The 114,344-nt window shown below is 50.9% G+C and overlaps 3 protein-coding genes across 5 annotated transcripts; all 3 read left to right on the forward strand.

The window, feature by feature from the left end:
* Positions 1 to 38,166: 38,166 nt before the first annotated feature.
* On the forward strand, positions 38,167 to 72,083 carry SP1 (Sp1 transcription factor). Of its 2 annotated transcripts, none has more exons than XM_084610802.1 (6): positions 38,167 to 38,293; positions 40,391 to 40,491; positions 41,357 to 42,845; positions 61,330 to 61,495; positions 63,658 to 63,857; positions 64,979 to 72,082. In XM_084610802.1, exons 1-6 carry the CDS (start codon positions 38,287 to 38,289, stop codon positions 65,293 to 65,295), a joined length of 2,280 nt encoding a protein of 759 aa, XP_084466928.1. In that variant the 5' UTR covers positions 38,167 to 38,286; the 3' UTR covers positions 65,296 to 72,082. The 2 variants fall into 2 exon arrangements, with proteins under 2 accessions (XP_084466928.1, XP_084466929.1); XM_084610803.1 differs by lacking the exon at positions 38,167 to 38,293 and adding an exon at positions 38,753 to 38,805 and having other exon boundaries at positions 64,979 to 72,083.
* Positions 72,084 to 77,433: 5,350 nt separating this feature from the next.
* Positions 77,434 to 90,939, forward strand: AMHR2 (anti-Mullerian hormone receptor type 2). Its single transcript, XM_084609848.1, has 11 exons — positions 77,434 to 77,746; positions 77,907 to 78,089; positions 78,904 to 79,056; positions 81,575 to 81,661; positions 82,984 to 83,123; positions 84,471 to 84,698; positions 85,133 to 85,247; positions 85,753 to 85,913; positions 86,390 to 86,537; positions 88,278 to 88,414; positions 88,730 to 90,939. Exons 1-11 carry the CDS (start codon positions 77,449 to 77,451, stop codon positions 88,856 to 88,858), a joined length of 1,779 nt encoding a protein of 592 aa, XP_084465974.1. The 5' UTR covers positions 77,434 to 77,448; the 3' UTR covers positions 88,859 to 90,939.
* Positions 90,940 to 91,637: 698 nt separating this feature from the next.
* On the forward strand, positions 91,638 to 104,886 carry PRR13 (proline rich 13). Of its 2 annotated transcripts, none has more exons than XM_084609850.1 (4): positions 91,638 to 91,724; positions 99,123 to 99,168; positions 101,616 to 102,019; positions 103,455 to 104,886. In XM_084609850.1, exons 1-4 carry the CDS (start codon positions 91,719 to 91,721, stop codon positions 103,500 to 103,502), a joined length of 504 nt encoding a protein of 167 aa, XP_084465976.1. In that variant the 5' UTR covers positions 91,638 to 91,718; the 3' UTR covers positions 103,503 to 104,886. The 2 variants fall into 2 exon arrangements, with proteins under 2 accessions (XP_084465976.1, XP_084465977.1); XM_084609851.1 differs by lacking the exon at positions 91,638 to 91,724 and adding an exon at positions 95,951 to 96,171.
* Positions 104,887 to 114,344: the final 9,458 nt, after the last annotated feature.

Below are 114,344 nucleotides of genomic sequence, written 5' to 3' on the forward strand. Positions count from 1 at the left end.
ACACACAAACCATAATTAGGTTTGGAATATAAATATGGAAAGTTACGCTAATGTTACCGACCGATATAGCTTCCCGGCTCATTATCTGCACCCGGGCAGCTCCGCAGAGCTATTTTCTGAACAAAGAGCCTCACATTCCAGTTATTTAAATAAAGTCCAGGGAGATTTATGGGTTGTGGAGGCCTGGAGGTGGGGAGTGGGGGGGGAGAATTGCTCTGCAAAGCCATTGTGTGTTGGGGGGGTGGGAGGGCACGGTTGGAACCTCGCTCTTCGCGAGATAGACAAGACAACTCATCTCCCAGCCCTGTCCAGAGGGTGCCACAGAGAACAGAAGCAGCAATTCTCCCCCTGTGGGAACCCAGCCACACAGGGGGAAGAGCAGCGTCAAGTGATTAACCCTGAGACCAACCCAGGCCCTGTCCAGGGCGGCGTCAGGCTACTGGAGACCCGGGCAGTCCCCGCGTTCCGATCTGCTGGATGGTCTTTCACCATGGTCTCTGGTGAAACAAGGCCGCGCCGCAGTGACGCGATCTCACCCCTGTGACTGGCCGTGTCACAGGGCCGCTCTCTGCCGCGCCCTGGTGCCGTTAACACAATGGGGTGGGGGGTGACGCAAGAACAAAGTCCCCATCAGGAGCGGCTCAGGCAGCTGGAAACGCTGCTCCTGACACGCACACCCCATGCCGTGTCTCCTCCCTTTGCAGACACTCGTGAACTCACCCCTGCAGCTCCAACCCCCCTCCAGCCCACTCTCCTTCTCCGCATGCTACGGATGGGAAAACCGAGTCACAGAGAGGCAATCAACCACCTGGCATCAGTTGTAAAACTGGGATTAGGACCGAGGGGCCCCCCAGTTCTAATCACACCTGGCCAGACTCAAAGCACTGCTCAGCATCCTGCAGGATCCTTCCCTGGAGCCACGCGGCTTGGCGTCGGGGGAGCATGGGTCTGGTCCACAACTGCGGGGAGGCAATCCTCAAGTCTGATCAGATACGTCAGGAAAATTGAGGGCACTGCAGCTGTCCAAGTATGCCCTCTGCCTGCCAAGGTATGGATCCCCTGCCCCATCAGGAATGACGCCCCCTGCTGGTTCCTTAATCATAACCTCACTGGCACTTCCCTTGTTTTATGCAGCTCTGTTGCTGGGGTTTTGTCTATCGATCCCTTTCCACTATCCCAGGCTCTTCACGCCTCCTGGTGCAGTCCTTAGCTCCACCCCCCCAGGCAACCCAAATTAACATCATAAGAACATAAGAATGGCCAGACTGGGTCAGACCAAAGGTCCATGTAGCCCCGTATCCTGTCTTCTGACAATGGCCCATGCCAGGTGCCCCAGAGGGAATGAACAGAGCAAGTAATTATCAAGTGATCCATCCCCTGTCGCTCATTCCCAGCTTCTGGCACATAGAGGCTAGGGACACCATCCCTGCCCATCCAGGGGCTGTTGGGTTAAATTGACCCAGCACAGCCAAGAGGCGGGGGGCTACCACGCTAGGTGGGCACAATGCCATCTGAGGGACACTGCATGTGTCTACCCAGAAGTGCAGAGGCCCAATCCTAGCGAGCTAGGACAAAGTGTGGAAAGAGTTTGTGGATTTTCAGATGGACGCACCGGAGCCATGAAAGCGAGCAACACTTTGGTGAAGATATTTGAAAACATCTTCCCTTTCAACAGGAATGCAACTGATCTCTGAGCAGGGTTAGTCTCACGCAGTCCGGCACTGACATAACCATGCTGGGTTTAATTCAAACCATTTTGGTATTTCACTGCAGGAGGGACTAAGCGACAGTGGAACAAGACACTCTTATTCCGGAACAAGAGTGTGTCCACACATGGAGTTATTCCTGAATAGCTATTGGGTTTTAAATTCACACCCTCCCTTAATCCGAATTTACTTTCAAATGTAGACAAGCCCTTGTTTCAGATTCAGAGTACCTTAGACCTAGGCCATGTCTGGGGTGTGAAAAAACACACTCCTGATCGACATAAGTTTTACAGGCATAAGCGCTTGTGTACACAGCCCTATGTCGGCAGGACAGCTTCTCCCGCCAACATACCCATTGCCGCTGGTTTAGGTGGTTTTATTATGTTGCCAGGAGAGCTCTCTCCCGTCGGCATCGAGCAGCTTCACGAGTGGTTTTACAGTGGTGCAGGTGCATTGGTCCAGCTGTGCCACTGTAATTTCACTGGTGTAAACATGGTCCTCCCGTGGTGCCAATATAACTAAAGGTTTGATAACGAAACCTCTTCAGCTTTACATGTGTGGACAGTTAAACTGCTTTCAACCTACTTTGTATCAGTTTAGGAAATCAATTACAGGCCCAGGCTAAAACAATATAACCAGGTTGAGACCAATATGGGAGAGTCTATACAAAGAAAATTGCACCAGTTTAACTACACCGATTTAAATTAAACCAGAGCGGCTTCTGTGTGTAGACGAGCCCTTGGGTCTTGTCTTGACTAGGAACAAGGTTGAGTTTAGATCAGGCTTAGATAAGCTAAACTCCACCGTTTTCCCTACACTTGGCAAACCTCTACACACAGTGTTTCTATCAGTAAAACTGTCACTTAGGGGTGGGATTTTTTTACCAATACAGTTATGCCAGTACAACCCCATGTGTGGACGCAGTTATACCAATTTAAAGGTGCCTGACACCAGTATAGCTTAGTCATCTTCCTGTAGGGGAATAGCTGTACAGTAACTCCTCACTTAACGTTGTAGTTCTGTTCCTGAAAAATGCAACTTTAAGCCAAACAATGTTAAGCGAATCCAATTTCCTCATAAGAATTAATGTAAATGAGGGAACTAGCAACTGGCTGAGCCCTCAGGGGTTAACTCATTGTTAATGTAGCCTCACACAGGAGGGAGGAATGGAGGGAGGGGAGACAGCATGGCAGACAGAGACACACACCATGTGTGTGTGTGTGTGTGTGTGTGTGTGTGTGTGAAAGAGAGAGAGAGAGAGAGAAGCGCATTTCCCCTTTAAGTATGCTGACCCACTTTTAAGTACGCTGCCTTGTTAAGTTAATCAGCAAGCTGAGATGGTAGCTGCTGCCAGGAAGCTCCCTCCATCCTGAGCCCTGTCATGTGTCCCCCTGCTCTATGGAGATGGGGTAAGCGGGGTGCAAGAGCAAGGGGGACACCCTGACATTAGCCCCCTCACCCCCCAGCCACAGCAAGCAGGAGGCTCAGGGAGCAGCTCCAAGGCAGAGGGCAGGAGCAGCACATGGCAGTGAGGGCAGGAGCGGCTGAACTGCCCGGCAATTGGTAGCCTGCTGGGTGGCTGCTGCACGGGGAACTTAGGGGAGCGGGGAGCTGATGGGGGGCTGCCGGTCCACCCTGGTTCCAAGCCCCCACTAGCCTGCTGCAATGGGCCGCTCTTCCTGCAAGCAGTGGACAAAGCTGGTGGCTGCCAAAGACGTTAGAAGGGAGCATTGTGCAACTTTAAACAAGCCTGTTCCCTAATTGATCAGCAACGTAACAACGTTAACTGGGACAACTTTAAGTGAGGAGTTCCTGTACTGGTAGAAGTCCATTTATACTCGTATAAGTGAATCCAGGGAGTTGGTGCCTCTTTCGCTATCCCAGAACAAAGCAGTACAATTTGTGTATATACACGAGGCCATTAGAAGGCCCCGACCCTGCCTCAGTGGCAGTAGTTTCTGAACTCAGAAGAGAGAGAAACTTGATTGTGAATGGACAAAACCCAGACACGGGCATTGATCCTGGAAGTTTTGCCTTTGTAAAGAAGCTATTACAATGTCAAAATTAGTAAGAAACATTTTCCCCTCCCTGGGCTGAGACCTCAATTCACTTGATGGACAGATCACCTGGAAAACACGTGAATGCCCCTGCAGCCCAGAGAGTCAGAGTCTGGGGGATCACATCCAGTACTAAGACAGGTTTCAGAGGAGCAGCCGTGTTAGTCTGTATCCACAAAAAGAACAGGAGGACTTGTGGCACCTTAGAGACTAACAAATTTATTAGGTGCCACAAGTACTCCTGTTCTTAGTACTAAGACCATGTTTATAAATAGTTCAGAAAGGGTTAATATATGATTCCTAGATCTATCCTAGGTATCCCCATCACCTTAGTATCTGACAGCTTCAAACCCTAAATGGATTTACCCTTCCAAACTCTCAGGGAGGCAGGGCAGGGCTATTATCCCTTGTATAGTTGGGGAAACTGAGGCCCAGAGAGACTTGTTCTTTCTGATGGGACTTGGGCCCCTAAATTGCTTAGGTACTTTTGAATATTGTGCCCTAAAGGACTTGCCTAAGGTCACTCCGAAGGTTGGTGGCAGTGCAAAGTCAGGTCTCCTGATTTAACTGGGAATTGGTCCTGCTTCGAGCAGGGGGTTGGACTAGATGACCTTCAGGGGTCCCTTCCAACCCTGATATTCTATGATTCTATGATTCTACCACGAGTGTGCTGAGCACTGGCCCATCCTTCCTCTCTTAGAGGGACCGTGTGCCAGCAGCGGCTCTTCGCACAGCTGCAGAAGGTGCTGTACGTGGCTGGGTTGGCCCCGATAACAAACTGATTGACCATTTATCCATTAACCATTGATTAAACTCATGTCTAACGGACAAGTGACCCAAGGCTCAGTTGCACTTTGCACCAGTGTAAATGACAGGGAAAAGGTTAGGGCATCTGAGTATCAGTCCCAGGGCGGGTGGGGGTCACAGCTGTCCTAGCTCTGGTAGGCTGGACACCCAGCTTTGATTTGCACTGGGGAATTGGGGGTTCCAGGGAACGGTTCCATAGATTCTCCCGGTCTTTATTCGAAGGACTCAGACATGACAGGAGATAAACTCCAGTTAAAAACAGGCCCCAATTTTAAACAGGGAAGGCGATTAACCATTGGAACCCCCTGTTCCCGAGGGAAGTGGTGGATCCTCCATCACTTGGAGGTGTCAAATCCAGACTGGCTGCCTTTGCGGAAGACGGTTTATTCAGACACAAGTTATTGGGCTCCCTTGTAGGCGAGTGAAATTCTCTGGCCTGTGTAGAGGAGCTAATGGTCACTTCTGGCCTTCAAATCCATAAATCTATGAACTGACACATGGTTATAGTCGATAATTAATAATAAATACTAATAATACCTTGGTCTTATCTCGCCGTTTTCCTCAATAGATCTCAAAGCACTTTCCCACGAAGGGCAGCATCCTTATCCCAACTTTACAGATGGGTAAACTGAGGCTGAGACGTCAATTGCCCCAGCGGTCAAACACAGAGAGGTCGTTCTGCAATGGAGCGGGAAGCTCTGTGGAGACTGGAGCTTTTTGACATATGCGCAGCCCCAGTCCACACACCAAACCGGAGCCAAGCAACCCCCTTCCTCCCCAGACTCCAACACAGAGGAGGGAGGCTGCGTGTGATTTTACTATTGGGTGCATCACAGGGAGAAGCAAATCCTCCTCCCAGATGCTACTTCTGAGCTGACAGCCCATGGGCGGGCTAGAGGGTTCTGATCCAGTGCGGCAAGAAAGCAAAGCAAAGCACGCAGGGCTACTCGGGCCTCAAGGGTCAGATCTGAAATAGAAGGGAGAGGAGATACCAGGCTGGAGGCGCCCACTGGGCTGGGTTGCAGGGAGCCTGTTTTCCCCATGGCACCTGATAACCCTGCCAGCCATTCTCCCCATTAGCATCAGAGCTTCCATCCCCTGAGTGAGAGCGAGAGAAAAGCCACTTGGCTCCCAGGTGCCAGGGACCAGGCTGGGCAGAGAGGGGGATGAAAGGGGATGGAAATCAGCCTGGGGAAAGAGAGGCTAGAGAGATAGGAGTGGGGGGAAGGAGGGAGTGGAGAATTAGAGGACAGAGGGAGAGGGAGGGGATGTGGGGTTCTCCAGCCTGGTGCCCCCTCGCTCTACAGGGCAGGAGGGGATGGGGACATTCTTCAGCCTGGCACCTCCTCAACCCCAGGACGGGGGCAGGGACAGGGGGTTCTCCAGCCGGATCCCCCACATTCCCAGGGAAGCAGGGGAGTTCTCTGTTTGCGGCATGGAGGTTGGGGGGCGGTCAAGGGCCAGCACCCCTCACTCCCACCCCCGGAACGGCCCCGTGTCGCATTCCTCCTGCCCGGTCCCGACCCGACCGCACGCTGGGAATTGCTCCCATCAGGCCAGGCTGCCGAAAGCCACATGAGAGACGGCACCAGGCTTCGCGGAGGCTCCGTGGGCTGGGCCAGCCCCCCCGCGCCAGCCCAGCCCCTCGCAGCCGTCATGTGGCAGCGATTGAGCTTGTGGTGGGAGCCCTCATCAAAGCCTTGGCTAGCAGCGCACAGGCCGCAGGAGGCCTGGCTGCACTCGGGGGGCCCCGGGCTGTGAGGGGCAGGCGTCTGCCTGGCCCCGGGCATCCAAGGGCCCGCGGCTCCCGGTGGGGGGCAGGCCACAGGCACCCCGGGCGGGCCCAGCACAGGGCGACCACCCCAGGAGCCGGCGCTGAATGGGGCGGGGGGTTCAGCCGGCCCTGGGGTCTCCTGAGCCCCCCAGCCCTGCCAGCGGCAGGGTGGGGGCCCTGGATGGGGATCCGCCAGCCCCCAAAGCTATTAGGGGGTGGGAGAGGAGAGAGCCGGCAGGGGCGCCATCGGTTTCACCATGGGTCCTGGATTCAGCGTGGTGTAGCCGGAGAGGCAGCCGTGCCGGGAATCAACCCAAGGTGGCCTCCCAGCACACTGTGCCCCCACCCCCAGTACCCATCCCTAGCACCCCATCCCCCTCCTCTATCCCCAGCACCCTCCCCAACTCCACCTCGCACCTCACCCCCCCTCGTCCATCTGCAGCCCCCTTGGGAAATGCTGCCCCCTCACCACCAGCAGCCCTGTGGCTCCAGTCGGGGGGCTGGGGGTGAAGGGACTTCAGCCGAGGGACTTCCCTGGCCAGGGGAGCAGAAGGAGCTGAGGACAGGCCTCAAGGCAGGAATCGGCCTCGGGCTGTGAGCTGGCGGCTGGGCTTCACCAGCCCCGGCCCGGCTGCTTGCCGGTGCCCTGGCTCACGAGGGGCGAGGGAGAAGGGAGGTGAGACAACGTGCAGCCCACGCACGGGGCCCCCTCACACGCTGCACACCCGTGATCACGCTGCACCGCTGCCACCGCACACACCACCCATCGCACACCTGCCCAGACCACGCTCGCACACACGTGCACTACACACCCCGACCACACACGCACACGCACGGGCGAGCGCTCATTCGCCCTGGGAGCCTGCGGCTCAGCCGGTGGAAATGGGCGTAGATCCCCTGGCGGCCACACGGCTACTCAGATCGTCACCCGCTGCGGGGCCGGCCCTGCACCTCAAGCGTGTAAATCGACACTGTCACACGGGGATGCGTGTGCACAGCCCTCCCTGCTGCTCCCCACGCCGGACCCTCGCCGGGCAATACACAGACCTGCCTCCTTGTGGCCTTTGTGGCTACCCCGGGGCTGCTCCCCATGCCACTGGGCTGGGCCTTCACTGGGCAGAACTCAGCCCCTCCGGCGCCTCCTGCAATCTGAGCAAGAGACGACTCCCCATTCGCAAGCCAGCTGGGGCTTGACACACAGTTGGGCAGGTCTGATCCCCGCCCAGGAGAGGGCAGCAGTGCACGCTTGCTAGCCAGCGGTTAATGGGGATTTCCCCATATGTCAGAGCACCCCCCGCCCCACGGGGCTGCTCATGTCATTGGGAACCAACCCCCCCCCGCCCCCCTAGGAGCCGAGTGTGAGTCACCCCATCAGCCTCCCCCCCGGCCAAGATCCCCCACCTTCCTGCTCACCCTGGGCAGCGTTGGTGTTCAGCACATGCCAGGGGGTGTCTGGGTTTGATGGGCTTTGCTGATATTGTAGCTGGTGTCAGAGGCAGGGGAAGACAGGCAATGACTCCGGCTCGCACTTGGCTCGGGCATTAATTCCTTTTCGGATGTCGCTCCCTTGGCATTTCGCCCCACCTCTGATTGGCTCTGGGAGTGCCATCTCAGCAGTGCCCAGCTGCTGTGAGCTTCCTTGTAGCAGTGCCCAGCTGCTGTGAGCTTCCTCTCAGCAGCTCCCTGGCAGTGACAGCTGGGGCCCCAGTGCTGCGAGCTTCCTCACAGCAGTGCCCTGATAGTGCCCAGCAAGCATTTCAGTGCTGTGCGCTTCCATGCAGCAGTGCCCTGTCCATGCCCAGCTGGGACCCTGGCACTGTAAGCTTCCCCAAAGCAATGCCCTGATAGTGCCCAGTCAGCATTCCAGTGCTGTGAGCTTCCCCCAGGAGTGTCCTGTCAGTACCCAGCCAGGATCCCAGTGCTACGAGCTTCATCCTAGCAGAGCCCTGATACTATCCGGCCAGCACTCCAGTGCTGTGAGCTTCTCCCCAGCAGTGCCCTCCCTGCAGGCGTCCAGGCATGACTCCTGCACTGTTAGCATCTCTGCAGCAACACCCTCGCAGTACCAAGGCAGAGAGCCCAAACGAAATATTCACAGTTTACACGAGTCCCAAGATGATTTCCGAACTCCTGGTTCCACAGAGCCCCCCGGGGATGTGGGAGAGCAGCTGGGAGCTATCAGCCTCTCACCCCAGCTCTGGGATGACGATGCTGTGGAGGACTCAGCAGGGAATCCAGAAGGTCGGATTCAGAGGGGGGCAGAGGAGAGAGAACCTAACAGGTTACCTATAAAACCCCTGACCCTTTGGTGCCAGTGGAAATACGATCCCATCAGGAAGCAGGGCAGTTCAGGACCTCTGGGCTCTATTCCCAGCTCTGAGTGACTTTGGGCAGGTCCCTTCCTCTCTCTCGCCCTGTCTCCCCTCCCACCCTTTGCCTAGTTAGACAGGGAGCTCTTTAAGGCAAGGCCTGTCTGTACGTACAGCTCCCAGCACCCAGCACAACAGAGGCCTTGACTAATACACAGCCCCAGATGGACCACTAGGTGTCAGCGCCTCACCATAGGACGGCAGTGCAGTGGGGCACAGACCCAGCCATCCAGGGGAAGAGGGAATTTTCAGGGAATTCAGTGGAGGTCAGGATCAGGATGCCCACCCCAGAAAGTCACTGTGGGGCAGATGGGGTGGGGGCAGAGCACTGTGGCTGTCGGGCCCCCTCATCCTGAGTCTGAAAGTACTGCCCCAGAGGTGGGGGGAGCTAGAAATGCTCCGATCCCTCCTCTTCCAGGGGCTGGATCTGGATTTCCTGGGCCAGGGCACATCAGGAGTTAAAAACCTGAGGCTATAGGTGAGCTCTGTTGGGGTCGGTCCTGCTTGGAGCAGGGGATTTGGACTAGATGACCCCCTGAGGTCTCTTCCAACCCTGATCTTCTATGACTCTGTGCCAAAGCTAAAGAGGCTCCCACATTTCCTGAGCTGCCCACAGGCCAGATCCATGGCCTCCCAGCCCACAGCACATGGGGCATTTTGGTGCTCCAGCCCCCACATACTATTCCATGGCTGCTGCATGGCCCGCTGACTGCCTCCAGGACTGCCCCAACTTGCGCTGTTGGTAGATCTAGCCCAGGCTGTGGGGACAGGTGAGGCAAGCCCTGTTCTTGGGCCTGGACCTCGCCCCAGCTCTGGGATGAACTGGCTGGTAAGCCCGAAGTATCCCAGCAGTGGCAGCTGGAGACAGGCTTCCTCTTTGCGTCTAGCTGACTTCCAGCTATTACTCAGCATCACCATGGACGGCTGCCCCGTTCCGCCCCAGAGGTGGCTGCATCCGCTTGCCGGAGGACCTGGGTATTCCTCAGGGTTTGGCCCCCTCTGTTCTCCCCTTGCAGAATCCCCACCCCAGCACTGGGCGTTTGTGCAGGAGAGGACGTGTACGGATTGTGGGGGCCATGTGCCGTTCTGTGTGTCCGGGCATGTCTGGTAGAGTTTGTGTAAATGAACTGGCATCAGGGCTGTTGGTGGGATCATGAGTGGGGCCACATGGGTCTGTGTTGGGGGGCTGTGGGAATGTTGTAGGTGTTGTGGGATATCTATGTGTTGTGGTATGTTTGTGTGATGCAGGGGTTCCAGGGGGGTATAATGCTGGGGTTATGGTATGTTGTGTATTTATGACACAGGGGATGTGGGGAGAGGTATAGGGGTGTGTGATCCAGGGGTTATGGTGTGTTGTGCATTGTGGTGTGTGATGCAGGGGTTGTGGTGTGTGGGAAGGTGATGGGGGGGCTATGGTATGTTGTGTGTTGTGGTGTTTGTATGATGCAGGAGTTGTGGGGGCTGGGGGAAGTGTGTTGCAGGAGTTGTGGTGTTTATGTGATGCAGGGGTTATGATATGCTGTGTGTTGTGTGTGTGATGCAGAGGTTGTGAGGTGTTTGTGTGGCAAGGGTGTTGCAGGGGTTCTTGGGTGCTTTAGTGTGTGTGTGAAGTAGAGGTTATGGAGTATGTGATGCAGGGGTTGTGATGTTTTGTGGGGGAGAAGTGTTTTACAGGAATTGTGTGTTGTGGTGTGTTTGCTGCAGAGGTTGAGGGTGTGCATAGGAGTGTTTCAGGGGGTATGTTGTGTCGCAAGTTGTGGTAAGTGTGTGACACAGAGGCTGGGGGTCTGGAGTGGTATGTTGCAGGGGGTGTGGTGTGTGTGTGGAAAGTCTGTTGCAGGGGCTGTTGTGTGGTGCGTGTGAGTGTAATGCAGGGGATGTGGAGTGTGATACATGTGGCATGGTGTGCTGTTTTGTGTTGTGGTGTGTATGTGCAGGGATTGCAGGGGATATATTGCAGGGGATGTGGTGCGGTGTGTGGGGGAAGTGAGCTGCAGGGCATTGTGTTGTGGTGCGTGCGTGATGTAGGGATTGTGGGGTGTAGGGAGGGGAAGTGTGTTGCAGGGGTTGTTTTGTTTTGGTGTGTGTGTGTGATGCGGGGGTGTGGGGTGTAATGCATGGTGTGTTGTGGGGTATGTGTGATGTAGGGGATGTTGGGTATGTGTGTGGGAAGTATGCTCCAGGGAGTGTTGTGTTGTGGGAGGGTGATGCAGGGGTTGTGAGGTGTGGGGTTGTTGCAGGAGGTTTGTTGTGGTGGGGGTGTGATGCAGGTGAAGTGTGGATGTTGCAGAGGGGGTGTTGTGTTGTGATGTGGGGGTGTGATGCAGGGGATGTGGGGTGCATATTGCAGGGGTGTTGTGTTGTGGGGTGTGTTGTAGACGGTGTGGGTGTGTGGTGGGGGGTGTTGTGTGGTGGGGGTGTGATGCAGAGGTCATGGGGTGTGTGCAGGCAGTGAGTTGTGTTGTCGGGGGCAATAGAGGGATCATGGTGTGTGTGTTGCAGGCCGTGAGTTGTGTTATGTTGTGGGATTGTGATACAGGGATAGTGGGGGCAGGGGTTTGAAGCCAGTGTATTGTGTTGTGGGGGTTATACAGAGGTCGTGGGGTGCGTGTTGCAGGCAGTGAATTGTGTTATGTCGTGGGGTTGTGATGCAGGTGGGGGGGTTGCAGGCAGTGAGCTGTGTCGTGTTGCAGGCAGTGTGTTGTGTCGTGTTGCAGGGTGTGTGTTGCAGGCAGTGAGCTGTGTCGTGTTGCAGGGTGTGTTGATATAGGCGATGTGTTGTGTTGGGGGGGCGACGCAGGGGCTGGGGGGGCTGTTTCCCCACGCGGGGCGGGGGCGGCTCTGGCACACCCTGGAGCTGCATTTCTGTGGTTCCCAACCGCCATGGCAGGGAGCCCCGTGGGCAGCCCGGCGGCGCTCGCTCTGCCCGCTGCTATTCCAGTGTGGCCGGCTCCATTGGCCTGGGCAGCACAGATCTGGGGCAGCAACCCGCCACCCCCAGGCTCGGCTGCCCCCAGGCTAAGCCCCTCTCCCTGCCAGACCATGGCAGCCAGACACTCTCTCTGGGCGGGGTGCTAAGCACCCAGCACTCAACAGCTCCCTGGGGAGCGATGGAGACTCCCCATGCCCACCCCCACTGAGAAAAATGGCAACTGCTGGTGGTGGGAAGCTCACAGCACTCGAGGTCCAGGTAGGCACTGGCAGGACACTGCTGGGGGAAGCTCACAGCACTGAGGTCCCAGGTGGGCAGTTGCCCTGCATTACTGGGATCCAGTAGGGATTGGCAGTGCCCGCTCTGGCAGAGTGGCAGAAGAGAGCACAGCAGCCCAAGAAGAGCAGCAGATGGGAAGCAGGGAGTCAGGAGGGGGTGGAGATAAAAGCCCCGCCTGGCACAATCACTGCCGACCCCGAGCTGCTTTCCAGACCGCACATACGGGACCACTGGGCTGTACCCACCACTGACATGCCACCACCTCTAGGATGGGGCACAGCAGCTGCTTCACACCAGCATACACAAGACTTTTGAGTAGGAGGTGACGAAGACTTCAGGGGCAGAGTCCTCCCTCCTGGGGCAACTGGGAGGCCGTTCAGACTGATACTCAGGGGCAGTTGAGCCCCAACCTGGAAGAGCAGCCCCCATGGTGACTTGCAGGGGCACAGGTCCCCTAGGGCCCCCCATCCTTCCTCTAGGGCAACAGTGACTTAGGCCAGAGGAAGGAGGAGGAAGGCGTTATGGAGGAGGAAGGCGTTACCCAGGCTGGCCCTGGGTCTGGGCCCTTGGATCCCCTGCCCTGTCCTTGCAGAAGGTGCCCACTGGCCATTAATGATCCTGAGCCTCCACATTGCATCTTGGGCATAGTCCGGATTCAGAGAGGAGAGCACCCTCTGCTGCCCCCCACAGCGCCCCCTAGAGCTGCCCTGGAGCTGGCACTGACAGAGGGGAGAGCGCCCCCTACTGAGCTCCCTGCAGCACCTCCCTATTCCTTGGTAGACTCCCAGCCTAGCGGCAGCCCTCCCCTCAGCCCCCAACCCTGATGAGCGTAAGGACCCTGTAGACTGAGAGCCCGACTCCACCCGCGCAGCGTCAGGTGATGAGCAGCAGGAGAAGGGGAGGGAAGTTCAAGGGCGAAAGGAGGACAGAGATTGGAGAGATTCGGGCCGGCTGCAGAGGAGAAGGCTCCTGTGCCGGGGTGGGGGCAAGAGGGTTGTGTGGAGGGGCAGGGAGGGAAGGGAGGAGAGAGAGGAAGTCTGGGAGGGAGGTTTGGGCTGGTGGGGTTGGGGCCAGCGCCAGGGCTGGGGGATGGGTGTGTGCTTCTCTAGGCTTGAGAGCAGCCTGTCACCATCACCATGGCTTTGTGGGCAGGACTGGGGCTATCAGTCTGTCCATGTCTCTCTCCTATTTCCTTGGCATCGGCTGCTCCCCCAGTGGCTATGACTCTCTGGCGCTGATTCCTGTATAAACCCCCCCTGAATGGTTTGTGATCCGGTTGCCTGAGAGAGGCATCTCGCCCCCCCACCAGCCGCCCCTGGGACCCCCAAACAGGCCCTAGACTAGCCATCTGGGGCCGGGAGCTGGCTCTGTGCCTGGCATAGGAGACCCCCAGCAATGAAGGGAGTGCTCAGAGCTGCTGCCTAGGGGCTGCAGAAAGGCCAGTTGGTGAATCGGACCTGGGGCTCCCTCCTGCAGGCTTTACACCATGTGATTCCTTTAACAGAGCTCCTCCCAGTCAGCACCAGTGTGAGACCAGAGCCCAGCGCACCGAATCCTGCTGGAGGCGGGCTGGATCTTCAGGAGCCTGCCTGGGGGCGGAGTGGGGCTGGCGCTCCAGCCGTGCCTCTGGGGACCAGCCTGCTCTGCTGTGGCTGTCTGACATTGGTGCTCAGAGGCCTGACCGACCCGACTCGTCTGCCAGGTCTTCCAGTTCTGAGCCACAGTGCTCCCCCTTACCTCAGGACGCCGATGGGAGCTGGCAAGCCGCTTGCGGAGGTATGGGCCAACCCAGGCTTGCCCTTGTTCAACCACCTGGTTTTTAGCCCACCAGCCACTCCTCTTTCCTCATGACACCCACTGTGACTGGGGCTGCCGTTCCAGGACGGGACAGCAGAGTCCCTGTGGCGGGAAATCTGGGGCTCAAGCCCAACCAGTTCCTCGTCACAGACCCTCCCGCTCGCCCGCCCGCCCGCCCGCCCGGCTTCGACCTGCCCCGGCGGCAGTGGGCCCTTCTCAACCGACTCCGGAGTGGGCTAGGCCTCTGCGCAGCCAACCTGCCCTGAGACAGTCCAAGCTGCAGCTGCGGTGCCGATCAAACAATGTTCCGCGTTGTCCAGACGGGCCCACACCACTAACCAAATTCCGCGGCGGCCTCCGACAGCAACACTTGGCTACTGAGGTCGCTATTGCAAATGCTAAATAAATAGCGGCCCAAAGTCTCCCTTACACTAGGGCTCCGACACTGGGCCTTCAGTTGGTGGGTTTGTAAGATCTCCCCCCCTGGGCTAAGTGATACCAGGGTGTGAATGAAAATCACCCTTTGTGTCGGTCAGAGTCTCAGGGCCCTGCCTGTAGCATCCCTCCCAAGAGAGACCAAGGGTCAGGGGACAGTAGCTAGCTGGGGTGTATCTCCACTTCTCTTCCTCCCAAGAAGGAGATAACCCAGTGATGCTTAACATCCTCCCCTTGGGGACCCCCCCGCCCTGCCATTTAGCAATGCAGATGCTGCTGCTGTTTGCAACCCAGCTGCCGTCCAGGGGTCTCACTCGGGGTACAGTGCGATCGGGGGCATGATTGCAGCCCATGTGGAGATGTACCCCAGCTAGCTTTGATCTAAGCCGACTCCTGTAAGAAGAGCGGCGAAGCTGCAGCAGCCCAGCTGGTGCCCACTCAAGTCTGCACCCAGGGTCCCAGGTTAGTGTTATGGGCTACGTGTGCAGCAAGCCCACCTCCTGACTGTGGGGTAGAGAGACACAGATGACCCACGATGTCAGTTCTGGGCGGGCTCAGAGTCAGCACAAGGCCAAGGAAGTTCTGAAACACCCAGAGCTTGGCTCCGCGCGGGCTGCCGGCTCCCCGGCTCATCCGTCCCATGCTTGGCTTGGGAACATCAGCCAAACCCTTGCCCGGCCTCCTCCTCTTTTGGTTGTCGCTGCTCTTGTGCTGACGCCGGAGGCTCGGCTTTTTCCAGCACTGCGGTCCCCCAGCAAGCGGGGAAGGCCAGGGTTCCCAGGCCGCAGGCTGACGGCAGCGTGTGGTGCTTGGGGCTCCAGAGCAGGCCAGGCCCCGGCCGCGCCCCTCGCTCCTGGAACAATTTCCGATTGGGTTGCTTGAGTAAATCCACCAAGAGTGGCCACTTCCTGGAACGTTCTCCTGTATCCGAAACCACAGGAGAGGGACCCCGTCGCCAAAGGGAGCGAGAATGTGATCAAACCCAGATGGGGACCGGGGCAGGGAGGAGGGAGCTACACACCCACTCACCCCACTCCCAGCGGCGTGCACACATACACACACCCCCTCCCCCCACATCACAGGCGTTCACATGCACAAACACACATGCTCACACAAACACACACACACACAAACAGAGACACCCATGTGCAGACACTCCCACATGCTCAGATCCAGCCACATACACACCAAGAGAGATACGTTCCCCCTCTTGTAGCACACACACAGAGTCTGTCCCACACATTCACACATGGTGGTGCACGTGGACAATGATCCGACACACAGAGGATCTGGCCCATCATTGGTGTTTCTTGCTATGGACACAGTTTGTTCTAGGTTTTGCCTCTTACCGGGGCAGGAGGAGGTTCTGGATGGGGAGGGAGAGGGAGAGGGAGAGGGGAGATGGTGAAACCAGCCTAGTCAGTTTCACTCCTGATTCTGCTTTTACACAGTATAAACCAAGGTGCAGATCCTTGGCTCCACTCCGTTGAAGTCACGGCAAAACTCCCACAGACTTCGCTGGAGCCAGCCTGGTGTGAATCCAGAGACGACACAGACAAACACACACACAGAAGGGACACACACTCACACAGTCGGTTTCACTTTCCTCTTCCCGTGCACTAATCCAGGCCAATCTGAAACAGAGGAAATAGAGAATTCCCGCCCCATAGACCGGGCCTTCCAGCTCCTCAGTGAGATTCGTTGCACCCCCAGAAATTCATGCCTTTTGCCTCGTTCTGTGCTTCCCAGTAATGTGAATGGCTGGTGCCAGGAGGCAGCCTAGATGGCTGTTCCTATGGCAATAGGCCCATTTGATTCATGTCCACATGGGGCTTCTCAGTGTTTCTGTGCTGCAACCATTGGCCATGTGGAGCTTCACTGCAACAATAAGGCTACAACTCAGATACCTGTTCCGCTACATGGGCTTCTTCCTCCTGGGCCAGTGGAGAATCCCCATTAGGTGTTAGCATCATAGAGCCTATGACACACAGTTGAACAGCTCTGACTCTAGTGGTTAGAGCAGAGGAATTGGAATCAAGATGACTGGGTTCTGTTCTCAGTTCCTGAAGAGGAGAGGGGCCTAGTGGTCAGAGCAGGGGTGGGCTGGAAGTCAGGACTCCAGAGTTCTGTTCTCAGCTCTGGGAGAACAGGGGGGGGTCTACTGGGTTAAAGCAGGAATGACTGGGTGTCAGGACTCCTGGGTTCTCTTCCCAGCACAGTCAGGGGGATGGGCTCTAGTTATCCAAGTCAAATGGGAGTCGGGACTCCTGGGTTCTATCCTTGCCTTTGTCAGTGATTTGCTACGTTGCCTTGAGCAAGTCACATGTAGAAAGGGGGTGATGACACCCATCTGCCAGGGGCCATGGGCTGCAGTCATTTCTGAGAGGTTTCAGAGTAGCAGCCCTGTTAGTCCCTATTCACAAAAAGAAAAGGAGTACTAGTGGCACCTTAGAGACTAACCAATTTATTTGAGCATGAGCTTTCGTGGGCTACAGATGCATCCGATGAAGTGAGCTGTAGCTCACGAAAGCTCATGCTCAAATAAATTGGTTAGTCTCTAAGGTGCCACTAGTCCTCCTTTTCTTTTTGCGTCATTTCTGAGTTTGCATTGCTCCCTGGGGCTGCCCTGCTGCAGTGTCTGAGCAAATTGTGCAGACCTTGACGGTCCCAGAGAGGCCCCGGGCAGCAGACTAGCTCACCCCAGTGCTATTCCCTATGAGGCGATGGGGCTGTGCTAGAGGGTACTGCAGGGACTGCTCCCTGGGACTCATCGTGAAGTGCTGGGTGTGGCCGTGACACTAGGCAGAAGAATCAGCCAAGCTCCCGTTGGGTGGAGGCTGTGCCAAGCAAACCTCTGTCTATCAGCCATTTTCGCAGCCCATGCTGGCCAGGCAGATGGCTGCTGTGGGTGGTCTGCAGGCTGCTCAGACCTCAGCCTGTGATTGCTCCGGCTGCCTGATCTCCAGCAAAACACTCCCAGCTCGAGATGTAGAGGGCAGCAGCCCTGTGGCGAGGTCTCTGAGACTCCTCCATCCTCAGGGAGGGGTATGTACTGGGCTGCTCTCTTGGGGACGTCTAAGCAGCAGGAGGCCTTGTTCTGTTCTTGGATGGGAGACTGCAAAAGAGCAGCCAAGTGTTGCAGCATGGATGCTGTCTCCTCTGAGTCAGTCCCGTGCTAACGCCCGAGTGGGTTGCTAGGGGGCGCTGTGTTGTCGGGCACAGTGGGTGAATCAGTCGGGCACTGAGCTAATACGCCAGGCTGGTGCTAGGGGGCACTATGTAATAGGGAGTGGGGTGGGTGATTCACTAGGGGGTGCTCTTCTCTCTGCTGAGTGCAGAGCTAATGCCCGAGCCTGGCACTAGAGGACACCCCTGTCTTTCAGACGAGATCTCAAACCAAGGTCCTGGCTGCTTTAGGGTGACCAGATAGAAAGTGTGAAAAATCGGGAAAGGGGGTGGGGGGTAATAGGCACCTGTATAAGAAAAAGCCCCAAATATTGGGACTGTCCCTATAAAATCGGGACTTCTGGTCACCCTACTTGTGGCCATTAAAGATCACACAACCCTGACAGCAAAAATCCGGGTGCGAGGCGAGAAGTCCTAGCGAAATTCATACATGGCTAATTTCTGCCTCCCTAAATCCTCCTTGGGCTTTCAGCTGGACGCATGATCCTTCTTCACCGCCTGTCTTACACTGCTGGGTGCTGTGGGCTGGTAAACAGCTGCACTGGCCAAATGGGCATAATAATATTTTATTATTGTGGTAGCACCCAGAGGCCCCAAACCTCTGGGCCTCACTAGACTAGGGGCTGTACACACACAGACCAAGAGAGAGTCCACGCCTGACATCCCAGCCCATCCTACACACACACATACACACAGAGTGCTGGGCCCAGGGACGGTATCACTCATATTCCTCCTTTGGAGTCACATTTTCCGCTCTGAGGGCAGCTCCTTGCCGACTGGCTGCTGCTCGGTCAGGTCTTTCCCTGGCCAGCGGCTTCCCCCCAACTCCCCCAGCCTGGGCCCTGGCTCAGGGCAGGCATTTCTGCCATTTTTCCGCAGTGACGCAGACCCACGTTGCTGGTGGTTTTCTTTAGGTCTTCTCTGCTTCCTCAGCAAACCTCAGCCTCTTGCGCCGGGCCCTGCCCTCTGCCAGCACAGTCTGGAGCCTCACACCACTTGGGACCAGCCAGCTCATTAGCTTAGCGGAGGGAGCAGAAACGAACAATGAGTGTTGTGTCGTAACATCTCGCTACAGCTTGGGGAGCAAACTCCTGCGTCCTCTCTGTGTCAGTTGGGCCTGTCCACGTCTACATCTGGGCTTTGCCAAAGGCTTCAGATTGAGGGCTTTCAGGCCTGCCCCATGAAACACTCCAATGTGGGTGCCAGAGCAGTTCCCGCCATCTGGCACAGCCTCCTTGGATCACCCTCTACTTCCCTCTTCCCTCCCACTGGCTCCCTCCCTGCCCCAGGTGCGAGGTCCTTCCCCTCTGCCACTCCCCCTCTTTAGATCCACCACTCCGAATCCCGCCGCCTCCTCAGCTCTCCTGCCATAGGTGCTGGAACTGGGGGTGCTGGTGCACCCCCGGCTTGAAATGGTTTCCATTATACACAGGGTTTACAGTTTGGTTCAATGGCTCTCAGCACCCCCACTATACAAATTGTTCCAGCCCCCCTGCACCCTTCTCCACGCATGGGAGAAGACGCTGTGCAAAGTGCATTATTGGATTTCAAGGATCTGGCTCCCGACATCTCCTTGGACCCGGTTTTTGCTCTTGTGGCGGCTGCAGCATTCGGAAACCTCCGGCTGGAACATGGGGGAACAGAAAGGAAGCACTATTGGTTCAACAGAGAAATGATCTGTCGATCTGGTATTTCTAAGACACCTATCGCTGTTGTAGCTAAGTTTCGGTGATCATTAGAGGACAGGTCAGGAAGTCAGGGTTCTATTCTGTCCCTGACTTACTGCGTGACTTTGAACTTTAGAGCCCCTCCCTGTGCCTCAGTTTTCCCATAATGAAACTGCCCTAGATATTGTGAAGGAAGGTGCTGCTGAAGGACAGAGTATTATTATTTATTAATATCCCGGACTTTGTGATTAGATGGAGCAAGTATATTTGCAGCAGTAAGCATCGCTAGATGGTTAAAGAACATGGTTTTGCAGATGTTGTCCACTAGATGGCAGCAATGGCCCGTTTTCTGCTCCTGCACCAGAGGAAGCCTTTTTCTCTGTAATTTCCTTCTCAGTTGCCTGAGTCACAGAGAACAGATTGAGGGCTTTGGTAACTATGTGCCACAGGGAAGCAGCAACCCCAGATCTAGGCCAATCTCCAAATTCTGTTCAGCTCTCTCCTCCTGCAGGTGTCGCTTCATCCAGAGCATTCATGTGGAAGCTGTTCTCCCATCCTATCATTAAAGCAGAGAGGCCTTTGCAGACTGCAGCGTCAGGAGAAATGTTCTCCCTCGGTTTTTTAAATCCATGAATGCAAACAGGACCTTGGAGATCTCCCCCTGCGGTGTCTCGGCACCCCAAACTCACCTGTCTTCTGGGCTTGGCCCAGAGTCATTGTGGGAGCATGCTGAGATTGACCAACCTTTCCAGCAAATTTGGCCTGCAAACTGGCCTGCATTTCAAGTGATCCTGAGGCCCTGCAGGTTTCAATCAAGCCCAGACCTGTATTTCTGGGGAGCTCAGAGGGCCTATGTTCATGGCTGGGCCTGGCCCTTGGTTCTCTGGCAAACAGATTCCAGAAAACCCTAGTCTATTCTCTACGGGTGTTTATACCACGCTCATCGTGGGAGTGAGTATCTGAGAGCCTTCCAGTGCTGCATTAAGCAACAGGAGTGACAGCTGTCATGTGTTTGTTCCCTTTAATCTAACCGGCACAGGTAACAAGAGCAGAGACTATAGGTGATGGTATTGGCTCCAGCACGGGCTAGCGACCTGAATACAAATGCAGCATCCCTGGCAGGTTTGTACTCAGGTGGCAAGCACATGCTGAAGCCCAAACCATCATGTCTACCCTGCTACCGTTACCCACCCATGAGCTAGATTAAAGCTAGCCCAGGGATGCCAGCCCGTGCTACAATCAGACGTTCGCTTGCCGCATAAATGGACGGAGTGGGAGGTGGGGAGGTTTGGGATAGTCTTTAGTTCCTCGGGGATTTCATTCTACAGTCCCCTGAGAACCCTCTCTCTGCAACGTATCCCATTTTGCACCACGCAAAGTTGGCAGGTTTAGGTGACTCTTAGCTCTGAGCACTAAGGTTTGTTCTACGTCCAAAATTCAGCACTCCAGAGTACAAGGGCTTGTTTTCCCACTGCCCTACACCCTGCGTGTCTGTTACACCCATGCGAAACTGCTGCTAACCTGATTCAATAGCATTCAACAGCCACTTTTGCACTGGAACCAAAGATTGACGCAAGGGTGAGTCGGGGCCTAATTCTTTTGGAGAATGCCTAGATGGGGACAAAAAGTGTGGCTTTAAAATACATATGTTTGAAAACCTCAGGGCAGGCATGGCAAGTGGTAGTTTAACATGGGTTAGCAGCCAGGTATTCAAAAGCATGAGTCAGGCCCTGACAAAATTATGAGATTGTCTTAGAAAGAGTGATAGTTTAAAAACAAATACATTTGGGGTTCTTTCTGTTGGTCTTCTGGATTTTGAGCCTGTAGGGGTTATGTTTTCAAGCTTTGCTACAAAGCCAAGAGGGCTAGAAACTAACTTGTTATATTTTTTTTAATGAAAGCTGAAATTCTCATGTAATCACATGACTCCAGGAGCTGGGGCTTTAATCCTCATCATCTAGCTCTTATATAAGCACCTTCTATCCATGGATTTCTAAGGAGGTCAGTATTGTTATGGGTTGGGTTAAAGCCATTAAATCGGTGGGTGTAACAGCTGCCCTTCATTAGAGAAAAATGTAAGAAACAATTAAGCTCCCTTATGGAACCAGAAAGGTGAAACAAGAGCAGCCTCCACCCATATCACAGGCACATGTAAGGCAGATGTGGCTGGTGGGGTTTCGCTGAGTATCATTTTAGTACAGGGATATGTGTAAAAGAGAAGCAGCAAGAAAACACCACAGCCACAGAGAAGGAGCAGGAAGCCAAGCCCACAGCATGAGCAAACACTGGGAGTGTGGCCTGAGAAAAGCCTAGAGAGAGAGCTTTTGGGGCTGGGTGCTGGCTTAAAGGGGCTTGGAATTGTGAGCACAGAAATTGTCTTTTTTGTTGTCTGATTCCTCCTCTGTGGTTCAGGGAAACAGACTTTGTACGTTCTCTGTAAAGCAACAGGATTGCATCAAAAGACACTGGGATCCATCATCCATTTCTCCTCCTCATGGAAACAATGGGCAGGACTTGGCTACCCGCTCAGGTCAAAAAGGGGTAACAGTATCATCATTCCCATTTTAGAGCTAGGAAAACCAGGGCACAGAGAAGTGATTTCCCTAAGGGGCAGCAGAGCTGGGTTCAGAACTGACGCCTTTTTAGGCCCAAGGCACTGCTCCCACCACTAGGCCATGCCGCTTCCCTTTTAAAAAAATACCAACTATTCCGTGTCTCATAGGGAAATCATGTGAATTGGCAGCACTGTCCTGCTCCACCCGCACTAAGGTTTTAAAAACACACTGTTTACCCTAGTCTAGATATCGCCTTAAAGATGCTGAGCCCTCCGCGCGTTGAATTCACCAAGGCCTTTTCAAGGCTGGGAGAAAAGACACTGTTCTAATCACGTTAATTGCTCCCTGTTATTCTGTAATTCTGTCTGCTACGCCACTGACCACTTCGGGCTTGTCTACATCTGAAACGCTGCCGCGGTGCAGCTGCCCCGCTGTAGTGCGTCAATGTAGACACTACCTATGCCAACAGGAGGTGTTCGCCTGTCTGTGTAGATAATCCACCGCCCGGAGAGACAGTAGCTACGCTGACGGGAGATTCTCCTGTCCACCTAGCGCTGTCTACACCAGGGCTTAGGTTGGTTGAACTGCGTCGCTCAGCGGTGTGGATCTTTCACGCCCCTGAGCAACACAGTTTTACCAACGTTATGCGGTGTCTCTGCTACACGCACACAATGACACAGCTACAGTGCTGGAGCTATGCCACTGTAATGCAGACATTTGCTACAGCGATGGAAGGGCTGTTTTCTTCGCTGTAATAAAGCTGTATCCTCAAGAGGCAGTAACTAGGTTGATGGAAGAATTCTTCCATCAACATGATGGTGTCTGCACCGGTGCTTATATGGGCTTAACTATCTGGCCTGGTCTACACCTAAACCTTAGGTCGACTTAGCTATATTACCCTAGGGTGTGAAAAAAAAAACTTTCTCTCATTGTAGCAAGAGTCTAGAATATTCCAGCCCTACAGCATCTGTAAGTGTAAACATACCCTCAGTGGCATGAATTTTTCACACCTCTGAGCGATGTAGCTAGGTGAAGCTAAGGTTTAGGTGTAGACCAGGCAGCTATGAGGGGTCACTTGGAACACCTGAGCCATAGTCTGCTACCAGGCCTGAGAAAGAGGAAGTGAAACTGACTTGAAATGCTGGAGGAAATGAAACTGACTAGCCTGTTTTGCTCTCTCAGAATAGGTGAAGTGCAGCTATTCTTTGTGTGGCAATAATCTAAAGTGTTATTACAATACTTGATGGCCCTGATTCACTATCTATCCCCATACCTCCTCTATCTACCTATCACACAAGTAAAGACTATGGGGGAGCCTAATCTTTAATTTAGCCTGCTAACTTGTGACAACGACAAACTGCCTTGTCTTCACTAGGGTTTTACCTTGAGTTAATGTAACATGAGCAGGATCGAACCTGGGACCTCTAGAGTTTAGTGCATGAGCCTCTACTGCATAAAAGCCAACTGGCTGTTAGCTAAGGCTATAGAGCAGACTCCTTTAGCTCTCTCTAAGTGGTCTCAGCGTCACTAGATGGTACAGAACACCACACTCAGAAGGTGTGTGGGTTACATTAAGATCACACCTTTTTTTCCTCTTGGTAAAAACATGTCCTTAAAGGGCTTGTCCACACAGAAAGTTATCCAACTGTAAGGTAGGGTGTGAATGTTAAGTACTATCATTATACTGATATAATTCCCCTTATGGACACTCTTATTCCAGTATAAAGCCATGTCTACAGGACAGAATTATGTCATCCTAATTTATGTTGGAATCCAGTCACTGCAGTTACTAAATCACTTGTGTAGGCACACTTGGCTCCTGGTGTCGGCTGTGCACATCTTCACCAGGAGCGTTTGTATCGGTTGCATTGTCGGTACACGGCATTGTGGGACAGCTCCTGAAAGCCAGTAACAGTCTATGTTAGCAATGCAGTGTCTGTCACTGACACTGCGCTGACCTAATTACTTCGACCGTGACTCTGTACCAATCAGGGAAGTGGTGTTATTAAATCAGCGTAGAGAGGCACTTGTCATTGAGTGGTTGTGTTTCTTGTGGGGTCCCATGGAGATTGCTTTAGGGCCCTATACTATTAAACATTTTTAACAATGACCTGGAAGAAAACATAAAATCATCGCTGATAAAGTTCGCAGCTGACACAAAAACTGGGGGAATGATAAATAACGAAGAGGACAGGTCACCAATACAGAGGCAGCTGGATCACTTGGTAAGCTGAGGACAAGCAAACAATATTCATTTTAATACGGATAAATGTAAAGTTATCCATCTTGGATCAAATAATGTAATCCTTGCTTAGAGGATGGGGACTCTATCCTGGGAAGCAGTGATTGAAAAAGATTTGGAGGTCATGGTGGCTCATCAGCTGAGCATGAGTTCTCAGTGCGACACTGTTGGCCAAAAGGGCTAATGCGATCCTGGGGTGCATAAATAGGGGCATCTTGAACAGGAAGGAGTAGAAAGGTTATTTTACCTCTGTATTTGGAACTTGTGCAACCGCTGTTGCAAGCCTGTGTCCACTGCTAGCATCCACTGTTCAAGAAGGATGTTGATATATTGGAGAGGGTTCCCAGAAGAGCCATGGGAATTATTAAAGGATTAGAAAACTTGCCTTATAGTGATAGACTCAAGGAGCTCAGTCTATTTAGTTTAACAGAGAGAAGATTAAGGGGTACTTACATGAGTAACAAATATTTGATAATGGGGGCGGCAATCTATGAGACAAAGGTCTAACAAGATCCAAGTTGGAGCGAGACAAATTCATATTGAAATAAGATGCACATTTTTAACAATGAGGGTATTTAACCTATGGAATAATTTACCAAGGGTTGTAGATTCTCCAGCACTGGCAATTTTAAAATCAAGATTGGATGTTTTTCTAAAAGATCTGCTCTGGGAATTATTTTGGAGCAGGTCTCTGGCCTGTGCTATACAGGAGGTCAGACTAGGTGATCGCAATGGTCTCTTCTGGGCTTGAAATTTATGAATCTTGTTCCAAAAATCTTGCAACCTGTGCAGGTTGTTCCCATATTATATATTGATTGTCTCCACCTCACCCTGCCCCCAGCTCTCTTGGCCTGGTCCAAGGTCTACAGAAGTTATTACTGAAGACCATTATGTTCAACAATGGCACAAGGGGTTACTTAAGGATGCAGATGAGAATTGGATGGTTTAGGGGGTTGGAAATGGGATAAACCTTCTGGATAAGATTTCCAGCAGTGACTTGATTGGGGGAGGGGGCTGGTATTCAGTGGGGCCCAACTTAAAGGAGCTGATTCTCAAGAATTGCTGGGTACCCGCCCTCTGAAAATCAGGCCCCTTTCAGGTGACTCATGCTGGGCTCCTAAAATCACTGGCTTCCATCTCTAGGCTGTTCATTGACATCTACCCCAGGTAGATGAAGGTTGTTGCCATCTGAAGGCTGTCAGGTAGCGTATGGGAAAGGAATTTGTGTGTGTGTAGCAGGGGGATTCTCATTTGCTAGAGGCACAGGTATCCATACTGCATTAGCCACTAGCCCAGTGATCACGGTGTAACCCTCTACTGAATGATCAGGCCAAGAGCTGAACGGATCATGGAGACTGGACTCCATTAGCTCAGGGACAAAGGTCACAGACAGGAGGAGGCGTGTGTCTGGCGGTGGGAAGGAAGTTTGTGGGACATCTGCCCACGCTGGCGAAATCAGATGTCTTTTGTTCTCCAGTCTGGCACGTTGCACCAATGCTAAATTCATTTTAAAAACATAAAGCAGATTGGGGCTATTTCCCCCCCCTTTGTTAAATATTGGCACGAAGTCCTGGTCTGGAGGAGGATCCGGCCCTTGGCGCCATTGTAGTCTCAGCATGGAAACTGTAAATTAAGAATCTCTGTTTCGGCCACAACACACGAGTGTCTCTATCTATCTAGCAGAGGCCAGGCGCTGCCATCGATTCCACCTCTAGGGAGTGTCAGATGAGCGCTCCAGGATGCTCTAGCTTTTGAAGTGCACTGTCTGATCCTAAGATAAGGCCAAAGGGGACTGGGGCAGGAGGGAGATGAAATAGACAACTCTAGAGATCAAAGGATGGAGAGATAGCAGCCTAAAATCCAGAGAGAGGCTCAAGGAAGGGCCAAAGGGATGTTTTCTCTGGTTTAAAGGGGCAATGCAAAACCATATTCAAACCCACTCAGAACAGACACAGGATTTTAGAGGGGAACTGAAAAGCTTCAGAGCCAAACTCTCCTGAGCAGATTGCGCTTCTCATTCACACCCTCACCAGAAATTGGCCTCCTTTTTCTGCCCCCACAAGCTACTGTTAGGATTTTGATTATGGGTCCCCTCTAGCATCCGGCAACACAAAAGGCACCCCATTATGCTGGGGGCTGCCCAGTGATACTCCCTGCCCCCAAAGCGCTTGTAGGCAAGACAGATAAAGGGTGGGAGGAGGAGGGAAAATGAACAAGGAAAAGCACCAAGATCTCCTGACTCCCCATCCAAGGGCATACTCCTCCCTAGTACACTGCTTCTCAGCAGTTTAATTCACAGCATCACAGGCTTCTTTGAGTCCATTTCAATGTCAAGTTGCTGCAGCTGTGGATACAGGTAGGTACTTGGATGTCCAAACAGCCTAAGTGCAGAAGCGTTTGCAATGGTCTGTGCCTGCATTTTAAAGGCACTAAAAGGGAGGCCAGTGACTATACTGTTCATGGAAGCCCCTTTCAGAGGTGTTGAATGGCTCAGTGGCTGCAGAGTGGTCTAGGGCAGGGATTCTGAAGAGAAATTATTTGGTGGCCTCAGAGTGCGGCCACCAACTCTCACACTTTTCCCTAAAATATTTAATTAGCTTTAGGAAAAACAAATATATATGCACATAGAAACGTCCAAATCATTGTCATTTATTATTTGCGTTAATAAGTCTGTTGTGAAAAGCGATATTAACAAACGTACAACTATAATTTTTCACAGCAGAATTACTCAGCCCTGGCAAGTCTTGGGCAAATTAAGCTCTGGTTGGGGGGTCGGGGGAGGCAGTGGGGGCCAGAGGTGATGTGGGTGGGTGGCTGGGGGAGGCAGTAGGGGGCTGGAGCCTGAAGCCCAGTGGCCGGAGGACAGAGCTAAAGCCTGGGGCCCACCACCCCGCAGCCAGAGCCCGGGGCTGAAGCCTGAAGCCCTCTGGCCAGAGCCTGCTGCCCCACTGCCCCAGGGCTGAAGTCCAAAGCCTGAGCCCCATTGCCCATGGGAAGGCAGGGAACTGACCGGCTGCCTGCTCCTCCAGCATTGTGCCCCAGGTATCCCCAGAGGTGGGCAGGACCCAACCCCTGCTGGCAACCCCAGCAACCAACACCAAGGTGGTACATCCAGGAGCACCAGGGAGGGGCTGCAGCTTTGCTCCTCTGCCCTCCTCCCCCAAATCACAGCCCAGGAGGCTCTGGCCCCAAGAAAAGCCCCAGATGGCTGCATGCGGCCACAGTGGCAGCATTTGAGAAATGCTGGTCTAGGGTGCCTCATGCTTAAGTTGCTCATTTGAACCCAGCCCTGGTTTAAAATGACTTGTACCAGCTGACAGGAGTCTGGAGGCTCGGGCCAGTTCCCCGGGCCTGGTGCCTGTACCACAGTCAGCAGAGAAGCCAAGGAGTGTATGAGGCCCAGAGAGACTCTCTCCCCATGTCTAGAGGGGATCACCGGTGGTTGTGTGTGTGTGTGGGGGGGCTGTTGTAGGAGGGGAACCACCCAAACTGAATCTGCTGTGTGGCTGGAGGGATGACTCCAGGGATGTCAATCTGGCACTTTTCACAAGTGTGACATGCACTTAAAAATACAGGCAAAGAAATAGCCTATTAGTGTGAAAGTATTGCCTGATGCTTAGAGCAGGGGAGTGGCTGGGCAGACTTCGTGGCTCTATTCCCAGTTCTCAAATGGGAGCTATTGTCTAGAATGGGGGGGGGGAGGGGTGTAAGCATCAGGACTCCTGGGTTCTGTTCCTGGGGAGTGGGATCTAGTATTTGGTGAGGTGGCTGCAGATCAGGGCTTTTGGGTTCTGTTCCCAGTTGTGGGCGGGAAAATGGGCCTAGTGTTTAATAATACCTCACTCTTATATACCCCTTTTCATCCATAGACCTAAAAAAATAAAAACACTTTACCACAGAGGTCAGTATCATTTGCCCCATTTTACAGAAACCAGGAAACTGAGGCCAAGAAGTGACTTGCTTATGGTGGCCCCACAGAGCAACAAATAGAACCCACAGATCCGAGCCCCAGGCTAGTGCTCCGTCGTCCGCTAGGCTTCACTGACTTGTTAGAGGAAGGTGGATGGACGCCAGGACTCCTGGATTCTATTCCCAGGTCTGGAATGGGGATTGAAATCTAGCAGTAGCTGGGACAAGGCATCAGGACTCCCAGGTTTGATTCCTGGCTCTGCTGCTGCCTTGCTCCAAGCTACCTTTGGCTCCACTCCTGTGCTGTGCCTCCTAAGAGACAGGGCACTGGATCGGCCCTCCTGTTGCTGACTCAGGGCACAAAGGCTGTGGAGGGGGAGGTGCGCCTTACTTTCAAGGTGAGCAAAGTGAGAGAGGGAGAGTTGGGGTGCAGGAGAAAGGGGTAGGGTGACCAGGTGTCCTGTTTTTTAAAGGTTTCAGAGTAACAGCCGTGTTAGTCTGTATTTGCAAAAAGAAAAGGAGTACTTGTGGCACCTTAGAGACTAACCAATTTATCTGAGCATTTATTTGAGCTACAGCTCACTTCATCGGATGCATACTGTGGAAACTGCAGAAGACATTATATACACAGAGACCATGAAACAATACCTCCTCCCACCCCACTCTCCTGCTGGTAATAGCTTATCCAAAGTGATCACTCTCCTTACAATGTGCATGATAATCAAGTTTGGCCATTTCCAGCACAAATCCAGGTTTTCTCACCCTCCGCCCCCCCCCCCCCAAACTCACTCTCCTGCTGGTAATAGCTCATCCAAAGTGCCCACTCTCCCTACAATGTGCATGATAATAAAGGTGGGCCATTTCCAGCACAAATCCAGGTTTTCTCACCCCTGCCCCATTACCAGCAGGAGAGTGAGTTTGTGTGTGTGTGGTTTTTTTGGGGGAGGAGGGGGCGAGAAAACCTGGATTTGTGCTGGAAATGGCCCACCTTGATTTTCATACACATTGTAAAGAGAGTGGTCACTTTGGATGGGCTATTATCAGCAGGAGAGTGAGTTTGTGTGCGGCGGGGGGGGGGGGGCGGAGGGTGAGAAAACCTGGATTTGTGCTGGAAATGGCCCAACTTGATTATCATACACATTGTAAGGAGAGTGATCACTTTAGATAAGCTATTAGCAGCAGGAGAGTGGGGTGGAAGGAGGTATTGTTTCATGGTCTCTGTGTATATAATGTCTTCTGCAGTTTCCACAGTATGCATCCGATGAAGTGAGCTGTAGCTCACGAAAGCTTATGCTCAAATAAATTGGTTAGTCGCTAAGGTGCCACAAGTACTCCTTTTCTGTTTTTTAAAGGGACCATCCTGTTTTGGGGGACTTTTTCTTATATAGGCGCCTATTACCTCCCACCACCCCCTGCCCCGTTTTTTCACAGTTGCTATCTGGTCACCCTAGAAACGGGAAGTCTGCAGAGAACAGGACAAATGGATTCAGCAAGGCTCACTGCTTCCCATGTGGCAAAGCCAGCATGGAAAGAGGGTGACCCGGGTGGGTGGGGGGATGTTGCTCTCTGATCCACCCCCCCCCCCATCTAAGGCAATGTCCCCATACCGCAATGGGAGGAATGCTCATCTAGAGGCTGGGGAGATACCTCCCCCCACACTCACACCCACACCCACTCCCTGTGGGGAGGAGATAAGCCTGTGGGGAGGGCTGGTGCTTCTGTCTAACCCCTCCCTGTGGTGTGCTAATCTAGATGACTAGCTGGATGAGTCACCATCCACAGCACACAGTGCATGTGGGTGTGATGAGGAGGCTCAGGGAAGGGAGTGGGGGCTGGGCTAGTGCTTCTAAGCCGGGACTGGGAATCAGAATGCCTGGGTTCTGAGACTGTCTGCAGGAGGGAAGAGGTGGCTAATGGTTGGAGTGGGAAATTGTGGCCCTTCTGTGTGCCTCAGTTCCCCCTCCGGGCAAATAATACTTAAGAGGCAAGTGTGATGCTTGACAAAATCTTGGCTGTAATGTGCTTAGGGGACCCTCAGATGAGAGTCACTCGAGCAGAATTATCATGGAGCCTGCTTTCTGTGAGGCTGGAGGTCAGACCTGCGACTGTCTGGGGCTCAACTCAGCAAAACACAAGGCTGCCTTGAGTCCATCCACTGTGGTTCGCTGCCCAGGAACATTCCCTGCCTGGATTTTGGTGGTGGCAGTGGGAACAGGAGGAGGGGTTGCAAAAAACCCCACCACTCCTTGCAGAAAGAGACTATTAACTAGCAGCTGCTCAGAATAGCTGGGGCCACCCAGCAGCTGGGTGTCTGTGTCTGTGCAGTCTCTGAGGGCAAGTCAGAGCAGCTCAGGCTAGAAGCCACACCCCGGCTGGCTGGGGTTTCGGGCATGCCTCACAGAGGTTTGCTTATAAAGCTGACTCCAACACTGGGCCATCCCCCTGCTTGCCAGTCCAGCCCCAAGCGGGAGGGGAAAAGGGATGAGAACTGGCAGCTTCACATGGCTTTGTTGTCTTTTTTTGTGTGTGGCTTAGTAGGATCAACCCATTGAACTGGGTTTTAAAGAGACAGGCCACCTTTTCAAACCATGGTGAAGGGTTGCTACAGGTCAGCTCCCTAGGTCATGGCTGTTAGGAACATTCATAGATTCCAAGTTCGGAAAGTTTCACTGTGGTCATCTAGTCTGACCTGTATAAACACAGGCCATAGAACCTCCCCAGAAAATTCCTAAGACAGATCTTTTAGAAAAACATCCAATCTTGATTGAAAGCATGAAGAGTGTCTGCTAGGAAGTACCTGTTGATTTCTTTTCTCCTTTACATTTTCCCTCTACTGTTATTTCATGGTGCTTGTACTCATATAACTGTAATATAATATATAAGAACACCTAGCTTTGGTCTGTTGCTTTCCTTCTGTTCTCAAAGCGCTTTACAAAGGAGGCTGGTATTGTTATCCCCATTTTACAGGAGGGGAAACTGAGGCACAGAGAGGCAAAGTGAGCCAGCAGGCCAGTAGCACAATCCAGGTCTTCTGATTCCCAGTCAAGTGTGCTATCCACTAGTAAACACTGCCTCCCATGCTATGTTGGCTAGCATGTTTGCAGGGCAGCTTTCTACTGGATGCAGAAGGGGTCAGGATGGGAGACTGGGCTGGGATTCAGGAGACTTGCATTCAGTTCCTTGTTCAACCACAGGCTAATCTAGTTCAATTGGTGCAACTTTTGTATGTGTACAAGGCCAAAGAGAGGGGGGAAGGGGGAGGAATTAAGGCACAGAGAGGAGTCATACAGCAGGTTAGTGGTACAGCTAGGAAAAGAACCCAGGTCTCCTGAGTCTCCATTAGCTTCTTTTGGTTGCATTATTCAAAAAAGTATTATTATCCCTATTTTACAATTGGGGAATTTAGGTCCAGAGAGATTGGGGCCATATTTTCAAAAGATCTCAGCTCCTGTTTAGGCACTTAAATTAAGTGGCCATATTTGTCCTCCATAGAAGAGCCGGGAGTAGAACCTATGCTTCTAATAGTGTGAATCAAAACTCACGCACTTAGCCACATCAAAACAATCTACCAAACCTCCCTAGAAAAAAAAAAACAGTATGTGATCAGGTTGCTAAAGCCTGTATTCTAATTGGTATGCACAAAGGGGGCAGAGTTAAGGTTGGAGGGACAACCTTAATGTTGGCATTTGCTACTTGTTGAGTGTTTAACTTTGCAAACTTAATAATGTTTTTGAACAAATTTGTTGTTGTTGTCGTATGAGACAAGGTGGGTGAGGTAATATCTTTTATTGGACCAACTTCTGTTGCTAAGAGACATGCTTCATAGAGTTCTTCAAATTTTCACAGTGGGTGTGGGAGGGTTGTGTGTAAAATATACGCACATCCACAAACACATCAGCAGCTTTCACCAAGACTCTCCAATATACTTTAAAAACATGAGGCCTTGTGAAAAGAGTGCCCAAATCCCATAGGCCAGGGCTACACTAGAAACTTTTGCCAGCATAACCATGTTGGTTAGGGGTATGGGGTTTTTGCAACATTAAGATACTGGCAAGAGCCCTAGTGTAGACACGGTTATACCTGCATAAAAGTGCTTTTGCCAGTATAGCTTATTTTGCTCACTGAACCAGTATAAAAGCTATACTGGCAAAAGCACTTTTTGCTGGTATAAACTGTCTCTCCAACAGGAGAGTCTGCTGGTATAGCTGTAGCAGTATGGCCTCAGGCAGCTTTGAAAATCTCAGCCTTAATAAATAAAGCCACCTAGCCCTTGCTGCCTGGAGGCAAATTGTCTCTGTGTTCTATAGAGGGGGGAAACTGAGGCATAGACCGACCATGACTTATCCAGCAAGTCAATGGTGGAGCTGCAGAGAGGATGTGGGTTTCCTGACTCCCAGTTCTGTTCTTTAACCACATCCTTCCTTCTCTCTGTGATAATGATCTAATGTGAGGAGAGGGATGTTATTTAACTCTGCAAACCCTCTTGGGATATGGTTGGTATGACAGATGCTCTGCAGAACGAAGTTGCGTTGTAATAAATAGCTAGTCATCCCAATGGCTCCTGGGCTGCTATTCCACCAGGTTTCTGTTTTCCCTAGAATATCTGGTTTCACTTCCTGCACCAGTAGTTCTAGTTCCTCCATTTTGTTACCCAGACTCCTTGCATAGGTGTACAAACATCTTAATGGCTGCTGCTTGGCTTCACCCACATTCCTCGCCTAATTGGGTACAGTCATTCTACTGCCTATCTGACTGGTATCAGCACTATCCTTCCTCTTCATGTCCATTCGCATTGTCCACTGCTGTTCCCTTCTCCGTTGCTGTATCCTTTCTTACTGTATTTTGCTCCCTCTCAGTGTTCAAATCAAGCGTTGAGATTACCTGAGCATCTCCCAGCCGTCTTCCCAGAATTTCTATCTTAAATCTCTCTTAATCAGTTGTGCTGGCCTCCATCCCAGAAGCCTATTTCCTTCAAGTGGAGTCCATCTGATGAGAACAGTCCTCTGTCCATGAATGGCTCCCAGTGATCAAACATCCCGCCAAAGCCCTCCTTATAGCACCATTCCCTGGGCTATCTGTTGATCATGTCCTTCAATGTCTTCCCTTTGTTCTTGTCTTGTAGGGACAGGCGGAATCCCACTGAAGATCACCTTAGCCTCCATTTCCTTAAGCATCTTCCCCAGTCTCCCTTAATACGTCCAAAGCTCTCCTTAAAACTTCCCTCTACTGTGAACCCTCCAGAACACAACAGCTAGATGTCTGGTGTGCTCTGACCACTGCTTATTAAAATTACCTTGAGCACTTCCCACTTGTTTGTTGTATTCACCTGTTGTCTCTCATCTTATATTGTAAGCTCTTTGGGGCAGGCACCATGTTTTTGTTATGGGTATGTACAGTGCCTAGCACAACAGAGGCCCGATCCCTGATTGGGGCCTCTTGCCACCACAGTAATACAAATAATAAGAACCAGTTTGAATTTTTGCTTGTACTGGATCCTTATATTTTAAAAACCCGTCTGCGTTATTTTAATCACTAAAGCTGTTGCAATCTGTTGGCTGGGACACACTGTTATTGGTCTTTTGCTGCTCTCTGATCTCCAGGAGTGAAAAAAACAAAAAACAGTTCTGTCGGAGGTAGAGTGAGGTCATATTTAGTGATGGCAGAATTTTCCAGCTGCTGAGAGAAAGAAAAAAAAGGCAAACAGCAGTCACTCTTAAGAGAGTCAGTCGAGGAACACAGAGAGGGATCAGACCAACATTTTGACCTCTGACCTCTTGGTCTCAATGAAGCCTCCAAAATCAACAAGAAGAGAATGTTTCACTTCATCCCATCAGCATCAGGAAAGCCTATCATGAACTGCTGCAGAACTGTTCCGCTCATTTAAAGGGATTGTACTCATGCTGTGGCCACTGGCTGAGTCCACCAGACTTATTTGTATTTGTCATCATGGCACGAACAATAAAATACATCAAATTGTCTGCAAACCTTGCCATTTGCAGTTATCTCCATTTTTTATGTTGGTGTATTGCATTGCCACTAGACACAAGTGCAGTAGCGTTCTAGTTTATGACTGGTGTCTGTAGGCAGCACAGAATAAGAAGAATTGTGAAAGAACAACTGCAGAAAGCTGCTGCCAGCCAAACAACAGCAACAGCAAAAGTGTCTTTATGCCTCTGCCTTGGGCCCATTCATCTCAGCTAGGTGTGAACTCTACCCATTCAGCACCTCATTCGTTCAAAAAGGTGTCAATTTCACCTCTGTTGGCCCTATTGACTGCCACAATTTTAGGGTAAATCAAGAAACAACATACAATTGGGAAGGCAGTGCAGTAATTCATCCCTGGTGGAATTCCAGCTTCATTGCTGGATGTGAAAGAGATTCCCAAATGGCTGAGGATGTGAGGGAGATTCCCAAACCTGAGCCATTCTTTTTAGGTGACAAATCTGAGGAACTGTCCCAGATTGAGGTATCATTAGAGGAGGTTTTGGAACAAATTGATAAATTAAACAGCAATAAGTCACCAGGACCAGATGGTATTCACTCAAGAGTTCTGAAGGAGCTCAAATGTGAAATTGCAGAACTACTAATTGTAGTCTGTAACCTATCATTTAAATCAGCTTCTGTACCAGATGACTGAGGATAGCTAATGTGACGCCAATTTTTAAAAAGGGCTCCAGAGGTAATCCCAGCAATTACAGGCAAGTAAACCTGACTTCAGTACCGGGCAAACTGGTTGAAACTATAATAAAGAACAATATTGTCAGAGATATATATGAACATAATTTGTTAAGGAAGAGTTAACATGGTTTTAGTAAAGGGAAATCATGCCTCACCAATCTACTAGAATTCTTTGAGGGGGTCAACAAGCATGTGGACGAAGGGGATCCAGTGGATATAGTGTACTTAGATTTTCAGAAAGCCTTTAACAAGGTCCCTAACCAAAGGCTCTTACGCAAAGGAAGCTGCCACGGGATAAGAGGGAAGGTACTCTCATGGATTGGTAACTGGTTACAAGATAGGAAACAAAGGGCAGGCAGTCCTATTCAACATATTCATAAATGATTTGGAAAAAGGGGTAAATAGTGAGGTGGCAAAATTTGCAGATGATACAAAATTACTAAAGATAGTTAAGACCCAGGCAGACTGTGAAGAGCTACAAAAGGATCTCTCAGAAGTGGGTGCTGGGCAACAAAATGGCAGATGAAATTTAATGTTGATAAATGCAAAGTAATGCACATTGGAAAGCATAATCCCAACTACACATATAAAATAATGGGGTCTAATTTAGCTGTTTCCACTCAAGAAAGAGATCTTGGAGTCATTATGGATAGTTCTTTGAAACATCCACTCGATGTGCAGCGGCAGTCAAAAAAGTGAACAGAATGCTTGGAATAATTAAGAAAGGGATATGTAATAGGACAGAAAATATCATGTTGCCTCTATATAAATCCATGGTACGCCCACATCATGAATACTGTGTGCAGATGTGGTCGCACCATCTCAAAAAAGATATATTGGAATTGGAAAAGGTTCAGAAGAGAGCAACAAAAAATTATTAGGAGTATTGAACGGCTTCCGTATGAAGAGAGATTAATAAGACTGGGACTTTTCAGCTTGGAAAAGAGACGGCTAAGTGGAGATATGATTTTCAGCTTGGAAAAGAGACGGCTAAGTGGAGATAAAATCATGACTGGTGTAGACAAAGTAGATAAGGAAGTGTTATTTACTACTTCTCATAACACAAGAACTAGGGATCACCAAATGCAATGAATAGGCAGCAGGTTTAAAACAAAAAAAGAAAATATTTCTTCACACAGCACACAGTCAACCTGTGGAACTCCTTGCCAGAGGATGTTGTGAAGGCCAAGACCATAACAGGGTTAAAAAAAGAACTAGATAAATTCATGGAGGATAGGTCCATCAATGGCTATTAGCTAGGATGGGCAGGAATGGTGTCCCTAGCCTCTGTTTGCCAGAAGCTGGGAATGAGCGACAGGGGATGGATCGCTTGATGATTACCGGTTCTGTTCATTCCCTCTGGGGCACCTGGCACTGGCCACTGCTGGAAGATACTGGGCTAGTTGGACCCTTGGTCTGACCCAGTACGGTCATTCTTATGTTCTTATGTTCCCCAGGATGAGAAAATGTGATCTTATTTATAAAATATACTCATGATATTTTGACAGGTTTCAGAGTGATAGCCGTGTTAGTCTGAATCAGCAAAAGTCTCGAAGGTGCCACAAGAACTCCTTGTTCTTTTTGATGATATTTTGAGTTTTTCTCAAAGCTCCAGCTCCTGAAGTCTCCTAATTACATGAGAATCAATCTCAGCTTTCATTTAAAAAAATAATAGATCAATTTGTAGCCATCATCATTGCAAAGAAAAGCTTGGAAATATGAAGTGAATATCACTTAAAGACTCAAAAAACAAGAGGCAAAGAAAAAGAAGACAACTTTTGTTATTTTGAAGCCATTGCATGATTTTTGGGAGCCTGAGTCATGATTTTTGAATGGCTCATGGGAAGCTGGGTGGGAAAGAACATGGCAACCATTCTCGAACAGCGCTGGGCCTGGCCTTCCAGTGAGGCCAGGCAGGGAGAACATTGTCCACACTAAGGTGGGCCCAGACCCTCAGAGCACTCTCGGTGGCAGCATTTTAGGGGACACAGGAGATGTGGTGACAACTTAGGAAACATCATGGTGTTTCGGGGCGGCAGGGAGTGGTGCAGGGAGAATTTCAGGGGGATGCACACGCATCTAGGGGAAACACTGAGCATCTTCGAAGAACATGGAGTGGATGTCTTGGGGGGACATCTGTGTCTCAGACGTTCATGTTGACATGACAGGGTCTCAGCGTGTTGTGTCAGTATCTTGATGGGAGGCATGCGATGTGACATCTCAGAATAACTTGTCTACGTCCTGGGGGGACATGGAAGGGCTCTCAAGGACACTAGAATTAGGTGACCAGATGTCCTGATTTTATAGGGACAGTCCCGATATTTGGGGCTTTTTCTTATATAGGTGCTTATTACCCCCCACACCCTTTCCTGATTTTTCACCCTTGCTATCTGGTCACCCCAACTACAATGTCCCATAACATTAACAATGTCTTGGGATGACATGTGTGAGTTTTGAGGAGACGGGTGTAGTCGTCCCAGTGGGATACGGAGGGCTACACACTCGTGGGATGCTGTGATATTTGGGGGTGACCAGAGTCTCTGCAGGCCAGACTGTGACACGACTGGAGTGACGTGTCTGTATCCTGGGGACGGACATACTGACATGGTGGAGGCAGGGGCTGACAGGAACTCTGGGAGATGTGTGGCTATGACAGGGTGTTATGGGGGAGGTGCTGACATGACAGGATCTCAGGGGGACACCTGTTGTTCTGATGGGTCCCGGGGTGGGGATGCTGTCACACAGGGTCGGGGGTGGGGGGGGCACAGTTGCCATCCTGAGGAAGTCTCAGGGGAACGGGCTGCTGACAGGGCCTGAGTCCTGAGCTCGCAGTCGTGGCTGGGTAGGGAGGCTGTCGTGCTTGGTCTGGGGGACGCGCTGGGAACACGTGTCCGTGGTGGGGACAGTGTCTGTGAGCGCGGTGGGCTGAGCGGGGAGCGCCGTGCCACACGCCGCTGGTGCAACTACGAGAGCGAGCAGGGCGCCTCCTCTACTAAATGGGGGCGGGGATAGGCGCTCGGAGCTCGACATAAAATGGCGCCTCTTCGCCCACATTCCCCAGCGCCGGCCAACCCAACCCTCCAAGGGTTCAACCGAACCTTTTACAGCCGCCTGCACCCAGTTCCCATAGGTCGATTTCGGTCTGCTCGCCATCCTCATTGGGTCTGATCCCTTGGCCGGGATCCCGCCCGATCGCTGATTGGCCGCTCTACATGTCAGACTCTAATCCCGCCTTCTCCCGTCTTTCACATTATTGATAGCTCATTGGTGTTGTCTCGCGTCAATTGAATTTTAGTCCCGCCTTCCCTACATGGCTAGCGTCTTAGAAGCTCGCCTAACGGCCGATTGGTCAATTTTCACGTCAATCACAACTTCGTTCCATGCTCTCCAAGCCTCTCCCGTACGGGGTTTCCTGAGGAGACCGCATGATCGCTGATTGGCCATCTGTCACGTCAGTTGTTCTTTCGCCTCATCCCTTCTTCCCACCCTTCCCCGAAAGGGCCTTCTGATTTTCTATTGGCCACAGCTTCCGTCAGTTCCTCCCGCTCCCCTCCCTCATTGGGCGGAGCCGCGAAGGGGGCGTATCCTAGGGCTGGGGCTTTTCGTGGACTGCTACCACTCCCTCTTAGAATCCGCCTGGTTTCCAATTAGCCATGCAACCTGTCATCCGCCATTAGTCCCGCCCACAGGGTGCCTCCTTGCCTTCTGATTGGGCGGAGTCGAGTCGGGAGGCGTGTCTCAGGGCCGGGGCTGTGTCGCACAGCTCCCCCAGTCCCTCCCTCGCCAGCCCTTTGGCGGTCACCGGCGGGGTTAGGCTGCCTCGTCAGCGAGTCGGACTCCCCCGCCCCTCCCCCCGCCCCGAGAGCGACTTGGGCTCGCCCCCCGCAGCGACCATGAGCGGTAAGGACGGCACCACCCCGGCCCCGGGGGACGCGAATCCGGCCGACTCCGACGGGCCGGCCCCGCCCCGGCCAGCCCCCACCCCCGGGCCGAGGGGACCTGGGAGGGGAGGGACCCGGGGGAGGGGGGAACCCTCGGGGGGTGGGACCCGGGGGGAGGGGGCTCGAGACGGGGGAGGATCCCGGGGGAGGGGGCCGGGGAGGGCCAGGATCCCCGGAGGGAGGGGAACTCTCGTGGGGGCGGTCCCGGGAGGGATTGGTACCTGAGCCCGGGGGAGGGGAGAAACCTCGTGGGGGAGGTCACGAGGGGAGGGGACTCGAGATGGGGGAGGATCCCGGGGGAGGGGGGACCTTTGTACCCTCGTGGGGTGGGTCACGGGGGGAGGGGGGCAAAGATCCCGTGGGGGGGGCATCCTTCGTGAGGGTGGATCTCGCAGGGGGGAGGGGCACCCCTCGTGGGGGTGGACCTCAGGGGAAGCGGAACCTTTACGGGGGGAATCCCTGGGAGAGGAGGTAAGGATCCGGTGGGGGGGGGGGACTCTCGAAAGGTGGGGTCTCCTGGGGGACGGTGTAAGGATTGGCGAGGGGGGGAAGCTGTTATGGGAGAGGGTTCTTGGACGGGGTGGGGGATAGGATCCCAGTGGGAGGGGGATCCCTCGTGCGGAGGGGTGGCCAGGATCCTGGTGGGAATAATCCTGGGGGAAGACACCTGGAAGTGGGGAGGGCGGATGTGAGGGCAGGGAGTGGAACCTTCCTGAGTGTGAATCTTTCATGGAGCCTTTGTGGAACAGATGGGGGGGGGAGGGGGCAGGATTTTTGGGGAGGGGGAATCCCTTGTGTGATGGATCCTATGAGAAAAGGGGCTGGGATCCTGTTCCTTGGGCGGGGGGGGGGAACTGGGGAACTCTCATGGTTTAGTCCTGGCAGGAGGGGTAGCCCTTGTGGAGGATCCAGGGGGAGGGGAGAACTATTGTGGGATGGATGGATGGGGGGGGAGGGAGGAACTTGGGGAGAGAGAGGCCTAGTGGTGCAGGATCCTAGGGCAGTGGATCTCAACCTTTCCAGACTACTGTACCCCTTTCAGGCATCTGATTTGTCTTGCATACCCACAAGTTCACCTCATTTAAAAACCACTTGCTTACAAAATCAGACATAAAAATACAAAAAATGGCACAGCACACTATTACTGAAAAATCGCTTGTTTTCATTTTTACCATATTTATAAAATCAATTGGAATATAAATATTATACTTACCTTTCAGTGTATCGTACATAGAGCAGTAGAAACAGGTCATTGACTCTATGAAATTTTAGTTTGTACTGACTTTGCTAGTGCTTTTTATGTAGCCTGTTGTAAAACTAGGCAAATATCTGGATGAGTTGATGTATCCCTGGGGGTACTCAGATGTCTTCCAGGGGGTACATGTATCCCTGGGTGAGAATCACTGTCCTAGGGTGTAGGGGGAACCTTTGCAGAAGTGGAATCTGGGTGGAGGGAAGTTGGGAAGGTCTGTGGGAGGGGGAACATTCAGGGGAAGGAGGGAGCAGGTGCAATGGGGCCCTGAGGAAGGGAGGGCATGGGAATAGAGGGGAGAACCCAGGGGGTGGAGAGGGGAGCAGAAGAAGGGACGTGCAAGAGTGGAATGGGGAGGAACCTGAGAGAGGAAGAGAGCGCATTCCTCCCGTTTCCTCCTCACTGAGTTTTTATGCTAACCCCCATTTGTCAATTTCTTCCCCAGTCTCTCTTCTCTACAGCTTGACAGCCCCCCTCCCCTCTTCTGCTTTCCCTTTCTGTCTCGTTCACCATCTCCCCCTTCACCATCCTCTCAAGCCTTCCCTTTACCTCTCTCTGTCCAGCTGAGTGCCTAGATACTAGGGGTGGTTGGTGCCCTTTAAATACTTAGAAAGAACCTCCTTCACCTTTCTAGTCCCACCTCCCTTCTTTCTGTTTTTACCTTCCTGGGTGTTCTCTTTTCCCTTAACTTTCCTGTTTTTAAACTGCTCTCATCACCCTTCTCAACCCTTCCCTGTACTCTGCTTCTTGTAAACTTATTGCAGTTTAATTGTAACAGAGTTTATCATTTTCCTCCCCATGCAGACCAAGAGAGCCCAGAAGACATGGCTGTTGTGAAGACCGAGAAGGAAGAAGAAAGTGCTTGTAGCAGAAGCAGTAGTATTGGAGGCAATGGGGAGGGTCAGGTGAGTGGAGTCCAAGAGAAGATGGTGTATGATGTCGGTGGGGAATGAGATTTGAATGGGATCCTGGCAGTCCTCATGCACACTGTGAGACTGCAAAAACCTATGACTTCTGTGTGGCGAGGTTCCCTGTGATGGCCCCAGTAGTAAAGGGTAGGGGCTAGCTTTGGGGTAGAGAGAGGAGAGTTTTAAGACTGGGGAAATCAGTCACTTCTTTGACCTTGTATAACATATAAAGTGCGTTCATGCATATAATTTCAAAACAAACGCTCCACTGCACACATGTCTTCCCCTGGTGGAAGGAGGAGAGAACAAACATGTGATGTGTTAGTCATATTGCTTGATGCACACCTAGAAGGTGCTCAGCTGCTGTGCTGATGAGCACAGTATGAGACCCTATAGAGAATGGAATATGGTTGTCCCCCGAGATCATATACAAAACCTCTGCCAATGTTAACATTTCTGCACCTCCTCCAAGAAATAGTGGTGTTAGCCCTTTCTTTAATCCTCTTTTCTTTCTAGGGGATGCACGGTCTCAGGGTCCATAGGTGCCTAGTAGCAATAGTACTGCCTCTTAGGATCTCTCCTCTGGAGATGTGCCAAATATCACGGCAAAGGGAAACTTCCTGGTCTTGGGCTGAACCATGAAGGCAGTTTCTACCGTCTCTCCTTGTGTTCATAGAAATCCTTCCTCCTTTGATGTTCCTCCACGTGCTCATGCCTGACAGCCCTATGTTTGCTAGCTGTATTTTCCAGCTGTGTGTGTCACTAAGGGCTGTTTCCCTAGTCTTTAGCTGAACACTCCTCCTTGTTTTTGCTTAGTTTGCATGGGGCTGGCGAAACTTAACTCCTCCTCGTTTGTCTTTAGGAATCCCAGCCTTCCCCCCTGGCTCTGCTGGCAGCCACGTGCAGCAGGATTGAGTCTCCCAATGAGAACTCCAACAGCTCCCAGAGCCAGCAGGGGGGCTCAGGTGAGCTGGACCTCACAGCTGCTGCCGCTCAGCTTGCCCAGACTACAAATGGTTGGCAAATCATTTCCACTGTCCCTGGGACATCCACCTCCTCCAAGGAGCAAGGGAGCAACGGCAGCGAGTCCTCACCAAAAAACCGACCTGTGACAGCTGGGCAGTATGTGGTTGCTGCTGCCCCCAATTTGCAGAATCAGCAGGTGCTGACCAGTTTGCCTGGTGTCCTACCAAACATTCAGTACCAGGTGATCCCACAGTTTCAAACAGTTGATGGGCAGCAGCTGCAGTTTGCCACCACCCCAGCCCAAGTTAACGTCCAGCAGGATGCCTCTGGCCAACTTCAGATCATCCCCGGGACAAATCAACAGCTCATTACAAACAGAGGTGGGACAGGCAATATCATAGCCGCCATGCCAAATCTGCTGCAGCAGGCTGTCCCAATCCAGGGGGTAGGATTGGGCAATAACGCCCTCTCGGGACAAACTCAATATGTGGCAAATGTCCCAGTGGCTTTAAATGGTAATATCACCTTGCTGCCTGTCAGCAGTGTTGCCACGAGTTTGGCGCCCACTTCTCAGACCGTCACTTTAAGTAGCTCTGGCTCTCAAGACAGCAGCTCTCAAATAGTGACTTCTGGTGCTGCAATCAGCTCTTCCAACATAGTGACGTCCCTTGCCACCTCTGGTGCTTTTTTCACGAATGCCAACAGCTACTCTACCACGACCACAAGCAGTAACATGGGTGTCATGAATTTTTCCAGCAGTGGGACCATGGGAACAAATGTTCAGGTCCAGACACCCCAGAGGGTTAGCGGCATTCAGAATTCGGACTCTCTGCAGAACCAGGTTTCTGGCATGGGACTTCAGCAAGGTCAGCAGAAGGATGCTGATCAAAATCAGCAGTCTCAGCAGCAGATCCTAGTGCAGCCTCAGCTTGTCCAGGGAGGGCAAACCATTCAGGCCCTCCAAGCTGCTCCACTCTCTGGCCAGACCTTTACCACCCAAGCCATCTCCCAAGATGCTTTGCAGAACCTTCAGCTTCAAGCAGTCTCCAACTCTGGGCCAATCATTATTCGAACACCTACTGTGGGGCCAAACGGGCAGGTCAGCTGGCAGACTATTCAGCTGCAGAATCTTCAGGTGCAGAACCCCCAAGCTCAGACAATTACCTTGGCCCCAATGCAGGGAGTCTCTCTGGGGCAGACGGGGCATACCAACACGCTCACACCAATAGCATCTGCCTCACTCCCCAGCGGCACTGTCACTGTAAATGCCGCTCAGCTGTCTTCTATGCCAGGCCTTCAGACCATTAACCTCAGTGCCTTGGGAGCGTCTGGAATCCAAGTACACCAGCTACAAGGGCTGCCGCTGGCTATAGCAAACGCTACTGGTAAGTTGGACGTTTTGTTGAAATGGCTTCTGAATTTTTCTTTTTGTTTCTGATCTCGCTTCCTGTAAGGCAGTATCTCAACCGTTCTGTGCATTAGCTTTGCAGGCCCCCTAGGCAATTGCCCTGCTTCCTACCCCCTGACACTGAGCTTGCTTGTGACCCCCACCCAAACTTGTCCCATGACCCCCTTGGGGTCATGACCCCACAGATTGATAAACACTGCTAACAGGGGAGGAACCCAAAGACATGAAGTTTCCAGACAACACAGCCAGCTGTGGGAGAGGTGTCAAACACCCAGTCTGCAAGCCAGATCTGACCTTTTTTACGTTTATGTGGGCCATGTGACAGGTTCAGATTCAGCAGAATCTAAGCTTCCATTTTAAAAAGTTTCTACCCTTCATAGTTGTGAAGATAAAGTCCTGCAGTAGGAACAAAGTATTACAGAGGCAATGTTGGCTCCCTGAATCTTCAGACAACCTGAAATGAACTCTGAAGGGGTGTGAACTAACTGCCCACCCTTCCTAAATCATGGAATTCACACCTAAACCCAATTATGAAGGTTAACTCCTTCATTGCTGATCATTTTAACAAATGAGATGGAGGGAAGTGATTGTGGCAGGCAGGTCTTGTGTTCCAGCTTTGGGGTTTCAACCAGTCATCCACAGGTGTTAGGATAGAAGGGGATTCCCACTCCCCAAATGCATTTCTGGGAGGTGTCATTTTAATCTCCTCCTTCGGAAGCATCCGGTATGGCCATGGCTGGGGGTGGGACATGGGGCAGGGTGGGCCAGGGCTGGGTGGCACCAAGCATCCTGTCTCTCTCAGGTGCTTGGCTGGCTGGTTCTTGCTCACATGCTCAGGGTCTAACTGATTACCACATGTGGGGGTCAGGAAGGAGTTTTTCTCAGGTCAAACTGGCAGCAACCTTGGAGGTTTTTCACCTTCCTCTGCAGTGTGTGGATCACTTGCTGGGATTATCTGGGTATACCTCATTTAATCCTTTCCGTGTCACTGCAGGAGCTGCAAGCACTGGTGCACCTCGGTCCCTCTGCCTGTACCATATGGTTGTCTAATCTGTTGGTCTCATATATTTTGGTCTCACATCCGTTGTTGAGTTAGGTGTGCGGGTGGTGTTAGTGGCCTGCGATAGGAGGTCAGACTAGATGATCTGTGATCCCTTCTGGCCTTAAACTCTATGACTTTGTGAAGTGTGGGAGTGAAGCCCAGGGAAGGAGGGAATTGGGAGAGACCTGAGCCAGACAGGGAAGAGGGAGATAGACAGAAAGGAGGATGAGGAAAGAAGAGAAACAAAAGGCAGAAATAGCAGTGATTCTAAAAGGGAACATGTTCTCCCACTATGTAATGCTGAGTGCAACAATGAAGCCCTGAACAAATTACGAACAACTAAAATTCAGTTTCTAAATAAAGCCTATATTCTCCTCCTGATCTTTATCCAAACCCCTTATTGACATGAGTAAAAGATCCATTGTATGTTGGAGGAAGTATGTGGTCATTATTGAGGCCTAAATGTATATGGACCATCCTTAAAAGTGGAATTCAGTATGAGTTTGACTCCCCTGACCCAAGGGATAAGCCAGACAGGGTTGCAAACTCTACAAGGCAAAAGAGTCAAATTGGGGGAACATTTATAATATTTCTTCCTCATCTTAAATTAGGAATTTCCATACAGTGACTTGAAGTGTGTGGCCAGAAGAAAGTAGGGGTGGGTATAAGATGCTATGATCTCATTCTTGGAGATGTTCAAACATTGAGACCGGCACAAAGCATCCTGATTGTTTCTGTTGAATCGATACTGTCGTCTCACAAGTGGGTCCCTCTCAACAATCGATACTGGAGTTGGTACAGCCTGATGGTGTCATAGTGCGATGTGCCTTTATGGTCTTGCTGGTCTTGACACTCGGAAATTTTGTTCCTGCTTTTGAGACAGAGCATTTCTTAATTTCTTTCACTGGGTGAACTTAATGCTGAAGGGTAATATTTTTAAACTATTGCCTGTACTTGGTAATAGCTTCTTAGGATGGTGCATGTCGCATCATTTTGTATCTTACTTAAAAATGCAACCACTCAAGTGAGTCACGTAATTTAGAAGCAGTTTAAATGTTGTGCAATTCAACTTCTGTTTCCTTCGTGAAAGAGAATAAAGCCACTTTCTTGGAATTGTTTTGCAGTGTTTTATGACCTGTTGTACTGCTGTTAAATTGATTTGGGTTTTGTATGTCTACAAGCTGTTTTCATATCTGATTAACTGTAATTATTGGTTTTCCACTGTATGAAGTCAATGAAATAACGTGGATCTTTCTCATAAGCATTGTGTGTGCGTCGTATAGAGCCTGTTTTTGTCATTTCATTTGTCTGATTTCTGTGTTCAGTGGATTCACTAGTATTGTCTAGTATTCTAACATCGTGATCCTCCCAAGTACATCCTGTGCTGCCTGCTCTGAGCCTATTCAGCTTGCTTGAAGCATATAGGCAACTCCTAGTTCCTGTATTTGTGAGATGGCTTTGCCCTGGATGGGTGGATCAGGGAGGAACTGTCTTGGAGACTACCCATCAGATCAGGGGTGGGAAAACTTTTTGGCCCGAGGGAATAGAAATTGTATGGAGGGCCATGAGTGCTCACAGAATTGGGTTGGGGGGCCAGGAGGGGATGAGGGCTCTGATTGCGGGGGCGGTGTCCAGCGTGGGGCTAGAAATGAGGAGTTCAGGGTGTGGGAGGGAGCTCTGGGATGGGGCTGGGGATGAGGAGTTTGGGGTGTGGGAGGGTGCTCTAGGCTGGGATCAAGGGGTTCAGAGGGCAGGAGGGGGATCAGGGCAGGGGTTTGGGGTGCAGGAAGGAGTGCAGGCTCCAGCTGGGGGTGCAGGTTCTGGGGTGGGGCTGGGGATGAAGGATTTGGGGTGCAGGAGAGTGCTCCAGGCTGGGATCAAGGGGTTCAGAGGGCGGGAGGGGGATCAGGGCTGGGGCAGGGGGTTGGGACATGGGGAGACTCTCAGGGGTGCAGGCTCCGGGTGGCGCTTACCTCAAGTGGCTCCCGGAAGTAGCAGCATGTCCCTTCTCTGGCTCCTATGCGGAGGCGCGGCCAGGCAGGTCTGCATGCTGCACCATCCACAGGCACCGGCCCTGCAGCTCCCATTGGAGTGCTGGAGGGGGTCATTAGAGCGCGTAGGAGCCAGAGGCGGGCCATGCTGCTGCTTCCGGGAGCCTTGTAGAGCAGCCCCTGACCCTGCTCCCCAGCTGGAGCCCCAGACCACACTCCCCAGTGAGAACTCGCTTAAAATGACTGGCGGGCTGGATCCGGGCCGCGGGCCATAGTTTGCCCACCCCTGCATCAGATGGCTTATTTCTGAGCAGCCATGTTCCTTTTTTTTTTTTTTTTTTAACCCTGAGAGCCATGTGTTAGAGTAGAAAGAGGGCTGCTCTTAGTGGAAAACCCCTCATTTGTGATGACATGTTTGCTGCCTTAAATTTTAATTGTCTGACATAATGCATTCTGCAGCAGAGATGGCCAGAGGCCTTTGTCCTCAACTTGGAGGATACGATGTTCAGGTGACTGATAGATGTTGTGGTGCAGGTTTCAAGAGACCTATGGGAACCTACTTGGATGTTTTTGGCCAAGCTCTCATGTGGTGAGATATAAATAAATTATAGTCCGAGCTGGAAGTGATGCCTATTGTTAAAGTTGCCTAACGTTTTCTATTATGACCCCCTGTTGCTTATCACTGTGCCAAACTTTGAACAGTTTGTGCTGGGACTTTCCATGCTTGCACTCTGTATAAGGACTGTTTTGGGGTGGGTTTTTTTTTTTTTTTTAAAGTTTTGGCAGAAACAGTTAATGCGCTTCAGAGAATGAGGTGAAGGGAAAAGTGAAATTGAAATGTTGTCAGGGGTTAGCCGTATATAATCATTAATGTGCCAGCCCTTATTGTCCACATCAAAACCTAACCGGATCTTGCCGAATTATATGGCTCTGAGCATCATCCTTTGTATGTGCTCCGCAGAGATTGCTCAAGGTTTGCTGCTAAAATCGCTGAACATTCCACCCGCACTAAGAATACTTGCTGACCATCCTGTACGCAGAGCCTGCTCACAGAGCTTGCATTACAGATGGGGAAGAGCAGAAGCTGCCACCCTGTCCTCAGGAAAGTGGTGGGAGCTAAGAGAGCAGAGCTGTCAGCTTGGTTCTTCCACTAACTCTGTGCACTTCCTGGCTTTTGGCTGTATTATTGAGTAAGAATATTGTTTTCCTCCTTTAACAGAAGTAACTGAGTGGTTGCACAAACTCACTTGTAGAGAGCTGAGGGATAGAACCCTGGTCTCTAATATTAGAGACTCAAATCTTCTCCGCAGCCATTCTGAGTGTGCGTGTTGGTGCTGTCTGTAACCACCCAGATCTCATTCCCTCGAGAGCCGGGAAACACAACTGTGGAATCCCGACTTCCACTTCGTTTCACTGCTTTGTGCAAATAGTCGTGTAAGCCAATGGTGAGGTGTGTGTTGTATGTACCTTTAATGGCTAACCCACGCAGAAAGCCGAGTCTACCACTGCTATTATTTATACTCCTTCAGCTCAAGGGATAATAGTTTGTACTGTGGATCTAATGGTTCTGGGTTCCAACCCTGCTGATCATCCATGCAGGGAACCGGTATGGCTCCATGTGATACACTTTCTGTCTTTCAATTTTCTCTTAAAATCCAAGGGAATTATAAAAATTAAACAAACTAAGGTTCAAAGTCAAGTGCTAAAGAATTGGCAGGTACAGGTACCAGAAATAAGGGTGCCTATGCAGTCTTAATTCTGCTCCTGTGTGTTCTGCAATTTTTAACTGCATGGTCACGTAGTACTTGTTCTATAGGACTTCTGCTGCTTTCATTGTTGTGGATGAATAATAAATGGGGCGGGTTTCAGAGTAACAGCCGTGTTAGTCTGTATTAGCAAAAAGAAAAGGAGTACTTGTGGCACCTTAGAGACTAACCAATTTATTTTAAATGGGGCAGAGGGTTATAAGAAGAGAGAGGATGTTCTCTTGTGGCAAAAGCACTGGATTGGGACCCAGGAGAGCTGGGTTCTTGATTATCTCTGTCATAGACTCCCTGTGTGATATTGGGCAAGACTCTTTTGTATACGCAAAAGTGGGTAAAATTAAATTTGCACAGACTACCTGAATTCTAGAATTCCCTAACTCTTGGGTGGCTAAATCCTCTAGGAAGCCTTGGAAATCTCATCCACCCATAATTCTCAGAGGCTATCACATTTCCCAAAGTCCCCGTAATGATTTTCAGCCTTAATGGTGTTTTTAATGTATTTTTTTGCTTGTAATAAATATATACATAAAATTAGGCTCAATTATTGTGCTGAGGATGTAATAGTGCCAGGCGGTGTTGCCTGGTGAATAGAACACTGGACTCTGGTACTCAGGAGACTTGGGGTCTGTTTCTGGCCTGCTGGTGACTTTGAACAAGCCACTTAACCTCTCTCTTCCTCAGTTTCCACATCTGAAAAATGGGGATAATGATGTTTATCTCCTTTGTAAAGTTCTTTGAGATCTCCTGGTCTGAAGGGCTATATAAGAGCTCAGTGATATTATCATCATCTCAATAGTCACCCTCAAACCGTGGCTGCTTCTGTTTCTTAATAGGATTGTCTCGATGAAGTGACAAAGGGGATTGTGGTCAAACTTTGTCCTACATGCAGCTCCAGGACAACTCCAGAATTTGGTTTTAATTTTACATGTTTGTAGTGTGGGATTGCAACCTTCAGATAGCTCATGAAAGCTCATGCTCAAATAAATTTCTAAGGTGCCACAAGTCCTCCTTTTCTTTTTGCGAATACAGACTAACACGGCAGCTACTCTGAAACCTTCAGATGCCACTCATCTAAGAATCAGTGAAGGGGACATCACTCCTGCTATACGTCTTCTAAAGATGTCATTAAAATGTCATCTGTGTCAAAAAATGTAAGCCTGCATGGAGCAGGGAAGCCAGTTTAAATGTTGTTACCTTTTTTGCGATGTGGAAAAGACTTTGTGGACATTCTGGGGCATATGACACTTACAGAAGTACTCAATCCACTGTAGTTTCTTTTCTCCTTTCTGCTTCACTTTAAGAAACTAACCTTTTAGCTTTAGGCCATTAACTGCAAAATCTGTGGCACACGGTGGTGAAATGGACAAGGCTTGCATGTTGGACACCTAGTTAATAGTAAAGCACTTTTATATAGTACTGTAGGTATTGCTTTGCTTTTGGTGTTGGTTGCCTTCAAAAGATAGGGATCGTCTACTGCCTGGGTAAAGTGTGTGCTAGGTAAACAGGCTACTGTAATGTGTTCCCATTAGGTGTCTTTGATGCAAGGCATTCAGGACCTTAACTGATGAATGCATGCATGAAAGTACTCAGCTGAGGCTCTTTTTGTAGTGCAAAACAGCTGAGTACAAAAGAGGAGGCTAACATTCATGCCACCTGCCAAGCTCATGCAGCCAGGGGGCGGAGAGTGGAGCTCACAGGGTTTTCCACCTTCCAAACACAGCGGGCTAGTGGCTGGAACAAGGCTGCATTTTTAAATTTCAAATCATTGTTTACCTTTGTGATCTGGATGGAAGCATTCTGTGTGAATTGCTGGAGAGCACAAGCTCTGAATGGCGGCTACTTGGGTCAGGGCACTTGTTTCCTAATCAGGGAGTCCCGCAAGAAGCAGCAGCCTGTGTGGTCAAACAGAATTATTGTAATGTGTTTGTTTACAAAATCTGCACCAAGGAAATACCTTGACTTTGTCTCACCAATTTCTCCTCCTACACTCAATTTGGCTGTCATTCGACCACAGGGGCAACTTGGGCCCCAATCCTGTAGAGGGATCTGTGCAGGCAGACCCTTATGCTCTCACACTGTCCCATTGCATTATGAACCGCACTGGATATTCTCCTTCTCATGTTCCCCTCAATCGCAGTCTTGAGACATTTTGTAGATACTAGCTTTGAGCCTATGCCATCAGTTATAGTGTGAGTTTCTGCTAAGGGTGGTGTAAAATTTTCACTACTTTAGTTTTCTCTGCCATTCTCGGACTATTTGTACCTCAATCCCTTGTGATTAGTTTTGCAGCAGTTTGTTTCCTCTGGCTTCAGATAGTATTTTGTATTCCTGTGGAGCAGTTAGCAGAGATAGTGCTGTCACACTGGGTCTTTCTCTATAACCTTCATCAAAATATGGTGCATCGTTCATGTTTCAGCCATGTTTGAGAATGTGAACCAGTTTCTTCTCCTCTTTCCTTTTCCCACTACCTGCACAAGCATGCTGGTAGAAGGAACTTGGCTTCAGGGTTCAGTAAAGTATTTGAATAGATGCATGCTAAGCCACTGAATGTAGGAGAGGAACAGAGCAAAAATGTTGTTTTTAAAGGCCCATGTCAAAGAAATAACCCTTTGAAACATGTTTCCTTGTGACAGGTTTCAGAGGAGCAGCAGTGTTAGTCTGTATCCGCAAAAAGAAAAGGAGGACTTGTGGCACCTTAGAGACTAAGGTTACCAAATGCATCCCTAACTTGCCCAACTGTGTGTCATAACTCTGTTCTTGTGGGGTTTCCCATAGCTGTTGGGTTGCTAGCACAAATACATGATTTTTTAAATATTTTTTTTAAAGAGACCTTGTATCTGGGGGAGATGAGACCTCCACATGGTGCGTACTCTTGGGGGTGGGAAGAGGGGTAAATTAGGTTCCACTTTAGGGCAAGGAGCCTTGACAAGATCCCTTTTTAACTTACTGTAATTGTTTCATTGATCACATCAAATTACCCAACTTCAGAAAATAATTCAGTTGTGTAATACTTAACGTTCAGTATCTCAGCTTCTTGTAGATGGTTTGTTTCTTTCCCCTCACTCTCCACAAAAGATAGTTTCATTTTAATTGAAGAAATATCCATAATACTGGTATCTGAGAAGTCGAGTCCCCACCTTGTATGATTCAATAAGAGGAAACCGGTTTGTTTGGGAGTTTTTCCCCTGAAACTGTCAAAACAAAACCTTGGTACTGCGTGGCTGGCTTCAGCCAAATTTGAACTCTGTTCAGCTTCAAACCCTTGATAATAGGAAGTGTGTACTGGAAATACTCAGAACATCTTGCCTCATATTACAGCATTGTATTTGCATAGGCTTTTATACTGTCTTTAAGTCAGAGGAAAGTGTAAAGGAAAGCCATTAATTAGTGAAAATGCCCATGTCTTTCATATAACAATGTTCTGGAAATTTTCACTCTGTTTAATTCCATCCATTGCAGTGTTCAGGTTGTGCCAATTTTAAAGTTACTCTCCCTTCTGGAGCCAGAATGAAGTTTCTGAGAACTGTAACTGAGTTGATTTAGCAGACAGATACCACGGGGCTGCTGCAAACTAGTCTGCTCAGAGACCTGTTCCTTAGCTTGCACCTCGCTTTAGAACTTTGCCTTGTGCAACTTATGATTCAGGAAAGTATTGGCAGCTATACTGGTTTGACAGGTTTGGTATTCTGTGCAAATGTCCTGCATTGTTTACATCAGATCTGACTGTAAGTAGCGTCTGTTAAAAAGGGGTTAGAATGAGGGACAGGGGATGGATCACTTGATGATTACCTGTTCTGTTCATTCCCTCTGGGGCACCTGGCATTGACCACTTTCAGAAGACAGGATACTGGGCTAGGTGGACCTTTGATCTGACCCAGTCTGGCCATTCTTATGTATTACTCAGTTGCCACTGTGAAACCAAACTTGTTCTCTTACGTCAGGAAAAAGCGGTTAAAGTTTTGTGAGTTTTTTTTCCCCCCAGAGGAATTCAATTTAATTTAACTTGCAGCATAAAACCCTCTAACAATTAAAGGATATCATAGAACTTGCTGAGTAGCTTCAAGTCATTAAACACCAAACTAAAATACAATTACTCAATATGCTTTAGTATAGCTTCGAAGCAGCACACTCTTCTCCAAGGAGTACCATGTGTTCCCCACTCAGCTGTCCATAACTCAAAAGAATTAACATAGAGCCTCTCCAATTTACACAAATGACTATGATTGCAGATTAATGAATTTTGCAAATTAGCAAGTTAAGCAAACAAGATAAAATCAAGGATACTGCATTGCAAAGTGTACTTTACTTCTTTATGTGGCTAGTGTAGTTTAATTTTATTTGATCTGCTATAGTATCTGTAGTGCAATATATTTTAGAGAAATTACAAATACTGGATAGTGTAGGATCTTGCTGTCGTTCTGGGCTATAAAATCTGCTGAGAAATGGGAAGAGAATGGGGTCTTGGGAGAATTATTGGATTTGTGAGCTAGAAAGCTTCTTTTAATGTTTTTCTGAAGCTACCAACTACCACAGACCAAAAATAAACTTTCGTACACAGAACTATTGCATGTATAAGAAATATTTTGGGTGCGTTTGGATTGGTCACGTTAGTTCCTCTTTGCTTTATTTGTACTTGGCAGTGTCGCTTTAATTAAAAAAAATCTTGTGGCTTTTTTTGTCTCTTTGTAGTATCCGTTACATTTCAGAGTTAAAATTTATTTTCTCATTTAGTGATTTATTTATTTATTTTGCTTTCCTCTTTATCCAGGATGGGTTTAACCGTTGCAAACATTGCAGAGTTTGTATAAGACACAGTTGTGTTCGGATCCTACATAAAGGTGAATATTGTGGGCATTTTTTTCAAGGTCAACAGTGGCGGATCTAAAAATATTCTGTCTAGAATCCAGAGGGCATTCCTCACCCAGTTTTAGAACATAAAAAAAAAAAATCCCAACCTATCATTTTTCTCAGACCAGTGGCTTGAAAAACAAGAAACCACTTTGTCTGTAAAAACCGTCTGCCAAGACTCTCTCGTTTTTGGGTCTTCCGTCTTTAGTGTGAGACTGATGCAGAATTAGCATAGTGCTTACAGCATTTTGAACCCCCCTCCAGAGGCAATCATAGGCCCCCCGTCCATCTTCATACACCGTTACCTACAGGATGTAGTTTGTCTGTTTCCTCCTGATTGTGGTCAGTGAAAGGGCTCCTGTTTTGCTGCATTTGTGTCATCCTTGCTCGTCTTACTTGCTTGTATCTTTCATTTGTACTTCATCCAGTTGGATTAGTAATGGCCACCTAAATTGTGAGACCTTTACCTTAATGCGGTGGCACATTTGGTTACCCTTTAATGCCTGCTTTGCACCGGGGTTCCCCTTTGACACTTAAAATTAAGGTGCTCCAGTGTCTCTGTCAATGTACTGGCACCTGTTTGGTATTTCAGCACCAGAAAGGGGTGGGTGTACTTTGTCTGCAGGTATGTCTGGGAGGAAGGGAGGAGGTATGTCTGTGCTCGGCATGTTCAAACTGTGTTCATACAACAGGATTATGTCCATGATAGGCAATCTTGTTTCACGCTGGCTTTTGCCATGTCAGGTGAAGGAGCAACAGATACATATGGCCAAAGCAGGGGTGAAACTGCTTCAAAATTAAAGGGACCGTATTAGAATTGGGTCAGCTTCATTTTGAAGATGTTGGAGCTGTACGTCCATGGCAACTCTCTCATCAGTCTTATCTGAAAAAATATTCCTTGTTTGGAACCCAGAGCATTGAAAAATATACTTGCATAGCTATTAATATACATCAGTAGGTCTCAACATATTTACCATGGTAGGCCACATATGCAGTTCTCTGTGTTATGTGGGCCGCATTCACACAATATATATACTACTTGTATGACCCTGAGGATGTCACATGGGCTGCAGCTGTATGCTGATCCTGCCGTGGGTTGAGAACCACTGATGTACATTCAATGCTTCTGTAACCTGGGAACGGTCTGTGATCTGGGCAGAATGATTTGACAAGCAGTCTATATTAATGAAGATGATGAAAGTAAATTGTCAGGCTTTGTTCCTTCTCATAAAATACCGCTGTATTCTGGTGACTTCAGAGCATTCTGCTATGTGAAGAATGAAGAGTGCATGCCTTCCCTTTTTTTTAGTGGTCTTTTTTCCCCCTCTTGCAATAATTTATGCCATGATTAGAATCAAATAATTGCTTGCCAGAATGAACCCTTTTTTTTCTTCTGTTTATGAAATGCCAACAGAAGATGGCGTAGAAATGTAGTTTTTTGCATGTTTGAAGATTGGAATGAGGCTAGGAGTCAGTAATGACAGGAAGCTGGGGTTTTTCAGGCCCATTGTTGTGTTTGTACATATCTCTTGTGCACATTTTTACTCATGTAACAGTAGTTCCTCAAAGACGGCACACAAATGATAGAGTGTATGCACAGTGCTATACAGGCTGTTGTTAATTTACGAAGTTAAAAAAAAATCCTTGTTTCCCTCCGCTCTGTTGTCAGAGTGTAAACATGTTGCAAGAACTTGAGTAATGAAAATGTTCTGTCCTAAAATTGCTAAACTTTGTAGGGAGCCTGGAATGCTGCTGCTGACTAGTACAGGAGCTCCAAGCCAAGACTTTCAAAAGTGACTAGAAAGCTTGTGTGGGTTTTGTTTGTTTTGGGGTTCCTTTTTTGGGGGGGAGGGGGCTTATCTTGAGACATCAGCCCTCTTTAAAGGTGTTACAGAAAGTGCTAAGCCGCCTATAGTGGCAAACTCACGCATCCGATGAAGTGAGCTGTAGCTCACGAAAGCTTATGCTCAAACAAATTTGTTAATCTCTAAGGTGCCACAAGTCCTCCTTTTCTCCTAGTGTAGGTGCTTTTGCTGATATGTCTTATACCTGGTTCCCAAAGGAAACAAGCTGTAGTAGCAAAAGCACTTTAACGGTGGTATAAAGGCATAGGGCTTTTGCCAGTAGAGAAATATCATTTAAAAAATGACACTCTCTAACTGACATTACTGTGCCAGTAAAAATTTCTAGTGTAAACCTGTCCTGAATCACTAGCCACTTAAAAAAACCATACTTCAGTTCATGGCGGTAGCTGTTTTAAATAATCTAGCAAGTGTTTTCTGGGGCAAGATACTGCATTTGTGTCTAAAAATTGTTACATTGTGTTTACCTGAGAAGCCAATGCTAGTACGGCCTGAAAAGGAAGGCCAAACTGTCCTAAGAACTTAAATTTAATTGTGTGAATGGGCTAGTCACATGGATTTTATTTGCAGTTTTTTTTCAATTGGTTCTAACCTGGTCAGTCAGCCTGCAGTGTTTGTTTCCTTTCCCTTCATCCTTCTCAGTGGTGTTTATATGATGCCATTTGTTTACATATGTTCCTAGCAGCATTGAAGAATTTGGAGTTGATTGTGTATGTTCAGATACCAAGTGACCAGATCAGATAATGAATTGTACTGCGCTTCAAAAATGTCTGAGGGAAGTGTTGTGCAATGCATGGTTGCTTCTGAGAGTTCCCATGGGGTATGCTTGTTCTAGGACTGATATTTTGTTGGGTTACAGAGTAGTAGCCGTGTTAGTCTGTATTCACAGAAAGAAAAGGAGGACTTGTGGCACCTTAGAGACTAACCAATTTATTTGAGCATAAGCTTTTGTGAGCTACGGCTCACTTCATCGGATGCTGAGCTGCTGCCCTTTTATTTTAAGTTCCCACTTTTGAGGTGCACACTGAGCTTATTTGCAAATTGTGACTGAGCTCCCTCATCCAAAAAATAGTGTTCATTAACTCTTTCCCTGCAAAGTAAACCATTAGGCAAGAGAGTCTGATTCTCTCTCTCCCTCCCCACCCCCATTGGTTTTGTCTGGTGCTCCTAGCCATATACTGGTTCTTGCAGCCTAAGGCTTCATTGATTACAGCCATGAGTGCAAGTGCTTAGTGCAGGCAGGCGAAACCAGCAATTGCACTAGTGGTATTTTCCCTACTTTCAAACAGTCGTCAGCTCCCTTGGTGCAAATAGTGGCTTTGCCTGCAGACGGTAGGGGTTGTATTGATGCAGCTGTTCTGATGGCTGTAAGCAGGGCAAATTCCGGTGCTTGGACAAGACCTAATTTTGGGGATGGGAGAGGAAGAGAAAACGTGTAATGTTTAAAAGTATATATAGTCATTTTATACATATTCTCTTGCCCACAGTCAAATATGTAGCTTTTCGTGTACTTCACAGGTCTCTGGAGCCCTTAACACATGTTAGATGGTCACTGACATCTGAAGTTAGCCATTTATTTATATATTGTTCTTAGCTTGACTCTTGGGCCTTCTGCCATGTCTTTATTCCTATAGGATTAGGACTATAGTGACACCTGCTGGTGAAAGCAGACTTATTAATCAACTAAGAATAGTTGGTTAGGTCTCAGAGGGGTAGTAGCCATGTTAGTCTGTATCCATGTTGTAATCCTCGTTGTAGTAGTTGGTTAGGCAACTTCTTGTGAACCTTTTACCCAATCAGCATTGCTCAAAATGGGACACTGTTCTTCAGCTGCAGGAATAGAGTCTAATACTGATCGTTAAGTGCTGTGTTTTGACTGGAGAGTCTCAACATTTAAATTCTGCGTGGCTGTAACCTCTCATATCTCAGTGAAGGTGTTTTCATGTTTGAAGTATCTTAGAGTGAAAATTTCACAGTGGTCTGGGTTTAAATCTAATAATTTTTCCTGTCTTGCAAAGATAGAGGTGGCCTTTTCACTTCACACCCAATCCCTCAAACAGTCTCATTCTTTCTTTTCAAGTCTTTGTACTTTGTGGTGTGGTGTTCTTTAACAAGCATGTTCTAACTATGGAGAGTGAAGCTTCTTGTCGTTATGTATAGAGAGAGTTATGGGAAATAACAGCTGGGTTGAGGCTGCAGAGCTGCTTGACAAAGAATGTGCGTGGGTGCTGCTTTTGCAGCCTTGGAAGGCTTGTAATCTGTAGCTCTGCTTCTCTCCATAATCGCCTCGTAATCCCAGAGGAAGAACTGAATTTTCAAAGGGTCTCAACCGAGTCTAAATGACACATGCAAGGTTTTGAGGCAGCTTTTGAAAATGGATATCAGTAATTCCAGGATATCTGGGTGTTTATCTCTTCCGGGCAGGTTTCTCCAAACACTAGCCTTTGAAAGCACACCCCCTTTTCCATGACACCCCCACCCCACCCCCGCAATATTATACTAGTACCTTGATGCACTCAAAAACACCCACTTCCGTTAACGGCATAGCATGTCTCCCAGCGCTAGGGCACTGTCTATACGGGCGCATTACAGCGCTAAAACTTGCTGCGCTCAGCGGGATGTTTTTTCAGACCCCTGACCGAGAAAGTTGTAGCACTGTAAATTGTCAGTGTAGACAAGCCCTAAGACAGCACAGCACTTAGCACAAGGCAGCTGCAAACATGAAGTGAGACGATCCCTGCCCAGCAAGCTTTCAGTCTAAGTAGAGGAGTCCAGCAAAGGATGGGAGGGGAAACAGAGGCATCAGGAGGTGGGGTTGCCCGACGCCATGCAGCAAATGAGTACTGGAGCTGGGAACAGAACTCTGGTCTTCTGAGACCTGGACTAGTACATTGTCCGCTGGCCCATGCTTCACCTCTCTTCCTTGGTTTTCTGTGTCTTGAAGAAGACTTTTTAAATCAGGAATTTTAAATGGTCCCACACACTCTAATGGGTTTAAGCTAGTCCATACTGAAAGGCTTATTTGTGAGCTCTGTACAGGTCTGTTGTCTATATACTTGAATTGCTTTAGCTAAACTGAGAGAGCCTAGCTTTGGATCTGCTAAGCTTTAACTAGACTGGTCTGTATTGTGCAGAACTAATTCATGTGAATTGTCTGTGTTCAGTTGGTAGGCCTGTCTGTCTACAAGTTGTTTTTAATGCACAGTTCCTTAACCTTGTGGTATTGTTTATTGATTTACAGCAGAGGTTCTCAAACTTTTGTACTGGTGATCCCTTTCACACAGCAAGCCTCTGAGTGTGACCCCCCCCCCCATAAATTAAAAACACTTTTTTATATAGTTAATACCATTATAAATGCTGGAGGCAAAGTGGGGCTTGGGGTGGAGGCTGACAGCTTGTGACCCCCCAGGTAATAACCTCATGATCCCCTGAGGGGTCCCGACCCCCAGTTTGAGAACCCCTGATTTAGGGATATAGATAATCTTTTAGAATTCTAATAAAGAAAAATTACTCATCTCACTTGGTTACAATCTGCCTAAGTGCTATACTTGTGGTATCCCAGATCCTTCACTTCATAACCCTTCTCCATATCACTAAAATAATTCCATACTTTATCAGCAACCTGAGTAGTAGCTTAAATGGCTGGTATTGAGAGGGTTAACCTCTCATTTTGCTCATTAGTATTGCACAACAGAGGATTGATTCACTTTTGTACGTGGACATTAACAGTCATTTTGAATTGAATCAATACAGACTATGGCAACTCCACTGAATTCCAAACCATACCTTAGTGCCCAAATTCACATTGCCACAAGAAGCTTCCTTCTGCTTCTAACTGATAAGGAAATTCACAACACATTAATCTCCTTCAGACTTGCCTACGGAGAAACTGCAATGGAGTGGCACCAATTGCAAGCTGACTGGAGCCTTACTGTCTTCATTTATTTGCTCTGATACAAGCCATCTGTGATAGCTGTTGGTGTACTACACCAGTGCAAACCCCAAGCTGCTATAAAACAGTTTGCACAGGCTCGGCCTATTCCAGTTTCCTGCAGCGTGAGCTGCACCTGTGCAAACAGCAGCTGATGATGGTTGTGTTTTAAAAATCAGGTCACTCTTTGGGGGAGGGCCTGTATCTTATCAACCAAATGGCCCCCCAGATTTGCACCTCAGACTACACCCGGGATCCTGAAGCGACATTCCAAATTTCAAACTGATCACAGTATGGATTTTAGGAAAGGATCAAAAATTTGGCTTTAAACAGCAACCTTAACTATGCTACAGCTCTTACAATGCCATAATCGCTTCATGCATCAGTCCAATGAAAACATATGAGTTTAAATCTGTTGTTGGACCTATTGGCATATGTTAATTGCAGCTGAAAACAGATTACACAGCCTGCTGTTTCTGCACCACTTACTGTGTTTTCAGCATTAAAATAATCACGCAGTGGAGCTTGAAGGAAAGTAAAACACTTGAGAAGTGTAGCTAGGGTTATTGAAGAAGCAATTAGATGACAGCATAAGCGTGGAGCAATAAAATGGAAATGAAAATTGATAGGCTTAAAAGCTTGCCATCCCTCCCACCCCCCCTTTACAAATGTTTAATATGTTCGTCTGTATTTGGAAGCTTGTCGGTGACACGCTTTAGTTCCTATGGTTTTTGTAATTAGGTATCGCTCCTTGAGATGGAGAATGCCTCGCGTGAACCGTGCCAGACGATTTTTCAACTTTATACATCTCTTTCTGTGCTCGCAGTCATTAGCCAGCTAGCGAGCGCCAACAATATCTGCGTTGATAGACGCTACTAAAACTACAGTCTCTCCCAGGCTGCTTTATTTATTGCTGTTCCTCATTTTATTGTTGGGAGGCTTTGCATCTGTTTTGTGGATTAGCTCCTGGATTGTTGCTTTAATCATTTTAAACTAAACAGATACTTAAAGGAAAACTGTCCTCATTCTGATCAGCCTAGCAGTCTAAAAGTACCAAAGAGAGAAACTTTTTTGCTTTGAATAAACCGTGAGACATTATTAAAACCTCTAAAATTTGCACGCATCTGGCCTTTGTGTTGCAAGTGGAAACTGACTATGTTTTTTTCCATTCCTGCTTGCTGCCAGGATCTGAAAGAATGTCATTTTTAGTGTATGGCTAGCGCTGGGCACGGAAATGCCAGCTTGCAATGGAAAGGCTACTCCATTTCTGTCTGGGCAAGGTGAGAACTGCCCTTCTGCTCCTGCTTCATCTTCGCCTTTAAGCTCATCAAACACACAGTCTACAACTGTTGCCTTGACTTGGGAATAATGTTAGCTAAGTAGTGACCTTGGCGAAAATACAGGCTGTCCTATGCCCTAACTCTCTCTGCTGCCCATAAGACACAAGTAACCAGCATGTTAGGATGTTGGCTGTAATATTGTTCTGTGTTATACCCTGTGTATTACTCAGGAATCTGCCCATTTCAGAGCTGTGCCAGAGGAAACTGTACATTTTCCATTCAGTAACAATAAAGGAGTTCTTTAGTTTATGCTGATGCCGACTCTGGTAACATGTATTTAACATAGTTGGAACTTTTTACATTTGCAAACGTACTGTAAGCACTTCTGAAAAGTTCTACTTACAACAGAACTTCTGAGACTGAACTTTCCATTAATCCGAGGTCTGTTTTGTTGCCTTGAAATCTGCATAGTGTGAGAATTGTGTAGATTGTCTCTGGGGTCTGTACGTTTAGAATACTAAAGTTCTGGCTGGACTTTATGCTCACAGTTCTTGCCAGAAGTGGTACATGCTTGGCCTAGGGAAATGCTGTGTAATATAACTTGGCTGCAGACTTTTGTGTGTACTCTCAGGTTTAGCTTTAAAATTGTAGACACTTTTTGGAAGCTGGGGGCAAGAGAAGAGTAAAGTCACAGTCAGTAATCCAGAGTGCGTTTTACTGAAGTACATACTTTCATAGCTATGATTATGTAGCCCAGCTAATAAAGTCTCAGACTTACAAACAAGTAAGAGAAGAGACACCCATTCTTTGGAAATCTGAACATCTGGAGTGAAATCCTGGTCCCCGAGGAGTCAATTGCAGTTTTGCTACTGACTTCGGTGGTGGAGTTTTGCACGCTTATTTTGTCTCTGTTTTCCAGAGTGGGTTAACCGAAATGGTTTAAATAGTTGGCAGATAAGAATATTGACTTACTCAATTCTATTTTCCTGAAAGACACACATGCTCTACAACTGCCTTAAACCTCGATAACTCTGGCAAATCTATGGAGTAAAGAAAGGAAGTTTTGTTTTGATCTCCTCTCCTGGGTCCATTTTGGATAAGGATGCCAGTGATTCGTTGGGGGAGGAGAAAGTCAAAAAGTAACTTGTTCAGTGTTCCCTAAGGGGAGTCGGGGAGGATTGGACCAGGTTGTTTCTTTTTGACCCTGACAATGGTTTGTGTAAGGAAGCTTTGTACAGGAAACGGGGGTGGGGCAAAATTAATAACTTCCCAAATCTAAATTGAGACCGCAGAAGGGTCTGTAGAGGGGCAGCTAACTCCTGGCCACATGACTGTCTAGAAAATACAGTGGGAGAATTCACCAAGATTAGTCCACAATAGAATCCAACTGACACCATCAAGACCCCCATGCATAGGTAATAGTAGAGTTTGGTCGGGATTTTTACATCTACACTTAGCAGAGCATTTATGCTCTTCGCTCCATTTACTTGTATTTAAAGTGCCTTGGCAAGGGTGGAGCTGCTTTACAAATATCACTGTGGACTTCCATTCTTCACTCAGGACGCCCCCTTCGTAGGAGCTCCTTCAGATGTGTGGCATGACTCTCTATCACGTGTATAAAATGCCAGCTAGCAATTAGACGAGTGATTGTAGTTGTTTTTCCTTCTTTTTAATTTCCTCATTGGTTAGGGTTTGCTGGTTAAGATGTTGATCCAAAAGTAATGCAGATATTTCCCTCTAGGTGATCATGGTGCTCAGTTGGGCCTGCATGGTGGAGGGGGTGACGGAATAGGAGACGAAAACGCTACTGTGGAAGAAGGGGAGACTAGTCCAGACCCACAGCCACAAGGCCGAAGGATGCGGAGAGAAGCCTGCACCTGCCCATACTGCAAAGACAGCGAAGGACGGTAGGATTTGCTAACTGGGTACCTCAAACTGTAAGCGGGATTGTCAATATGATGGTAGGGAGTTTCAGAAACCCAGAGGGATGGAGACTGTAAGTCACTTAGCAGCCTTGGCCTTCAAGAACTAAAGTCAATCCAGGCTGCACTCTTAATAAAATAGGTTGACAGGTCGGATGATTACAGTAGTGCTCTCTCCCGGGAGCCCTAGGACCAGGTCTGGTGAAGGGTGGGTAACAGTAATTTTGGGGCACATGCTGGGTGCCTCATATTAAACTGACGTGGTCAGAACTGAGCAATCTTGGTCTCTCCGCTTCCCATCCTTGTAGAACTGGAATAGTGGAGTGAGGGGCTGATGATGTCAGACTGGGTTGGCATCAGCTCAGTTGCATGAGAGGAGGAGGGAAACTTGCACTAAATCTACTAACGTTCTGCTTTGGTTTCAGCTAGTGTTATAGTTCCTGGGTGCTCCTGAAACTAAACTTACACATGGAAGCTGTTCAGAGTCTTTTGTTTTGTTTTTCCCCTTAAAACTTCGCCATGAGTAACTGAAAGATTTTTACTGTCTCTGGATTGAACGTGCACTGCGTTCGCGGTCATCAGGTTATAAAGTGTTTGCTTCAGTGGCTTCCTCTTCCATTGCTAAAGTATTATCGGGTGCAGAAAAAGGGCTAAACCTCATGGCTGAAATGAGCATGTTCCTGTTGTGAGAAATTGAGGGCTGAGCCCTGTATATTCCTGTGGCCTGGGTTCTTCTGCCAGAGAACAGTGCTCCAGAATGGCAGGGTTTGTTTAAAAATGGGGAGAGACTGGTCAGAGTGAGGCGGAGTGGAGTCTAGGCTCCTAGTGTCTACTCTGTGCTTCGGTTGCTGCATTGGAGAAATGCAGCTAGCTCCCTGCCTCGCTGGTGAGGAGACCTTAGCACGTGTTAAAGCTTTGAGCGGTATCGCAGAAGGCGCTAAAGTAGGGCTGAAACAAAATACAGAGTCAGCATAAACCCCACAAGGCCAGAAATGTGCATCGGAGACCGTAATTCCCTCCTTTTTGGCACCTCGTCATGCCTAGGTCTTTAGGGGGTATCTCCAAACAGTGGCAGGGCCATTGGTGTACATTAAGGACAGAATTTCAGTTGTCAGCTATGTGACGGGCCTGCCTGGCCAGTAGCGGTCGCTCAGAATGAACAGCAGCTTGAGCTCCCCTTTAAAATCTGTGAACACAGCCATTCCCGTTCCCTCCGTCCCCTCCCTCCCACCGCCTCTTCCTCTTTTCCCATTGACTTGCTCTTCATGTCATACCCCGCATGCTCCATTGCTGGGCTCGGCCCGCATGCCCCATTGCTTTCACAGTGGCTTTGTTACACTGGAGAATTTTTAGTTAAAAATGTACTGAAAAGGGGAGTGGGGAGAGACCCCATGGAACAAAAAGTTTCTTACACACACAGTGAAAATAGGGACAGATTTGTTGAGGAGCCACCTGCCGGGCCATGTCTTCTGACGACTCCTGAAGAGGCTCCTGTTCTGTTTTTTCACTGAGGATTTAAGTGACTCCTCTGTGGCCCCTCTGAAGCCCTCACATCCACCATCTCTTCCCCCCCCCCCCGACTTAGACTTTTTAAAACTGGCAGTTTACCTGCTCGTAACAGTTCCCAGTCTGACTTTAATTGGGGAGTGTTTTCGTGCACATGTGGTACAGGTTTGACTCTCCCAATAACACTTCACTCTTTATAAGAACCTGTCATCCAAAGGTGTGGATACAGTTACCAACCCAATAGTGCTCAGCATCTTTTACCTCTGGAGTACCTTGTAGCCACCAATCCCCAAGGATGCGGACGTCCTCTTCGTTTGACAGAGGGTTAGACTGAAGCATCGAGTGGGAGCTGACTTGCTGGTGGTCATAGAGCAGAGCCAAGACTAGAGAGCCCTGATTCCTCTAGCCAGAAGACCGTCCTTCCCACTTCCCTGTGTTTCTAATGTCAGCCCAGCATCTGAGCAGTAAGTAGGCATGTCTAGTCAGTGCTCTGATCAGTGACTGGTAACCTGGGGTTTCCATTGTGTGAGCTCAGCAGCCACGCCGGATGCCACGTTTAGGAAGCTGATGTTTCACCTCCCTGTTAGCGAGAGTTGAGAGGCTCTGTAAATTAATGTCTTGATTGATCTGGATTCTTCCAGGGGTTCTGGGGATCCCGGTAAGAAGAAGCAGCACATCTGCCACATCCCAGGCTGCGGGAAGGTGTATGGCAAGACATCCCACCTGCGGGCTCACCTCCGGTGGCATACTGGGGAGAGACCTTTCGTCTGCAGCTGGATGTTCTGCGGGAAGCGCTTCACGCGCAGTGACGAGCTGCAGCGGCATAAGCGCACGCACACAGGTAAGCCCGGGAACCTGCCCTGGCTGCGAAGGGAGCAAAGGTGCACTTAAAGCCGGGGCTGGGGGAGCCTTCACATTTTCTCTAGCCTTGTATGTATGTTGCAAGGGTTTCCAAGATCCTTGTGATTGCCAGCGCTCTCCACTATATGCCTGGTGTTGCCCAGTGTTCATCATCTGTTGCTTTGGGTTTCTGCAGTACAAGTATATTTACAGGTTCTGTCACGAGCTGTACAAAACCATGACTCTTCTGTTCATTCGCAGCTGCATTAAGTGAATCCTCTGCAGTACTTTCAGCTGAGAAGTTTTCCTCGCCTTAGGAGCCCCGAAACAAGGAACAGCTAGAACTGTTCAGAAAGCCGCCCGCAGGGGGAAGTAACATTCAGAGTAGGGGGAGATAAATGTGAGAGGGTCTGAGAGGCCATCATCGAGACAGAGCCAAAGAAATAACACATCTGAGCCCGATCTCACTCTTGAGAGCATCCACACTGAGCAGAGCCCTGTTGAAATCCGGGGGAGCTCTTTGTGAGTGCATGATTCACAGTTCAGGGTTAGGGCCTTCAATGTTATAGGGGAGAGGGTGTGTTTTACTCCACATAATAAATTCAGTTTGGCAGGTGGGTGGATGAATTCTTCTTTGCTACATCCCACATAATTCTGAGACTTTGGTTCTAGTGCTGTAACTAAATGGCTTTTGACACCTGGTATGTTTTCATCACCAGTAAATCTGCTTTGGTCAGAAGTTGTATAAAGTGAAAGAGAAAGCCGGTGAGAGGAGAATATGAAGACACTTGGATGTTAGCAGCTGGCGGAAGGCACTGACTGCAAGTCTTGTGAGAGCAGGACTCCGCCCCTCAGAAATAAGCTATCTTTCACTGAAGGGCAGTTGAAAAGTGCTGCGCCCCCTCTCTCTCCCTTAATACCTGTCGAGGTTGCTCTGTGAGCTTCATCTAGGCAGTAGCCGAAAATTGCTTCTTATTCAGATTTCAGTTTGTATGTTGAACCCTTGTTTGTTTGTTACAATGTGGCTCTTCCTGGTGGAAAGGTTTGGCTTCCCATAAGGACGTTAAGCAAGCGCATTGTTGCAATGGCTGAGCGGTTCTTCTCTCCCGTTGCTGTTTACAGGTGAGAAGAAATTTGCCTGCCCGGAGTGCCCAAAACGCTTCATGAGGAGCGACCACCTGTCCAAGCACATCAAGACCCACCAAAACAAGAAGGGAGGCACAGCCAACAATGTGGCCATGAACGTCTCTGCGGTCTCCATGGACACAGGGACTTCAGAGGGAAACAGTGGGCCAACCCCATCGGCCCTCATCGCAACCAACATGGTGGCCATGGAAGCCATTTGTCCCGAGGGCATCGCACGCCTTGCAAGCAGCGGCATCAATGTCATGCAAGTGGCAGATCTCCAGTCCATCAACATCAGCGGGAATGGATTTTGAGACTCTGTGAACCACAAGTCATGGACAGTGTCCAAATCTGGGGTTCAAGGTAGCATGGGTCTAAGAGCCGACTGGAGAGGGAGAAGATAAATATTTCGTTGCTAGTGTGCTGAGATGGTAGGGTCAGTCACACCTTCTAGCACAAGAGCCCAGTTCCTCTCTGCCAGGAATGCTACTTGAAAACAAGGCCCGGCGATCGGCTCAGACCTCTGAGGCCCAGTGACTACATGGGGATGCCAGAGCTTTTTTTGACTCGACTTTCCCCTCTCCCCCATAACTTCTCCCCTATCTTTCCCTCAGTAGGTACCCCTGATGCCAACATGCCTTGGTAAATGTATATGATCATTGAAATACTTTTTAGCGCAAAAAAAAAAAAGATTCTATATTATTATTATATATATAAAAATATAAAACGTGTTCATTTGAGCAAGGGAAAAAAATTGCTGCGACCAAAGTGTTTGGTCTATTTTGGATGCCTTATCTTTGAACAGATGACCCCGTGGGTAGTTAATGAGACAATACCCAAGCTGTTGTTCAGATGCTATATTACATTTTACATTGTAACCTTAAGAAAATTAGCTTTTTGTATGCTCTGCTTTTAGGTTTCTTTTTTTCCTTAATTTTTTTAATTATTTGGGTGAGGTTTTCTTCATATAAAACAGTCACCCTCTTCCTTCCCCGCCTTATTCCCTTCATTGCTTTATTTTAAATTGTATTTGCTGCAGAGATTCTCTTATCCAAGTTATTTTAACCCTTGCTGTTTCATTCGGAGCATAAGTGTACATGTAAAATTGATTGTAAAGGTTTTTGTGCGGGTTCACTCGAGCTATTTACCAGAAGAGGGTCCGGGACCCATAATGCAGTCTGAGTTTTTTGCGGGGGAGGGAAGGGGCGTCTTGGGCAAATTTATTTTTCTGCAGTCGGTCTTAAAAACAAAACGCCAATGTCAGTGCGTCCAGGGCTGGTGAGATGAAGACACCTCAAGTGTCGAGTGGCAAAAACCAATGAATTAGCTGAAAATGCAGTGGAGAAGAGACCACCGATAACACTGTGTCTATCCATAGTATCGTGCCTAGTCTGATTAAAATGTAGCATGAGGGGATGCCTGTTTGCATCCCTAATCTGAGGGTTACTGCAGAGCAGCTGCTGATGCTAGTGCAGAGGGTGAGTAGAAATACACTGTTGGTCAGACTGGCAGGCTGCTGGTACATTTGTAAATGGCAGGGAGTTTGTCTGCCAGACATGGACATCAGGCATCGGGTGCTTAGTGGACATGTTACACAGTCCCGTACTGGGGCTGTTTGTTAATGGGACGCAGGTCTCTTATTCAGATTAAATCATCACATCATCTTGCCAGAATTTTTTCTTCCAACACTACATTGCTTTTCTGTCTCCAAGGCTTCCCCGTTCTTTCAGAGATTTCCAAACCAGTAATTGGAAACAAAGAAATTTCCTGGCCATCTTTTCCTCTTAGTCTTTTTCAAGCCCATGGTGGGTCTGGAGGCTGGTAGTTTTGAATCGTTCTAGACTCCTCTGTCCAACTCACTCTTGGTCCCCCGCCCTTCCTGCTGCAGCCACAACAAAGTGGGTGTTCCCTAAGGCCCGTCCATTTCCCCTAGCCCTTCTGTGAAGCCCAGCTGAAACGGAGCGAGCTGTCCCTACAACAGCATAAAATTGCAGGAAGAGGACATCGTGCACTGTAGATTATGTGGGGGCTTCAGGATTTAGAATCCCTCCAGATGAGAATTCAGTCACCTTCATGTGTGTCACCCACCATCCCTTGACCCACAAATCATCCTTGGTAATGAAGCTGTGTGTCATTCGTGAACTCATGCATTTCAGTGCTTGGTGACTTCTTTAGTAAATCTTTGGTTCAGAGACACCTGATGGAAAGACAAGGGCTTGAAGAATCCTCTAGGAATAGGGTGAATTTTATTTAATTAGGACGATAAGCAGTGTTCTGGTGTGTTTTCATATAAAAATAAATGCAGGAAACTGCCATATACTCCTGCAACCTGGTGTTTGATAGCTTATTAGTGCAGGCAGGTGATGGTGGTTTTAATTTGTAAGCTGGATCTTCTGTTGAATCCCTTTGCTAGGGAAGGTAGAAACATTGGGGTTTGCATTAACCAGAATCAAGGCTGAGCTGCAATGGAGCCCTTGTCTGGAAGAGCAGGAGGCAAAGGTCTGTGTCTGTTGTGTGGAAAGGTTTTTATATTTGGAACTCTGTTGGAAAATGCAGCAGCTTTGGAAGTTAAAAATTAAAATCCCTTCGTATGGGTTGCTGTTGATTATGTAACTATATATAATATCAAACCATGTAAAACAAATCTGGTGTAGGGTGCAGAGGATAGTGTTAGGCCAGTGTTAATTGTTCCTCTCAAAAAGAGGAAGGAAAGAGGTAAGTAGCAGGTGGGAGGGCAGGTATTACAGTGGAATCAGTGTCTCTCTCCACATTTTGGTCCCATGGTTCTTGCTGATTTTCAGCACACATGGAGGTATTGGACTCTCTTCCATTCCATTTTCATGGTTTTTGCTGGGAGGCTTCTAGGGAGTTTTTTATGCATGTGCATGGAATTGCAGGAAGGCAACCTGTTTGGTAGGGAGAAACCCCAAACAACGTTGGGGTGAAATAAAACTTTATATGAACCTGAATCACACCTGTAAATGGTGCTTACTTTCTCTCTAACTAAAAGCAAGTGTGATTCTGCTGTATATTTTATATACACCTTGCATATAAACACTTCTTTTCACCTGTTCTACCTAAGGAAAATACACTTGAAATGAGGCAAATGCCGTGTGCTTAGGGGCTTTATAAGAAAGTTCAGGAATGGTGGATGTTCTTAATTATTTCAGTAGCTCTCCTAGACCAGTTGCTGAGAGCACAGAGGCAGTTTTGATAAGAAAGCCACTCATTGGCACCGACACTGAGAGGTGGTTTTTGCCGAGTCTAGTACAGCAGGTTTCTTCTCTATTCTAGTGTTGCTTGGAAAGTGAGGGAGATGATGCATCAAGGCTTTTGGGTCAGGAATAGCAAATGAGACCATGGTGTTCCAATCAAACAGAAGCTAACAGTGTGCCTCTCGGAAGATTATTGCTTGGACACTGTGCAGTTCTGGGATCTAAGCATCCTTCCTGCGTCAAACCAGCTGAGTTCTAGAGAACTGAATTCTTGGCGAGGTGGGGAAACAGATGTGTTAGTCAGACTAGTATCATGGGATAGCAGTAACAGATCATTCTAAAATGACCAGGGGCTTCTGTGCTGCTAGCTTACAATACCACAGACGGGCAACTTCTCTCTGAATTCCCTTTTCTCTTACACGAGAGCCAAATTCTTTCCCCTCGTCATGGGATGTGATGCAACCCAGAACACCAGGAACCGGTATTTCTAATCAAGCTGCCATTAAGACACACAGGCTGACCATGGTTGCCAAGGTAGCTGGGCTCTGAAGAGCCGATCACTCAGAAATAACTTTTTTTTTTTAGCGTAATGCAAACCTCAGCACTAATCCCCAATTGTCTTGTTTGCTTTAAAATCCTGTTGTTTTTTTAACTCTGTATGAAAATTCCCTGCAACTGGGGGATATTACAGGTTCCTTTCTCAGATCTGAGTTAAATTTTTGGCAAGGTCTGTCTGTCAGCCAGTTCCCTTGTCTTCATTCTGGGTGTGGCTCGCTCACTTAGGTTTGGAGAGAGATTTCTTCCACAGCGGGATGTGAGAGTTTTGTACCTTTACCAATTCATGACTGCGCGGTGACCTTCCCTCACCAGACTCTGTGTCTGTGTTTTCAGATCATCAGCATGCTTTGTCAGTTTCAAACAGCAGTACCTCCCCCTTTGCACCTGCAAAATGCCTCCTTGTCTTCAAAGCAGAAATCGGTGCATGCTGGCAGGAGGCAAAGTCCTGCCAAACTGTGAAGTGTGAACACATTTTTACCTTTTAAAAAAAATAAATACAGGGAGGGAGGAATCTTAGCTATCACTGTAAATTCCTCTGGCTGATTTCTTTCTTCTCTCTATCTCTATTTTTGGACTTGTATATTTTTATATAGGAAACTTTAAACATTTGTATTTTTTTAACAATCTGTGAAGCACTATGAATTCCAGTTGTGTCAAATGTCAATATCTTCCGCATCTTGTGAATACTGGAAGCTACGGATGGTTAGTAGAAAGCAGTGTTTAAAAAAAAAAACCACACATTTCAGTAACTGACTCATTAGGCTATTCGGGTGCCCATTGCTAGAACAGCTACCTGAGAACATTGCCAATTCCTCCTTGTCACTTGCATTCTTTAATGTATTGAGGTCCAAGGTAGATTTAGAGAAGTTCTGGAAACTACCCAGGTTACATCACTTGGTGACCACATTGTCAGTAGTTATCCAGTATGTCAAATGCAGCAGAATGCTGGGGGAGCCCGTGTCTCCACTGAGAACATAATGTACTTTCATCTTCCGTCCACATAGCTGTCCACTAATCCAGGATTGTCACTTAAGAAGCCTAGTATAACCTGAGAAGAGTTCGAAAGGATCCCTAATTGTAATTTCCTTGTCCTTGTGGGGCTGTGTAACCTAACTAGAAGGGAAAGTGGTGGTCAGCCTGGACGGTATTGTCTTGTTTCTAAAGCGCCGTCTTTGAGAAATATTCTTTGGACTGAGGTTTCTACAGGTTTCACTGTGACATTGTTGAACAGGTCCCAGCAATGGAAAGTTCACCACAGAGGAATGGTGCTTTTTTTCCATCCATTAGGGAACCAGAATTAATCTGTAGTTTCCTGTGGAAACAAATGGCCCTGCATGCGTCTCCGCTCCTCAGTGATTTAAAATCTTAAAAATCAGACCCATTACACTCAGGGCTGTGAAAGATTGTGAGCCCTGAGTGCTGTAGATAGGTCATCCTAACTCCCGGTGTAGATGGAGCGAGGTCAATGGGATCTTCTGTTGACCTGGCTACTGCCTCTGAGAGGTGAATTAGCTCCATTGGCAGAAGGAGTTTTCCTGTCTACATAGGAAGCATGGACGCTTCGGCACAGCTTGTAGACATGGTTACACCGTGTGTCAGATCCAAGAGCAGCAGCACCAACGTAGGCATCAGGACAACTTTTTACAGATTGGAGGTGGAAATCAAGCAGAAGACCACGGGTATGGACTGTGCCTTGAACCTAGGTGAAGTGGCTGGTCCTAGCTGCAAGGGCAATGCAGTTCTTGCCTAAATCCAGGCAAACTGTAGGGTAGATGTTTGCTAAAGGCTAATTCCCAATGTCCCGTCCCCATCCCGGTCCTGTTAACGTACATGATGGACCAGCTAATACAAAGAACATAAAGTATCTGAGAACCTTGGTACAACGCCATAGCCTCTCTGGCCCAGATCCACAAAGGTTTTTGGCTTCTAACTTTCATTGATTTCAGTGGAAGTTAGAACCCTAAATACCTTTGGGGATCTGGGCTTTTGTGTCTTAGATAAGCCCAGCTCTTTGGGGGCAGTGGGAAGAAGAGGAGGCAGAGGGAGAATGTATTCTTGGGCTGCTGCAGCTCTTGGGGATCTGAACAGCCTCTCCATTTGCAAAAGAAAATTTCGCCTTGAGGTTTAGAAATGAGATTTCTCCGTCCCTGCTGACCAGCCACAGCTTTCACGGACTTCACCGGGAGCCTCATTGCCATTGCTCAGCTCACTTTGGAGAGGCTAATGCATGCCAGTCTCATTAGACAGTCGCTTGTTAATACCCATCACCCTCCTCTGCTCATTCGGCTTGCCCTGTTTATCAACCGCAGTTGAGGGCCTGTAGCTGGCTCGCAGCAGACTATATCCCGTGCTGTGCCAAGTTCCATGTGCCATACTGGGCCTGGTATCCTTGCTTTGTATCCTACGGTAACAAGTTTGGGTTGGTTTATGGTGGTTTGGGCCACAATGCTGATGGCCTGTTGCAAACTCAGTGGGAGAAATCTTGACCCTTTTACAACCAAGGCAAAGCTCCCGTTGACGTCAGTGGGGCTAGGTGTCACCCCTGTGTCTGTTGCTTCCGTTAAATGAATTGCACTGTTCACTCAAGCACATGACTGGCTGCTTCTGTGTCAGGCTCTCAGGTGCGACGGGGAGCACCTGTATAACTTTGAGATCTGCAGTTCCCTGTGGAATTAACTGTGCCTTTTTATACAGGGGTTCCAAGTGGCCAAACCGTTTGCAGGCAGGATTGCACTGGGCTGTTTTTACCCCCTTTTTTTTTTTTACCCCACGATGGCTCAAAATGGTCTCTTCCCGCTTTAATCTACCCAGCACTGTTTTTCCTCAAACTTGATTAGCAATTCACTTCCCCCACCCCGCCTGCTGGGGAAATAACACGTGTCCACTACTCTATGCATTACAGTGGGGTTGTGTGCATGGGGTGTGGCTAGTTCAAGCCAATGCCCGTTGCTTTTGTGAGCTAACGTGCGCCAATACCCCCCGCCCCGAGGGTTAGTGAAACCATTTCACCAGCACTTCCTGTAGCTCCCTGGTCCCTCCTCCGACCGCCTCCCCCATCATTCCAAAGAGGAGCCTCAATTCGATTCACCTTTTGGGTGCTGACAGCACACGCTTCGCGCAACCTGTAACACTGGCAATAATTCTTTCGCTGTGTAAAGACTGTTTTATCCTGTAATAATGTCTTTGTGCTTTTTTTTAATCCAATTGCCGATGTAATGATGTCAGAAACACATTTTAAAAGTGTTTTTTTTTTTTTTTTTTTTGTACAAAGATTAGATTAAAATGTAGTTTGGCTCCTTTGTAAACCGATTACAACTTTTTTTTTTTAAGGTAAATAAACAAGCGTCTACGGACGGCATGGTGACGTTTGTGCTTTAAAGAGTAAAGAATATTTCCGTGCCCGTCAGCATTCACCTTGCGCTCAAGCGCCTTTGCCCAATCCCTGTTGCCTTGCTTCTTGGTGACTGCAGTTTGTAAATGTATTTTTGTTCCTACAGCCCTGTCGCAAATGAGAAAGCAAATGTCGCTGGATGGCTGTAGGCTATCTTTCCGTGGACTTCATCGGGCTGTGGATCAGGCCCTGTTGGAATCTGGTGGAGAGAATCTTTATCACAGATGAAGAGACAAACCCAACTCATGTGTCCATCTGTCTTGAACTTTATTGTTCATAAGAACTGCCATGCTAGGTCAGACCGGTGGACCATCTAGCCCAGTATTCGGTCTTCCAATAGTGGCCGGTACCAGAGCTTCAGGGGGAAAGTACAGAACAGGGCAATTTTGGAGTGATCCACCCCTGTCTTCCAGTGCTGTTTTCTGGCAGTCAAGAGGTTTAGCATCACCCTGAGCATGAAGTTCCAGTCCCTGTCCATCTTGGCTGATAGATCCAATAATGGCTATCTTCCATGAACTTACCTAGTTCTTTTCTGAACCCTGTTATACTTTTGGCCATCACAATATCCCATGGCAATGAGTTCCACAGGTTAACTGAGTGTGGCGTGAAAAAGTACTTCCTCTTGTTTTGTATAAAACCTGCTACCTATTAATTGCATTGGGTGACCCCTGATTTTTGTGTTGTGGGGAAGGGTAAATTACACTCCATTCATGATTTTATAGACCTCTATTATATCACTCCTTGGTCGTCTCTTCTCTAAGCTGAACAGCTCTGATCTTTTGTCTCTCATACAGAAGCCATTCCATACCCTTGATGGTCTTTGTTCCCCTTCTCTGAACCTTTTCCAGTTCCACTATATTCTTTGGTGAGATGGGCGACCAGAACCAGACACAGTATTCATGTGGTTATTTGCTCATACTGCCTACTGGAGATTTCCTTGGAGGTTTTATCCCAGAGACTGCAGCGTGGGCCTGCTATCTGTTAAAGCACTTGGCAAAGGGGAATCTATACAGATAGTGACTTGCCCATCAGGCCGGTGGCAGAGCTGGGAATAGACCCAGGTCTCCTGAGTCCCAGTCTAAGCTGCCCCCTCTCCCTCCAATGTACTAATGTTTTGACCCTCTGTAATGTCTCTTGGCCATGGGATAGAATGTCCCACAGCACCTAAGTCACTTAGGGTATGTCTAGACAGGGATAAAGAAGCCATAGCTGGCTCAGGCTCACAGGGCTTGGACTCAGGGGCTTGAAAAATTACAGTGTAAGACATCCAGCCTCAAGCCCCAGCTTTGGGACCCTTTGAGGGGGGAGAGTCCCAGAGCTCTGGCTCGAGCCCAAATGCCTACACAGCAATTTTTAGCCTTGTAGCCACAGACCCCGTGAGCCTGAGGCAACTGACCCGGGCCAGCCGTGGCTGAGTTATGGGGCTTTTATTCCTAGGTATGTGTACACTTAAGTTCTTTTGAAAATTTCATGCCATGATCTCCAAGCTCATTGATTGTGATCTCTTTTACAAACATTCATTAACTTCCTTCCATGAGATCTACTGATTACAATATGTAAGAGCTACGCATTGCTACTATTTAAAGGGGCACCAACAACTTAAGTCACACCATTCTGAAGAACCTCTCCATAGTATTGTTACCAAGGAATCACACAGAGGAAAGGGACGGTGAACCAAGTAATATGAAATGTGTGAAGTAAACAATGTGGGGAAAACAAAAACTGCCCCTTCCTGCAACCTTCCTTCTATGCTACTTTTAGTTACAGCAAGTTTCTGCTCAAAGAGGCGGGGGCTTTAGGTTGATTATCCCTCCTGAAACCTCTTGATGAGAGCTGAGTCAATAATATCCGTCTTTGTCTAGCTGTGGAAATAGAGACAGAGGCGGTTGCCTTGAGCTTACTCAGCAAGGAAAGGGCAGTTGGGAACAGAACCCAGGAGTCCTGATTTCTATATTCCCTGCTCAAGCAAGCCTCATTCCCATCCCATGGGGCTTGTGCTGACCACTAGCTAGCACTAACTCTTAGGGCCTGACCCACATGAATAGCTACCCCTTAGTTCTGCTGCCCCTGTATGGTTCCAAATGTTGAGGGCTCCTTGGTGTTTCCAGCCTCTAGCTCTGGTCAGCACAGGCCTGACCCTGGGTTAAAGATGCTGGGCCCAGTGTGGATGAGGAGGGCTAGGGTGAGGGAGGGCTGCCTGGTGGTTACTGTCAGGCTCTCCTGCCTCTGGGGTGGAGTGGGCAAAATGTTCTTGATCTGAGCAGGGACCTGGCCCTCAGAGCAGTGCAGGGAATTGATTAGCTGACAGGTGCCCGGATGATTCCCATTTTAAGCTGCAGAGAAAGGAAGGTAAAAACTCTTCTGAGGTACCAAGAGATCCAGCTTCAATTCCCTGCTCCACCACAGACTTCCAGTGTGACCCTGGGGCAGTCACTTAGCCTCTCTGTGCCTCAATTCTCCTGCTGTACAATGGGGATAACAGCACTGCCCTGCCTCACTGGGGCATGCTGAGGCTAAAAACATTAAAGACTGGGAGCTGCCCAGACACCATGGTGGTGGGTGCCATGTTGTACATACCAGCCCCACAACACAGCTCTCCTGCAGGGTTGCCAAATCTCACAACATTTCCACAAGTCACTGCTACCCTTGTGAATTTCAGCCTTGCTGGGGTGGATGAGGGGGGGGAATGGGATACCCCTTCTGATTGGCTGCCCTTCCCCACTTGCCTGCCTTTTCGGAAGAACAGCCAATCAGGAGCACTGCGGGAAGGTAGTAGAGTGCACTGTCCCCAGCAAGGAGCAAACATTCTCACCAGTGTGCTGCCCCTGACACATGGGGGAGGGGACTGAGAACTCAAAAGCCAGTGCAATGATTTGGGGGGTGAGGGAGAAGGAGGGAGGCTGCCTGTAGGCTGCTGGCCTGACTCCCTAGAGCAGGAAGGAGTCTGTTGCATCCAGCACAATTTTATTCTCCAGACAGAAAACTCTGGCAAAACCTCAACCACAAAACAGCTCCTTGGCCCACCCTGGGCTACTGCCCCTGCCCCACTCCTGCTTCAGAGCCTTGGGCCAGAAGGCCAATTACAGGCCAATAAACCTGATTTCAGTACCAGGCAAATTGGTTGAAACTATAGCAACGAACAAAATTGTCGGACACATAGATGAACATAATTTGTTGGGGAAAAGCCAACATGGTTTTAGTAAAGGAAAATCATGCCTCACCAATCTACTAGAATTCTTTGAGTGGGTCAACAAGCATGTGGACAAGGGGATCCAGTGGATATAGTGTATTTAGATTTTCAGAAAGCTTTTGACAAGTTCCCTCACCAAAGGCTCTTAAGCAAAGTAAGCTGTCATGGGATAAGAAGGAAGGTCCTCTCATGGATTGGTAGCTGGTTAAAAGGTAGGAAACAAAGGGTAGGAATACATGGTCAATTCTCAGAATGGATAGTGGTAAATAGTGGGATCCCCCAGGGGTTTGTTCTGGGACCAGTCCTATTCAACATATTCATAAATGATCTGGAAAAAGGGGTAGACAATGGGCAACATTTGCAGATGATACAAAACTACTCAAGATAGTTAAGTCCCAAGCAGGCTGCAAAGAGCTACAAAAGGCGCTTACAAAACTGTGTGACTGGGCAACTAAATGGCAGATGAAATTCAATGTCGATAAATGCAAAGAAATGCACATTGCAAAGCATAATCCCAACTATACATATAAAATGATGGGGTCTAAATTAGCTGTTACCACTCGAGAAAGAGATCTTGGAGTCATTGTGGAGAGTTTTCTCAAAACATCCACTCAATGTGCAGCGACAGTCAAAAAAGCGAACAGAATGTTGGGAATCATTAAGAAAGGGATAGATATTAAGACAGAAAATGTCATGTTGCCTCTATATAAATCCATGGTACGCCCACATCTTGAATACTGTGTGCAGATGTGGTCGCCCCATCTCAAACAAGATATATTGGAATTGGAAAAGGTTCAAAAAAGGGCAACAAAAATGATTAAGGGTATGATTAATGCCTTCCATATGAGGAGAGATGAATAAGACTGGGACTTTTCAGCTTGGAAAAGAGATGACTAAGGGGGGATAGGATAGAGGTCTATAAAATCATGACTGGTGAGGAGAAAGTAAATAAGGAAGTGTTATTTACTCCTCAACACAAGAACAAGGGGTCACCAAATGAAATTAATAGGCTGCAGGTTTAAAACAAACAAAAGGAAGTATTTTTTCACACAACACATAGTCAACCTGTGGAACTCCTTGCCAGAGGATGCTCTGAAGGCCAAGACCATAACAGGGTTCAAAAAAGAACTAGATAAGTTCATGGAGGATAGGTCAATAAATGGCTATTAGTCCGGATAGGCAGGGATGGTGTCCCTAGCCTCTGTTTGCCAGAAGCTGGGAATGGGCGAGGGGATGGATCACTTGACAATGACCTGCTCTGTTCATTCCCTCTGGGGCACCTGGCAGACAGGATACTGGGCTAGGTGGACCTTTGGTCTGACCCAGTATGGGCGTTCTTATGTTTTTATGATCTCTTTCCAGCTGGGTCTAATAACTGAACAGGGCCATATGATCAGCTGGGAGGGTAGCTGATCTGTCACCAGACCTTGATGCCCCCTACAGGCCAGCCAGCCTGTGACAGGATCTGGCTCTTGAGTTTTACACCTTTGGGGAGAGCAATACCGTTACCTCCTTGTCTGTAAGTGGGCATAGGAGCCCGCACTACCCTGAAGCTCAGGCTGGTGGTGATGCTACTACGCTGGCAAAAAGCAGGGGGTCGCTCTTTTGAGCAGCTTTGATGCAGCCCTTTTCCCTGGGAAATGTTTTTGCCAACAATTGCTGAATTGCAGCTGCCTCTGGGGTGGGGCACGGCAGCTGTTAACAACCACACAGAAGTTCAGGCCCTGATCCACGGAGGTAGTTAGCACAATCCAGCTGCAGCTCAGTGGGGTGAGGGGTGTATTTAGGGAGGCAGGATAATTACTCCAGCTGGCATTGGTACTGCATCTGAGGGCCTTCTGCTGGGGCTAGGGACACGGAGCCCAGTGTATGTACCTGACCCCTGGACTCTGATTATAAATGGAGACTGGGCTTTATGAGGAAGGCTCTGGGCTGGGAACGGGCCTTGGAGCTGTTTGCTTCCAGATGGGGGCCCTGGGCACTGAAATTGCTGCCCAGCTCCCAGCAGGCTCTGAGCAGGCAAGAGTCACTGATACAGAACCCAGCAGGATACGCTGGGCTTGGGACTGAGCACCAGCCTGCAGGCCAGGGGCCAAGGTGGGGAGCAGGGCCCATGGGGGCTGAGTCTCAGGGTGGAGGCAGGATCAGAGCAGGGCACCGGGGAGCGCCACCCTCCTTCCCTGCGCTCCTTTTGCTTCCTCTGGCCGTTGACAGCGTCTCGGCCCCATCCCACGCGCGAAGCCAGCCAAGTCCTTCCCACCTGTGCTGGGCCCTGGGGGAGGGCCGGCTGGGCTCACAGGCACGCTCCAGGTGCTGGAAGAAGGACCACTGGATGGATGGGGCGACCATGCATCCCCGGGCCCCCCGCCTGCTTCGGGGGCTGTGCCTCTGGCTGAGCCTGGGGCTGCCGGGTACGGGGCAGGGTGGCGCCCCCCCCCCCCGTGCTCTCCTAGTGCACAGGCGGGGGGAGACAGGCAGAGGGCCAGGCTGCTGCCCCTGGGGAGTGGGCGGGAGGGAGAGAGCGGGTGTATGTCCTGCACCCACCCAGCTGAGCCTCCTGTGTCTCTCCAGGCACCCTGAGCTGGAACCGGAGCTGCGTCTTCTATGAGCACCCCCACAACCTGCAGGGCTCCATGCGGCACCGGGGGCATGTCCTGGGGGGCACCGAGAGCAGCACCATCCTCTGCAACTCCAGCCAGTGCTGCTTCGGGATCTGGAACCAAAGCCACGGCAGGCTCCAGGCAGTGATGCAAGGTGAGGGGCTGCTGAAGTGATGGGGTGGGGGTGGGGCATAGGGTGACCAGACAGCAAGTATGAAAAATGGGGACACTTTTACTTTGGTGTGGGGGTGGGGATAGTTGCCTATATAAGACAAAGCCCCTAATATTGGGACGTCTGGTTACCCTAAGAAGGCAGGATGCCTGGGTTCTATTTCTGCTCTGGGAAGGGAGTGGGGGCTGGTGGCTAGAGTGTTGGGACTGGCTCTCTCTCAGGGCTGGGAGTCAGGACTCCTGGGTTCTATCCCTCGCTCTCCCAGGGGAGAAGAGTCTAGTGGTTTGAACAGGGGAGGCTGGGAGTCTGGACTCCTGGGTTTTATCCCTGGTTCTCTCAGGGAAGTGGGATCTAGTGGTTTGAGCAGGGGGGGGCTGGGAGCCAGGACTCCTGAGTTCTATCCCTGGATCTACCTTTTGTGCGCTCTTGGGTGAGCCACTTCCCAAGTGTCTGTGAAAAGTGAGTCTAAAAGAGGCGGGTGGGTTTATTGCTCCTGCAACTCCCCATGGAGGGAAAGGCCTGTCTGCTACCCATGCAGTGGCTGCCCCCTGCTCCGACAGCAACCCCCCCCCATGTCCAATTGGGCTGCGGCTGGCTCGGGCCAGCGAGGGGGAAGGTCTCTCCCATCCCCAGGTGGCTGCAGGGTCAGGGCTTGGGCACCCACATGGCGGACACTATGCCTGAGGGCACTGCATGGGGAGGGAGTTGTGCTGGGGTGGGGGGTAGAAGAGATGAGGCTGGGGGGGCTCAGTTCCCTGACGGCTGTCTGTCTGTCTGTCTCTCTGCGGGAGACCAGGTTGCTGGGGCAGCGACCGAGATGGCTGCGACTCCCCAGCCTGCAAAACCAGCCCCATCCACACCATGGGGGCCATCCTTCAGCGCTGTCTGTGCCACTCCGACCTCTGCAATGCCAACGTCAGCTGGCTTGGGGCCCCTGCAGCGCCGCAAGGTGAGGAAGTGTCGCCGGGGAACATGCCCCCAGAGCTAGGGGGGCCCAGGGTGGTCTTAGCAGGGGGCTGCGGGTCAGGATTGAGGGGCACTGGCAGAGCTGGGGGAGGGAGATGTCTGAGGTAGCGGGAGGAGGGGGGCGTGTTGGGATTTAGGGGCACTGGCAGGGCTGGGGAACCCCCAGGCTGGGGTTAGCAGGGGGCTGCGGGTCAGGATTGAGGGGCACTGGCGGAGCTGGGGGAGGGAGATGTCTGAGGTCGTGGGGGGGACGTGTCGAGAAAAAATTGAGGACACAAGATAAAGCATAAATAATTGCCCTTTCCCTTCCTTTCATGTCTGTTCCATGCCTCCCCTTTGCCCTCCTCCCCCCATGTCTGGCCCTGTTCCCCTCCCAAAAGTGCCCCCATCCCAGTCTCCTCTCTCCATCCCCTCTGCAACACCCCCCTCCCGCAGGCTGGGAGAAGGACCCTGTTTAGCATGGGGCAGTCAGTGTGTAACCACCCCCCCAGCCAGACCCATGAAGGCCGGGCTCTCCTCTCCCCGCCCCGCAGCAGGTGCGCAGTCCTGGGGGAAACCCCGGCTATCTGGATGCTCTTGCCTGGACGCTGCCCCACAGACCTTGGGGAGGCGAGCCAGGCAGGGGAGTACGAGCACCAGAGCTCTGAGTCACCCTGATAAGCAGCTGGGAGGCAGGCGAACCCAGCGCTCACACGGGACCAGGTTGGGCTGGCGGGACTGAGTCCAACCCAGCAATGCTGCCCACGACACGTCCCACCGAGCAGCTGCCATGTGGGGCTGCTGGCCTTCCTGTGGGGAGTGGGGTCTAGTGCGGGGAGCCAGGATGTCTGGGTTCTGTACCCAGCTTGGGGGAGGAGTGCGGTTTAGTGGGTTAGAGCCGGGGGATGGGGAGCCAGGACTCCTGGGTTCCATGCCCAGCTCTGAGGGGGGTGGGGGGGAGTGGTGTATAATAGTTAGAGGAGGGGAGTGGGGGTTCACATCCTGATTCTTACTCTATCCCTGGCTATCTGGACCCAGGCTGTGGGCTGTGGGATGGGGTGGCTATGGATGGGGGGGCTGACCCAGAGGGCTCAGCACATGGAAGGGAGTTTTGCCCTGGGGCTGTGCCCTGGGTGGCACCCAATGGGCTGCTCCTATGGTACCAATCCCTGACCCTCTTGTGTGGGCTCCTGGCCTAGGTTTGCCCTGATCAGGTATGAGGGCCCCATGCTGGACCCCTGGCTGAGCCTCTGCCTGGCTCCCCAGTGAGAGCACTCAGGGCTGGGGAGAGACCAGGGAGCAAGCTCTGGCCCCTGATGCTGTAGCCAGGGTCAGTCTGATTCCAGTGCATTATATCTCGTGGGGCCTGTGTGGGGAACGGGGGTCGGGGACCTCTGGGGCCCCAGCACAGGGCAGCAGGGTGCAGCGGGGGCAAAGTGGCAGTGGAGGGGTGTCACAGAGCAGCAGAGGAGGGGTAATTCCCTCTGCTCTCCCTGCACCCCTCCATCCCGCTGCTTCCCTCTCATCTCCGGTTCCTTCATTCCTGCAGCAGGAGGAAGCACTTAGCCGCAGACAGGCTCACTGGGCAGGAGAGAAAGGGATGGGACGAGCCCTCTGTGCCTTGCCCTGAGATGCAGCTCCCGTGCACTGACCACTAGACCCAACTCCCTTCCCCAAGCTAACAATAGAACCCAGGAGTCCTGACTCCCAGACCCCTGCTCTGACCACTAGACCCCACTCCCTGCAAGAGGACTATCTTGGCATCTGCCAGTAAGGATGCCTAGCTGGAATTGGCTGGGCCCAGGATCTGACTGCCCTGCTCCTTTAACAGCATGCCTGAGGCTGGATTGGGTCCCCCCCACCTAGCTTTGTAGTGCTGCGACCCAGCTCCCCCCGCCCCCCCCAAAACCGGCTTTGATGGGCTGCAGCAGAGGGAGGATACAGGAATGTTGGCAGCTGAGAGGAGGGGGGGGGGAAGCCGTCCTTTCTTCTGGAGTTTAATTAAAACTCGAGCAGAGGAGCATCCCGTGGGCGGGTCGGGGAGCGAGGGCCAGATGTGAGGGGCTCTGACAGCCCCTGTCCAGTCTATGCCTCTCTGCTCCAGGAGGGGACTGGCTAGTGGCTAGAAGGGAAAGGTGGCCACTGGGCCCCGAGGAGACGGAGGTGGGGGAGGGAGGGTCATGGGAGCTGATTAAGAAAAGTGTCACTTAGGCTGAACATTAGGGGTGGTGGGCACCCCGACAGGCAGCATCCGGATGAGGAATCGCTCCCTGGGGGACAGGCTGGGACAGATCCAGCCGGGAGCGGTTGCCCCCAGGGACGTTTAGCACAGGGGTGGGCCTGGTGCAGGGGGGAGCACCTTAGGGGGCAGCCAGGTGACGGCTGGATCCCAACGCCCCAGCAGGAGCGGTATCCCGGGCGTCCTCCTCATCTGACCCCGGGCCCCGTCGCCCGCTGCCCACGGGCCGTGCCTGGGGCTGGATTCTCAGTTCGGCCTCTGCCTCTCTCGGCCTTTTCCGCAGCCTCGGCTGGGTCTGCTCCGACGGGCACCATCTGGATCGCCGTGGCCTGCCCTCTGCTGCTCTTCCTCGGCTGTCTGGCCTTCCTGGGTATGGCCCCCGCGCCCCCAGCTCCTCCAGGCCCTCGGCCCAACGGGGAATATGGGGTTTTAGATGCACCGGATCAAGCCGTCCTGCCACCCCCTGCCCCCCATCACGGGTCTCCTGGTTGTCCCAGTCATGGAACCTGGGCCCCATTAGCCCGGGCCCCAGTGGTGTGAGGGAAGGAGTGGCTCCGTAATGCAGCTGTGGTCCCTGGTCCCAGCCAGCAGGGAGCGCCCTGGCCAGGGACACAAAGCCAGTTAATTGCCCATGGACAGGCTGGACGCAGGTTGCCTTCTAGTGGGCACAGCCTGAATTCTGTACAAGGCCCAACACCGACAGCCCCAGGGGGGAACTCCCTTCAGCTCAAGCGACCTGTTAAGATCACAGGGCTTGGGGTGCTGGGGGGGTTCTTAGTATTTATTAGACTCCCTCCCCCTCCCCCTCAATCCCTGCCTCTGCTTCACACGTAGGTACACGCCCAGCCGGACACACGCACGCGCTGGGTTGGTTTACAATTCACACACACGCACCGGGTCTGTCTCCACAGACAGTCTGTCTCTCTGTACACACACACACACACACACACACGTGGTCTGTATGCACAGTCTGTCTCTACACACACACACACACACACACATATCTGGGTGTCTAAACACACACACAGTCTGTCTCTCTACACACGCAAACTGGGTTAGTGTACGAGTTACACCTACGCACGCACACACAGTTTGTCTGTCTGGCTGGCTGTATACATAGTCCGTCTCTCTCTCTACACACATGCACACACACTCAGAGTCTGGATGTCTGTATACACAGTCTGTCTCTCTCTAAACACACAGTCTGTTTGTCTCTCTATATACACACATACAAACTGAGTTGGTGTATGACACACAAACATACACACCCACACTGTCTATCTATGCACAAACCATCTGTCTCTCTCTCTCTCCACACACACACACACACTCTGTGTTCGTGTCTGACTCACACACACACACACCCACACTATCTGTGTATACACTGTCTGTCTGTCTGTACACACACAGTCTGTCTCTCTCTCTCTACACACACACACATACTGGGTTAGTATATGGCTCACCCCGTCTGTCTACACACACACACACACACACACGCTGTGGGTTGATTGGTGACTCAAACCCACACACATTCTCTCTCTCTCTCTGCTGAGCAGCCCGTGGGCCCTGCAGCTCTGTGTTTAGTCCCAGGGCACTGCACCATAGTTGGGCCTTCGGCCCAGTCCCAGTGTCACCGCCCCAGAGGAGCCCCTGTGTTACTGCAGGGGGAAATCTCTCACTTTCTCTCCACAGTGCTGAGAAAGGTGAAGGTCTGTGCAGTGCTGCTGCGCCAGGAGGAGAGCAGGGAGCTGACCAAAGTCACCATGGACCCCCATTCCAGCCGTGAGAGGGAACCTCCCAGCCAGGAGCTGCCAGCGCTCCAGTTCCTCCAGGTCTCACTTGGTGGCTGCATTGGGGTTGACAGCACGGACTGGCCTTTGCCTCGGTCTCACCTCTGTCTGTGCAAGTTGCAGGCTGGTTCTGCAGGGGGAGAGCATGTGTCGCCCGGCATGTCCCTGTTGAGCTTAGGGAGGAGGTGGATCAGTCTTGGCCCATGCAAGCAGGTGTTTGTGCTGGCAGTGCCAGGCGGGGGCTCCAGCGCTGCAAGCTTCCCCAGGGCAGTGCCAGGTTGTGGCTCCAGTGCTGCAAGCTTCCTCGCAGCAGTGCCAGGCAGGGTCTCCAGTGCTGCAAGCTTCAGGGTGGACTGGTTTAAATCCCGGATTTTAATCTTGATTTAAATCAACAAGCAGGAAACCTTGACTTAAATCACTGATTTTAATTGCATTTTGCATTTGTATTTTTTACTTCTTTTCCTAACAGTTCGTTCTCATTGGTGGGTAACCATTCAAACATGTTGATTCGCTACTAAATATAACCTGTTCTCTAAATTTGGTCCTTCTCTTTGCTAACCGGAGGACACATTATGTCTATACACATTTATTTAAGCAGTTACGTCGCTTAGCATTTATTTAGTGAGAATCTTAAATTTGACATTTTTGATTATGTTCAGAAAAGGCCAAGGACACATTTCTTATTTGCTAGCAAATGATTGTTTACTTGTGATTCGTCTCAAGCTGCAGCTGGATGGAAATTGGCATTCCAGTAAAAATGCACAAAACCAGCATTTTAAAACGTTTTGATTAGTGAAATAAAACTCCTTAAATGCCCTGGATACTTAAGGGGCCAAAACTGTAAGTTTAGCCAAACACATTTTGCATTAGAAACTAACTGGCTTATTCAACAGTGGGAGAACGATCTGTCGTTAGTAAACTGAAGGATTGTTTATGGTCACTATGGAGACTTTCAAAGGTATTTAGGCACCTAAAGATTCAAATAGGTGTCTAGAAGTATTTTCAAAGGTTAGGAACCTAACTCCCATGGGAGTTAAACAAAATAAAATAAATTTTATCCACCCTGCAGTAGTGCCCAGCCATGGACTCCAGTGCTGCGAGCTTCCCCGCAGCAGTGCCCAGCCATGGACTCCAGTGCTGCGAGCTTCTCTGCAGCAGTGCCCAGCCATGGACTCCAGTGCTGTGAGCTTCCCTGCAGCAGTGCCCAGCCATGGACTCCACAATGCTGCAAGCTTCCCCGCAGCAGTGCCCAGCTGGGACACCAGTGCTGTGACCTTCCCCGCAAAAATGCCTTACCTAGGATAAGACTAGGTTCTGTGCTCCCCTCTCCATTCCAGGGAGCAGAGAGACAGGTCAGTGTGTCACCCTATCTGTCTTTGTCCCCCGCAGGTGCTCCAGGACGGGCGCTTCTCCGTGGTGTGGCAGGGCACCCTGCACCAGACACCCGTCGCGATCAAGGCCTTCCCTGACGCCTGCTTCCAGCACTTTGCAGCCGAGTGGTCCGTGCACAGCCTGCCCCTGATGAACCACGAGAACGTGGCCCGGCTCCTGGCGGCTGGGCGAGGAGGGGTGCGTGGGGATCAGGGGAGCCTGCTGGTGCTGCAGCTCTACCCGGCGGTGAGTGCTCGCCCCACGGCCAGCCCTGGGCATGGGGGGCGGGTGGGTGCCACTGCCCTCTGCTGGGCATGTGCAGGACTGCATGGGGACTGAGTGACTGCATGTGCACAGGCAGGGAGGGGATTTTGCTCGGGATTCTGCTTGTGCTCAGATATGGAGAGAGGGAATTTAGTGTAGTCAGAAAACTCTTCCTGATGGGGGATGGATCCAGGCAGGGAATCATCTCCGGGGAAAGGGCTGGAGGCCCCGTCGTTCCCCGACGGGGGGATGGATCCAGCCGGGGAAGGACTGGGGACCCGCCTCCCCACTTGGGGTTTCACAGCCAGACTGAATGGGGTCCTGGTAAGCAGACCGCACGGGGCCAGGCCTGCACCCGATGGGCCCCTGTGATTCTGGCCTGGGGTCCGACTGAGCCGGGCTCTGTCTGCCCTCAGGGCTCCCTAAGACTCTTCCTGAGCCAGCATGTCAGCGCCTGGGACGGCACCGTCAGACTGGCCCTGTCGCTGGCCCGGGGGCTGGCCTTCCTGCACGAGGAGCTCTGGCACAACGGTGAGAGCCGCCCTGGCTCCTGGAACCCTGCAGGGGGAGCAGCAGACTCCTGGGGCAACACTTTGCCCTGCCCGAGCCCCAGGGCTGTGGACACAGCTGTGATCCCCTTTTCCCCGCACTCCTGGTGCCCAGCCGGCCTCAATGTGGCGAGTTAGCCCCACCCACCGCCTCGGCGCGGCGAGTTTGCCCATCCTCAAGGGGGAGCCTAGGAGCTGGGAGGTGGGGATAGGACACATGGCCCAGCAGCCCTTTCCTCTACTAGCCAATCACAGCCAAGGGTCCGCCATGCCCCCACCAGCCCATCCATTGCACCAGGCCCACGAGCCAGGCTGGTGGGGTCTCTGCAATGTCCCATTCTCCATGCCTATCCCGGGGGTGGGGGCCGGGATTTGACCCTTCTTGCTCTCTGTTGGCACTGAGAAGCACAGTGGCTCCTCCACCCCCTTCCTCCCCCCCGGCCCACACACAGCTGGACCCTTCCTAACCCGTGTCTCCTTGGTGCCAGGCCTGCACAAACCCAGCGTGGCGCACCGGGACCTGAGCAGCCAGAATGTGCTGGTGCGGGAGGACCGGAGCTGCGCCATCGGGGACTTCGGCCTGGCCACGGCGCTGCCCGCGCACCTGGAGCGATGGGGCGGGGGCCGCATGGAAGCTGCTATCAGGAAGGTAGCAAATGTGTGTGTGTGTGTGTGCAGCAGCACTTGTGCTCAAGGCTCAGAGAACTGGACAGTGGGTCCAGCTGGAGAGCTGGGGTGGGGTGTGTCTGTGATAACCCCCCCACACACACACATCTAGGGCAGAGAGGGGAAGTTTTAATGGGGGGGGCGAGGGTGGAGGCCGGGGGAGTCTGAGCTCCCCGGTATATGAGCGCATGGGGGGGATGTGTGTGATCACACGTGAGCGTGCCAGAACGTGATTGAACATTGAGGTAGGGGGGCGAGGTAGGAGAGCCCCTGGAAAGGAAGCTGTTTGGGGGGAGGCTGGGAGCCCCATATGAATCAGCCCCATTCACGGGTACATGCCTGGGAGCCTCGGCCCTGGCACATGCAAACGGTTGCACTAGCGTGGGCAAGCTCACCCTCACGTGGCATGTGAGCGGCTGGTGGTCGGCAGCTGGCGTTGACCTTCCTGCCTGATCCCAGGCAGGGACCCAGCGGTACATGGCCCCTGAGATCCTGGACGACAGCCTGGACCTGCAGGATTGGGGCCGCGCGCTGAAGCAGGCCGACATCTACTCCCTGGCCCTGGTGCTCTGGGAGATCCTGACGAGATGCTCGATGCTTTCCCCAGGTGAGCGGCTGTAGGGCTCGGTGCTGGGCGTGACCCCCTGGACCCCAGCTGGGTCGTGCCAGGCAGGATCCAGGCCTAGAGCCCATCCCCCAGGCCTCTGTCCTGCCTGGCTTTAAACATCCCGAGCACTGGGAGGTCCCACCCAGCTGGTCCCTTCCTGCACCCCATGGCTCCTCATGCCACTCCTGTATGGCCCCCAGCTTAACTATTGCTCAGCTGATCCCCCCCCCCCCCGCCCCCAGCCATGGCTGTGCTGATGTATGCAGCCCCCATCCCTGTGGACTGTGCTGCAGGATCAGCCCCTAGAAAGCCTCAAACCAAGAATTTCTCTGCCCCCCCCCCTGCCACCCCCCATGCACCATCAAATCAAGAGCCTCCCCCTGTCTGTGTGGTGGCAGCACAGACAAATAAAGTGCTGGAAACTCTGCCACCTGGTGGAGGTTTGGAGAAATATCACCCAAATTTTCACACAGGCACATCCGCACCCGGAACTGGGCTGTCTGCACTGCACAGTGGTCCCTGCCCAGGGGAGGTGTCTGGGAGCTCAGCCCCTGGGCAGGATACCTGCCCCCGGCAGGGGGTGGGAAGGGGAAAAGGGGCATTGCTTACAGGCTGGTTTCTGGGAGCAGTGAGCCCGTCTGCCCAGGAGGGAGGGGGCCCTGGGGCCAGAGACACTTCAGATCCAAGGGGGCTGATTCTCATTTACCCCCTTCCTGGGCTGGGCAGGAACAAGTTTGTACTTCCTGTATTCTGGGCCCAGTCCCACACTCCTGGTGTCGAGCAGCCTCAGGGATGCTCTAGGGTTACCATATTTCAACATTCAAAAAAGAGGACACTCCGGGGGGGGGTGGAATTTGCTCATGCTCCCCTGCCCTGGTCCTGCCCCAACTCCACCCCTTCCCTGCCCCCATTCCAACCCTTTCCCCAAAGTCCGCACCCCAACTCCACCCCCTCCCTGCCCCATTGGACCTCTTCCCCAAATCCCCACCCCGGCCTCGCCTCCTCTCCTGAGCGCGCTGCGTTCCCCCTCCTCCCCCCTCCCTCCCAGCCGCGCCAAACAGCCGTTTCGCAGCACAAGCGCTGGGAGCTAGGGGGAAAAAGCAGGCATTCTCTCCAGTGATCAACATTCACTTTCTTTCTCGAATGATCAACTCTTCTTTGGGGAAAAATAATAATGGCAAAATCCCAGACGTTTTTAGATATTTAAAAATTCGTCCTGGACGGCGATTTAAAAACCAAAATCCGGGAAAATGTCCGGGAAAATACATGTCCGGGAAAATACGGACATATGGTAACCATAGATGCTCTAACTTACACTCTGCTCCCATGGGCCCCGGGAGGTAGGGAATACCCATAATGCAGTGTGCTTTGGCCATGCCCTACTCCACCCCCTGCACTGGGGCTGGGAGCAGAGCCTTACGTGGTCATGCCAAGTCCACACCAACTGGGGAGCCCACTGCATGGGGGGGGATTCTCCAGGGGGCCACATATCCCCACTGGAAGGCCCCTCTGTGCTGCCAGTGCAGCCTGAGTGTGCCAGGAATCAGATCTCTTGGGTCCAAGGGGAATCCCCGTTAGCCAACAGCAGTAGTTGGGCTTTTATCCGCTCTGCTGGCCACTTTAGGGTGACACACGCCCACACACAGAGCCAGTCGCTGGTACCCGGGTCATCTTAGGGGCTGGGCTGGATGGAAGTCACAACCATTTGACCCCCACATGTCCCACTCTCTCCTCCCCCAGGCTGCGGGGTCCCTCCCTTCCTGCTGGCCTACGAGGCAGAGCTGGGCGGCAGTCCCACATATGGGGAGCTGAGGAGACTGGCCGTGGAGGAGAGGAGGAGGCCATCCATCCCCGAATCCTGGAAGGGGACAGGCCAGGTAAAGGGGTTTGGGGGGAAGGGGGACACTAGTGGGAAGGGATGAGGGAGTAGTGGAGGGGAGGAAGGACGCAACTAGCTCTGCTGCTGGTTTAAAGGGCCAGCAGTAAATACATCTACGTAGTGAGACCCTTTGGCGACCCCCAAGATTTTATTATATTCCCTGGGGGTTTTACACCCCTGACCTGAGCCCCACAGGTGCACAGGGTGAGGGTGGAGGTCTTGTCTCTGCTGCAGTAGGTTCTCTCTCAGGGCGACACCTCAGCCAGCCTGGGGTCTGGAGCCACCTGCACCCTGAGAGACCCCTCTCCCCTAGGTCTTCATCTGCCTGCGGGAGCTGCTGGAGGACTGCTGGGACCCCGATCCCGAGGCCCGGCTGACGGCTGAGTGCGCCCGCCAGCGGCTCCAGACCCTGGGAGCCGAGTTGCCGGCGGGGGTATGCTGAGCTGGCAAGGGGTACTGCCCCCCTGTCCTCGCCTGGCACTGGGCCATGGTGCCTGGGAATGCTCCTTAGGCCTCTGGTTGGCGCTGACGGAGGGAGAGGAGCTCTGGGGGCAGGGACGGCGCCATGCTCGTATCACCCCAGCTATTACCTGTGCTGGATATAAACAGGGCTGGCCTGTGCCCTGCTGCTGCATGGCCTCAAGCTGCCAGGCCGACCACCCCCACCTGGGCCAGATTCGAATTTTACACTCTGCTCCCATGGGCCCCGGGAGGCAGGGAATACCCATAATGCAGTGTGCTTTGGCCATGCCCCCAGGCTGGGAGCACAGCCCTCCCACGGTCATGCCTGCCCCACATGGAAGGGTAGGTGTGCAGCCCCCAAGTTACCCCCATCCCCTTCATGGACATGCATCCCATTATATCTTACCCCCTCCCAATGGGCATGCACCTCTTCTCCCCCTGCAGGCATACAGACCAGACACACACCCTCCTCCAAGACACATACACACACAGGGCATATGCCATCAGCCACTGATGGGCATACACCCCAGCCACACACATAGGTATACACCTTCCATGCACACTGTCCTAGCCCTCCCTGGGCTGTGACATTTCAGGGGCTGTTGCTCACAAGCTGCCTGGCTCTGGGCTATGTTGTTTACATGCTGGAAGCAGGACCAAATGCTCCCTGCCCCAAAGAGCTCACAGTAACATCCAATATGTGTGCGGGGAAACTGAGGCACTGAGTGGCAAAGTGACTTGCCGAAGGTCACCCAGCAGAGCCAGGAATAGAACCTGGGTCTCCCGAGTCCCAGTCCAGTGCACTAACCACTAGCCCACACTGTCCCTCAAAGCTCTTAATGGAGGGTGCAGATCTTGGCCATTGGGAGCTGGGCAGGGGCCAAATAGTGGCATTGGGATGTCAGATTCAGACTCTACTATTCCCCGCAGACCTTAGAGTGGGTTGAGACCAGCTACCGCCTGGGAACACCAGATGGCTTGCGATGGTACCACCTGTCAGGTGCCTCCTCTAGGAGACCATGGGGCACCATGAGCACCCCCTGCCCAGCTGTCACCAGACACTAAAGGGTTGGGCCTTTCTCCTTATATCTGGGAGTGGGTTATGGAAGGGTCTTGCTCAGCAAGACCCTGGAGTTTACGATAATACTCTGCCCTCACAAATCCCCCGTCTCCCTAATTTCACAACAGGGGAAACTGAGGCATGGAGGGGGAGGGGACTCACCCAGGAATAAAACCCAGCTCCCAGGCCTCTGTGCTAAGCACAGGGCAGTGCTGCCTGTCTGCAGGCCGATGGTGCAATGCCAGGTTTTGCTGACCCTCGGGGCTCTGTGCCAGCCGCCTCTCGACAGGGAGGGGCTGGGGGACACAGGCACCTGCCAGGCATCACTCAGCTGGAGTGACAGTCCCATGTTTGCCCCTGCGCCAGCTGCAGCGACTCTGGGAGCTGGGCTGCAGGCCCACTGAGCTCCTCCTCCTGGCTACTAGTAAGGATGTAGGATGACCATGGCTCCCCCAGCTCCACTGCTGCCTTGCAGGGTAGAGGGGGCCAGCCCATTCCACCCCCAGGGGGCGCCCAGGTTGTGACAGGAGAGGGCCGCTGGGGGTGGCGGGGTCCAGAGGAAGGAGAGAGGGGGAGCCTGGCTCTTGGGGAAGAGGGGATCAGGGGAGAATACAATAGATGGGAGAAAGGTTGGGACAAACGGGGAAATAATGGTCTTGTGGCTAGTGCCCAGGACTCCTGGGTCCCATTCCCAGATCTGCCCCGACTCACTGTGAGAATCTCCCCTCACCTCCCTGTTCCCCAACTCCCCCCGTCTGGGGATAACGATATTGACACACACATGCCCCAGGGTTGGTGAAAGAGCCTTCATTTACGGTGCGGAGGGAATCGGGAATCCCGCGGGTGCTCGGCCTGCAGAAAGGACACCTGAGGAGCAACACAGCCCTGCCCAGGCCATCTCCGAGCCCCAGACGGGGCAGGCAAGCTGCTTGCTGGGGTAGTTTGACACTGAACGTTTGTACGAGGGGCCTGGCTGGAAATAAAGCCTGAGTAATACACAAGTACAGACTGGTCTGAGTGATCTGGTATGGGAGGAGGTGGGGTAGATGGGCCATTGGCGAGTGAGCTAAGGATGGGCCAGTGAGCTCACCTGGTGTCGAAGGATGGGGTTTATAGAGCTAGTTTGATTTGTTGCAGCAGGATATGCATAGATCAGTGGTCCCCACACTTTTGAGGGTCATGCCCCCCCCTTACCCTTGTCCGCCTCCCCAGAGCTGGGTCCAGGAGCAGGGACGCAGCTGCACAGGACGATGACGTATACAGGGGTCAGGGGGCCAAGGCTGGAGCCGCAGTTGGTGGTGAATCTGGGGCCAGGAGCTGGGCCGGGGACAGAGCCGCGGCCAGCGGCTGAGGCTGGCGCCGGGGCTTGGAGTGGAGCCGCTAGGAGGTGGGGGGCAGGGCCAGATGTGGGGCCAGAAGCCGGGGACCAGGCACGGGGCCAGGAGCTGGGGACGCAGCTACGGGCAGGACTGGAGCAGAACTGGAGGCGAAGAGGGACTGGGTGGCACTCCTTCCCCGGCCCCCATGGGGGCTGCCCCTGGCCCTCCCACGCCCCACAGGTTGTGGACCTCTTGCATAGATTATAAGGCCCAAAGGGATGCCTGTGATTGTCTCATCTGACCTGCATAACACAGCCCTGAATTATATCCTGTTTGAAGTAGAATGGATTTTTTAGAAAAACCTCCACTCTTGATTTAGAACTTGCCCGTGGTGGAGAATCCCGGACGACCCTTGGACCTTGTTCAACCTTTGTCTGCTCGCCTGACCAGCCCGCGAGCACATGCAGGTACTTACAGACTGTGATCAAGTCACCCCTTAGCTTTCTTTTTGTTGAGCTAAACAGACCGAGGTCCTGGAGTCTCTCACTGTAAGGCAGGTCTCCCAACCCTGTTGCGTTCTTGTGGCTCTTCTCTGCACCCTCTCTGAGACCAAGGTGCTGCTACAGCAAGAGGTGTGGGGCTTGACAGATCCAGTGTGGCCGGAGAAAAACACCCAGGCATCTATCCCTGTGCAACACCCAGGTTCTTATCCTGCTCCCCCAGAGTATCCAAGCACCTTCCAGTCCAACTCCCACCTATCACACGTGGCTCATTCCCCCCACCCCAAAGGGGGAGAACTGGGTGGGCAGCGGAGGGTTTTGTTTTGGTAGGGTCTTGGTTTAAATATACACTGGGTTTATAGGCAATAGGCCCCTGGGTTTGAGCCCACAGGGAACTGAGGATTCTGGGCAAGACAAGCCAATGGTCTGATGGAGGATTCTACGCTGGATGGGCCACTGGGAGCCAGTGTTAAACAGGGCAGAGAGGAGCCAGCACTCGCTAATCACACCGCCTCATGCTTTTCTCCCAGAGATCTCCGAGCGTTTTACAAAGGAGGTCAGGCTCATTAGCCCCATTTCACATACAGGGAAACTGAGGCACAGAGTGGCGAAGTGAGTTGCCCAGTAGAGCCAAGACTAGCACTCAGGTCTCCCAAGGCCCAGTCTGGTGCTTTATCTGCTAGACCCCAGTGCCTCCCAGAGCAGGGAATAGACCTCCCCAAGTCCTGGTGCCCAGTATCCTCCTCTAGCCATTGGTCTGTGATCTGGTGCAATAGGGCCTCAGATTCTTGCCCTTAGCAGCAGCCCAGAATAATACCACTTAACAACACGTCCCTTCAGCACAAAGGACTCCAGAGATTTCTCTCTGAAAAGTACGGGGAGGGGGGGACACATAATTCTTATTGCTGGGCAAGACTGGTCCAAAGCCCATTCTAACCTGCACAGGGATTCTTAAACCCTGGGGCTTCCTCATCCCAGGAGGAATCCAGCCGGTGATTTCTCCAGGCCTTGGGATTCTGAACATGCTCCTGACTTGGGAGGACTCTGAGGCAGGACTTTTATCTGTCACTAATATTTGCACATCTCAGGCATCCCCCCCTTTGTCCCAGGTTGGGGTGTTGTCCCCATTTTCACAGGGAAGTCAACTAAGTCACAGGGTAAGCAAGGTATATGCCCAAGTGTTACCAGGCGTGCCAGAGCTACAGAGCCCATTGTGTACTCAGCATTCCCTTCCACGGCAGCTGAATCCAGGCCAGGATTTAGGATGGCCCCATATAGAATCATTGAATATCAGGGTTGGAAGGGACCTCAGGAGGTCCACTGCTCAAAGTGGGACCAATCCCCAATTTTTACCCCAGATCCCATTGGCCCCCTCAAGGATTGAACTCACAACCCTGGGTTTAGCAGGCCAATGCTCAAACCACTGAGCTATCCCTCCCCCCATCTTGGCACTAACCAGAGGGAACCTCAGGGTCAGTCTGTGTCCAGCAGCCTCAATAAAAGAGCCAGTCTAGTCATTATAGCTGTGTCCTGCCTCCCATCCCCACATGCTTGAGCCCATTCCCCGCCCAGAGCCAGGGCTAGAACCGAGGAGTCCTGGCTCCCAGTCTTCTGCTGTAGCCACTAGACAGACTAGAAAACAACACAATAAAACGTTGCCAGTTTTCCCAAGAGCTTCCCCCAGCCCAAGCCCCTTTCTCCACATTTAGTTCCAGCAGATCCCCCCACATTGCCTAATGCACTGGGCAGCGCTCCACAGGGACACTGTCCTTTGAGTGCAGCCAGGATCTCACTGACCTTGGCGCTGCTGTCAGGTGAGCTTTGCTTTCATGCAGTGTCATCAGAGCTGTGTGTAAACACTTGGCGCTCTAACTTGGCTGGGCTCCAGGACAGGGCGCATTCAGACACCCACACCCCGCTCGCCAGCTTGGCCCTGATTAATCTCTCAGAAACAGGCCCTGATCCCACTGCTTAAAGCATGTGTGTTTGGAGGTGGGGGGGCTGTCTCTGAAGGGTGCACCCCAAGGTCTGTCTTACAAAAGCTCTTGCTCCCAGATGATAGACTCCCACTTTTTTCAGACCACTTGAAGCGCTGCTTGATCCCCTCTGAAGTCACTCCTGCATCTTAGAGAGCCACCAGGCAGCCTTTGGGCACTTTAGATCTGATGATTGAGTATCTAGCTAGGAAAGGTCATTGCCTTGCTGCCTGATCACTTTTGTTTCCTCTAGCCAGCGCTTATACGTGCCCATCACCATAATACCTGGGTGCTTTACACTTATTAGAAGATTTTATCCTCACATACCCGTGGGGTATGATCCCCATTTACAGGTGGGGAAACTGAGGCACAGGGTAGACTATATGACTTTCCCTAGGTCACCCAGGACAAATGTGGATGAGGAAAGAATCTATCCCAGGTGTCCAGCCTGGTGCCCTACCCAGTGGACCATCCTTCCTAGTGCTTTCTCTGCCTCTCAAAAGAGCACTCAGTGCCATGGGTTTCAATGGCGCGAGACTGGACAGCCAGCATGTTTCTTTGCCACCTCATCTGAGGATCTCAAAGCACTTCCCAAGCATTAGTGAATTAAACCTCACAATCCACCTCCTCCCCCCGATGTCCCCATTGTGCGTTGGAGTTGTTATCCCTGTTTCCCAGGTGGGGAAACTGAGGCACAGTTAGCTGAAGACACAGAGCCAAGTGACACAGCAAATCAGGAGTTCTGGATTCTGCTCCCTTGAGTCTGACCTGGGAACCACACTCCTGTATAAAGCCCAGAATCGAACATAGGGGTCTGGCACCCCCCAGGCTCCTGCTCCAAATACGAGACCACACTCCTCCTAGAGCCAGGAAGAGAACCCAGCAGTCCTGATGCCCAATCCCCATCCCTGACCACTATGCCACACTTCCCTCCTGCAACTGGGGCCAGGCCGGAGGAGTCCGGATTCCCAGCCCCCACCTGCTTTAACCCACGAGACCCCACCCCCCTCCCAGAGCTGGGGACAGAACCCAGGAGTCCAGAGTCCCCCGCTTTAACCCACGAGACCCCACCCCCCTCCCGGAGCTGGGGAGAGAACCCAGGAGTCCGGAGTCACAGCCCCCCCCCGCTTTAACCCACGAGACCCCACCCCCCTCCCGGAGCTGGGGAGAGAACCCAGGAGTCCGGAGTCCCCCGCTTTAACCCACGAGACCCCACCCCCCTCCTGGAGCTGGGGAGAGAACCCAGGAGTCCGGAGTCACAGCCCCCCCCGCTTTAACCCACGAGACCCCACCCCCCTCCCGGAGCTGGGGAGAGAACCTAGGAGTCCGGAGTCCCCGCCCCCCCCCGCTTTAACCCACCAGACCCCACCCCCCTCCCGGAGCTGGGGAGAGAACCCAGGAGTCCGGAGTCCCCGCCCCCCCCGCTTTAACCCACCAGACCCCACCCCCCTCCCGGAGCTGGGGAGAGAACCCAGGAGTCCGGAGTCCCCGCCCCCCCCCGCTTTAACCCACGAGACCCCACCCCCCTCCCGGAGCTGGGGAGAGAACCCAGGAGTCCGGAGTCACAGCCCCCCTCGCTTTAACCCACGAGACCCCACCCCCCTCCCGGAGCTGGGGAGAGAACCCAGGAGTCCGGAGTCACAGCCCCCCTCGCTTTAACCCACCAGACCCCACCCCCCTCCCGGAGCTGGGGAGAGAACCCAGGAGTCCGGAGTCCCCGCCCCCCCCCCGCTTTAACCCACCAGACCCCACCCCCCTCCCGGAGCTGGGGAGAGAACCCAGGAGTCCGGAGTCCCCGCCCCCCCCCGCTTTAACCCACCAGACCCCACCCCCCTCCCGGAGCTGGGGAGAGAACCCAGGAGTCCAGAATCCCCGCCCCCCCCCGCTTTAACCCACCAGACCCCACCCCCCTCCCGGAGCTGGGGAGAGAACCCAGGAGACCGGAGTCCCCGCCCCCCCCCCGCTTTAACCCACCAGACCCCACCCCCCTCCCGGAGCTGGGGAGAGAACCCAGGAGTCCGGAGTCCCCGCCCCCCCCCGCTTTAACCCACCAGACCCCACCCCCCTCCCGGAGCTGGGGAGAGAACCCAGGAGTCCGGAGTCCCCGCCCCCCCCCGCTTTAACCCACCAGACCCCACCCCCCTCCCGGAGCTGGGGAGAGAACCCAGGAGTCCGGAGTCCCCGCCCTCACGTGTAGCGGGTCCCTGCTCCCGGCGGGGCCAGGTACGAACCTGCCCCTCCCCCCACGCCCGGGGCGGGGCCAGCGCCCCCCTCCCGCCAGCGCGGCCCGGGGGTGACGGACAGCGGGGCCAGCCAGTGCGGGCCGCCCCGGGCCGGCGCCAGCCAATGGGGGCCCGGCGGGCCGGGGACACCAGCGCTTCCAGGAAGCCGGCGGGGCACAGCTGGGGAGCTTGGGAGCGGAGCCGCCTGGTGCCAAGGTGATGGCGGCGGGGGGGCTTTGTCTGTCTGTCTGTCCCTCGCACACCGCTGTCCCCCTGTTCCTCTCCCCCATCCCGCTGTCTGTGCATCCCTCTTGCACACCCCTCTGTCTGTCTGTCCCTCCCTCTCCCCCCTGCACACCCCTCTGTCCCCTTGTCCCCCCGTCCCTCTGTCTGTACCTCCCTCTCCCCCGTGTATCCCCCTGCACACCCCTCTGTCTGTCCACCCCGTCCGTTCCCCCGTCCTTCCCTCCCCCCGCGCGTCCCTCCCACAGCTGTCAGTCTGTCCGTCCCTCTCCCTGTCTGTGTATCCCCCCACACGCCCCTCCGTCCCCCCGTCCCTCTTCCCTGTGTGTCCCCTGTCTGTCCCCTGTGCACACCCCTCTGTCTGTCTGTCCTTCCCTCCCCTCGCATGTCCCCCCCTGCACAGCTGTCTGTCTGTCCATCCCTCCCCCCCTGCACACTGCTCTCTCCGTCCGTCCCACTGTCCCTCTGTCTGTGCATCCCTCCTGCACACTCCTGTCTGTGCACATCCCTCTGTCTATCCGTCTCTCCCTATGTATCCCACCCCACACATCCCCGTCAGTCTGTCTGTTCCTCCCAGCCGTGTATGCCCCTCTGCCTGTCCATCCCTGCTCCATGTGTGCCCCTCCTTGTGTCCTCCCCCACACAGCTGTCAGTCTCTCCGTCCCTCTGTGCATCCCCCCGCACACCCCTCTGTCTGTCCTTCCCCCATGCATGCCCCTCTATATATCCCCCTGCACACCCCTCTGTTTATCCGTCCCTCTGTTTGTGTATCCTCCCCACACACAGCTGTCAGTCCATCCCCCTCTGCATCCACCCTGCACACCCTTCTGTCTGTCTATCCACCTCTGGCGCATGATCTGCTGCGCAACCCCCATGCATACCCCTCTGTCTGCCCCCCATCCCATGCACACCCCTCTTTTGTCCCTGTAATTTGCATACCCCAAATCTTATTCTCATCCCTTGTTGGTAGCTAGACTACTTCTGCTCTGGCTACAGACCTCTTGGGGGCTGCTTTCCCACTACCCCCTGAATTTTCGGTTGTGAGGCTTGGCTTCGGGTGTCGTAACTCTGTGGGTCCTCAATATGTTGCAGTCTGTATGGGTGACTGACCTTCTGCCTCCCCCATCAGCTCTTTGGCTGAGCTGCCAACCTTCATGAGAGAGAGAGCTGGTCCCCTCTGGGCGGCAACACAGCTGTGTCCCGTGCTTAATTTGTGCCAGGGCTGAGCCCTGGCATCTCTGGGCTTGGCAGTTTGTAGCCCTGGCACCTCTGAGTTTGCTGCATCAGTTATGAATGTAAAAAAATGGCTTGACGGTTTGTAGCCCAGCACCTCTGTCAGCACAAATTAAGCACTGGCTGGCTGTCCTGTGCTGCAGGGCGTGGGGTGGGGTGTCCCTGAGCTGCTCCCTGCTCCTGAACTTTGCTCCACCCTTGAGATCTCATCAGTTTTTAATCTAGCTGAGTCACTTTGTGCTGCCTGGCCTTGGACCCAGCTCTGCCTGGGAGGGTGGACTGGGACGGGCTGGGTCGGTTTCACTTTGCTCTGAATCGATTTGACTAGCCTGAGTTGTTGTTCTTTCTGTACAGATCTGTATGTGTATTTGTGTGTTGCGGGGGCGAGAGGGACGGTGTTGGAATGGGAGCTGGGGCTGCATTAGGCTCATTTCTTGTAGCAAAGCATTGTCCCCTGATTGTGTCTTCTACACCAAACCCCCATCCCCCCTCCGCGCACACACAATGCACCAGGTGCAGATACAGAGCTGAGGGCTGACGTATAATTGCCCCTCTCATGTGGGAGGGCTAAGGGTGGCTGGAGCGTCTGCTTTCCCATGCTCCTCCAAGGAATGGCGGTGGTGCCAAAGGAAGTCTGGAGTTAGTTTGACACTGAGGAGTCTGCATAGGGGACCCCTTCCCCCATCTCAATCCAGCTGTAAATTCTTGTTTCACGGTGACTGTTGCCGAGCAGTGTCTGGGGAGAGAGGAAAAGAACACCAGAGGTTTGAGTTTCAGATACTGCATGTGGCGGGTTTTCCTTGCCCAGAGCTGGTTGAACACTATTGGAGCTGTGGCCTTGATTGTAAGGTCTTTGGGGCAGGGGGCTGTCTGGGGGTGGACAGCACCTAGCGCAAAGGGGTGGGGAGGGGAGCTGATGGCCTGAAGCAGAGATTAAGTGGAGTTTGCAGAGGGCGGTGGAGGAGCTTGGAGGGCATGTGGGGTGCAGTGTTGGGGGACGGCAGAGGAAGCCGGGGAGGTGATGGGGCTGAAGCAGTGGAAGCAGGAAGATGTGGGGGTGCCTGTCAAGCAGCTCAGGGCGGGGGAGCTCTGAATTAACCCAGCGGCCTCTCCCGTGTAGGCGTCTCAGTGCCATTGTCTGTGAGGGGGTGTGCACTGGTGGGAGGGTTACATTGGCTCCGAGTCCCCAGAACCAGAGTCGGTGGAGCTTGGGCTGCATGCGTTGCTCCAAGCCACACCTGCTTGGCTAGATAGTTACGGCAGCTGCTTCCTCCTGTGATCCTCTTTGTTCCTCTGCTCATCTGCTTGGGTACACACGCTGCAGGACCAGCAGGAGAGGAGACTGGGAGGGTGGGGGCTGGGGACTTCTCCTCCCAGGAGGGATGGAAAATCAGTCACCAGCCTGAGCTGCCTCTTGATGAGGACATGAGGCCTGGTGGCTAGAGCATTGGGCTGGCAGCCAGGAGACCTGGGTTTTGCTCCTGGCTCTGCGAAGGTGGCTTAGGGCAAAGCACTGCCCCTCTCCGGTCACCTCTTCCATCCTTTGTCTAGTTAGACGGCAGGCTCTCTAGGGCAGGCCCTGATCTCTGTTAGGGATGCAAACAGCAAGCTGTCCCCGTCTGGTGTTCTCTTCTCCATGCTTCCCCTGTGAAACTTACTTGCTTTGCCTAACAGTGTGTCTTTCCCTCCAGGTGACAGGACACTTCTCCTCTCTAACCATGTGGAATCCCAACGCAGGTGAGGGACAACAGGAGTGATGGCAAGTCTGGCAGGTTTCTCAGCTGCTCCTCTGGCTTTCCCTCTGGTGCTCCCCTGTTCTTTGCCTCAGCAGGGGAAAGAAGGGATACGGGGCTCCCTCTTGCCTCTAAAGCGGCAGGTTCAAATCTAGCCCAGCTTGGGTGGTCCACGTGAAATGAGCTGGAGGTTTTGGTGGCAGGTTCTGTGGGACGCAGACACAGCATGTGCCCCATGCTAACTCTGCATCGGTCTTCCACTGCAGAGCACGAGAGGGAGATTCCCATGCCTGAGCTAGTCTTTTTTGGTGACAGAGCTGAGAAACTGTCCCATATAGTGGTGTCAACAGAGGACGTTATGGAATTAAACAGTAATAAATCAACAGGACCAGCTGGGATTCACCCAAGAGTTCTGAAGGAACTCAAATATGAAATTGCAGAACTACCAGTTGTACTATGTAACTTATTGCTTAAATCAGCCTCTGTACAAAGTGACTAGAGGGTAACTAATGTAACTATTTTTTTAAAAAGGCTCCAGAGGCAATCCTGGTAATTACAGGCTGGTGAGCCTAACTTCATAGTAGGCAGATTGTTTGGAACTATAGAAAAGAACAGAATTGTTAGACACATAGATAATCATGATATGTTGGGGAAGAGTCAAAGTGGCTTTTGTCAAGAAAAATCATGCCTCACCAATCTATTAGAATTCTTTGAGGGGATCAACAAATATGTGGCCAAGGGTGATCCAGTGGCTGTAGTGTACCTGGACTTTCAGAAAGCCTTTGACAAGGTCCTTCACCAAAGGCTCTTAAGCAAAGTAGGCAGTCATGGGATAAAGGGACAGATCCTCTCATAGATCAGTAACTGGTTAAAAGATAGGAAAGAAAGGGGAGAAATAAATGGTCAGTTTTTACTGTGGGGAGAGGTAAATAGCAGGGTCCCCCAAGGATCTGTGCTGGGACCAGTGCTGTTCAACGTATTCATAAATGATCTGGAAAAAGGGGTAAATAGTGAAGTGGCAAATTTGCAGACGATCCAAAATTACTCACAATAGGTAAGTTCAAAACTGACTGCAAAGAGTTATAAAGGGATCTCACGAAACTGGGTGACTGGGCCCATGAAATACAGTGGTGGTAAATGCAAAGCAATGCACGCTGGAAAACAAAAAACCCCAGTTATACCTGCAAAGTGATGGGGTTTAAAGTAGCTGCTACCACTCAAGAAAGCGATCTGGAAGTCCTTGCAGATAGTTCTCTGAAAACATCTGCTCAATGTGCAGCAGCAGCAGCAAAAAAGCCAGTTGAATATTAGGACCCATTAGGCAAGGGATACATAATGAGACAGAAAATATCATATTGGCATTATGATAAACCCGTGGTACACCCACTCCTGGAATACTGTGTGTAATTCTGGTCACCCCATCTCAAAACCGATACATCAGAAGTGGAAAAAGTACAGAGAAGGGCAACAAAAATGTTTAGGGGGATGGAACAGCTTCCATATGAGAAGAGATTCAAAAAACTAAGATGACTAAGGAGGGATATGATAGAGGGCTATAAAGTCATGACTGGTGTGGAGAAAGTGAATACGGAAGTGTTATTTATCCCGTCCCATAACACACGAACCAGGGGTCACTCAATGAAATTACTAGGCAGCAGGTTTAAAAATGAACAAAAGAAAGTACTGCTTCACACAACACACAGTCAGCCTGTGGAATTCATTGCCGGGGGATGTTGTGAAGGCCAAAAGTATAAGTGGGTTCGAAAAAGAATGAAACGTTCATGGAGGATAGGTCCATGGATGGCTATTAGCCAAGATGGTCAGGGACGCGCCCTATGATCTGTGTGTCCCTAGCCTCTGACTGCCAGAAGCTAGGACTGGATGACGGGGATAGATCACTGGCTAAATTGCCCTGTTCTGTTCATTCCCTCTGGAGCACCTGGGATTGGCCGCTGACGACAGGATACTGGGCTAGCAGGACCAGTGGTCTGAGCCACTATGGCCGTTCTTATGGCCGTACCCTACTAGTGGCGGAAATGTGTACAGAGGTTGGAGTCAGTTAAGCCAATGGCACTGTTCCTTTAGCTCAAGCAATTGCAGCTGGTGCTCTTAGATCCCCAGGACCTGGTCAATTACCCCTGCTGGCAACCCACTGGGGGGCATCACTGCAGTCCAGAGGGGGCAACTGCACCTGCAGGAACCGGGGACTCCCCCCCGTCCCCACCCCCAAAGCAGGGAGGCAAAGCTAGGGAGCAGCAGCCAAGCCTGTAACACTTGGTGTGGCTCCCCTGCACTGTCACAGGAGGGGCCGGGGGCGGGGGGGGCAGTGAGGTGGGGAAGCCCCAGTGATACTGCAGGGTGGGGCTGGGAGCAGGGCAGAGGGGGGGATATTGCTCCACAGGGTGTCTCTCTTCTCTTGCTGGCTGTGACACTGGTTTATTCTCCTTCCAGGACAGCCTGGTGCCTACCCCGGAGCAGCCTTCCCTCCCAACCCCATGTACCCACCTGGTTCCAATCCTGCCTACCCTCCTGCTGAGAACCCTGCCTTCCCCCCAGGCACAGTGCCCCCTGGCTCCTATCCCATCCCTCCAGCAGGGGTTCCAGGGCAGCCCGCATACCCCCCCGGCCACCCCATTCAACCCCCTTTCCCCAGCCAGCAGCCTGGCTGCCCTCTGGGTCCCTATCCACCACCTGCTCCTGGCATGCCCGGGGGGATGGGTATTAACCCCCTGATGCCTGGGACTGTCACCATTGGGACCCAAGTGCTGGACAAGAAGGCAGCAAAGAAGATGAGGAAGAAGATGAAGAAGGCTCACAAGGTGCACAAGCCACACAAGGTGCACAAGCATGGAAAGGTCAGTGGGTGCGAGGTGGGCGGGGGCGCATTCTGGCACGGTGGTCAGAGGTGTTATCCAAAGTTGGGCCAGCTAGGAAGCTTAGGGAGGACTAATGACCCACCAGAGTTTGGCAGAAAGCAGTACGTTTATTATACTGATAGCTAAGCTCAAAAGAGCCTCGCATACTCACGCTCCCAGGACAGGCACAGCGCTGGAGAGGTCAGGATCCTTCAAGGGAAGTGTCGCACAGCACAGCCATGGATGGTGCAATGAAGGTCAGTCTTCCCGAGGCACGATGGAATGCAACGCAGCGGCCCACTGGCCAGGCAGTCCCCAGGAAGGGCCTTCCCGGGAGGTACAATCTTGTGAGTGCACTCCTGAGCACTGGCCCCTTCCCCTTTTAAGGACCAGCTCCTCATGGCCTGCGACTAGAGATGACTTGGCCACATCTGGTTGGTCACACTCCGCCTCGGGCAGTGTCCATGCATTGGGTGTATGATCCCTGCCTAATCAGAGTCCCAGACACCTTGTCTACCTGGGAGCTCTTCTGATCTTCCAGCTGTTTGAGCAGCCCATTCATCCCACAAGCATTCCAGGAGGGCGGGGTGGGGGAAAGGTATTCAAAGAGGGAGAGGAGACAAAATGGTGTGGGGGGGGAGACAGACCTTTTGAGTAACAAGTTATACATAGCATACAGATCACAACAAGAGGTACATGCTGGGTTGGGGGAGGGAAAGGAGAAGGCTTGTGTGTTGGGGTTTTTCTCAGCACCTGTGCATGGGTCTCCCCTGCCCTCCATCTGTTCAGCAATTAGTGCTGTCACTGAACCATGCCAGGGAGGGCAGCTGGCTCGCTCAGGGCTTGGGACGGGGACGCTTCCCCCTCCTGGATGGTGGTTTGAGTGCATGAGTCTGGAGTAGGGTGACCAGATAGCAACTGAAAAAGCGGGACAGGGTGGGGGGTAATAGGCGCCTATATAAGAAAAAGTCCCCCAAAATGGGACTGTCCCTTTAAAAATGGGACATCTGGTCACCCTAGCCTGGAGGATCTTGGTTTAGTTCCTAGTCTCCAGGGTTAAGACAACCCCCCACTTTACAGTGTGGGGAGGGGGCAATGCAATTAGGGGAACTCCTCTGGGCATGGCAGGGGAGCCCCTGTGCTACGGGTGTGTGGCAGGGGTGGGTGTTGGTGCACAGGGTTGGCAGTAGACCCAAGACCCCCCCCCCCCGCCAACTGCACAAATCCTGTGACATGGGGGGGGGGGTGGCAGTGGTTGGTGGGATGGGTAGGGGGTCCCCTGTGGGCGCTGAGCCCTGCTTCCATGGGCAGCAGCTCAGGACTCTGTTAGCAGGGTGCCCTCTTCTTTTCTACTCCCAGCCATCCACCTGCCAACAGCATGTCAACTCCCTGGGCTGAGGTCCAAGCCTCACGATTTCTCTCCCCTTTCCTGCAGCATTCCTCGTCGTCCTCCTCCTCCTCATCCTCCAGCAGCAGCGACTGACTGAGGCTTCCCTCCACCTTCCAGCCACGCATGCTTCCTGTCGACCAGACCGTGATCTTCCCCTGCTACAACCAAGCCACTGGCTGAGTGGACTGGTGCCAGCCACCTCCCTAATAGCCTGTATAACAGGGCTAGGGACAGAGGCTAAAATCCCCAGGAAAGACAGTGGCACAGACCAGAGAGCCCCAGTGAGCCATACGCTAATCTGGATGTCACTGATCCAGTGATGGAGGGCACTGGTGTAATCAGAGGTGTAACCTTATCATTAAAAGCCCGTACATTGGGGGCCAGGTGTTAAAATGCAGGAGGCCTGGAGCAATATTGCAGATGGGACTCTGAGCTTTCTTACCTTTCATGACAAGTCCCTTCTGGACTTAAAAACTGGAGTCTCCCGACTCTCAGCCTGTGCCCTGTTCATGATGCAATGGCAGAATAAGCCCTTGCAAATCAAGGCATCTGCTCCAGCCGCTCCCTTCAATCCTTGATCTCCTGGCTTGTTCTGGCCTGCAGAAATCTGGGGATGTTGCTGACTGGCTGGGAGGCAGGTTTGTTTTCAAAGGCATAAGGAAGTTGGGATAGATTTCTCCAAAGTCATTTAGATGCCCCAGTTGTCCATTTTCTGGTGGGATGTTCCTTTTGGGGCTGAGGGAGGAGGTAGTCTATATAGAAACTAATCACAAAAAGTCTACATAGTCTATTTAAAAACCAATCACAGAAGTGCTTGAAATAATAGCTCTGAATTAAAATTCTGAATGTCTCATGTCATAAATGAATGTACACGATCAGGGATAACTTTATAAGAGTTTTAAACTTGATTTTAGTGTGAGTTTTCTTCCCTTCCCCCTCCTCCTTGACAAGGGTCTTGGAAAGAAAGGGTTGGAAGTGGGGGCCAGTATTCCAAGAGCTCCCCTTGGTGGGAGGTGTAGGGGCTACCCAAATATAGCCTGGCTGACACTTTATAAACAGAACAGAATGCAGCCATATCTCCTTGCTAACCCGAACGTATAGCCTTAGAAGACTACAAGTCCCAGCATGCTGTGCTCCCCACTGATCCCAATTGCTGGGCTGGAGCATGAGCTGCTGGGATCTGTAGTATCTGCAGGCTGCCGCTTCATGCTGAAGAAGGTGACTCAGCGCTGCAAGGTGGAGCTGTGTGACCATGGCTCAGGGCTATCTTTGAGATGGTTTTGGAGCCCGAGCTCTGCACATGGGCACAGAGGGGACCAAGACAGATCTGGACTAGCCATGATGGCTTGTGGCATGGTGCTCCTGTGCATACTTTATTTTAATCCCTCTGGCTGTGGAAGTTGCCTCTCCTCTCCCTGCTCTGTACTTGTATCCACTCATCGCTTCTCCAATAAAGTTTTTTGGTTTTAATACTGAACTGCAGTCAGTGTATCAAAGGTGCTGGTGGCTTCCCAGAATCTGCTGCACCCTTCCCCACAGGGGGGCACCTGCTTTTAATTGCAGATTTAACCAGCTGGGCAGCGCGTGTTCCCAGGTTCCCCATCCGCAAAGGACAGTTGCAGCCCTACCTAAGGAGCCTTGACTCTTTAGTTCAACCTGTAGCTGCTTGTGCTTTCAGCTCTGGAGAGCCCCAGTTCAATCCCCACCGTTAGCCAATATGGCAACCGTCACCCAAGCATCAGATTAAACTTCCTGCCACCTCCCACCATGTCTCTGGTTGCTTCCCGAGTCTTGGTCAATGTGCCAAGCTGAAGCTATTATTCTGGGCTGAGCTGTAAACGAGTGAGACCCCAGCCTGCCCTCAGGGCTTGCGTCCCCTTCTATGGGCTTATGCTATGTTCCCATGGGCTGCAGCTTCTGGTTTGGGATCTGCTCCCTCCTCCCAGTGTTTGTTTGGTGTGGGTGTTGGGTTTTTTTTTGTTTGTTTGTTTGTTTGTTTGTTTTTTCTTAAAGCCCTAGCTCCAGAAGTCATCTATTCCAACAGGGAATCAGGTTCTGAATAATTTGGCATGATTAGGTGAGAATTTCAACTTCCATTTTAAAAGCCTTCAGGGGCGCAGAGAAAACTAAAAGCTTTAAAAATGACTTCTTGTTGCTATTTTTCTTTGTGTTGTGGTGAGCCAGGGTCCTGGACCAGGACCCCACTGTGCTAGGTGCAGAACAAAAAGATGGTCCCTGTCCTAGTGACTTAGACTAATGGTTCTCAACCCAGGGGTACACGTACCTCTGGGGGTACGCAGAGGTCTGCCAGGGGGTACAGCAACTCCTCTAGATAGCTGCCTAGTTTTACAACAGGCTACGTCAAAAACACTAGCAAAGTCAGTACAAATTAATATTTCATATGGACAATAACTTTTCCACTGCTCTACATACTATACACTGAAATGTAAGTACAATGTTTATATTCCAATTGATTGATTTTATTTTATAATTATATGGTAAAAATGAGAAAGGAAGCAGTTTTTCAGTACTGGTGTGACTGGGACACTTTTTTATATTTTTATGCCTAATTTTTGTAAGCAAGTCCTTTTTTAAGTGAGGTGAATGTTGGGGGTACGCAAGACCAATCCAACTCCTGAAAGGGGTACAGTAGTCTCGAAAGGTTGAGAGCCATGGGCTGAGATTTAGTAATTAGATGGCAAATAACACCACCACCTCCTCCCCCCAATCTTTTGGAAATCTCATGGGTTAAGCAAATCTCTTGACTTTTTACAGTGATTGCAGGAGGCCTTGAAGTACAGCATGGCCAGTGAATGATCCTCATCGATCCCATGTGTTGCTGAATATTAACAGAGCCCTGCGCGAATACAAATTTATATACACGGACAGAAATCAGTATCCACTGAACCGCACAGGCCCTCCCGGGAACCGCAGCAGCCAAAGGAGTGAACCGTGGGGGCTGCCACTCCCAGGAGCCAGTGCCCCACACTGACAGCTCCTCCCATGCAATTGTACCACCCCTGTCCCTGCCATGCAGCTCTCTCCATGACTGTTGCTCCTGTCTGGGGTCTGTACAGCCATGTCGGAGGACAGGGCTGAGCTGCCGGCGTGGGGCGCTGGTTCCTGGGAGCTGCACCCCCATGGCTCGCTCCTTTTGCTGCTGCGGTTCCTGGGAGGGCCCTGCGGTTCAGCGGATACCGATTTTTATCCGCGGATATAAATTTGTATCCGCGCAGGCCTCTAAGTATTAAATCCTGCTCCAGATAAAAAACAAACAACAAAACTGGTCTCTGTCTGCCTCTGTCTGTGCTCTGGTCTATGCTTAAAATTTAGATCAACCTAGCTGTGTCGCTCCAGGCCATGGGGAAACTCACACCCCAAGCACCCTAGTTAAGCCGACCTAACCCCAGGCTAGATGCAGCTAGGTTGACAGAAGAATTCTCCGCTGCTCGGGGAAGTGGATTTCCTAGAAAACCCTTTCGGTGGATGTAAGAAGCGTCTACGCTACAGCACTTCACGGCGCCCCTGCGGCATCCCTGGTATAGACGTGTTCTTGATCTCCCTGCCTGTGTCCGTCTCATCGCCCCTCCGGCTCAGCCCGGGGCTGGATCCCAGCAGACCTGGGTTTTATCCTGGCACATCATGCAGTCGCTTAAGCTGTGCCACCAAGTGAGACTGAGGGTGTTTTGCATGCTCCGGTGGGGTAGGTGCCCGCGCACCGGGCTGGCTCACAACCTTTTGGCACCTGAGGCGGAGAGCTCCAACGACACCCCCATGCCCCCTCGCTTGGGCCAAAACTTTGAAACTCTGGGGCCTGGTGTCTGGCACCTGAGGCGGCCACCTCAGTTCGCCTCAGGGGGAGGTGAGGCCAGCCCTGCCTGCGCACGTGGCGGATTGGCCCCCCTGAGGCCACGTCTGCACTGCACTGCTGTAGGGCCAGAGTGTAGATGCTTCCTATGTGGATGGAAGGGGGTTTCCCATTGACGGAGGTTACTCACCTCCCTGTGCGGCGGTAGCTAGGTCCATAACAGCATTCCTCTTTCAACCTACCCGTGTCTACAGCAGGGCTTAGGTCAACTTAACTACAAGGTTCAGATCTAACTTCTCAGTGTAGGCCAGGCCTGAGGACCAGGTGACACAGGATTTGTTTAAGGTCACAGACACTGTCATGGTGCTGCTGATACTAATAATAAAGATTTTTGTGATGGCTGGGCTCTTCTCTGAGCAGCTGAGTAACCTGGCTTCTCCTGTGAAACCTGGGCAGCTAGCCAGAGCGGGCTTGGCCAGATGGGAGAAACCTAGACTGGGAGACAAACCTCAAGTGCTGTGAGGTCGGCCCTGCTTCTGATCTCAGCCCCCACTGGTGTAAATGGGGAGTGACTGCACTGAAGTCAAGGGAGTGATTGTGGTGTCAAACCAGAGCCCCAAGCCAAAGAAGCCAGGTGTGAACAGCCCCCTGTACTTTTACTGGGCTGCTAACACTGATGAACGATTGTGCCAGTTTCACCCTCAACAGTTGCTCTTTCCCTGCTAATTTATTTTAGCAGGTACATCTAGCTGTTCTGGGAGTTGGGGTGGTGCAAGCCCTTCCGCCCAGCTGCAGAAGCAAGGGCCAGGCTTTCTCACAGCCTGTAAAAATTTAGTGCTGACTAATGGAACATGATGGCAGAGGGCTGCTTGCAGGAACCCTAACCACGGAGGGGAGATGGTCGGGGAGAAGAGAGATGGTCACGTGGCTGCAACACTGGCCTGCAACAGAGGAGATCTGGCTTCAATTTCTAGTTCTTCCTTGTGTGACTTTGTGCAAATTTCTGGATGTCTCAGCTTCCCTATCTATAAACTAGAGATGATAACGCTTCCTATTGCCTTCTGGGTTGCCCTTGTCTATTTAGATTGGAAGCCTTTTGAGGCAGGGACTGTGTGTCACCTCACATGGACATTCTCTCATATTCTGGAGCGGTGTCAACCGCGGGGAAGTTATATCAGCCTCATTATTAGTCTGCTGTAGCTACACTGGTCAATTGCCCCATGGTGTCAAGCCCCGTGTCTGGACAGCACTTAGCAGGATGGGGCTCTGATTGCTGCTGCAGCTTCTAGGAGTTAATGCAATACAAAACAACTAACAGCTCGAAGGACAGCCCAAGGCCGGGCCTGTAAAAACTAGAGCGAGCTGTAACGTGGAAAGGGGGTGGGGGAGTTGGATGCTTTGTATAAATCCAGCTGCTCTGGGAAGCCATGATGTACCCACAGTAGGGAATGGGTGAGCTGATGTCATGTTAAAGAGGAACTCCCTTGTCCCTTTGGCCTGAGCAGTTAGCTACTAGTTGGGGGCCTGACTGGATCCTTTCCATTTGGAGGTCTGAGTCAGATCCATTCTTCGATGCAGTCCTACTTGTTTACAAAGAATGCACACGGCATTCTTTTCCCCTGGACTCCATAGAAACAAACAGCAGCAGGCAGGTTCCTTGCTCACAGCTCCTTCCAAGCCTGCTGCTCCAGCTGGGCCTGTGCCCCAAGGAGCTCGGGATTTAGGCATTGCTTTGCGCAGCATTCCAAGGCCTAAGTGACGTGGGTGGCTAAATCCCATTTTTCAAAGTGACACAGGACCTTTGGCCTTAAAGGTGTTCAGGCAGGGGAATTAGGTACCTAAATACCTCATCTTTCAGTGAGATTTAGTCTCCTCAGACACTTCTGAAGATGGGACTTGGCCATGTAAGTCACGTAAGGCCAGATCTTTAAAGGCATTCAGATGCATCCTGGGATTTTCAAAAGCACCTAGGCCACCAACACCATATGGGTGCCTTTGAAAATCCCACTAGGTGCCTAAATACCTTTAAAAATCTGTCCCTTAGGCTTTGCAATTCTGAGTGGAACAGTTTGTTGCCAGGAAACTGCCCCAAACCAGCCTGATTGGTCAAAAAACCTACCCGGACCACCTCAAAATAGTGGAGGGAATTTGCATCTGTGCATCATGAGGCTGGGTGCGGTTTGAGGCAAAATGTCATCATATTGTGGGGAGTTTGAACCAAAACACCACTGCATTGGCCACAGGTTATAGTCCAAGCAAAAATACGTGGCCAGAGGCAAGAGGAAAAGAATTGCAGGCTGCAGCTATATGAAACTGCCACCCATCTTAAAAAGCACACACTCAGAATTGCTCATTTACAGCTAGTTGGGGAACTGATGGAATACCAACTTAGTCCTGCTCAGACTTTGCCTTGAGGCTGATTGCCTTGGGCAGTAGCTTCAATCATCTCTAGCTACTTTGCTCCATAAAGGGGCTTAAGTGCTCCTTCTGTTTAGGCAGAAAGAAGAGCGGTTAGAGCACCCATTAGCTTTAATGAGATCTATGATTGTCTGTGGATCAAAGACCCACTTGATGGCAGCTGTGAACACATTCCAGGGCTTCTTCCTGATGGCCTAATGGTGAGGCGTTAGTGTGAATACCTTCCCGCACAGCACTATTTTACACTGATTAGAATGTTAGAAACAAATCTTAAATGGAAATAAATAAGTAGAAAAATGAACCACAAGATACACAATAATTAGCATGTTGACAATTATGCTGTAATAATGCATGATGGAATGGAACTGCCTTTCAGTTCTTTCTTCCCACATTTTCAAAGTTCCCTGCTACACTTTTAATCTTTCTGAGGCTGATCTTTTCTTCTTCTGCATGGCATTCTTCCATTCTCCCAAGAGAATATAATGAAACAGTGTCTACTCTTTAGATTACAAAATACTGTTGATCTGACCTTCTATCCACGTCTCTGTGTCTTCAAAGGTAATGCATGTGCAGGCAAGTGTACACTAGCTAAGAATATTTAGATAAATTAAATTGATTTAATTGAGCAGGGCTTGATGAAATTCATCCTAGGACATTTAAAGAGCCAGCTGAAGCAACCTCAGAACCTTTCACGATTGTCTTTGAGAACCCGTGGAGGACAGGTGATGCCCCAGAGAACTGGAGAAGAGTAAACACAGTACCTATCTTTAAAAATGAGAACAAAGGGAACCTGGGGAATTACAGGCCAGTCAGCCTGACTCTGATGCCTGGAAAGATACTAGAACCAATGATTAAAAATCAATTTTAAATACCTAGAGGAGATTATCGTGATATAATAACCAACATGGATTTGGCAAGAAAAAAATCGTGTGAAACCAGCCTAATTTCCTATCTTGACATAGCTACTTGCCTAATGGGTAGTGGGGAAGCTGTAGATATGATATAGCTTGATTTTAGGAAGGCTTTTGACACAGTCTCACATTATAGTCTCATAAATAAACTAGAGAGTGTGGTCTAGATTAAATTACAAGGAGGGAGGTGCAAAACTGGTTGAAAGAGTGCCCTCAAAGAATTGTTATCAATGGTTCACTGTCAAACTGGAGGGACATATCTAAAGGGGTCATCATGTAGGGGTCTGTCCTGGGTTCAGCACTATTCAGTATTTTCACTAATGCCTTGGCTAATGGAGCGGAGAGTAGGCTTACAAAATCTGCAGATGACATCAAGGCAGGAGAGGTTACCAGCAACTTTGGAGGGCACAATTAGAATTCAAAATGGCCTTGACAAATTGGAGAACTGGTCTGAAATCAACAAAACGAAATTTATTTAAGACAAGTGCAAAGTACAACACTTAGGAAGGAAAAATCAAATGCATAGCTACAAAATGGGGAGTGACTGGCTGTACTGCTGAAAAGGATCTAGGGGTTATAGTGGATCACAAATTGAATATGAGTCAACAATATGATGCAGTTGCGAGAAAGGCTAATATTCTGGGGTGTATTAACAGGAGTGTCGTATCTAAGACACGGGAGGTAATTGTGCCACTCTGCTTAGCACTGGTGAGGCCTCAGCTGGAGAACTGTGTCCAACTGTGGGTGACACATCTTAAAAAAGATGTGGACGGGGAAAGCAACAAAAATGCTCAAAGGTTTAGAAAATGTATGAGGACAGATTAAAAACTGTGGAGATGTTTTGTCTTGAGAAGAGAAGACTGACAGGGGACCTGATAACAGTTTTCACATGTGTTAGGGCTATTATAGGATGGTACTCAATTGTTGGATGGCCACTGATGTTAGGACAAGAAGTAATCAGCTTAATCTGGATTGAGGGAGATTTAGGTTAGATACTAGGAAACACTTTCTACCTATAAGGATAATTAAACTCTGGAACAGACTTCCAAGGGAGATTGTGGAATCCCCAACATTGGAGGCTTTTAAAAGCAGATCTACATTTCTGGATTCTATTAAAACTGGAAGGCAAGGAAGAGTTTAGGTATCTTGTTTTCCACCTAACACCTACATACAGCTTCAAAAACCAAGGAAATTCTCCTTGCAGAAAACCAGTTAAAAACCAGTTTAGCTAGCTTAAAGGCATCACGTGCCCACACACACCCTAAAATCAGAGAATGATCCAGTTAAGAGCCAGGTTTCAGAGTAGCAGCCGTGTTAGTCTGTATTCGCAAAAAGAAAAGGAGGACTTGTGGCACCTACAGCTGTTGCTCACGAAAGCTCATGCTCAAATAAATTGGTTAGTCTCTAAGGTGCCACAAGTCCTCCTTTTCTTTTAGTTAAGAGACAGGTGATTTTAAAGGGCTCATTGACACTAGAAAGTTAGCTGCTTTAACTATGTTGGTATAAGATGCGTATAGCTCATGTGTAGCTCATTCCGGTGTGGGAAGCAAAATAAGCTACACCAGTTTAAGGCCCCTTTATACTTTTCATAGATTCATAGATATTTAGGTCAGAAGGGACCATTATGATCATCTAGTCTGACCTCCTGCACAACGCAGGCCACAGAATTTCACCCACCAATCCTAAAAAAGACCTCACACCTATATCTGTGCTATTGAAGTCCTCAAATTGTAGTTTGAAGACCTCAAGGAGCAGAGAATCCTCCAGCAAGTGACCCGTGCCCCATGCTACAGAGGAAGGCGAAAAACCTCCAGGGCCTTCCAATCTGCCCTGGAGGAAAATTCCTTCCCGACCCCAAATATGGCGATCAGCTAAACCCTGAGCATATGGGCAAGATTCATCAGCCAGATACTACAGAAAATTCTTTCCCGGGTAACTTGGATCTTACCCCATCTAAAAACCCATCACAGGCCATTGGGCCTATTTACCATGAATATTTAATTACCAAAACCATGTTATCCCATCATACCATCTCCTCCATAAACTTATCGAGTTTAATCTTAAAGCAAGATAGATCTTTTGCCCCCACTACTTCCCTCGGAAGGCTATTCCAAAACTTCACTCCTCTGATGGTTAGAAACCTTCGTCTAATTTCTAATCTAAATTTCCTAGTGGCCAGTTTATATCCATTTGTTCTTGTGTCCACATTGGTACTGAGTTTAAATAATTCCTCTCCCTCTCTGGTATTTATCCCTCTGATATATTTATAGAGAGCAATCATATCTCCCCTCAACCTTCTTTTAGTTAGGCTAAACAAGCCAAGCTCCCTGAGTCTCCTTTCATAAGACAAGTTTTCCATTCCTCGGATCATCCTAGTAGCCCTTCTCTGTACCTGGTATAAATGTGGCCCCACTAAGGGCTGTACTGGTATAACTATATCAGTAACAAAATCACACCCTGAACCAACATAGTCATACCGGTATAAAACTTGTGCCTAAACCAGAGCTAAGTTAAAATGTACTAACATCCCAATTTAGATCCTATGTGGATGAGGCTTATGTGTCTGTGCAGCGCCTCGCGCAATGGGGCCCTGGTCTCAATTGGGATCTGCTGCCCAATGCAAATAATCAGCAACGAGAACAGTTCAGGTAGTTTTTAATAAAGCTTAATTCCCACACATCACATTGGCTGCTTTCACTGACAAACTCTACCCCTCTATAAATGAGTCCCCTCCACTTCTCCCACCAGGAAAAACAGTGTGTTTCAACTAGACTGATTTAGTTAAAGCAGCAAATCCCACATGTAGGTCTGGCCTACACTTAAAAGTTAGACTGACATAGCTACATTGGTTAGGGGTGTGAAAAATCAAGACCCCCCTCGCACCATAGTTATGCAGACCTAACTCTCAACATAGATGAAGCTAAACCCTTTCGTCAATGAAGCCACTGTCGTTCAGGTACATGGCATTCCGACGCCCACAGAAAAACGCCTTCCGTCACTTTAGGCTGCATCTACTCTATGAAGTTTTGCAGGCATAGCTACGGTGACTTCACGGCTTTTGGTACCTGCACTACCTATATCACAGCTATCTCGGTTATGTCTACACATACTGTAGTCACACCCCAATTTTAGTGTAAAGATATCCTTACAGAGGCGCTGTAGTCTAGGGGATAGGACACCAGATGGGGCACAATACTTCCTTCCTTCAGTTGTGTCTTCCCTCCATGATTAACTTGAGTTAGCTTGTTTACACTTGAAATGCTAGAGGTCTATAGTGCTTCAGTGTAGACACTCACTACAGACACAGGAAGGGTTCTCCCATCACCACAGTTAATCCACTTCCTCATAAAAACGTAAGAACGGCCATACTGGGTCAGACCAAAGGTCCATTAAGCCCAGCATCCTGTCCTGACAGTGGCCAATGGCAGGTGCCCCAAAGGGAACAAACAGACAGGTTATCATCAAGTGAGCCATGCCCTGTCGCCCAATCCCAGCTTCTGGCAAACAGAAGCTAGGGACACCATTCCTTCCCATCCTGGCTAATAGCCATTGGACCTATCCTCCATGAATCTATCTAGCTCCCTTTTGAACCCCGTTATAGTATTGGCCTTCACACACCCTCTGGCAAGGAGAGGTTGACAGTGCTAGACTGGGGGAACAATTCTTCTGTTGACCGAGTGCTGTCTACACTAAGGGTTAAGTTGTCTTAGCTACATCACTCAGGGGGGTAGACTTTTCACATCCTGGAGCCACACAGCTGGGTCTACTTAACTTTTGACTGTAGACGTGGCCTTAGTC

The sequence above is a fragment of the Lepidochelys olivacea genome (genome assembly GCF_965140295.1).
Source record: "Lepidochelys olivacea isolate rLepOli2 genome assembly, chromosome: 20".
NCBI lineage: Eukaryota > Metazoa > Chordata > Testudines > Cheloniidae > Lepidochelys > Lepidochelys olivacea.

Coding starts and splice junctions, on each gene's coding strand:
- SP1 (XM_084610802.1), top strand. Junction 42,846..61,329: donor GGCTATAGCAAACGCTACTG/GTAAGTTGGACG, acceptor ATTTCCCTCTAG/GTGATCATGGTGCTCAGTTG. Junction 61,496..63,657: donor TGCAAAGACAGCGAAGGACG/GTAGGATTTGCT, acceptor GGATTCTTCCAG/GGGTTCTGGGGATCCCGGTA.
- AMHR2 (XM_084609848.1), top strand. CDS start 77,449: ATGGGGGCTGAGTCTCAGGGTGGAGGCAGGATCAGAGCAGGGCACCGG. Junction 78,090..78,903: donor GCTCCAGGCAGTGATGCAAG/GTGAGGGGCTGC, acceptor GCGGGAGACCAG/GTTGCTGGGGCAGCGACCGA. Junction 85,914..86,389: donor TGGAAGCTGCTATCAGGAAG/GTAGCAAATGTG, acceptor GCCTGATCCCAG/GCAGGGACCCAGCGGTACAT.
- PRR13 (XM_084609850.1), top strand. Junction 99,169..101,615: donor CATGTGGAATCCCAACGCAG/GTGAGGGACAAC, acceptor TTCTCCTTCCAG/GACAGCCTGGTGCCTACCCC. Junction 102,020..103,454: donor AGGTGCACAAGCATGGAAAG/GTCAGTGGGTGC, acceptor CCTTTCCTGCAG/CATTCCTCGTCGTCCTCCTC.